Source organism: Mesoplodon bidens (assembly GCF_964165515.1).
Source record: "Mesoplodon bidens genome assembly, chromosome: 14".
Taxonomy (NCBI): Eukaryota; Metazoa; Chordata; class Mammalia; order Artiodactyla; family Ziphiidae; genus Mesoplodon; species Mesoplodon bidens.
Genome location: NC_138170.1, coordinates 74,292,754 through 74,436,932, shown reverse-complemented (window position 1 = coordinate 74,436,932; position 144,179 = coordinate 74,292,754). Strand labels below are relative to the sequence as shown.

The following is a 144,179-nucleotide window of genomic DNA, read 5'->3' as shown; positions in this document are numbered from 1 at the left end:
TGCTGAAATCTAAGCCTTCCACTATTCTTCCCCTGATCTGTTTCCACCTCAGAAGTCTCCTTCTATTGACTGTCCACTCCCGCTCTCATCTCCAAATCCTCTGTCTTGCTATTGATTCCTTGCCATCAATACTTAAACAGGCTCAAGTCCGCCTAACGTTAAACAAAGATAAAACAACCTTCCTCAACCCCAAGTACCACCTCAACCCTTCTCAGACTCTCTTCCCCGGTCATAGTCAGTCATGTTTAACCTTCTTTATTATAAAATAAAACACAGATACAGACACACAATGTAAATGCATAATGTAATGGATTATTACAAAGTAAATAAATTTGCCAAGATGTTCAAGAAATGGTATTTTTCTAGCCATCCCAGAAGCCATCCAGGCACTCCATGTCAGTCATAATTTCCCCTTTCCCAAAACGCAATCACCATTTTGACTTTCATAGTCAAACACACTTTATTGCGTGTTTTTATAGTTGTATCACCATAGTTGTGTCCCTAGACACTGTAGTTTAGTTTTGCCCGTGGTTTCTTTGACACATCTTTTGAATATCTATTATCTACATGTTCCCCCTTGATCCCTTTCTTTTCCTTTTCTTCACCATGTTTCAGTTAAAGAACCTTGGTCATTTGACCTGCAGAGTTTCTCCCAGTCTGGGTTTTGCTGATTGCATCCTCTTGGTGACGTTCTACATGTTCCTCCGTCCTCTGTTTTCCTGTACATTGGCCCCTGGATCTGGAGGTTTGGTCAGGCTCAATTTTGATCCATTCGACAAGACTATAGGTTGTGGTGTTTCTTTCATCAGGAAGTGTTTCAAGTCTGGTTGTCTTTCTTTTTAAATGTTAGCAATCATTGATGCACAATGTCTAGACCCTAATTCTATCATTTCCTTTTGTAGCTGAAGTTCTTCTGTAAAAGATGCATCTCCTGTTTTACAACTTGGTTGTATGGTGGTATTGCTGATATGGAACAGACAGGAGAAATGTTTGATTCTTTCCTTACCTTTACCCAGTTGTTAAGATAATAAAGTTGTTCCATAACATCCTCTCAAGGTGGCAATTAGTTTTGGGTTTTTTTTAAGTATTATTATGAACTCATGGATTCCTCTCTTTTGCCAGTGGAATCCTCTTCAAAATGGCTCCTTTGTCCCTTTGACACAGCTTTAGCAGTCTTTGATAGCTCCCTTGCTATCTGGTCTGACAAGATGTTCCAGGCTTATCTTTTATATTTTCTATCCCAGACCCAGAATTAGCCATTTATCCAAGAAGCCTTGATTTGTTTTAATGGGAAACGATTTTTCAAGATCACAATCTTGGTGATAAGGATGCTCATGGATACTTAGGCAGACTTCTTAAGAGCATTATCTTCATTCCTCCATCCCCGTTTATTCCTTAGCCCATCCAATTTAATTTCTGCCACCACCACTTCCTCAAAAATATTCTTACTAATTGCTAAATAAAACTGGCACTTCTGAGACTTTATTCATAATTGACAGAATTGACCACTCCTTTCTTCTTGAAATACTCAGTAACATTGATATCCATGACACCACCTCTTTTTCCTCCTACCTTTTCAAGTGCTTCTTCTCATTCTCCATGGTGACCCTTGCCCAGCCCTTAAGTTCTGTGGTCCTGAAAGGACTGAAAACATCTTAAAATTTTCTCTTTTCACTGGACCTCTCTCTCTGACCTATACCACCCAACCCATCGCTGAAATTAATTTACATGTTGATAATTCTCAAATCTCCTATCATGATCTCTCTCCAGAATATAAGGCTACACTAGCCAACTCTTCACTTGGTTGTCTTACCCAGATACTCGTCATGTCTCCATTCCTCAACATGGTCCTGCTGTGATGATTCTTATCTCAGTGATTAGGGGCTGCACCTATCTAGTTCCCTGAATCAGAACCCGAGCATCCACCTTTGACTCATCTCTAACCCAATCAAAACCTGAAACTGACTCAGTCCATGCTCCCACCTAACTGTCCAGCCTCTATACACTTCTCTCCACCAACACTACACTTACTTCAGCTCATGCTGTCATCACCCAGCAGCATCTAAGCAAAAGCCTCCCTACCTGATCTCCTGACTGGTGTGGCCCCTCCAGTCCATGTCCAATCCTTCTAAAACACCAACTGGATCATGTCATTCTACCATTTAAATGTCTTCACATCAGTCTTGAAATAAAGTCCAACATTTTTCTTAAGATATATTTTTTACAAGACCTCTGCTCTTTTCAGAGAAGTGAGCTGATAAGTTCCCTTTCTGCTTAAGGTAGTTTGGATTGGGATTTCTGTCCCTGGTAAACAAAAGCACCAAATGGATATAATCCTATTGTAACTCAACCCGTCTCAAGTCTCACCAGTCCATGGCAGATGTCTTGTCACATTAACAACAGTACGATGGCTCTTAGTTTCCACCTACTGTACAGGGACTCAGCACCACCCTCCCAAGACTCCCTCAGTTATTTCATGGCAGCAGTTTCCCAAATGGGTGCCTCACATGGGTTCAGGAACAGTTCTGGTCATGTTCTATTATAACACTGAGGCCAGAAGAGTGAGATAATTCAACTGACTCCATTATAATCATGGGCAGAGGTGGGAGGAGAGTGAGTGTGGTTGGCAGCCTCCACTAAAACCACTCAATTAACATGGAGGAGAGGCCATCCCATAGAGAAGGGAGAGCTGTTATCAAAGAACAGGGGAATGAGAGCTGAGCAGACAAGACAATGGGGACCACCAAGGGCAAGGAGGGCCATCATCAACAACTGATGACAAAATGAAGGCTAGGGAAGGGAAGAGACATGCCAATGGTCATGGTCACTGGGAGAGAAAGTTGCAGAGCTCAAACTTGAGCCCCGGGATCCAGGGCGCTTTCCCTGCTCACCCACTTCCTTTACAGGAGAGCTGGACACAACTTAGGAAGAGCCAGGAATGTTCACGAATTCTCAGGCCAGTTCTTTCCAATCCACTGTCAAGTTTGAGCACATCCCTGAACAGTGGGGCAAAGGCATGATCTGTTGAACAGCCCAATATCTCCCCAACATGAGCACCAGGTTCCCAGGCTCCCCATGATGGAAACTGCCACGAAACAGAGGCCCAGACCACTGCAGCCTTCCTCAACTCAGAAAATGGCCACTTTATGGAGTTGAAGATTGGCCCTTTTGCCCCAGCCTTGATCCAAATACTTCCTGACTCACACCCACTTCAGCCAACCCTGTGACTCTAAGATCCTGAAATTCTCTCACGTCTCAGTAAGCAAATGAACCTGGTCGTTTAGACTTTTCTCTCTCTCCATCCTTCCAGAATTCCCTTTACCAATTCTATATCCTAAGAGCTCTCCTTTCACTTCTGTCTCTAAGATTTTTCTTCTTTAAACCAAGCCCCAACCCAGCCTCCAAATCCCAGACTCCTCAATAGAAAGAAGCCTGAATTGAGAGCAGGAGCCCGGAGGGTGGAGCATACTGGGTCTGCTTCCCCAGATGAGGCCAAGCCAGTTCCTCCTCCTCTTGGACTTCGGTTTGCCCTTCCCGATGCCAAGCACACACATGCCAGGCTTTCCCCCATCTTCTGACCCACTCTAAGCATGAAAGGTAACCTCTCTTCCCCCTCCCCCAACCACAATCCTCATGATACCAAATTCTCCAGCACTCACACTGGGGCTGCCTTCTGCTCCCAGACTAGACCTGAATGGTGGGAAGAGATGGTCTTGGCCCTGGAGACACAGGGGTCCAGGGCTGTTTTTGTTTTAAAAATAAACCACACGACTCTTTCAGATTTCGGGAATGAAGAGCAAAGGGAAAGGGGATATAAGAGAAGCTTCAGGGCTGATTGCCAAAAATGTTTCCCAGCCCCCAATTTCTTTAACTGGGAGAATCTCACGGGGGAGCCAGCCACATGGTCTTGATTTATTACAACTTCACTCATCAGGCTGGTATCCTTTCAGGCGTATTGAACGGCCAACAGGCAAGAGCCTTTTCAAAGCCCCTTCGCCTCCGTCCTGGGGCTGGCCGGTGGCCAGGAGAGAGGCCCTGAAGCAGGAGCCTTGTGCAGCCTCCCAGGAAGCCGCTCCTGCTGGATGACATCCCCCCACGGAGCCAGAAGAAAGCTCTGCAGAGGATCACATGTGACAGAGATCACACAGGGACAAATGGTTCAAGAAGTCAAAGTTGGAATGGAAGCCTTGGGACTGGACATAGGTGGGATGGACACAGATGACCATGGGTATGAATGACAATGTGGACAGTACCACACACAACCAGCCTCCTGTGGGTGTCAGCCCCTCCCCCCGCACTGGTTCACACTCACATACAAGGGCCACAGTCCCTGCCTGCTGGCGAGACACGCCCAGCGAGCTCTGTCCCTGCCTGTGGCTGGGACATCACTGACTCCCAAGCTCCCTGTGAACTGGTAGTTGAACCCATGCACACACTCTTGCTCCAGACATACACATACACACAGACTCCCAAAGAGTCCATCTTCAGGAAAAGCCACTTTAACTATGCCAGGAGTTCACTCTCCAATCTGGGTGAAGAGTAGGAATAAGTGCGTCTGCTCTCCACAACCGCCTGCAGGACACAGTCTCTTCATTGAGGGCCTGCGCTGCGATGGATCCTTGCAGCTGGCACCTGTGCCCCAGGTGTGTGTCTGTGGCAACAAACGTGTGCAAACATGTACAAACACCAAAGCCCTCAGACACACAGAGACGAAGAGCAAGTTCCTTCTGGAGTTGGCCGTTGGAGGTTAGGGGTGACCTCTGGGAAGTCAAAGAAGGGGGTACCACACAGCTCACCTGGTGGCTTTTTCTAAGCATTATCTTAAAGCCAACAAAGGCATAAACCCAGCCACAGTCTAGCACCAAGACGCATTTTCCCACCAAAGGATCCTTACTAGACAGTCCTTTCCTGAGAGCCAATCAGGGGCCATGTTTCCTGACTTCTGAGCAGAGCCTGGCCTGAGCATGTCTCCTTTCCCAGCCAGGGGTGCCTGTACCCCAGATGCCCGGCCTTCACACGCTTTTATTCACAAGCTGCAAATAAGCTCATCAGATCTGTCCTGGGGCCCAGCCTGGCTGGCAGAGGACTTGCGAGCTCTCTGGGGCTCAGTCTACAACCAACCAGGAGACCCACTGTGTGTGCAAAGGATGAGCCAGCCTGGGTATTCCCAAAGGACAAGGTCCCTTACCTCCAGCTTAGGGAAGGGATGCGTTTTATGATTGGGAAACACACCGATGGTGACAGAGGAAAGAGTCAAACTCAGCAACTGGCTGTTCTATTCCCCAGACCAGGAAGTTCTAGAACATGATGTTGTCCATTCAGGTGGCTTTGATGCTTCCCTAAACACCTCCCAGCTACACTCAGTTTTGGGAAAACTCCAGGGTTGTTGGTCTTCACAGATGATCACAGATGATGGCTCTGGAAGGGGATATAAACCAACACCTTGTTTTCCGAATGGGAAACTGAGGCCAGAGGAGAAGACAGTCCTGTCCAAAGCAGTGCAGAGCTGGGCCGTGAAACCAGCCTGGTCCAGCAACTGAGAACACAGGCTTTGGAGATAGGAGGTCCTGAGTCCAATCCAAACCCCACTGTGGCCAAGGGCCAACACCAGCTTCTCCAGATCGAGCAGCCTTGCTGGTGAAATAAGAACACCACTAGCCCACGGAGTTCGGTGAGCACTAAACAGGACACTAAATGGAAGAATCCAGCAGGTAGTAGATGCTTCATAAGTGCAGAGCTCTGCCCCGTCCTGCTTCCCCATTCTTCCACCACTCTGAGCACAGCCTTGGCTGCTTCCTGACCGTTTGATCAGATGATGCTTTGGAGACCTGGCCCAAACTGAGACGGCTGCCCCCGTGGATGGGAGCACATCAGCTCAGCCCCTCCCAGGGTCAAGGCCAGCTGGAGCTCAAGATTCCAGGAAGACCCCCTCCTTCCAGTTAGAGCCCAAAGCCTGCATCACCTTTCCCCTTGTGCTTCAGTCCATCACAACAGCAGTACCAAGAGGGGAGACCCCTCCTCGTTTGGTGGCCTTGGTGGCCCTCCCTGAGAAGGAGAGAATCCTGATTCATAGCGTCGCACAGCCCCACGTGTGGCTGAGGACCTGGGCAGCACCCTTGCCATCTGTGGATCCTGCAGGGCTTCTCTGAGCTGGAGGAGCACACAAGCTTCATGGCCCCAGAAGGCAGAGCCAGGACCCAGGGCAGCTACAGGCTGCTGGGAGGTCAGGGGAGTATCGTGCCTGCCACGCCTATACCACTTTTCAATATAAAAAGCATTACAAGATGCTTCCTATCTATCTTCTCAACTCGGAGTATAATGGGCCCTCTCAAAACATGATGACTCCAAGATGAATCCTAGCAGAGGAGGACCATCCACCAAAGACTATACTAGGAATTTCTCCAATGGGTAAGAGAGGAAGGAGGTGGCTTTGAGATCCTCCACAGAGAGGTCTTCCAGGCATCAGAGGATTCGAGTCTAGCTCCATCAAAGTTTCAGGACACTGATGGACAACCCCAAACATCACATAGTGAGAAGCTGGTTGCTTTTATGGGCCTCAAAAGGATACCTCCTAGGCCAGGTATGTCCAACAACTTAGCTGCAACTCCCCAGCCAGGAAAGGCCAAGCTAAAATGCTGGGCCTCCCTCCCCAACCCAGAAATTGGAAACTCACTTGCCACGTGAGCCTAGCAGAGCAGGACCTACTGCATTGACCCAGTGAGAGAACTAGGCCGCCCACTGGGGGGCTCCCTGTGATTGGCGCTTGCAGTGAAGCATTCCAGGCTGAGCCTCCCAAGACACACACTGTCTGCTCAGTCTCCACGCCATTAACAGGCAGAGATTTCCCTAGTCTGGTCCTCACCAGGCTAAATGGGGAGGAGAAAGGCAGATTTCCCAGGACAAAGAAAGTCACTTTGTCCAGGCACTTGTCATAGCCAAAGTGGGCCATCTCTCCTCTCTGGATTCTAAGACCTGCCACTAAGATGTGCCAGGGGTGGTGAGAGAGAAGGGACACTGGGGTCCAGTATAGTCCAAGCCCAGGGAGTGGAGGGAGCCCGGTGGTCCACAAAGAGTGCTTCAAACTGCAGAGGAGAAAGAGGAAGCTCTCATGAAGACACAGAACCCCTCAGCTCTGCCTTAATTCTTGGGGCTTATGGACACTCTGTAGCCATTTGGTTTTATTTTGTTTTGTCAAGGTAGGGATGAGGTAAGAATCAGAATGTCATCTATCACCATGTCCTTACAGGTGACCCACCCTGGTGGTTTTCAAACTATGCTTGAAGGAGCCCCAGGGTGCACAGGTCCTTTAATGGGCACTGGGGAGCAGACTGAAGGGGCAAGGTAGGGCCCTGATGCCCTCCACCCCACCTTAAAAGAGTAATTCCGAGCTTATCTATTCTATGTGAGGGGCTTTTCGTTTGAAGAAAGGCTCTCACGGATCCTTAAAAAAAAATTTTTTTTTTGGATACTTCTTGCTTTTTACAAGAGAAAATAAAACCAAGGCCCAAAGAGAGAATGGAATTGGCAAAGGCCACCGAATGAGATGTGATGATGTCCTGAGTGTCCAGCCAAAGTTCTTGTCATGCAATTCACCCAAACTTTAGCGCTACTTTAAGGGAAAAGGCACTACATAGGAATATTGAAAGTGAGAGGTGAGGGGCAATTACTCTCTAATTGTGGATCATAAGAAATGCAAATGGATGTTTCTTTTCCCCTGGACAGAAACCACACACAATCCCGGCTTGGACAGAGCCCCTGGGACCTGGGCAGGTACCCGTGCTAGGTTGTTCCCAGGTCAGATTGACGGCCTCCACATCATCAGGCCCAGTCTCAGGGCCATCACAAAGCCCGGTAAATGCTTCACTTTCCTGAGCCTGTCCGTGAACTTGAGCGTAGAGACAATCCTAGGGGATTTACCTGGCTCAGGTATGGAATCTTTCAAAGCCCCAGACGAGAAGGCCTCAGGCAGGGCCCCAGCGGGGCTGAGTCAGTGTCAGGAGGAGACATGGTGTCAGCGTCTAGCTAATGCGCAAATAGATCATGAATAATTTGCTGGAAGCAGCTGAAGGCCATACGCATTCTACAGCCATCAAATGTAGACTGTACATTGTTTTTAAACTTATTTCATTTTCTCTTTTGCCAAAAAAAGGGGGGAAAAAAAGACACAAGTTTTGGGCCATGAGATCAACCTGCTTCATCTGCTCTATGTCCCTGTGTTTCTCCAGGCCTGGACTTTTATTGGTGTTTTGTCTGCAACGGGCTTTGGCCATGTAAATGCAAACAAAATGAGGTAACTCACACTTAAATCTTCTGGCTATATCGTGGCTGAAGGCTAGTGCCTCTGAGTGTCGGCAGAGATAGACAGGCAGTCAGGCACCCCAATCAAGTGGTGGCCATCAGGCCGGGAGCCAGCATGTTCCACAGATTAGGGGTTCAGACCAGTGGTCTGGGATGGGGAGGCTCGGGAAGGCAGGACAGGATGAACTTAGCTACAGCCTGCGGGGTCTGCTTCACGACACGGGCCACTGAGAGTCACTACGTCCTGAGCTACAGTGAGGCCCCCCTTGTGAGTGTAGCACCAGGGGAATTCACTGCCCTGAATGGACCACACAACCCCTGGTAAGGAGAAATGGCCAAAAGGAGACCACAGCCCGTCCTCGCTCATCCTTGCAGAAGTGGAGGAAGAGAGAAGAGCAGGAGGGGGTCAGGCATGGGGGTGGGTGCAGTGGGACACAAACAAGGAGAGAGATGGGCCGTCCAGCGGCCAGGAGGCTGGGGACTGAGCCAAATTTGATTTAGAAAAATAAATGTGACGTTTCTTACACCCAAATGACATGGATCAAATTCACACTGGTTATACTTGTTTTAAGTGCATCAAACTTAAAGTTTGCCAGCTGTCCACACCCACAGATACTAAGCACCCATTTTTTTATCAGCTCTTCTGCTGTGACTCTGCTCAACCCCAGCAGATTCCCTACACACCCAGGCTCACTGACACTCCAGATCCTGCAACAGGGGATGGGCAGATTCTTTCTGCCACAAGGGAAGTCTGGGACTTGGCTGAGGCCTTTGCATTTTGAAAGCCATTGGTAAACACCTGAAATGCTCCCAGGTGAAGAGTAAACAGAAGTCTCCCGAGATGAAGAGCGGAGGCAGTGGGTTTTTCCCTCCTTCCATGTATTCACCTATTCAACCAAAGTTTCTGGGGCCACTTCACTAGACACATCCAGCGCTCCCCAGTGTCTGTTTCTTTTCTTCTTCCTGGAAGTACAAGACCCTCTCACAGTTAGAGGGGACCCCGCAATTAATTCTAGCCAATGGGCTGTAAACAGAGGTGATGAGTGTCACTTCCGGGCCGGAGCATTAAGAGCGGTTGGGGGACCCTCCTTCAGACCCTTCTACCACAGCATCAAGAGAGACCACGCTCCAGACGATCTAGATACAAGTGACGGAGCTTCCGGCAGCTTAGGACTTTGAATGACTGCATGGAACAGAGTCTCTGCCCCGATCTGCGGTGGACAGGAAGCATGAGCAAGAAATAAAACGCTGTATGAAACCACTGAGGTTTCCAGGTTAATTTGCAAGCTAAGCTAACCTAGCCTGACTACTACAGTGGCCAACCCCATAAAACCTGTCCCCAAAACAGGAGTTTTGGGGGGAGGGTCAGAAATCAGCAGGATGGAGAGAGAATGGAGAACATAGGGAGAAAAGCCACAGAAAGCAGGGCCTGGGGGCTGCCAAGGGGAACTTTGTCAAGTTCGCGGTCTCTGGAGGTCAATCCCGCCCTGTCCCATCTCAGCCAGCAACTCTCCCCCACCACCTGGAAATGCCCTCTGCTCTGCCCTGTCCCCAGCCCTCCCGGGTCATCCATCAGAGCTGCGTGAGGGGTGGGAGAGACCACCTGAAGGTGGAGACATGAGCAGCTGCATAATTCAGGGGGCCCAGTGGGAACTGAAATATGAGTCCTCTTGTTCAAAAGTTAGGAAGAGTTTCAAGATGGTGATGGTGTGAGGCCCTTCTAAGCACGGACACCCACGGAGTGGGGAGGCCACAAGACAGAGGTACAGGCAGGGGCGAGAGCCTCACACGGGGTCTCCGAGCCACTGTGGCTGAGTCACAGCGCCCTGTTCCTAAAACACCCCCAGGAAAAGCAGCAGCTCCTGGAGAAGCCCAGTGGGACACACAGCCAGGGCATAGCACACGTGCACCCCCCGAGGCCAGGCCTCCCCCTGCACCCCGTGTCAGATGGGATGCTGGGGGAGCTGAAGCCGTGAGCTCAGTCCCATGGAGGCCCCGGAGGTGCAGGCGTGAGGTTCAGACCCACCACCTCCCAGGGGCTGCCGCCATCAACAGAGTGAAGGAGGATGAGTCACTGTCACATGGCCAGGCCAGGAAAGAGGCCACCAGGACTGAGCTCTCTGGCAACCCCTGGGCAGCACTGGGCAGCCTCAGGGGAGGCACTGGGACATCTCAGCAGCAGCGGGCTCCATGCCGGGGGCGGGGGGAGGAAGTCACAGGCTGGGACGGCACCCAAGGGCTCAGGAACCTTGCCCACCCAGGAGGACCACATCCCCACAAGCTCAGGGCACATTCCCACCCCTCGCTCCCCGTATCTTTGGTCCAAAGCCGCAAGCTGAGGTGGGGAAAGAGGTCTGGTCTCAGCCCCAAAGCCGACCTACTTCATGACCCTCGGCACGGCTCCCCTCTCTCTCCCAGCTTATTTCTTCCACAGTAAGATCCAAAATTGGGTTATATGATGTCAGAGGCACTGCTGTCTCCAAAGTCATGATTGTTCCTGAGAGGACTCTTCCTCGAATGGGACAAGTCACGCTAGCCTTGGGGACTGAGTTCCAAGTCCCCCTAAGAGCAGACGGGGAGACAGGGCTGCATGACTTTACCTCCTTCCCAGCTTTTCTGGAGCCAACCTCCTTGCGGGGTCCCGGGGCCCCTCTGCTCAGCCACAGGTCGTGTGGTGCTATTTCACACCATGGGGGCACCCCAGGCCGGGGCTTTGCCGTGGGATCAGCCAGAAGCTGCCGTCCAGCTGGCAATGTGTGGGATCTCGGACAAAGGTCACGTGTAAATCACCCATAAAATCTCTCTCTTGCTCCCCACCGAGCTCTAATGGACCCCACAGAATAATTTATGAAGCCCAAGGGGGAAAGACTTCATCCCTCACCCAGGGCCATAAAGCATAGGGTCTCCTGGTCCTTCCCCGACTGTTCCGCGGGCCCCAGGCTGGAACAGGAAACCTGCCCTCAGGCACGTGCTTCCAGTTCCAACCCAGGGGTCTACTTCGGTCCTGTGAAGGCCCGGGTGTCACGGCCTCAGAATAAGGATGTGGGCAGAAGCACAGGGATCCCAGGGCTATTTATCACCATCGCTGCCCCCAGGATCTACAGCCTACGCATATGGAATTTCAGAAACTTTTTCCAGATATCTATTTCATTATTAAAATCAAGGCGATGACTGTATAGAGTTAAAAAGTCAAATAGCGCAGAAACTTACACGATGAAAAGAAAACCCCCATCTGACATTGAAAAAATCATCTCATGAGTAGAATCTAGTCCCCTCTACAGATACAGAAACTGCAGGAAGAGAGATCAAGCGGCTAGTCCAGGGTCACTCCGCTGGTCTGTAATGGAGCCCAGGCCCTCTGGCCACCTGAGGTGACCGGTCCCTCAGGATGGCATTTGCTACCTCTTCTGGAGCTGGGAGGTTCAAGGTGCCTCCTGTCTAATTCCCGAGCCTGACACAGACCCGGATGCACGGACTACCCTAAAGAAAGATGGGACTGAAGCTGGTTTCTGGTGCCTCTTGTGCCCGTGTGGAGTCTGGCGTCCAACACCTCATCCACCAACGGGTCCCTCTGCTCTCGGCTCGGCAGCCCCAGCTCCTCGTGGAGCTGGCTCCATCACGTCCCCGTGCACGGCTCACACTGAGAGGGTCTGAGCTAGGGCTGGGGGCACGTGGGAGGCAAGAGGGAGGAATTGTCCAGCCTGGCACCTGGGGGGTCGGGGCCCTAACCTTCAGAGCAGACTCCAGGGGAGGGTAAAACACAGACTGGTGGCTTGAATGAAGAATAAATGAATGAGTATCTCATCTGGGGACAAACAAACTTGCAGTACCATTCAGCCCTGAGGTAAAAGTCCTGCAGGCCATGAGGAAGGCAGCCAGAGACCACCAGGGCCAGACCACCTGCTGGACGTGCAGGGCCCACCCCAGCTGTGGCCGGATGACAGTGTCCGGGGGGACTCACATTCTGAGCAAGAAACCTGCACCATCTGGGCCTGGCCCAGCCAGAGCTGTGTGATCTGGGACAAGTCCCAGAATCATCTGAATCCCCAAAAGCACCCAGAAGTCTAGGGTACTGAGTGTTAGGAGAGCCCAGGATAGAACGTATTATGTCCTTAAACAGAATCGCAGAGAGGAGGAGAAAGTCATCTGTGATGGTAAACTTCCCCCCACCCCAGGACAGGGTCCTCTCAGCAGCCATCCTCACTCACCTTAAATACTTCCACCAAGGGCATTCACACCCTTAGAAGTCTGCTCATTCCTTGGTTCAAATTTTGTATTTTTTGAAAGTTGTTTTTAATTTTTATTTTTTATTAGACTAGAAACTGCCTTTTTGTAATTTCTGCTAATCAGCTCACATCTAATCTCTTATAGCAGATTTTTGCCACATCTTCTTCCTCCATAACATGTAACTGCTGGCCTCCAAATGTGCCTCATGGGCATTCACGCATGCGTTCATGCAACACATTTTATTGAGCATCTACTAGGTGCCAGGCACTGGAGCAGAAGAGAGCATGAAAAAGACAGAAACTCCTGCCTCACAGACCCTATATTTATTACAGTATTGCTTATAATAATAATAAATAAAATACACAGTACGTCAAATGGAGATAAGGAGAAAAATAAACAAAGCAGGGAAGGGGGGTTAGTACCCAGGGTAAGGTTTTAGATAGAGTGGTCAACAAGGCCGCATGGAGTAAGGACCTAAAAGGGGGGAGGGAGCAAGCAAGTCATGCAGGGGGAGTGATAGGTGCAAAGGCCCTGAGGCAGCAAAGGCTGGGGCACAGATGGGCTTCAGGACAGGCACGATTCTACGGAGTCTGGGGAAAACTCCACCCTTAGCTCTCCACTCAACAAGGAAATGGGAGCGCAGGGGCATGAGAAGGACATCTCAGAGATGAACCTGGAATCTGCTCTCATTTCTTTTATAACGTACATTAGTACTTTATTATTTGCAACAGATTATGCTGGCAACACACCTCACAACGAAGACGACTCCCCAGGGCAGTGCCACACCGTGCTGAGAACGCCCTCCTAGCGACCAACACAACCAACACAGCCCTCTCCTTGGAGAAGAGAAGGGAGCTCACATCCTTCACTGTCCTGTCACTCTCCTGGACCCCCTCCAGCCTGTCTAGGTCCATCAATCAGTCTCCATCCTTCTTTAAATCACGATGTGCAGCTCACAACATGAAAGATGGAGAAAAATACACACTGCGTATCCGTTCACACGCAACTCAGGTTGCCTTAACCCAGACGCGTGACCTCCATGTTGGGGAGTCCGCACACGGGCCCGCCCTCCCCCCCGCATCCACGTCACCTCCAATACCAGAAACATGAATCACTCGGATCCTTTCCCTTTTTTTAAGATGTTCCCAGGAAAATCTGTATTTAATTTATGGGCAATTTATAATGGAAATAGACCATATAAAATGTATACAAATGTGTAGGACTGTATATAGGGCTTGGAAGGAGACAGTTGAGCTTCGCAATAATTAACGTGAAGGGTCTCTTCCCCGCTGCCAGGTAGACGTTTGGATTGCCTGTACTTTCATTAAACTTAAACCAGAAAGGGCTCGGGGGCCGAGGTCCAAACATTCCTCAACTCTACAGAGGACGTCAGGACACAGAGCCGACGACAATACATTTCACCAGGATTGCCAAAGCCCTGTTTAAGTTTAGAAGATGCCTGTATTGCATTACTTGGACAGAGAGAGCCAGCCTGTGCACCACAATCAATTTTCCGGAGAAACAAAACCATTTCCAACCAAACCAACCCCAAACCAATGTGAGGCCGCAAGGGTTTGCAAGGCAGTCGGCAGACACACAGCACACCTGTCTCCTGTCCCCACTCTGGGCTCCTTGGCCTCCAAAGGCAAGACAGCTGCTGCTCCCAGCCTAGGGCCGCCCTGCTCAAGTCAAAGAAGAGTTACAGAGAACTTCAGAGTTGCCAAAAGTTATTTCCAGGGGACTTTGATCAACTGATGCTGTAATCTCTGAAAGGAAACATACTTCATTTAGAAGGTATTCTTTGGTGTCATTCCCAAGGAGAAGGCATACTTGTTTTTGGAAGAAAAGAGCACTTTCTCTCTCTCTCTCTCTCTCTCTCTCTCCTTCTTCTTCTTCTTCTTGTTCTCTCTCTCCCTCTCCCTCTCTCTCCCAGCCATGAGCACTCTAATTATGATGGTGCACAAACAACCTTGCTGAACACAGGGAAAGATCATAGAACATGCTGTCAGCCAGAAAAGCATGTTTTCAACAATGCCCCATTAGGAGCCAAAATCCTAGATGGCGACAACACCATAGCCTAAGGGCCAAATCCCTGGCTCCAGCCTTTCCCACCCACCCCCTCGCTGGTCTCCTGCAGTCCCCACCCCCTGAGGATTCCTCCTCTCTGACTCCATTCAGGGTGAGACCCGAGTGTAATAGAGGCAGGCCCCGCTAGAACACATATGGGTCCCTCGAATCCTCTGGATGCCATGGTGAAGGGTGGTACATTTAAATATGTTTTTCCTGGCATATTCTGACATGGCTTAGATCAACTACCTCATTTTTCAACAATGAAAAGATTAAACAGTTGTTAAGAGTTATAATATGATTTAATATGCTATTAAGCAGAGATGTAAACTATCAACGTTTAAGTTTCCAGAGAGAGACTTAAATATCAATTATATTCGAATCCAGTTTGTTTCCAGCTCCCCCCACGCCCCCATCCAGAAGCCCACATCAGGGGCGGCTCCCTGCCACTGCCATGGGCACACACAGCCCCTCCGAAAACAGCTTTGGAAATCCAGTTCCCGTGCGCTGGTTTCATGAGAATTTGTCACGGCCAGGGAAACCAGGCTCAGGCAGTTCACGACACTTTTTTTCCTTTAAATGGAGAACGATGTCAAGTTTTGGAGACATTCTGGGGATATGTCTCTGTGCTGAATGATGGGAAAGGACCGTTGAGTACCTGATTTGAAACCAGAGTAGGACTCTAACTTCTGAACTCTCACTGGTTCGGTGCTGCAACTTTTCAAAGTGTTTTTGTTTGTTTGTTTGTTTGTTTCCAAGTTACCTTGTAAGGCAAAATGCAAAAAAAGAAAAATCTTTTCTTTCTCTGTTTCCTCTCCTTGCATTCACGTTTAAAAATATGGGCTCTTCTGTCTCACTTTCCTCCCCTAAACCATTCAGCCTGAAAACCCGCAGCCCCTGCTGTTGACATCTTCCCGATTCACAGAGCCCTGTTTACATAATGCATCAACGGCCGTGCATCCTGCCTCAGTTCACCTCCAGGCCCCTGGACAGGTTCCGACACCGTGGGCCTCATCAGGAGGATGACTCCGTAACCCATTTTATCAACTGCCACTGCAAGATGGAAGGGAAGGCAGACCCCACTGCGGGAGGAGTTCTGGGTCAGCTTTCACAGAACACAGATGTGCCCTCATCTCCTGACTGTCTCTCTCCCTGTTCACTCCAACTAGAGCAGATCATAGCGGAACGGCACCAGCAAGGCAGGCTCTTGACACTGCCCTGTGGTCCAGCCAAGCTCCCTGTCCCGGCCAGACCCGCAGGCCCCCATCTCCCTCCATCGGACCCCAGGCAGCTTTAAAGGTGATAAAGAAATCTGTGGATGGGGAGCAGCACCATCCTGCTCTTGACAAGCGTCTGGGGGAAGCAGCTGAAAGAACGTGTGAGAACATGTTTTGCAGGGTGACTACCTCCTGACCCCAAACTACTGCTGCCCAATATCCAGGAAACCAGAAAGCCCTTATCAGGGCAAGATTGTGATTGCAATTATTTAAAAATGCACATTCCATGTTTTTCATGGGGAAGCCAGACTCCCCAAATTAACAGTAAATCAAAACGGAAAGCCATGCCCGGGCATGAGGCAAGCACTTAGCCACTGATGCGTCTTAGAGGAGAGACTTTCCACGGCTGCTGTGTGTGCATTTCTGCCATCAGTGCAGCGACTCTTCCCCGGTCACCAAGTGTGAGGCCCTTGGGGCTGGTGAGACGCAGCCCGGTGACCTGGAAGTTTCCCGCCTCTCTGCCTGCTTCTCTCTCCAGCCTGCTGCAGAAGACAAGACTCCAGGTCCACTTCCTTTATGACTTGTTTGGCTTTCCAGTTGTGCTCCTGGACAGCTTGTGATGAGCAGGGAGGGGTCTCTGACCCTTTTCCTCACGTACCCCAGCCGGCTGCACCTGCCGGGCCTCTGGCTCCAAAGGATGGGCCTGTATCTGGGTGAGAGGGAACCTCAGTGTATCAGTCACCGCGTCCCGAGCACTGTTGCCAGAGGCCAGGATGGGTTCTCGCCCTGAGTAGGTCTCCCCGTCCTGTTTCTGAAGCATTGAGTCCCCTGTGCTGGGTCTGCAGCCGAAAGAGACTCTACCAAAGGCAGGGGCCCAGGGTGGGGACAGCTGCAAGCGTGGACAGAAGCCATCGTCTGGGTCAGGCTCTGTCCTCCCGGAAAGGGGCCCTGACACACATCTCCACGGAGGAAGGCAGACTCGCGTTCTGCAAGTGAGAGTGAAAACTAAGTCAAAATGATCTGAATTCTGGTCTTTAGTCCCTCAGTCAGTTTCAACCACTTGGAAACCTTGTTCGGGGTCTGAAAAGGGGGCCCCAGCAGAGGCAGATGAACTGTGGGCTCTGCACCTGGACAGGGGCCCTGGCCAGGCGTCCCCAGCTTCACCGCCACCTGCCCAGAGCCTCGAGAGGGAGGCTGGCGGGCACCCCAGGCTGCAGACCCCCGGGGTCCCGAGAAGCAATTCTCAGAGCTGTTTCTAGAAGTGAATGCTGGCTCCCCCGCTTACAAAGGGCATCCAGTAAGGCTGAGCAATGAGCTGAGCCAATGCGGATTGTTCATTTAGAGGCATCATGTAAAAAGATGGGATAAAACTATGTTCTGCTAAAAAAACGAGGCTATAAGTATCACGCTAGAGGGTCTTTTCCCCCAAAGTCCGTGTCACGCCAGGAGCAGAGGTAATAGCAAGGCTCGCCTTCCCAGCCTGGCCGTTTGCACACAGAGCTGCCTCCTGAAAATCCAGGGGGGTAAGAAAAGAGGTGGGCAAAGGCGTCCCCAGTGCCTGAGTCACCCCAGAATCCATGGGCCTTTGGAAAGACTCAAGGACCTTGCTCGGACCTAACACACCGCAGCTCCCAGGAAGCTTCCAGAATCCCCTGCAGATGGGGGGGCGCTTCTCCTCCGCTCTTTTTTTTTTTTTTTAAAGAAGGTGTTGTGGGTAGGAGTTTATTAATTAATTTATTTATTTTTGCTGTGTTGGGTCTTCGTTTCTGTGCAAGGGCTTTCTCTAGTTGTGGCAAGCGGGGGCCACTCTTCATCGCGGTGCGCAGGCCTCTCACTATCGCGGTCTCTCTTGTTGCGGAGCGCAGGCTCCAGACGCGCAGGCTCAGTAGTTGTGGCTCACGGGCCTAGTTGCTCCATGGCATGTGGGATCCTCCCAGACTAGGGCTCGAACCCGTGTCCCCTGCATTGGCAGGCAGACTCTCAACCGCTGCGCCACCAGGGAAGCCCTCCTCTGCTCTTTATACCCAGATATCATGATACCCTTGGTGACCTTTGAGGTCGGCTTTAGCGCCCCCCCGGTTACAGGTGAGGAGACCGAGGTGAGAGGTCACGCTGGCAGGAAGCGGGGGAGCGGAACCAGAGCCATCCTCCTGCCTCAGCCACATGTGTGTGTGCACACCACACTCTCACACACGCACACAGCCACACACCTCCCAACACGCACACTCACACACCCACCAGCACGCGCATGCAGGGCTCTCTGAGTGACAGACCCTGGCACGGCTGGCGGCAGGTCACCCGCAGCCTCGGCCTCCAGAAGAACCAGGACTCCCTCCATGCTTGCTGGGCCGGGCGCGTGTGTGGGAGCGTAAGGGCTGGATTCGGGATCTGGATAATAGAAACAACGGACCACCGTACTCAGATCGTCTTGTTTCCATGCAACCACAATCCCATGACCCTCCTTTACTCTCCAAGCCACTCTTGTCATATAATATATGAACTATGCATAAACATTTCTGGGTTATGATGGGTTTCCTAAAACTAAGAGAATTTCAGCCATAACACTGACACTTTGTTTCTGGAAATTAAAGCCTGGGAACAGTGGAAATAAAGTCCATCGATTTATGAATCGTGTTTCTGCACACAGCTCAGTTCCCAGCGCCTGTGGGGAAACAGAAACGCGATCTCGTTTCTGACTGCCTGGCCACTGAGGCCAGCGGGCCTGACTTTGCTCGGTTTTCCACTTCATACCAGGAAGCCGGGCTCTCCAAATAAGGGCCCTGCTGAAACCCAAGTGAACTAATACTTCAGGAAAGGACAAGGACACACCCAAGTAAGAGGGGCCTGTTCATTGCTCCTGGGACCCGGGCGTCCCCTGCCACTGCCCGGCTGTGGCACAATGGGGACAACACTGCAGAGATGCTGGGACAGGAGGCTGGGGCTTCATCTGGGCCGTTCCTCAGACACCAGGTCTGCACCCCGCTGTGAACCAGGCCTGGTGACACGGTGCGAGGACTGGTTGGTGTGTCGCCCTGGTGACCTTCTGCAGGTGGCGGACACGGACCCCCAACACCCAGCAAGCTGGAGGCCCAACCAATGTTTGCAGAATGATCGCTAAGGGAGGTTTGAAAATGGCTTCCGGGAGGCAAAGAGGGAGAGGTGCCTGCGTGGAGGGAGGGCTGAGCAAAACCGGGGAAGCTTAACGCACAAGGGGGGATCTGGGTCTGGATGCGAGGGTAGGAGTCAGCAATGCCGGCGGGAGAACAGACCAGGTGGAGGGAACCCAGGGCAAAGCTAAGGGGTGGGGCCAGGGTGGGGGGGAAGGAGGAGCGGGAACGTCACTTCGATGAGCGCTTTGGAGCTGAGAAGGGAACCAGGGATGCAGCAGTTGGGATAAAGAGATCCCTGATGATATCTAATAGATGTCCTTTATAAGATTAAGGAAGTTCTGTTATATTCCTTGTATGCTCAGGGATGTTTTATAATCATCATAAATGGTCATTTAACTTTATCATTTTTTTATTAATTTATCAACATTGTACTGAAGGTACTAGCTAATGCATTTAAGAAGAATAAATAAAATATGTAAGCATTAAAAAAAAAGAGAGAGAGAGAGATCCATGGTGATGCTTCCGTGCTAGAAGGGCTCTGGAACGGCCTGGAGGGGCAGCCTGGCACCTGCACATCTCACTCCCGCTCTTTCCTGGATGCTTCTGTCTGCAGGGTTTCGTCAGCCAGGATGGCCTCCCCACCCCTCTTCCTCTAGGATAAACCTATCCATCCCTCCCAAACTCCACCTCTTCCAGGAAGCTTTCCCTGAACTCCTCAAAAGGCAATAATGCTCTTCTTCCTCCCCTGTTCCTATTTCTACTGTGCACAGTCTGTTCTGCCCAAGTTCACGGCGGTGACAAGGCGGAGGAAGCATTTCAGGGCTCACAGTATTGCCGCAGTGGACAGTGCTCTTCTGGAAGAGGGGCCACTTCCTACACCATCAGTTGCCCCCATGGTGTGACTTAACCCAGGCCGAGCACACAGGACTGCAGAGAGGGACCTACCAATCCTGAGGGAGACTGGCTTGGGAGGGGGTGATCCAGCCAGCCTAGCCCCTCCCCACTTCCCCACCCTGCTGGGACCCTGCCTGCCTTCCCAGCCCTTGACCCAGGAACCAGGACTTCAAGGCTCCTGTAGAAAGAGACTCCTGCACCCAGTTCAGGGGGCAGCCCTGCCCTGCCTTCTGCACCTCCCCCCAGAACACCCAGTCACCCGACCTCACCAGCCCTCCACAGCTAGAGACCATAGTCAGCACTCATTAAAGCCAGGCAGTGTGGCCTGCCCAGTGCCAACACTTTCTGGCCACCATCATGTCCAGCCAGCCCAACTCCCAGGAGGCCAACTAGGCCTGCCGGCTGGCACCATCCACCCCCAGGGGCAACCTGTCTGGTCAGAGCAGCTGAAAACTGCCGTAGCTCTGTGAGCAATCCCACTTTTACAAGCTGGGGGAGGGGGAGGGGGAAGGGAGGGGGAGGGGAGGGGGAGGGGAGGCGGGAGAAGAGGCAGGAGGGCGGCAAGAGCTCTGGTCTTGGTCCTTCCCACTGAGGAGGAAAGTGGGAGACTGTCCCTTGCCTCTCCTGGTGGGGTGAGGCATGGGCCTACAACAAGGGCCCCCACCTGCGAAGACGCCAGAGCCCACCCCAGGCCTCTGGGTCCGCAGCACAGATACAGGCCCCAGGACTCTACCCTGGTCACAAGGAAGACACAGAACATATTTCATGGATTATTTACAGGGCAAACACTCACATGACAAAATTATTTTTTATTCATTTTTACTGGGTGTGGTTGTTTTACAATGTTGTGTTAGCCTCCACTGCTCAAAAAAATGAATCAGCCATTGATGAGGATGATTATAATTTTTGTGACTTTCTGTTTGAATGAATAAAAAAAAAAAACACTTCAATTTTCTGCCTGACAAACATTCCCAAGTACCTAAATAATTCTAAAAAGTCTAGTAAATTACCGAAAATGTCCTGATGAGATTACACACACATATGTAAATATGCATATACATAAACAGATACTATATATATAAAACACATAGAAATGTGAAAAAAAATGAATCAGCCATACACATACAGATATCCCCTCCCTTTTGGACTTCTCTACCATTTAGGTTGCCACAGTGCACTAGGTAGAGTTCCCTGTGCTATACAGTATGTTCCCATCAGTTGTCTATTTTATACATAGTATCAACAATGTCTATGTGTCAATCCCAGTCTCCCAATTCCTCCCACCCCACCTCTTTCCCCCTTGGTATCCATACATTTGTTCTCTATGTCACATGACAAAATTATTCTCCATCCAACAAAGGGTCCTCTTAGGGAATTAACAGATTTTTCTCCAACACCTAAGTGCCCCTGGGAGAGCTAAGTAAGGCCTTACCCCAAATTCACACCACTGAGGTGTTAGTCACTCACCCCTTAGTATGAATCTTCTGCCTCTGCTAGAATTCAACTTCCTGAAAGAATGGATTCAGTGGAGGACTGATACAGGCTGGTCATCTTGGAGCAAGGGCCACAGTATGAGGCTGGGGAGAGCAGAGGAGAGAAAGGGGACTTGTTCAGCCAGAGTGTCGAATAAGGAGATAAAAGAAGAGCCGGCATCAGTCAGAGGCCCAGCAGGAAGAAATGAGGGTCTGAAACAGCCTCTCAGATTTGGGCACTGCATTAGTGTGCTGGAGCGGCTGTGACAAAGTACCACACACTGGGGGGCTTAAACAACAGAAGTTTATCATCTACCAGTTCTGGAGGCCAGAGTCCAAGATCAAGGTGTCTGCAGGGCTGGTTCTTTCTGGGGACTGTCAGGGAGAATCTGTTAGCCGCTGGTGGTTTGCTGGGCATTTTCAGTGTCACTGACGTGTAGAAGCATCACCCTGACCTCTGCCTTCACCTTCACATGGCCTTCCTCCTGAGTGCTTGTCTGTGCCCAAATTTCCCCCTTTTATAAAGGACACCATTGTATTAGATCCCCTACAGTCCAGTACGGCCTCATCTTAAGTAATGACATCTGTAACAGCGTATTTCTAAATAAGGTCACATTCTGAAGTTTCTGGGGGTTAGGAATTCAACACGTGAATTTGGGGGCACACGATTCAACCCATAAGAGGCACCTCTACCATATGACCCAGCAATCCCACTATTGGACATATACCCAGAGAAAACCGTAGTTCAAAAAGACACATGCATCCCAATATTCATTGCAACACTATTTACAATAGCCAGGTCATGGAAGCAATCTAAATGTCCATCAGCAAATAAATGGATAAAGAAGATGTGGTACATATATACAGTGGAATATTACTCAGCCATAAAAAGGAACGAAACTGGGTCATTTGTAGAGACGTGGATGGACCTAGAGACTGTCATACAGAGTGAAGTAAGTCAGAAAGAGAAAAACAAATATCGTATATTAACGCATATATGTGGAATCTAGAAAAATGGCACAGATGAACCAGTCTACAAGGCAGAAATGGAGACACAGGTGTAGAAAACAAATATATGGACACCAAGGGGGGAAATGAAGGTGGTGGGATGAATTGGGATTGACATATATACACTACTATGTATAAAATAGATAACTAATGAGAACTGCTGTATAGCACAGGCAACTCCACTTCGCTGTACAGTGGAAACTAACACAACATTGTAAAACAACTATACCCCAATTAAAAAAATAAAGAGAGAGAGAAACCTCTTTGAGGATGGAGCTGTGGTAGAAGGGGACTCAGCCGCAACCAGCTGAGAGAACTTGAACAAGGCACTCCCCTGCCTGACCCTCAGTCTATGGCATGTGGATGGTGGGTCCCTCCCACCTGCCTCCCAGCATGTTGAGAGGGTCCATGAGGACGGGCCTGTGCTCTGCAGGCACCAGGGCAGTGTCAAGGTCTCAGTAGAGCCTCGCCTGCCTAGATCTTCGAGGCCGCTCCATCCCTCAAAGAAGGTCATGAGCCTAGCTTCCAAGATTCCCAAGCCCCTGGGATGAGGGAGCTGGGACACTGCAGGTGCAAAAGTACAGCCTCACAACAAGTGCCCTGGAGACTTCTTAAATGGGCAAGCCTCAAAGACCACAAGGCGGAGACTTCCACAGAAAAGCGTTCTATGAACAATCCCAGGAAATTCCTGATGTTGCCTGCAAACAGCTTGTGCGACCAGGAAGGAATAGCACTATCTCTGCCCAAGTCAGGCCCACCACTGCCTTCAGAACAGAGCCAGATATGGGAACACACCTCCCCAGCCCCTATCATTGGCCAGCACCTGGTAAGCCCTTAAGGAGCCTTAGACTGCAGGAGGGAAGACCCACTTGCGGAGCGAGGGCGACACCCAGTGGTCATTTAGAAAATGGCACGCTCAGGCCCAGTGGCTGGACAGGAGAGAGGGAAGCCGCCCCACCATGTTTACCCAAGCGGCTCTGCCCGATTTGCGTCCCACATCCTCCGGACTCCACGTTGAGACGCCAAGTCCTAGGAGGGACAGCAAGGTCTCCTTCACCTTCACAGGGCCATCTGACCGCCTACACAAATATTTAAAAGAACAAAACCAGGCACGAGAGTGGGGCAGCTGAGCCCTCCTATTCAGACCACTCGTGCCAGCTGTGGACAGTCGAGCTGACCCTCTAACAGAGTTCTGTTCCCCAAGGGACACCCGCAGCAGGGCTCCCAGGCACCTCCCAGCAGGCCTGGAGTACGGGAGCAGGGGGAACTGAGCGGCGACCGAGGCTCCAGGCCTGGCTCTGCACCAGGACCCGGGAAGCCCTCACCCCCGCCGGGACTCGCACACCCCATCCCTGAAGTGTGGGCGCAGTGGGGATACAGCAAAGCACCTCTGAGGGCATTTGCAGCTCATATGCCCTCTGGGTCGTTGTGAGCCACTTACTTTCAAGACCCTGAGCCTTGTTGGCGTCAGGCAGAGCTGGGTTCGAATCCTGCCTCTGCCCGTAACCAGCTCTGTGGTGTTGGGCAAGTCCCTTAACTCCTAAAAGCCCATTTCCTCTGATCTAAAATAGGCTTTTAAAAGAACTTGCCTCACAGGGTTACCAAGAAGATTCGATGATACAGTATATGGAAAGCACCCCCACACTGTACCTTTCCCATAACAGGTGCTCTTATTATTTAAAATAAGGGTTCTTTTAAATATATATATATATATATATAACATAAAAATAAAATAAGGGTTCTTTTAGCCTCAGCTCTATGGCACGTGTCGAAGACAGCCCAGTATGGAATTAAGTAATGGAAGATCAGAGAAGGCATCTACTTCCTCTGCTCTTCCGCAGAGCCTCTCAGCCACAGACACCACCCAGCCCTGATCACACACTCCCACCCAACACGAGGCCGAGACCACTCACTGACCGCCTCAGGGCCAAGTCCACATTGATCCTGCCCTGCATTCCATCCGGGAGCCCCCTTCTGATGGGGGTGGGAGAGGGGTGTTCCTGTTGGGCTGGGGGTTCTGCCCCAGCCCAAGTCCAGCCTCCCTGTATGACTGGAGACCATCCCACACCCACACCAAATGTCAGCGACAGCCCCCCGACCTCAGAGCTGGCCGCAGTCTGGGGTGAGCACAGAGGGTCTTTCAACTCAGTGGTTTTAGATAAAGGAAAACAGCTGCCCAGAGCCAGTAAGTGGCAGAAGCGGGTGTAATTAAGTTTAAGTGTATTTAACTTGACCTAATCTATCCAAATATGTTATCTTTTCGACCCACAGTCAACATGGAATATAATTCATGAGATGTTTTACATTATTTTATTGGTACTAAGTTTTCAAAATCTGGTATATATTTAACACAGCACATTTCAATTTGGACACTAAATTTTCATCAAAAGTACTTGATCTGTGAATCTGTTGTTCCAAACATCTTTTAAATTTTTCCAATAACTGAACTGAGTATTTTAAAAATTTAAATTAATTCAAAAAAAATTAAATAAACAGTTCCTCAGCAGCAGCAGTGACGTTTCAGGTGTTCAGTAACCACACATGCTAGTCTACCAAGTTGGACAACACAGCTCTAGATCCTTTGAGTAATTTTTTTTTTCTTTTTCTTTTTGGCCACGCAGCTTGAGGGATCTTAGTTCCCCAACCAGAGATCGAACCTGTGCCCCCTGCACTGGAAACATGGAGTCCTAATCACTGGACCGCCAGGGAATTCCCAAGTAATTCTTAAATGAATCCACACCCAGAGACACAGCCCTTCGAAGTCCACGTCTTTTCTTCTTGCTCTGCCCGGGAACTCAGTGTTTTTGACCTTCATACGTTATTGGGCTGGCTGTGTGTCCCAAACCCCTCCTGACGATCCATGGGTATGTGTAACAGTCAAAGCATCAAGATCAGTATCCATAGAATAGAAAGGAATATGGCGCAACTTCTGAGAAAGTAGCCAGTGCCCCCAAAGAGTCCACGCTTGTAAAGAATCAGAGGGATAAGTCCAGTCTGCACATCTCACAGACTCGAGGGACCCGAGAGGAGGTGCCATCCAGCTGCCACTCTGCTACTCAGACAGCTGTGCAGCAATGAAGGCCCACACAGAAGAGTGACTGGTCCAGACCACAGAGGCAGTAAGTGGCAGAGCCAGCACTGGAGCCCAGGTCCTCAAATGCTCAATTCTGAGCTAACAGGTGAGACAACTTCACCAAATCCATTTCCTGCAACCTTGGGTTTCCCTAGGAAGGCCGAGTCCTCCACCATGGGGGCACCTGGGGGCAAACGTCCCACATGGTCTCTAGCCTGGGAGACAAGATCCCGACCCTCAGCAAGCCCTGTCCCCACTCACACTCATCATCTGTAAAAGGAGGGGTGTGTTAGTTTCCTGGGGCTGCTGGAACAAAGGACCACATACTTGGTGGCTTAAAACAACAGAAATTTATTCAGAAGTCATAAATCAAGGTGGCAGTGGGGACCATACTTTCTCCAATGGTTCTAGGAGAGGTTCCTCCCTTGCCTCTTCCAGCTTCTGGGGGTTCCAGAAGCTCCTCAGTTTGTAGCTTCATCACCCAAATCTCAGCCTCCATCCACATGGTCTTCTCCTCTTCTCTGTCTCAAATCTCTCTCTGCTTTTCTCTTAAAAGGACACTTATCATTGGATTTAGGGTCCACTCAAGTAATCCAGGATGTTCTCTTCATTTCAAGATCCTTAACTTAGTCACATCTGCCAAGATTCTTTTCCAGATACGGTCATATTCACAGGTACAGAGAGTTAGGTCTTAGGCATATTTGCAGCAGGGGGTTCTGGACCAAATGAACTCCAGGTCTCACTCAGTTCTAAAACTCTGACACAAAAATGTCAAAGGGCAACTATTTCAATATCTCTAATGCATCCAGGTAGGCTTAAAAAAACATCAACATCCCAAGAGGTAAATGGACAATTTTTACATACAATTTGGAAGATACTCCAATTAGTGAGCAGACATACATGGATGCACTGCCTTCCTCATGTCAGAGACATGCAAACCAAGATGAGTCTTAGATGTGTTTATTCTAAGAAAATGCAAACCCAGCGCTGGCAAGCATGTGATGAAACTGGGACTTACACGTGGACCCGCCATTTCTTCCCAGGGAAAGAAAGGGAGGCACGAATTAAACTGAATTGAATTGCAGGGGGTATGTAAATTAGCAAAACGCCTTGGGGGGAAAAGTGTGGCAACATATTCCAAGAACCTTGAAAATAAAGATGTCCATTGGCTGAAAATTCCACAGCTGAGAATTCACCCCAAGGAAATCATCCTTGTAAGCAAATGTCTGTCTCACATTATTTACAAAATCTGAATATTGCAAACAACATACACTTTCAAGAGAACGGGAAGAGTTTTGCATGGACACTCTGTAGCCACAAACGCAACTTTAAAACCCGGAAAGCAGCTAAGGCTAAGTGAATAAATCAGGATCACTGAGGAGGAGGGAAGGGAGTCTTCAGAGATGCAAGCGGTGTTTAGTTGTGGGTGATCAAGAGCGTGATGTGTCTGCTTTATAATTATGTCATAAACTGCGTCTGTTTTAAGCATTTTATACTTAAGTCGCATTTTAGGATGGATGGATGGATAGACAAATATATAGTTGTTTGGGGGTTTTTCATTTTGTTTTGTTTTGTTTTTCCTTTTTAAGAGGTAGATCCAAGAAGCGTTAGGACACCAACTGCCCCAGAAGCGGAACTCCATCTGGGACAGAGCCTTGAAGGGCGCCCAGAACTGGAAGATGAATCGGCAGCGATTTCTTTGTACTTCCATGAAGTCCACGGCTGTGGACACACACGGTCCTGAGTGAGGCTGAATGGAAGGAGGTCCCTAGGTTTTAGGCCCCAAGAGGTGAAAATGTCATGACCGCGACTCCCGGGCCACGCCCTTGCCTCCTAGGACGCGCCCCTCACCCTCCCGTGGGACGCCAGGCGCGGGGAGCGGGTGTCGCTCTGCAGCCGAGGAGCCTCCCCCGCCGCATCACCCCGGGGATGGCCGCGCGCGGAGCTGCAAGGCCGGTAGCACGCCACACACACCTGCCCCTCGGGGCCACCCCTCCTCTCCCTGGCGATCGCCCCGCACAGCCCAACCCGGCTCACCCCAGCTGAGCGCGCAGCCCCTGCCCGCGCGGCCCTCCCGCCTAGGTCACCGTGCTCCCGGGGTAGGTGGTCCCAGTTCCCCTGCCCCTTGCTCCTCGCCGCCCTCCCCACCTGCCCGCTTCTCTGCCACAGGCTGTCCTTGCTGTTCCGGACCTTCTCCCCACGGCCGGGCCTGGGGGCGCCCAAACCGACCTCTCGCTGCCCCCGGGTCAGTGAAGGGTCGAATGGAAGTGCTCGCGGGGAATTCCTGTAGGGGCAGCCGCCGGGCCCGCCTTTTCCAGCTGACCCTGCACCGGGTCTTCCCAAGCTGCTTCCCCAGAATCTTCTGGATGAGGCTGGCCTGGGCTTTCTGAAAAACAAAGCCTACCGCTTAGAACTTGTTGGTGGGGACTTCCCTGGTGGTGCAGTGGTTAAGAATCCGCCTGCCAATGCAGGGGACACGGGTTCGAGCCCTGGTCCGGGAGCATCCCGCATGCCGCGGAGCAACTAAGCCCGTGCGCCACAACTACTGTGCCTGCTCTCTAGAGCCTGCGAGCCACAACTGCTGAGCCCAGTGCACCACAACTACTGAAGCCCACGTGCCTAGAGCCCGTGCTCCAGCAAGAGAAGCCATGCAATGAGAAGCCTGCGCACCGCAACAAAGAGTAGCCTGCGCTCACCCCAACTAGAGAAAGCTGGAGCGCAGCAATGAAGACCCAACGCAGCCAAAAATAAATAAAATTAAATAAGTTAATTTTTTTTAAAAGCACTTATTGGTGGGAGGGGAAGGGTTCTTGCGGCTTCTTATGGTCCCATGTCCCCAGAGCAACCTCCTGTCCCCCACCCCACCACCCTGACCAACCGGGTAAGACTGGCCTGGCCGGGGGCGGGGGAGGTAATGAACTGAGGGGCCTCCCAGAAGAGCTGCCTTCCGGCATCGCCTGTCCTTCCATCTGTGGGCCCTGCCCGCCCCCCTCCTGACATGGAGGTGAGCCACTAGGACCTGGGAAACCTGAGGAACGCCAGTCAGAATGCATGTCTCCAGGCCTGAAACCACTTCATTCATTCCTTCACTCTGTGAATGTGAGCCACACTCGGTATTTACATGGAACACAGTCCCTTCGTATCTAAGCCTTATCAGCCATGAACTAGATCCTTTCCTGGAAGCAAGCTCTGAAGAGGTCCTCTGTGGAAGATGACTGAGACAGTCACATCTCAAACTCACCTCCTGTCACTTCCACACCTTCGTGAAAACTATCCCATGTCTTCCTATGTGAATTCTCAGGCTTCAGAGCGCATTTCAAATGCTGCCTCTTCCACAAAGCCTTTCTGGTTCTCCCTTCCCTCTCCCCCAACCCTCCTTCCTTTAAATCAGAGTCATAACTATATTCTACCTTGTATGGTCATTTGTCCCTTATTGTTTGTCCTTATTTTCCTTTCTAAATGGATTTCCTTGAAGGCAAGGCCCATGATCTTTTCCTCTGGTGGCATTCAGCCTTGACATTCAACTCCTAGAATGTATGTGAAAATGAGTAACTTCTAATATTTGTCCACTCATCCTAGGTCAATGTTATTCTGCTGCTACTTGGGTAAAGAAACACTAACCCAAGTGGGCAGGCATGGGGACAGGCCAAGGAGATAGCTGTTCTGCCACCAGGAGATGGCTCAGTGGTGTTGCAGACCCAGATTAGAGGTCAGTGGGGGACCGAGGGAGAACTTTCCTTAAGTATTTCTACCTGGTTGCTCTAGGCTTGGCATTCTCGCTCAGTAGGGCCTATGAGGGGGCAGACAGACACTGGAGGTGCAGACAAGGATGGCTAAAGGTGAGGGTATTCCAGGGTGTATTCTGGGGGAAGGAGGGCAGAGGAGAAAATTCTCCCTGAGTTCACCTCCTAAGATGAATCCTTCACTGAGTTCTACTTTGGGAAAATGACTACCGTGAGTCAGACGTCAGAGTCGCTGTTCTTTTTTTTTTTTTTTTTTTTTCGGTACGCAGGGCTGTCACTGTTGTGGCCTCCCGTTGCAGAGTACAGGCTCCGGATGCGCAGGCTCAGCGGCCATGGCTCACGGGCCCAGCTGCTCTGCGGCATGTGGAATCTTCGCAGACCGGGGCACGAACCCACGTCCCCTGCATCGGCAGGCGGACTCTCAACCACTGAGCCACCAGGGAAGCCCAGAGTCGGTATTCTTTGAGATGGAACTGATGAGCTTGGTGGATATCACAGCAGAATTACTCCTGAGCAAGTGCTGGGTGTCAGTGTCACCAGAATTTGACACTGGAACACAGTGAAACATCATTGTAAATGGCAAGTGCCCTCAGCTAGAAGCTAAGAGGGCAGAACCAGAACCCCAGTCTTACCCGAGGTAACAGTCCAAGATTCTGTAAGGACACCTCGTGTGACAGAGCAAGACCCCTAGAGTGGGGGACCTGATCTCCCAGTGGATCTTAGTGTCACCTGAACCTGCCTGAACATTTTTCCAGCCCTTCTGTGCAGTTGCTCAGTCAGGATCTTCCCCTGACTTCCTAGCAGTTCCCTCCAGCCCCACGCAGGCTTCCTCGTGTGTAACAAGGGGCCAGAATGGGCTGTAGGCAGATGGTGATGGACACAAGTTTTCTCCAGAGTGCCTCGCACTTTGTTTGTCTCCAAATTCTTCCTGGAAGCTGCAGAAAAGGGAGTAACCTGTCAGAGGTAGGCTTTTACCCTGTTTCCCAGAGTGAGGGAGTCCTGTACCCCTCACTGCTCAAGAGGCTGGTGGGGAAGCATGTGGCATCTGCACCCAAAGAGGTGACCTCTCGAAGGACCAGAAAGCGCCAAGCATGAATCTAGACTCCCAGTTACAGGGACAGTTTGGGGACACTGAGCAAAGTCTCTGGGAGCCCCAGGCCCCAAGTACTTTCTAGATTTTGGGGAAGAGATCTAGCTCACACATACTGCTTGGTGACTTGGCGTCAACGTCCAGGTCAAGTCCAACAAATGGTGACTAACTCACGTTAAGCATGGTGGGAACAGCCTGGCGTAAGTTGGACCTCTAGCTGATACTCTGCTCAGCCAGCTGTTAGCAGGTGACCTGGACCAGTCATTTCTCCTTTTTGAACCTTCCTACCCTCTCTAGCAAAATAAAGACTTGAACCTATGAGGTCACTGAAGACGTTCAAAGTGGTGGTAAAGCATCTAATTCATAGACATCCTGTTTGGGAGTCTCCACTGTTCCCCATTTCTGTTCTCATGAGTGTCTGCATTGCCTGACCCAAGTCTGTCTACATTCCGACCCTAATAGGCTTTGTCCAGGCCAGTGTCCTGGGGAGGAGAGAAGAGGAGGTGAGAGCCAACCCCTACCGAGTTGTACAGCAAGGACACTAACAAGTTCTGCCCGTGAACAGCTTCATCTTTCCCCTCCGTTGCCCAAGATGAGCCTGACCTTCTGACAACTGCCTCAAGGCCTGACCAACCCACAAACTCGCCTTTCTGTCGAGCTCTCTGAATAGCACGCTGCGAATCACAGCTCCATCTCAGCCGGGCCCATTTTGTTCACTCAGCCCAAGGAAGAGGCTTTGCCTACAGATCTGTGTGAGTTCTAAAGACTCTGGCCCAAACCACCTGGCCCTCACCCATCAAGCTTTTCTAGTGTCTGGCTATGCTCATTTTCAGGCATTTTATGAGACATTTAACAAGTCTGGTTATCCTTCTAGAAGGAAGTCCTGGAAGAAAGTCCACATAAGCCAAGAAACCTAGTTTTCCTCGCCTCGGTGACTTCCCCTCTCTGCATGCACCTTGAACTTGGGCCAGGAAAGTGTACTTAACCTTATGGCCTGGGTTCTCAGTCAGGATCTTCCCCTGACTTCCTAGCAGTTCCCTCCAGCCCCCTGCGGGCTTCCTCTTGTGTAACAAGGGGCCAGAATGGGCTGTAGGCAGATGTTGATGGACGCAAGTTTCTATGGGGCCAGAAAGTCAAGATCTGAGAGGGGACCTCAGAACACATGTCACCTGCGGCCCTGCCTTCTTCCTCCTCAGAGGGTGGCCCCCAAAGTTCCTGGTTGTGGTTCTGCTGGGCTGTCTGCTTCCTCGTCACAGAGGTAGCCACCGCGCAGGCACTATCCAGGATGACCTGTAAGTCATTCCATAAATGTCAGCAGGTTTCAAATTCCAAATGCCCTTAACCAAGGGCGTGTCAGCCCCCGCTGCCCCGACAGTGGTGTTCCAGTTCAGGGATCTTGCACCCTTCCTTAAAACAAGGAGAATTCTCAGCGCGCCACGGCAGGGCCCCTGCAAGCTTGTTACCTTAGAAGTTGTTTTATGACATGAGATGAATGACCTCAGCCCGGTTGTCTGGTTTCCTGTCGGCAACGAAAAAACATTAGGGACGAGGAGAATCACCACATGCAGAGTCCTTTTGCGGAGGAGAAAAGCTGCTCAGTAACTAAGTTCTCCACAAGCACTTTCAACAGCTCCAGTCGGTCTGTCCCCACTTTCTCACATGTCCTAACCTGTTAGGAGCAGTTGTGGTCTCCATAGCAGCACGTGTGAGGCCCAGTTGCCCGCTTCTCCAGGTAAGAGTGTTTTCCAGTGGTGACCACATGACCGTCTTCACCCGCGGGGACCAATATTAACCCCACTGTGGGGGTTCACAGAACACAGTCTGACTTTGGAGGTCATCTTTGGCATGGCTCTTGCTTCCTCCACGTGTGATCCAATGGCCTCAGATGTAGGCCTGCAGTTGTGGAGCAGCCTCTGAGGAGGGCGGCAAGAATGTTTCTCCTGGGCCCAGTTATGGAGCTTGTCTCCTTTCCAGAACATGCCGTAATGGACTGAGCCCTCAGCTCGGCCCATTCTCCCCTTCCTGGCCCCCATAACAGTCTCAGGTGGGCAATGTTTCTCACTGTAAAAATGGGAGGTCCGTCCTGTTTACCTAGCTGAATGTTATGGGTTGGCTAGCTATCATGGCCAGGGTGGTGTGAGTGGAGTGTAGTTCTTGGCTTTGGTGATAAAGAGCCCTGGCCGCAGAGTCCCTGCTGGGCCACAGACGCTGATTCAAGATGCTGGCTTCTCCCCACCGAGGACCTCAGGCCCCCAATTCATTATGAGGATTTTAGAAACACCGAGAGCCTCAAAGAAAAGGAAGAACACAGTTGAAGTGTAAGTACTGGCTCACATAAAGGAGACCCTTAAAGGGCCCCTAAGAAGACAGGATTTGCATGTAACCACTGACTAAAACTTGCACTGCTTTAAAAAGCAGAAGCCCCTAAGTAGTGTGTATAAACTGATGGGCGTAAGTACTCAGAGAAGAGACAACAAGAGGGTGTAATGTGCCCGTAGGGTGGACGGTGGCCGAGAGCCAAGGCCGTTGCAGCTGGACTATCGGGAGAGAGAGGAAATGCTTATTCCCCAACTCCTGATGCCTCCTTCCATGCGGGAAGAGCTCTAATAGCAGTGACACCCAACATTTCTCCACCCCCTTACCCCCTCCTCCCCAACCTGGGGTAAAGCGATTCCCCTCCTTAGTGGGATAAAGAACCAAGCTGCGTAGCTGGGACACGGCCTCCCGTCCCTTCCTTCCTCTCCTGGGAGTAGCCTGGGTTTCAGAGTCTGTGCTTCTCTGGTTTCCTCCCGGCCTTAAAGTCTTCCCTGGGCCGCAGCAGCAACCCACGTCTTCCCCAACGATGTGGCAGAGCAGCGGGGGGTGAATAAATTGTCCTCATTCTAAGTCACTGGTTGGAGGATACAGCTTACACTCTCTGTACGCCCTACATGCTGGGCTTCCCAGAGAAGCCCAGCATCCCCCCTAAATGTGCCTGTCTGCACTACCAGTTGGTTCAAAGCCCAGTGCTATTTCCTTGGGCCCTCAAGACTGGGGGCAGCTGTCAAGGGGTGGCCACTCCCATCCTCCCTCCTCCCCAAGAGCGCATGTGAAGCTCATTCTTGGATCCCATGAAACTTGTATCCTTAAAATAAAGTCCTGGGCTTTCCTGGTGGCGCAGTAGTTGAGAGTCCGCCTGCCGATGCAGGGGACGCGGGTTTGTGCCCCGGTCCGGGAAGATCCCACATGCCGGGGAGCGGCTGGGCCCATGAGCCATGGCCGCGGAGCCTGTGCTCCACAACGGGGGAGAGACCACAACAGTGAGAGGCCCGCGTACCGCAAAAAAAAAAAAAAAAAAAAAAAAATTCCCTTTTGACTTGAGTTGAATCTGAATAAGCTTTTGATCCTTGCACCTAAATTTGTCCCAAGGTGGAAATGGCAGGGATTGGCTTCCTAGGTGGCTGAGCCACTATTCTTCCTGTTTGTCATCCCCTCAGTCTGGGCTGAAGCAGAACCAGGTGGGTAGCGCCTCCTGCTGGCCAGTGCTCCACAGTGAAGTGCAGCCTGACGGGGGTTGGCGGACCCCAAAGCAGGGATCTTCTTGCCCACCTGATGGGCACCTGGCAAGACAGGCCAGGCTCAGGCCCTGTGGTGCCAGGATGGCTCCTGCCAAGATGCCTGTTGCCTGGGGACAAAAAGAGGGAGAACTAAGTTTACCCCAGACTGAGGGTGTTCCCAGGATGCTGGACTTCCCACCTCGAATCCAAGAAAGTCTTGGGCAAACCAGGGCAAGTTGGTCCTGCTACAGGGAGCTTAGGTTCAAGGAAAAGAAGAACCTGGACTCTCTAGGAACTTTGACTCCAACCTAATTTATGTCAGGACGCATCCCTTTTGGTAAAATGGATATAATGTCAATCTTGAAGAGATATCATGGAGCTTAAGTGAGAATGCAGGGAAGACGGCAGGCGTTTACCTTACTGGAAGGCTCTCTAACTAGTGCCCGACCCTACTCCCAGCAGGTTGCCTTGATTTTGTGAGATGACTGTTCTCCTTCCCATACCTGCAAGTCAGATTATAACAGCATTGAGGTGGGCGGAAACCCCATTGGGTCTATATGCCCTTCTCTACCCTCCCAGAGCTCTTTGTATCAATTCCTTCCCTGCAGCGCACCCCCCACCCCACCCCAGCTAGGGCCCCACAGCTTACCTGTGCCTTGGGGCATCCTCTCTACCTCAGGGGTGTGATTTGGGTGCCTTTGTACATAGTGCTTCCCTGTGTTCGTTTTCCAGGCCTTTGCACAGGGCGCCCCAGGGCTGGGCCTGTGGGGCTCCTGTTCTGGGCAAAGAAGTGGATCTTGAAGCAGGTCCGGGTTTGGATTCATGAAAATAAGTATAAACTGAGGTGCATCGCCCACTGGTAGTCACTGTTATTCTTAAACTGAGGGTTCAGAAGGGCTGATCCAGTCATAGTTCTGTTGTTCAACAACTGCCTAACCTTGATGCCAGAACCTTCTCCTGTTTGTCTACAATAAATGACTAGGCAGAGCACAGAGGAATTTTTAGGGCAGTGAAAACCCTCTGCATGATGTTATAATGATGGATATATGTCACCACACATTTGCCCAAACGCATAGGATGCACACCACCAAGAGTGAACCTTAGGATAAACTATGGGCTTTGGCTGATTATGATGTGTCAGTGTAGGTTCATCCATGGTAAAAGATGTACCACTCTGGGGAGTGATGCTGCTACTGGGGAAGGCTGTGCATGTGTGAGGGTAGAAAGCATATAGGCAATCTCTGTAACTTCCTCTCAGTTTTGCTGTAAACCTAAAACTTCTCTAAAACATAAAGTCTTTTAAATAAATAGCAAACAAATAAAAATACACGAGGAGATGATTTCTTCCAGCTCAAGGGTCATATGACTCTGATTAAAATGATAGGCCCATTAGGCAATTCAAAAGGAATTATGTCTAGAAACTTGAAAGCTAGCAGCCAGCCTGAGGAGGAAGAACACTTAAGGAAACATTCTGGGACATTCTGCTCCCAGCCGGGACTGCTGGCCGTGGTGGTAGCTGACGGTGATGGGACCCAGCAGTGTTTTATGAGAGCCCAGGAGTAGGGAGCCCAAGGAGGCTATACATTAGTCATGTCTGAAAATCCTTCTCGCTGATGCTGTGTGCCAGAAGCGCTAGCCACCGCCACTTGCCCAGATGAGGGACTTAATTGATCCAGGGAAAGGAACCTCCAGCCAGCATTGTTTTACTTGCTCAATGGCAATGACTTTTTCCAGGGAGGAAAACCCACATAAAACTGTTGGAAGTAGAATTCTGGATCAACTCAGGCCCTGATGTGTTATTAACCCATTATGCAAAATTACATGGTGTCCACTTGGTCTCCAATTTGAGAGAAGAAGCTTAATGCCCTCCCCCCCCCCCGCAAACTAAAATCCTAGCGAAACTCAGGAGAACAAAGGGAAATCTCCCTGCATCTTCCCTTTCACCCTCTCGCCTCCTCTCCAGTCCCCACACGCTTGAATAGAGACACTGGTCGGTTACTCTGGACAGCAGTCATCCCATGCTTAGACCTGGGCTAAGTGCCAGAGAGACGTACAAACACTGCTCCTGTCCTCAGTGTCCCCAGCTTGAGGGGAAGGACAAACACACAGGAAGGGAAAGAGCATAATTAGATGCTGGACTGAACGATACAGACCAGACGAGCTGTTCGCAAATTCGAGTGTGCATCAGAGCCCCCTGGAGGAGGCTGGGCCCTACTCCCAGGGAGTCAGTGGGTCTGGGCTGGGGCCCCAGTGTTACGCTCTGACAAGTTCCTAGGTTATGCTGGCACTGCTGGTCCAGAAACCACACTCTGAGAACCAGCGAAACAGACCACCTTCCACCTTGCTCCCTGCACCTTAGTGCCCAGCGGAAGCACGTGGCGAGCTCATGAAAATGTAAATTCTGAGTCCGTAGGTCTAGCATAAGGCCTCGAATCTGCACTACTAACAAGCTCCTAGGTGATGCCAATGCTGCTGGCCTGTGGACCACATTCAGTGGCAAAGGTGCTCTGTCTAGAGCATCATGGAAAATGGGAGAACAAGGAGTTGAGTTTGGGTTGATCTTGGCAGGCAAGGGTTAATGGTATTTGCTGGGGCTTGAAGGAGGGGCAGGATTTAAGTAAATGAGGGCAGGAGGGCATTCTGGGAGAGAATGCCAGAGTAGAAGCAGGGAGGTGGGAGTGAGAATAACCAGGGGAGAGAAGTGGCCCCTGGCCACTGTCACGTGCTGGCATCAGGGACAGATGGAGGCTTGGGGCTCTGCAAGAAGGCGCCTCGCTCCATTCACCCTCCACCCCACCCTCCGCATCCAAGAGGCTGTTCCTATTCCAATAAGTCTACAAGCAGCTGGTCTTCATAATGGAAATGATTATTGTTCTGCAGGCCCCACTGACAGCTCCCAATCCTGCCAGCTTGGCCAACTTGGATGCCTGTCACCTGGCTTGTTGTAATGTCTTGTTGTTTGGCAGCCTGAAGGAACTCCCACTTTTCTTTTCCATTCTCAAGCCAGAGGAGCCTCTGTCCTCCAAGACCTGAGTGTCTCAAAGGCACGGGGGATGGTTAGGAACTTCTCAGCAGGCAGCCGGAGCAAAGCAGCCTGTTTTTGTAGGGAACTTACTCCTGGGTCCCTCTCCTGATTCAGTCAAGGTCATGACCAGATAAGGAAATAAGAGCCCTCTCTTTCCTCCCCTGCCTTGTTCTAACAAAATGTTCACCCTTTTCCCCCAGAGCTGCATTTTGTGGGTGCAGGAACACGAAGGCATATGTGTAAAAAGTTTGGAAATGGAACTAATATTTACTGGGTAGTCTTTTAATTTTCCCAGGGCTGCCATAACCAAGTACCACAAACCGGATGGCTTATAAGAAATTTTTTCTCTTACAGTTCTGGACACTAAAAGTCTGAAATCCAGATGTCGGCAGGGCCATGCTCCCTCCAAAGCCTCCTGGGGAGGATCCTTCCTTGCCTCTGCCGGTTCTGGTAGCTCCAGGAGATCCTTGACTTGTAGCAGCATCACTCCAGTCTCCGTCTCCATCTTCACATGGCCTTCTCCTCTGTGTCTGTCTGCATCCAAATTTCCTTCTTATAAGGACAGCAGTCGTACTGGATTAAGGGCCCACCCTCCTCCAACATGACCTCATCTTAACTAATTACATTGCAAAACCCCCAATGGGGTCATATTCTGAGGTACCAGTGCTTAAGACTTCAACATGTCTTTGGGGCGGGGTGGGGGGGGGGAGACACAATTCAGCCCATAACAAGAAGCCCGTTATAAAGCCATATTAAAACATAAAGTCCTTGCAGAATTTGACCTTGTCTTTTAGAGAGCTTTCATCCTCTAAATTAAACTAGAACTATGAGCTGTTTTAAATACAATGAAAACAACTATAAATCAGGCCCTTTCTCAAGGACAATGTTGAAACAAGAGGTCAAACACCTGTCCACCCCATACCTAATAGCCAGGGATGAATCTGCAAGATCTAAACAGCAAGTCAATTGGCAGATGACGGTCACTAATTCATCTATCCATTCAACATATTTGAGGCCCTTCTGTGTGCCAGGCCCTGTTCTAGGTGCTGATGATACAGCAGTCAACGACACAGACAAAAACCTCTGCCCTGGTATAGCTTACTTGCCCGGGGGTGAGAAGACATGCAGACCAAATCAATAAAAAGGTGGTACGGGTTGAGAGGGAAAAATAAAGTGAGATGAGGATTGGGATTTGCATTTTAAGTGGGGTGGTCAGAGGAGGTGACAGGCAAGCAAAGGCCTGAAGGACAGGAGGCTCTGGCCTTGGGGTGAGGGGTGCAGACAGGAAACAGCAGGTACAAAGTTCCTCAACAGAAGATTTTGTGAGAACTCTGCTTCTTACTCTGTGATGAGCCACTGCATGCTTTCAGACACTCACATGACAAGTGTTTACTTAACTGAAGAACCAGAGACCCACCAGGATGAGAGACTTTGAGGCACTGTGTAGTTACAGTCAATGAGGAAGGTCCTGATTTTACCTGGGAATAAAGTTACTGGGTTAAAATCAAAGCTGGTTAATGTCCTCCGGGCCATAAAAACCATAAGATTTGGGGTTATCATTTCTACCTGGCTAAAATCATTTGCATCTCCTCTGGACAAAAATCTTCAAGTTATGTGTAATCTCACAGAGTCCAGGCCCTAATCAAGAGTAAATAGGAAATAAAAGAAAGACACAACCCTGGAGAATTAAAACAGATCATGGGTAGGTCTGTTAGGCTGTACTCAGTATGATACTGAAAGGCTATGCAATCCTCCTTTTGCCTTCTTCATAAATGTTGGACCCTTTTTCTTAACATAAGACACTAATTTACATATTGGCAGCTGTGGCTTTCAATTTTCCAAATGCAGTGTGCTATTAATATTAATCTGCTTTTCACCGTCTTCTGTGTCTGTTTTCAGTCAGGCAGGAAAATTACCAACAAGCAATTCTAGAATTACAATAATGTTCCATTATAAAAACTAAGTATATTTTAATACTCTTTTGATACTCACCTTTATGGATACTAAAACATTTTATGAGCAATTTAAATTTTGTATCAGGACAAAAAAAAAATCCACATATCTGCTTTGAGTTGAAGCCAGCAACAAAAAAACTAATTGACACTAACTGAACTGCGGTTTTGAATTTTATATGGATTTTGGGCATAACTTTGGGCAAGTTACTGAATTTCTTAGCCTCAGTTTCCTCCTCTGAAAAATAAAACCTTCGTCACTTCACTGTTATACATGTGATTGTGCTGACAGACACAGAGCTGGGATTATGCTGCTGTGTTCGTTTTCACTCTGTTAAATGCATATTCACAGGTCATAATTTCTGCTTTTTGGGCTTTCTTGTAGGTTTCTTCTTTTTATCATGTCTTTTGCTACATGGATGTGTCCTTTCATCTTCTTGTGATTGTAAAAAGTAAAAATCAGGTTTTTTAATCTTACCAATTGCTTTTATTTTCCCAAGGGAAAAAAAAAAGTTTTACTCGTATTTCTCATCCTTCTTTCATTTTGTAAAGAATGAAATGGTGTTTTCTGAAGTACCCTTAACATTAGATATGAAATTCAACAAACCTCAATCTCTCTCACTCTCTCTCAATCTCCCTCTCTCTCTCTCTCAATCTCCTCTCTGTCTCTCTCTAAATGCCATTTTTAACTGGAATCCCTTTCCCATAATTTAGTGTCACATTTTTGAGAAATATAGAAAACAACACAACGTGCATTTATCTAGAAGCTGTTAAAATTACACACTTAGCTCATGTACCAACTGTTCTGTTAACTCTTCACTAGGAAAGTTACACCGTATGTTTTTTAAAATAACAACCTGTTGGGGCTTCCCTGGTGGCGACACGGGTTCGAGCCCTGGTCTGGGAGGATCCCACATGCCGTGGAACAACTAGGCCCGTGAGCCACAACTACTGAGCCTGCGCGTCTGGAGCCTGTGCTCCGCAGCAAGAGAGGCCACGATAGTGAAAGGCCCGTGCACCGCGATGAAGAGTGGCTCCCGCTTGCCACAACTAGAGAAAGCCCTTGCACAGAAATGAAGACCCAACACAGCAAAAAAAAATAATTAATTAATTAAAAAAATAAAATAAAATAACCACCTGTTCACCCAAACGCATTAAATAAATATGCCATAAGAAGTGAAAGTTCCACATCACGGCTTCAGGCAGAGATGCACCTCCCGTATACTCCACACAAGTTTCTTGTCAGAGAACATCACATGAGCCAAATTGGAATCATGCTACTTATTTGGATGGAAGCAGAAGAGGCAGCAGTTTTTAGGACTCTTGCATCTGTGTTGTGTGTGTGCTACTAGGTGTTTTGAAACACTCTCATGTTTAGCCTTTAATGTGCCCAAAAGTGTTTTTCTGTTATAACTTCATGAAGTGCATTTTGCATGCCAGGAGACCATGAGACCCGAAAAGCTTGAAAAAGTTAAGAATGGTACAGAAACTCTGAATATACTTAAAAACCACTGAATTGTACACTCTGTATCTCAATAAAACTTTTTTTAATGGTACAGAAAAAATAATGAGTAAAGGAAGTATTCATGCCATTACAGTTTATGTAACTGTTGTAATTATGTAGTTCCAAATTATTACTTATATAAACTTGTCTTTATCAGTCAACTGATATATTTTTTTAAAATTTTTATTGGAGTATAGTTGATTTACAATGTTGTGTTAGTTTCAAGTGTACAGCAAAGTGAATCATTTATACATATACTTATATCCACTATTTTTTAGATTCCTTTCCCATATAGGCCATTACAGAGTATTGAGTAGAGTTCCCTGTGCTATACAGTAGGTCCTTATTAGTTATCTATTTTATATATAGTAGTGTGTATATGTCAATCCCAATCTCCTAATTTATCCCTCCCTACCCTTACACTCTGGTAATCATAAGTTTGTTTTTACACCTGTAACTCTTTTTGTTTTGTAAATAAGTTCATTTGTACCCTTTTTTTAGATTCCACATATAAGCGATTTCATATATTTGTCTTTCTCTGTCTGACTTACTTCACTCAGTGTGACAATCTCTAGGTCCAGCCATGTTGCTGCAAATGGCATTATTTCGTGATATATTTTTTTTATCTGCAAAAAGTATTTGGGTATCTTGGGCTAAGATGGAATTTGTAATTTTTCCAATTTTACATGAATGTAAAATGTTTTCATGTAATTTTTCCAAATTTTACATGATGTAAAATGTTTTCATTTTATGGCTTTTCACTTAGCAGAAGCATTTTCAAGGATAAATTAAAGTTGTTAAGCAAGATAGGGGTTTAATTATTTGAAGCTTAGAGTTAGATGTTTAAGGGGGATTAGACTTGGCAGAGATGGAGATATTGAGATGTGTTGGTGTATGCTGAATTGATCTGTGCTGAGTGGCAGGGCTGAAATATATTCTGCCCATTGAGAAAGTCAAAGACCTGCAAAACAGCGGAAGGCTAAGACTATGTATAGTGTTGTGGGGGAAAGGGGTAGAGAGGCCAGTGAAAGGCAGAAAAACCAGAAAAAATCTAGAAAAGGGCAAACAGATAATGACTAAAAGCTGACTTGGAAATTTCATTTGCTCATCCAGCAGCTGGGCTGTGGTTTGTTATCATAAAGGAAGTCCACATGCTTCATTCATTTCCAGATTTCAGACAAAAAAAAAAAAAAAAGCTCCGTGCTTAAGAGTTAAAAGTTATTTTCTAAGCTCAAAAGTAATTTATATCCATTTATTCTCTCTTACCTTACTTGGTAAAGGAAAAACCTTAAAACAAACCACAATTTTCTGCCTTGTTTGTAGAGAGAAAAAAACTGGAAAACAGTATAGTTTGGGCACTTTTCTAGTAAAAAAAGAGCTCAACAAATACTGAAATGTGGGAAATATAAACAACAGCAAACATAAAATTACGTCTTTTTTAAAAGGTACATAGTGGGACTTCCCTGGTGGTCCAGTGGTTAAGACTTCGCTTTCTAATGCAGGGGGTGCAGGTTTGATCCCTGGTCGGGGAGCTCAGATCCCACATGCCTCGCAGCCAAAAAACCAAAACATAAAACAGAAGCAATATTGTAACAAATTCAATAGAGACTTTAAAAATGGTCCACATCAAAAAAATCTTTAAAAATATTTTTTAAAAGGCAGATAGCAAAGGTATTAGTCAATCAGAAATTTAGAATCTGAATGTGTAATGTCGAAAGTTTTGAAGAAAATACATGAGGAAAATATATTATTCTTTAGTTATTTCCAGTAACTTGAGAAAAGTAAGTAAGTGTCTGGGTTCCAAATCACAAGTGATGATTCTGAACTTCAGTGACTTTTTTCTGATAAAGGATGAAGAAATGTTGAATAATAAAACCCTACAAACCAAATTAAATTTTTAATAAGCTTTTTTTTCATGTTACCTCTGATCCCAGTCAAGAGTAAAGAAAAGAGAATATAAGCCAAGAGAAAATAAAGTTATTGAAGCATTTTTTAAGTATTTGATTTTCTGGACAGACTGGCTTTAAACCTTCCCAAGGTCTACGGACTTTGCTTTTTATTTTATTTTTTTAATAAGTTGTAAAAATAAGTTTTTAAAATGTTTCCTTAAGAGGAATTTTTCTACATTTTAATGCAACTTTATAAATTCTTTTAAAGACAGTTCCAACAAATAGAAAGATAAGTCATATTGGAAAATGTGAATCATTCCAGAAATAGAGATTTTAGTTTCCTTTCAAACTTCATTTCTTTTTAATATTCATTCACCTGCAGCCCAAATTCTTCATGTATTTTGCCAGATATTATTTATGGACTACCAACGAGGCAATTACGTCCTCTGCTTTATGAGATCACTTAAACTCAAACAAAACAAAACAAAACAAAACACCCTTTTAAGGGTGAGGATGGTGATTGCATCTGAGGTCACAGTAGTTACGCTGAGCCGTCCTCTGGAGACACTGGGCAAACACACTCTTTTCTCCTGATTAGGGCAATTTCCACCCCAGAACAGTTTTTTCCACAGCAATAATAAACTAGTTTGGAAGATCCCCAGATACAGGCTCTGAATCTTTGAAAGCCAAACCTCAACAATAAAAACACACACACAAAAATGTAGGTGAGACATGGTGACTCTGGTTCGTTTTCCCTTCAAATCCTTCCCAGCTCTTGAAAGTTTCATCATAGCCTAATCGTGCATTGCAGCACCCAAATAAAATAGATTTTTTAAAAGCCTTCTATGTACTAAGTGCTTTTTGTCAGTTTCTCAACTCTCTAATCACCCCCATTCCACTCGCAATTTATTATATAGAGTGTGAAGAGTTCTTGGCTTATAGTGAGTATTCAGTAAATGTTGATGATGGCGATTATTAGTGTCATTATCCAGAGACAAAAAAGGATGCTCGATATTTAAATCTTAACTACCTTATCAATGATTACTAGAGAAAATCAAGTGTAAGTTGAATTCTTTCAAATTGCTCTCATGCAATACATGTGTTTATTTTTAAGCCCAAATGTTATGTCTCTCTAGCCTAGCTATATAAAATAGCTTTGCTCTCAAAGTGAATGCCATGGGGAGAAAATGGGCAGGGGACTATTGTAGATTAAAAGAACACAAAGAGACTTAACAACAAAATGCAATGTAACTTGATTGACTCCAGATCCAGAAATAAAAATCTACACAAGACATTTTGGAAACAATTGGGGAATTCGAATATGGGCTGGGTATGGATGATATTATAGAATTATTAGTTTTATTAGGTATTATAACAGTATTGTGGCTATAAAGAAGGCTGTCTCTATTCTTAGAAAATGCAGGCTGAAATATTTAGGAGTAAAGTATTGTGATATCTGCGCAACTTATTTTCAAGTGGCTCAGCAAAAAGTTATATATTTAAGTATAGAGAAAAAGCAAATGTGACACAATGTTAACAACTGGTGAATCTCAGTGAAAAGTTTATAAGTGTTTATTGTACTATACCTCCAATTTTCTGTAGAGGTAAGATTTTTTTAATAAAAAGTTGGGAATAAAAAATAGCAAAATAAATAGTTTTACTGAAGAAAATACCACACATTTCTTTAAATATTTTACTGTAATAATATACAATTATACATTCTTTTTACTCATTTACACTTCATAAAAGCATACCTACTCAACACAGTTACTCAAGCTGAAATTAACTACCTTAAGTACATCATTTAACTTTCAGTGCTGATGCATGAATCTCTTTATCTTAAATATAAATCAAAATAGCTTAACACCAGCTTTAAATTAGAGACAGTGAGATGCCAGGTGGATCATGAGTTAGTATTTCAATTAAGTTAAAATTTTCAATAATTTCTTCTTTGCTTTTCTTTTTTGTCTAGAATAGTCTGTTTTAAGCTCAAAATAGCATCTTGAAATCCAGGATTTAAGTCTAATACTTTCTTGAAATCTTCCAAAGCATCATCAAAGTATCCTGTACCAGAACCCAAAAAAATGGAAAAGAAAAAACACTGAGTATTTCTATATATTATTCATAGCAAAGTTTGGATACATATACTTTTGCTTTTATATTTACAAGCTTTCAACCACTCCTGCTAAAGGAATATTTTCCTCTTGATAATGATGTAGGGATGTTTGTATCACAGTAACTTTGTGTACTCTTACAGATTAATACACTTAAAATTAGTTATGGGTTTACGTACTGGGATTTAACAGGTACGTAGCCTAAATCATCACAAAATTTCAACAAAATCATGTAACCTATTTTATATAATTACAGTAAAATTAAGAAACAGGAAATTAATATTCTTTTTAACACTTTAATGAGAAACGATCCTAACAGTCCCTTTAGTCCAAGAATCTAAAACCCCTTCACTTTATATTGTCTTGTATGCCTTCAAAGATTTTAACTCAGAAAAGTTTCACAGGGAATCAGCAGCATTACCCTCATTTCGCAGCTGGGGATGCAGAGGCACAAAGTAATAGGATCACTCTCACTCCAGTGCCCAGGTCCAGTTCCCACCCCAGTGCCCCGCTGTGGTCCGTAACACCTACTGGAAGCCTAAAATAAATTCAGGTAGGCTTCCTTTGCTCCAGGCTCTAAACCTAAATTTCACATCACTTTCACACTGGATGATTACTACATTAGTTTTACAACATTTGAGAGCTCTGAATTCACAGAATACAGTCAAGGACAAAAGGAGGGAAAAAAATTCTTACCCAGCCTATATAATATCAACCCTCTGTTGTAATATGGAACTTCAAAATTGGGTTGGACTTCTATGGCAGATGTGTAGTCATCCATGGCTTCATAAAAATCCACCCTGAAGTACTTGATTTGCCCCCTGTTGTTATATGCAGTAGCCAAATCCTCAGGGCTGCATTTGCTTTAAACAAAAAGTTCACATTAAAAACACAGTGTTGCCAAATTCCTCTTGCTTCCCCTTTCATTCTCTTTTGGGTCTTGTCAAACTCATAGCCTATAACATGCGGTATCTACAAGCGGAAGAAACAAAGTGCAAGGAAATAAAGCAGTGGAGTCAATTTTTGTTTAATCCTGTTTTCTACATTGGCAAGGTTATATAGCACTACAATGTCAATCTGAAAAGCACATTCATTTTACTGCGTGTTCAAAGCCCCTGTTCATTGTCAATTTGTTTTGTTGAATATAATATGAAAATGTTTATTTTCTAAAGCACATGCCAGTGAGGCAAAGAAGACAGCTCATAATTGAATGAAGCAAGGAGGGAAAGCCAGCCCAAAGTTCAAGTGTGCTACGGACATGTCATAAAGTGAATCGGTTTTATCCTCAAATTTTTAAATGATCTCAAAACACTGAGATTTTAACTCATTTTCCACCAGTAAAGAAACAGAGGTTAACTCTAAGTGAAAAATCAACATGCTGATCCCTAGGGAGTGCTCTCTGGGGAGAGAATCGCCCTCCCTCCAGCCTCAGCAGGTATCCTTCCCAAGGCCAGATTGGCTTCCTGCTAGTGGGACATCACGGCTCTGGTCCACACTCAGGGTCCTGTGTGCAGAAACGGCACTGCATCTGAGGGCTCCAGAGGTGGTCCAAGGAGCTTTGAGTGAGCAGACTTCTGTGAGTGGCTAGACATCCAGGCAGCTCTGACCAGCCACCAGCTCAACAGGACACACACACACACACACACACACACACACACACACACACACTCACACACCAGCCTCTGCTGGACAAATCTTCTACACAGAGAATATCAGTGGGCTCTGTTCCATGTCAGAGATGATTCTGTTTTCCTTTCTTTTTTTCAAAGGATTCTCAAATTTGAACCAAACAGGGAGATGCAGGCTGAACTCAGCTGTCATTCTTTGTTATACTCCACAGTTCAAAGTCTAGTTCTCAGAAAATATTTGTGACTGCAGCCAGTGTTATTAAAAGTTACTTCTCTTAACATCTTGATCCTTGAGATCTCAGACAGGGACTGTAATTACTGCTGTCAGGAGGGGTACGCACAGCCTAGGGGTCTCCTAACAATGGAAAGGAATCACTGCAACTTTAGAAAATGTCTGTTTCTGTGAGCTAGGACTGAGAGAGACTGGGTACACGGACACTTCTAGATGCCACTAGCACCACCGTTAAATCCTAGTGAACAAGAAGGGACACTCCGTTTATCTCTCTCTGTTATGATATAGCTGAACTGCTGCCCAGTAAAGAGTATTAAGAAAAATGCAGCCTCAGGACTCAGTAAGGCTTTAGTCATTAAATTTCTAAGCTTCAAAACTTTGTTATAAATGTCTTATTATCAGAGGATCATCAAATGTCTGATTTAGAATTAGATCTCATTACAACAAATTCTAAAAGCCTACTCTCCATACGGAAATTGTTTCGTATTTTAAAGACATGGGCTAACAGTTAAAGCCGAATTTTTTTAATATTGAGAACTTTGTAATGATAGTGTTTACTTGGATGGAATATAACCAAGTCACCTAATCCAAAAGTAGATTTTTTTTTCTTTGCACTTGCTAACTTTAGCAAAGAAAAAACAATATTTGGAAATTAGGTTTATGGCTAAGGCTGCACTTTTGGATATTTAAAAAAAACGTTATAAGCCATTCAGAGTGGCAGGCATACAAAGATTGTGAGTACTGTTTCAAAATGATTCATGGACCCATTGTTTTAAAAATAAACGAACCCTAAGAGATATATTTAAGGAAGAAAGTTGAAATGACAGAACTCAGTTTAACCATGAGTTCCTAGAAGAATTTCAGAACTATAAGGAAATTAGAAGGTTCATGCAGGCATGCTGAGCAACCTTCTGCTAAACCTCCACAGATTTTCTCTCCTATGCTGGTAAGGGGCAGAAATTACATTTGCCACACAACAAATTTGTGATCTCAGGCTGAGATGAAAAAAGGAGGAGGAGTAAACAAGACTAGAGGCATCGATGCCTGTTGCTGATGAATCATTTTTGAAACCTACTAGATAAGTCTAAAAAATATAACAAACTAGGGCTTCCCTGGTGGCGCAGTGGTTGAGAGTCCGCCTGCCGATGCAGGGGACACGAGTTCGTGCCCCGGTCCGGGAAGATCCCACATGCCGCGGAGCGGCTGGGCCCGTGAGCCATGGCCGCTGAGCCTGCACGTCCGGAGCCTGTGCTCCGCAACGGGAGAGGCCACAACAGTGAGTGGCCCACATACCAGAAAAAAAAAAAAAAATATATATATATATATATATATAAAACAAACTAGTGAATATAACAAATGAGCAGCAGACACAGATACAGAGAACAAACTAGTGGTTACCAGTGGGGAAGGGGGGAGGGATAATACAGGGGTGGGGGATTAAGAGGTACAAAATATTAGGTATAAAATAAGCTACAAGGATATATTGTACAACACGGGTACAACACGGGTATATAACCAATATTTTATAATAGCTATAAATGGAGTATAACCTTTAAAAATTGTGAATCACTATATTGTACACCTGTAACATATAATATTGTACAGCAACTATACTTCAATAAAAAATAAAAAAATAAAAAAATTTAACCTACGAGATAAGTCTATGCTTAGAGCTTTAAACAAGAATAGAAAACTACATTTTCTATGTTTACTAACTTTGGGGGGGTACCATCTTATTGCTTGCCCCAAAACTTCTATTAACTATTATTCTGGTGTATTACTGAAATAAGAAAGCCACTAAATGTTTCTGATTTAATTCCATGTGAGTTTAACAAACAGGAGAAGAATCATAAGCCTCATACAAATAAGACAAGCTGGCATCCTGTCAAGAAAAATCAAATCCTTGAGGGGAGAGGAGGGTGATAGTGCAGACAACTCAAAACTGTCAAAGAAACCCTGCTCATTCAGCTGTCCTTTCTTTTCTCATCCTGGACCACTCAACACAATCAACAAGAACAACAAAGGAAAAACCTGGAGTACAACACATGCTACACACTCAAGCATAAATCCAAGATGCTTTGAGAGAGTAGGTATTAGCAGGTGAGGTTGACACGGGCTGGGACCTGGGACCCTTTGCTGCAGTGCTTGCACCTGGACAAACATCTCCTTGAGCAACAAAATACAAAGAAACTATACGGGACTAAAAAGTTGGTGCAAATTATGGACAAGATACAAAACCAAAACCAAAAACAAACCCCAACTGCCATTTCTGAAGAGCCGGGAGCAAAAACAGGGTGTCGGGAGCAAAAGCAGGGTACAGCGCATGCCCCCTGCACTCACCACCACCAAAGGGGTGAGCAGACCGCCTAAGCCACCCCTCTGGCCAGCTGGACCCCTGGACACCCCCCTCCCGTCACCCCTTATAAGGAACCAGCTCGCCCCTCCTCGGGGAGCACGGGAATCTGTTACTTGTGTTTGCTCCCTCCTGCTGCAGCAGGGGACCCAAGAAAGCCTTGCCTGAATTTCTTGTCTAGTCTCATCAGTTTCTATTGATTGGGGAAGGCCAAGAACCCTAGTCGGTATCAAGGTTGATAACATCACAAAAAGAAAGACATTACACGTTCTCTGACAGAAGGACACAACACCACCTACAATAGTGTTCTCACCATAATTCTGGATCTGAATTGGATCAAACCTAAAGATTTAACTACCAACTCACAAGAAATGTAGGAGACAGAGGACCATATTAAATGACATCAGGGGGATGAATTCAGCAAATCCAAAATGCGGGAAACTCTCAGGACACATGACCCGGTTTCCTCACCAAATAAACTGCAAGGCAAAAAAATGAAGGGGAACCTTAAAGGCAAAGACTTGATGTGCATCCCGACTTTAACCAACTGCTAAAAACCAACCAAACAAGCAAACAAAACAAAACAACCTTTATTGATCAACCAGGAAAATTCCAAAACTTGACATTAGCAATTATGTGCTAATGATATTGTGGTTACGCCTTTTTAAATCCTTAATATCTAGAAATGCACTCTGAAACATCCATGGATGAATAATATGATGCCCTGGATGAACTGATAATGCTTAAGCCCTGTGATGGTTACCTGGAGGTTCATTACACCATTTCCATATATTTAAATTTTTCACAGTGAAAAACAAAACACCTGCTGTGATGTCGTGGAGTTGTGGTACTGTGTGCTAGCGTGGCCCCCACGGCACCTCGCCCTCACCAGGTCTCGCTCTAAGACTCTGGATCAGAGTAACATGGAATCGGGACACTCGAGGTGAAAGGCAGCCGGCGCCTCGGTGTCCGGACACCCTCATGGCTGTCCCAGAGGAACGCGCACAGGGCTGCGTTCTAGGATGCTCCGTCACTGCCTTTCTGGAAACACAAACGTCTCCCGCTGCGCCGGTGAGCTTGGGTAACCGAGAAACCAGACTAGACCGGCCCTGCCGCCCACCTTGCAGAGGTCCCGCTGTGCCCACTTCTCGCGATACTTACCTCCCGGGCGCCTCTCCCTCGGAGGCCGCACAGGCGTACTCGCGAACGTAAGCGGAGTACAGCGCTTCGGCCTCCGCGTACTCGCCCTTCTGGAAGTGAGCTTGGGCAAGCGCTAGGGTCGCGAGGTTTTCTTGCCCTTGCTGCCCTTCCATAGCGGTCGGAGGCCTAGCTTTCCGTGTAGAACTGGGGTTGATTTCTGAGCGATTAGAGGCGGCACGACAAAGCTACTTCCGCACCCCGGAATTTAACTTGACAGCAAAAACCTGGGCTCTGGCAAAGGGGGAATTTTGTGCCTTCCGCGGACCCGTCGTCTCGCGGGATTAATGACGCTGCTGGTGGAGAGCGCAGGTGCTTCAGGAAAGCCTGGGCAGACGGACCCCTCTGAAGTGCAGTTCTCTTGTTACTGCCGGTCTCGCCAGCCTCGTCTCCAGAAAAGCAGTAGATCGATAGTCCCAAACTGGCTTCTAAGTCCGTGGTTACATGTTGTAAGGACTTTGCCCTTTGTTACAGTGAATGGTGGGGGCAGGGGGGCGGTGCCGGAAGCGGAAAAGATGTAGGTTTGTTTTATGAATGGCTAAATGACCCAAGGATTTATTGTAGCACTTTTCCGGTTCCTGCATCCACCGGCTAGAGGTTGTTCTAAGTAGGCTGTGGTTACACTGAGACATTTTATGTCGAAATCCCATGAGCTTAGTTGTCACATGGACCTGAGTCCAGTTTCAAACACTGCCATTTATTAACTCCAAGGCTCTAGACTGCAAACTTCTCAACCTTTTTGAACTTCTAGAATAGTGTAAGGATTAATCGAATAGTATTTTGTGTTAATAGTCTGGGGTCGAGGACGTCAGTTTACATTCCCTGGCCCTTTATGCCAAAGGGAAACCCATGTAGTAATGTATTAAGCACAATATGTTTAATCCAAGTAAAAATTACGTAAAATGAACAGTCCTGAGAGAACAATTCCATTTAACATAGCATTAAAAAGAATAAAATACTTAGGAATTAACCAAGGAGATGAAAGACTTGGTTAGATGAAAACTACAAAACATTGATGAAAGAAAGCCATAAATAGACAAGCCATGTTGGTACTAAAGCAATCTACAGATTCAATGGAATCCCTATCAAAACCCCAATGATGTTTTTACAGAAATATAAAACTCTATCCTAGAAATTATAAGAAATTTCAAGGGATTCCAAATAGCCAAAACAATCTTGAAAAAGAACAAAGTTGGAGGACTTATACATCCTGATCTCAAAACTTACTAAAGCCCAGTAATCAAAACAGTGTGGTATTGGCATAAAGACGGTCTTTTCTGTAAATGGTGGTGGGAAAACTGGATATCCACATGCAAAAGGACGAAGTGGGACCTAAATACCATATTAGAAAATTCACTCAAAATGGACTAAAGACCTAAACGTAAGAGCTAAAGATTAAAGATTCTTAGAAGGAAACATAAAGCAAAAGCCTCATGACACTGGATTTGTCAATGATTCCTTGGCTATGACACCAAAGAGACAGGCAACAAAAGAAAAAATAAACTGGACTTTATGAAAAGTAAAAACTTGTGCATTAAAAGACTATCAACAAAGTAAATAACCCAGAGAGTAAGAGAAAATATCTGCAAATCATGTATCTGATACGGGTGGGAAATGCAAAGATGGAGGTTCGGTGGAGCAGGTTTGGGCTGGTGTGTCCATCTACTCACAGAACCAAGGGATCTGACATGGCGTCTCCATCACACTTGGGAAGCTCTGGTCTACAGGACACTGGAGGGCCCTGCCCCGGGACTGAGCTGCTGGGCCCAGGCTCAGTTGCTGTCCCTCTCCGACTCTCTTGCCCGTCTTCCACACCTGCACTCGGTGCTTTGCCTGCAGGGTGGCATCATCAAGATTTCCCTCAGCCAGCTCAGCCAGCAATACAACTATAAGATGATCTGCTGAAAGCGTCATGCACGCCTTTAACCCCACACTGTCATCTGACTCAAGAAGTGTGGCCACAACAACAGCCTGTGCCCTGAGAAGAAAGTCAAATAAGACTCCTCCACGAGTTCCTCCTTCCTCTGCAGGGCAGCCCCCTGCCTGAGCCCCATGGCTAGGGGGCCTCAGTAAGGTTTCCCTGTCATTGACTGGGATAGTAAAAATAAATAATAAATAAATTTTAAAAATACGTGTATACACACACATACACTATACATATATATTTCCAGAATATACAGAGAACTTCTAAAACTCAACTTTTCCAGAGTGGGTGTACTACTCTGCATTTCCCCCAGCAATGTATGAGGGTTTCAATTACTCCATATCTTCACCAACATTTGTCAGTTTCAATTCTAGCTATTATAGTGGGTGTGTAGAGGTTTCTCATTTTTCTCTAAATTCCTCTATATTTTACTAACTAGAAATTAAAACTGTGCCAAATAAGAAATGAGTAAATAAAATAGAAACTCTAATGTCTACTTTTTCTTTTAATTTTTGAGAAATCTCTTAAAAACAAAGAGCTCTTATTATGAAGAAAACTTACAGAACAGCAATTTCTTCAGTTTCACCTCTTTTTTTTTTTTTTTTTTTTTCTGGCCACACAGCGGGGGCTTGAGGGATTTTAGTTCCCCTACCAGGGATCAAACCTGCACCCTTGACAGTGAAAGCGTGGAGTCCTAACCACTGGACCACCAGGGAATTCCCATTTCACCTCATTTTTTTCTTCTCCTAAATTCAACTAAAATATAAATTAATGCCTTTTATTTTAAAAAAGGTTATTAAGACTATTTTTACTTTCTCATCTATACTCTTTATGTACTTTTGAAATTTTCTCACATGAGCATATGTTAGTTTTATACTCAGAAACCAGTAAGTGGGACTTCCCTGGTGGCACAGTGGTTGAGAATCCGCCTGCCAATGCAGGGGACATGGGTTCCAGCCTTGGTCCAGGAAGATCCCACATGCTGCGGAGCAACTAAGCCTGTGAGCCACAACTAGTGAGCCTGCTCTCTAGAGCCTGTGAGCCACAACTACTGAGCCCACGTACCACAACTACTGAAGACCGCACACCTAGAGTCCGTGCTCCACAACAAGAGAAGCCAACGCAATGAGAAACCCGTGCACCACAACGAAGAGTAGCCCCCACTCGCCGCAACTAGAGAAAGCCCACGCACAGCAACGAAGGCCCAATGCAGCCAATAAATAAATAAATAGACAGATAGATAATTTAAAAAAAACAGTGTTAATTTCTTTTAAAAAATGAACTGAGAAAATGATAAGAATAGGCAGTAGGGGGCAACATAATATTGCTATTTTCATTTTAGAAACTCCGTAGCAATATTTTGGAGCTATAACATCATCAAATTAGGTACTCTTGATTTTCCATTAAAAATCTGGGAACAACGTTTCCCCCATTTCTAAATGTGAACTCTGTATGATCTCTAAGGAGTAATTCACTGCAACCTCCAGTCATCAGACATTTGCCTAGTATCTTTAATAAGTTGTTGTTGTTTTCCTGTAGGTAGCAAAAGTGATATTGTACAACTACTATACCTCCTGTCCCTATCTCCCCTTATCCACTCTGGAGCCCAATACCCTTCGACCCGACCCCCATCAAAATATTTAAATCAAAACAAGACAAATACCATGTTAGCATGAGTTATAGATAAAGAAAACAGGACAAATACAATTTTTACCTCAATATTTATTATTTTTATGTTTTTTCACTAATGCCACATAAAACCTAAGATCTCAGCTCTTAGAATACAAAAAGATAATTTCAAAGTGTATGTTAGCAAAAACATGTATGTAATATATATATAATACATATATAAAATAAAATTAGCATTTGTGCATGACAGCAGGTCAACAATGCTATGCTGCTTGTTAGCACACTGCTTATTTGTATAGCTTTATCAATCAGTTCCATCATCTCAATAGTTCGGCCTACCACGCTACTTTGAAACTTAACATAATTCAGGCCAAATTTTATGATAAAGAAAAGCATTACTTAAAGGGAGTCAGCTCATGTTTATTACAAGAAGAGAACAACCTTTATTATAATGTCTTCAATATACTGCCTCATTCTATCTATCCGAATTCTCTCCAAGTATTTGTTATATATAGACTATTTTGCTTCTCACTGCCCCTTTAATCAGGGGAGAAATTGTTGGTGTTGTTATCCTGAAATTTCCTTCATGTTGAATAAAGCCAATTTTCAAGCAGGACAAAGGTCTGTCCCCAAGACATTACGGCAGATCCCTAAAACATTCACAGATATAAATCCCAAATAGTCATAAGCTTTTACAGTAGTTGGAAAGATATGTCTGTGTGTGTACATATATATATATATATACACACACATATATATATGTGTGTATACGCATGTGGGTATATGTATGTGTATAAGTATATATACATACATACACACATATACATATGTGATAATCTTGGTCTACAAGGTATGAGAGGTTGTTTTTAGAGATTTTGGTTTCTTGATTAAACTGAACAAGAAGTAGTGACAACAACTCGGGATCTATCTGAAATAATTAGTTGGAGGAAAAATTCTAGCGCTCAGGTAGCAAGGAATTAGTGGCAAATGAGAAGGCTCCAAAAGAGAGTTCCCATAAGATATGTTAGGAAAAGTCTGAGGAGTCAACAGCTGATTTTGGAATTGAAGCAAATGGGAGTGTAATCAACAGGTAACAGTAAGGGCTAGAGAATGACAATCTAACTTTGAGTTCTCAGCCGATTTCTGGGATGAGAAAGGGAAAGAAGAGATATTCAGGCATTAGACCATGGACCAAGAATCACAACTCTGAACATGCAGTCCTGCAGGAATTCCTAAACCTACATCCCTGAAAACTTCTCTCTCATTGATGAAGCAGAGAATAGTTTCATTCTTGAAAAGAGAAAGTCTTGTGGGAAGATATAATTAAGTTCAACAGGAGATATATTCCCTAGGGCTGATATCTTAGTTAGGATGTTGTTTTCTGATTTGGGGGAATACTGCATTCTGTTACAGACAAAAACAAATGAGATAGATGAAATTCACTGTCTTAAACTTAGATAAGTTAGAAACTTAAGAGACATGTTAGACAAAGTAAATAGAAAATATATGTGTGACTATACCTAATATTGACAAGGCACTAAAAATACAAAAGGCAACCAAGGCACTAAATATTCACGGCACACTAGGTATGCATAAGACTTATCAAGTGCTCAATATGCGGGAGGTCTTAATTCAATTACCCACTGATGACACTTATTCTGGTCTGTCCTCTGCCCAGGAAATACAACTGAATCCTCAACTGCTCAGCAGGCTCACTGGCACCTACAGCTATGACCAGGTAAAACTGCCTTCTCTATTGAGCAAATGTGCCTCACTGGCCTCGGGCACACTCCATTCGATCGGGTCCCCTGGCTCAAATCTCAGCTCTGGTCCTCTTCCTAGCCACACTATCAGGGGGAAGGTGATGAGGCAGAGTAAGAGTCAGGACATAAGAACAGTATATAACTCAGGAATCAGGAACTGTACTCTCTCTACCTGACTGGCATCCTATACTAATAGTGTTAATCTAACCCGTCACTTTCTCCTTGTCCTTCACTGTATATTTCAAGTTGATTCAATAAACCATGTGATTTGAGCTTGTAACCCTTTCTGTTCCGTGACCTCTGGAATGGCTTGCTTGGTAGCGTATTTGGAGGCTACCATCATTATATCAAGGTAACTTCCCACAAGGCACGTGAACACAGTCAGAGACTTCGAAGATTTCTGGTCTTCTCATTTTATTTAGGCACAGGAGCCTGCTATCTATTACGAGCTCATTTAAGCTCTAAACCTCTTCTCATAGCTCACTATTCTCCATCTGCATCAGGCTTAACTTGGCTCTAAAGGACCAGAAACATATCACATTGAGAGAGTTAACTAACCTAAGTATTGAAGCTGCAATAACAACCTTGCATATTTCTCTTTGTTGCCTCTGCTAAATATCAGCCAAACTTCAGCAAATAATCTTGACGGAATAGTGCTTAAGTCTGGCCTGAAACCATAAAATGAGAGGAAGTAAGATCATGAGAAATGGAGAATATTATTAGCTATATAAAACAGGTAGGGCTTCCCCGGTGGTGCAGTGGTTGAGAGTCCGCCTGCCGATGCAGGGGACACGGGTTCGTGCCCCAGTTTGGGAAGATCCCACATGCCGCGGAGCGGCTGGGACCGTGAGCCATGGCTGCTGAGCCTGTGCGTCCGGAGCCTGTGCTCCGCAATGGGAGAGGCCACAACAGTGAGAGGCCCACGTACCGCAAAAAAAAAAAAAAAAAAAAAAAAAAAACAGGTAAGAAATTACCCATTACTGATTACAATTTTTCTTTTTTAAATTAATGACAGTAAGTCAAAACAGATGCATATTGAGAATCACTCCCCACAACCCAAGAGTTGTTTAAAGAAAGGATAGAGCTTGGTGACAATGTTTCAAGTAAAACTACAGCTACAGATTAGATGTTTTTGTATAAATGTATATCATTATAAACACAGCTAAGTGCTCGGCACAATAATATGAAGAGTAAAGTGCCAAATGTCATCTCTTAGATGAAACTAAAAGGGTAGATTAAAAAGGAAAAGCTATGTAAAAATTAAGCTATTAGAAACAATTCAAATTGTAAAAAACTATGTCTTAAAATGCCTTCTCTTCACTTCTGAAAATAAAAGAGAAGGCTTTCAATGCTTATTTAATTAAACACAGCTAGAGACAGTGCTCATTTTGGTATTACAACTGTTTAACCTCCGTCTAATACAGGTTATGTCAGTTCCCTAAATTCAACTTTGCCCCATTCCCATGTTTCCCCCATCCCTCCCTGCTAGTAACCGTGACACTGTGAGAAAAATTTTCTTATTTGGAATATTTCCATAGTATCATATAACCAACCACAAGATAGATAAATAGATAGATAGATAAGACAGACAGGCAGATAATATGGTCCATTGCCATACATTTATATGACAATCAGCATCATTATTTCATGGTTGTATTTTTACACAAAATTTTATATATGTATATATTATGTATTTTATATATATATAGAAAATTTTTATAAAACTACAACTGAAATAATGATGCTTATTTACATAAAGTCAACATTGTTATATAAACACTCCTATTATATGCAGTTTGTCATTTCTTCATCCCACTGCACTATGGCATAAGGGACAGAAGTTATAGTTACTTATTTCCTGAGCCAGGACACAGTGCTTGCACACACTGCATGTCCAGAATTGATATTCAGTGACCGGGTTTCCTGTGGCAACACATGTCGGCAGCTTGCCTTCCCCTCTGTAAAATAAGAGGGGACAATTATACTTTGAAACTTCTAATTCCTTAAAACTTCATTACGCTACAAAAACTGAAGAATGAAAAGCATTTCAAGGTAAGTTTCAAATAAAAAACTTTCCTTACAATGAGAAAATCAAGTATTAATCACTTATAAGACTAAATTAAATAGGGTATAATGTTAAGGTAGATTACTTCAAAATTTAGTGCTTTAATTATTATATTACACTATTTAGATATAAAAATCCAAGCTTCTAGTAAGGTGTTATAGAATGACATCTACTAGTTACATTTAGCCTACCCTTCAAGAAGGCTGTCCAATTCAGATTTTCTGTTATCTTTTGGAGTATGTTTGGTGAAGATTTCTAGAGCAAGATTTTCATATTGCTGTTTCTGTTCCGAACTGAGGGTCTCTAAAGATTCAAGTTTAATAAAAGCTTTTGAACAAGTGCCAAAAGCCCTACTGGCACATGCACAGAGTGCTAACAGAGAGTAGATCTCAACGGCAGGGATAATGTCTTCGTAGTCTCTCAGGTGAAGAGCTAGGAAAGAGAAGACAATTTGGATTTTTTAAAGCAATCATGATATCTTGAACATGCATGGGAAAAAAAATCTATGTTAAGCTGTTTCAGTTTAACCTACATGAACTTTAGCAAACTTAAAGAAAACAATGGTAGGTGCCCAGAGAACAAGTAGGAGGAAGGAGGCTCCATGATCTCCACATTCTGTGACTCCAGCTAACAGCTCAGGGCCTATAAAAATAATCATCATCAAATGATGCACATGGCTGTGCCACTTAGAAATATATACACAGACCAAAAATAACTGGTGTCAAAACACCCATCTTTTGTTGCATATAAATATGTTAGAATTTCTGTGGATTCTCAAGATATCATGTTTCTTTTTGTTACAAAACCAAAGCATGAAATCATGTTTTCTCTTTGTGTTTCTTTGAACAGATTATTGCTTTTGTTTGTCTTACTGAAACAATAGAACTTTGAGAAAAAAAGAAGTGAAAATGAGACTATAAGTTGTCAGTTCAGACAATTTATTTTGACAGCTACCATACCTTATTTTCAATTTTTCTATGCTGGAGATATAATCTCTTTCTTAAAAATGCACTGCACAGGGGCTTCCCTGGTGGCACAGTGGTTGAGAGTCCGCCTGCCGATGCAGGGGACACGGGTTCGTGCCCCGGTCCGGGAGGATCCCACATGCCGTGGAGCGGCTGGGCCGGTGAGCCATGGCCGCTGAGCCTGCGCGTCTGGAGCCTGTGCTCCGCAACGGGAGAGGCCACAACAGTGAGAGGCCCATGTACCGCAAAAAAAAAATGCACTGCACAATTAATATCAGATTGGTAACCAAATTGTATCTTTTTATTCTCTAGACCTTGCAATCTTAAAACTATCTTGTTATAGTATGATATTGGAAATTTCACAAAACAATTTAAAACAACATAATCGTGTATTTTACAACTAGATTCCTATAAACTGGTGTTGGGTCAAGTTTACAACAAAGTTCAGTGGAAGAAATTTATAAAAAGGAAATTCATTGAGTTACAATAAAGCATACACTCTAATTTCACAGGTTCACATGCAATAACTTACAAAGTATACATTGTTTCAGATCATTTTATCACTGAATGACAACAATATTAAAGCATATGGATATCTTCACCCAATAGGTAAAGAATCTCAAGTTAAAAGTCCAACTGAAAAAAAAAAAGGGCTTCCCTGGTGGCGCAGTGGTTGAGAGTCCGCCTGCCGATGCAGGGGACATGGGTTCGTGCCCCAGTCCGGGAAGATCCCACATGCCGCGGAGCAGTTAGGCCCGTGAGCCATGGCCGCTGAGCCTGTGCGTCTGGAGCCTGTGCTCCACAACGGGAGAGGCCACAACAGTGAGAGCCCCGCGTACCACAAAAAAAAAAAAAAAAAGTCCAACTGATCTTGTAATATAGTAAGTCTAGATACTGTGCATAAATTATATAAAATACATCTATTTTAAACAGTACATAACTTATATCACATATTAATCAGTTAAAATTCAATGAAGGTAAGTTATAAACATACAAAAATAAAAATGATTCCTATGTATAGCTGATAATCAATTAGAAAAAAAGGTACATTCCCCAGTGCTAACAATGACAAAAACAGGAATCAGCTACAAAAGAAATGTACAGAACATACAAGAAAACTACAGAACTTCAGAAACACAGATATACAAAAGGTTTTTAAAAATTGATGTTTATGGATGAGAAAACTCAATCTTATAAATATATCAATGATCCCAATATTAATACATTAAATTAACGTAATTCTAATTCAAAATCCACTAGGACTTCACTGAAACTCTTCCCACCTTCGAAAAGATTCTAAAGTTAATCTGAATGAACAAATGCAAGTGAATACCCAAAATGTTTTTCATAAAAGAAGAGGAATGAAGGATAACAGAAATTCCAGATATTAAAATGTAAAAGTAAGGTAAATAAGAGAAAGTACAGACACGGAGGTCCATGTCTAGAAAATAACTGCCTAGGAGGAGATTAACAAAATGTGTGAATTTAGTTTCATAAAGGTAGAATTTCAAATCCGTGAGGGATGAATACGTTTTTAATAAATGGTTTTGGAATAACTAAGAAGTTAAAATAAAATACAATATTTAATAACCTTGAAGTGAAGGACTTCCTCAGCATGACCCCCTATCAAGACTGATTGATAGGACTATGTAAAAAGCCACTGTCAATATCATCATCATGACTACCACTTCTCGAGGGCTCACAATATCCAGGCACTATAATAAGTAAATGTTCTTTTCATAAATTTCTCACTTAATCCTCAAAACAACCCTACGAAGAAGATCCTATTATCCCTACTTTTCACAAAAAGAAACTGAAGCTTAGAGAGGTTAAGTAATTATAACTTATAAATGCAGGGGAAATCAACAGATATGACAGAGGGTTACTATATATAATTTCTAAAGAGCTCTTACAAAAATAATGAATAAAGAAAAAGAAAAGTCATCACTATAGAATTCCAGAAACATTCAAATAAAAGAATTTCTCTAAGAAGGTTTCTTTTAAAGATGATGCCATTGTACTACAGATTGATGATGTATTGGGGTATGATGTGTGCTGGTGACGGCTATTTCAGAGTGGCCCAACCAATGTGACCCAGGGTGGGTGGTGACAGTGCCGGCAATGCTGTCATGGCCCATCTGAAAGTGCTGTAACGATTCAGTCATTCATATGCTTTGGTTTATAACATAATTCTCATAACTATACTCTTTTGGAGTTAACCTATCTAAACTTGAAGATATTGTTAATCCAGAAATGAAGATCCTGATACTACATGTAAATAATCTTCTATAAATTATAGTATGTAAATACGATGGCACATTATATAGGTATTAAAAATGACAACACAGATCTACATTTATCAACGTAGAAAGATAACTGCAATATACTGTTGAGGGTAAAAATCAAACTCAGGAGCAACATACATTGTGTGATATTATTTTAAATAAAACTGTATACAATTTTATAGGCTTGGAAAAAATGTCTAAAAGGTGGTTCACCCAAACGTTAGCAATGATTATCTCTGAATTATAAGATGATTTTACTTTTTTTGTATTTTTTTCTGTTTTGGTTGAAATTGTTATGTAAGTATCATATTTATAAAAAACATTTAACATACAGTTAAATGCTATAGAAATCTATCTACTAATATGGAAATATTTTATAACATATCATTATGTTTTTTTAAAAGTACACAAAAGTATGGTTTCTTATACTCTCAATATTTTAAAAAAACAAATTATTTCTAAATATATATACTTATTTTTATTTAAATATATATTTTATATAATTCTTATATATAATGTAATACATATTACAGATATTAAATATGTAAATTGTTTATATTTTTTATATATATATATACACATACACACACACACACACACATACACAAAAGGATATGAACTGGGCTATTAAGTGTTTAAGTGATAGTGAATGCTATGTATGTTCTTTTTGCTTATCTCAAACTTCTGGTTTTTCTGTGAACTGTATATATCGCTTTCCATGTATTAAAAAACAAAAACAACTTCAAAAAGGGAATGTGAAAAACAGATCATAAACAGCAAATCTCAAATATATGAAAATAAATCCACAGAAAAAAAGTGTTATTGAAATTAATATAGGGGCAACTTGAAGGAGCTAGCCCTTCATTTACAATTTATGATATTTTAGACATGTTATATACATTAGGTAACATGCCCACCTGTCTTCAATGCACTGTCAACACAGCCCTCGTAGAGTTGCCTCTGCGCCAGTATGAAGAAGTGGTAAGCCTCAGCCCCTCTCCAAGCATTATCAGTGAAACGACTAGTTGTGGACAGAACTTCTTCTTCCAGCAAACCAGCCAAAGCAGAAGTGGCCTACAAGGAAAGCAGACCCACATTTTCTGTCAGCACAACCCTAACAATGGTCCTTCCAATAGAGATGATTTCTTTTTTTTTTTATTAGTTTCTGCTTTATAACAAAGTGAATCAATCATACATATACATCTGTTCCCACATCCCTTCCCTCTTGCGTCTCCCTCCCTCCCACCCTCCCTATCCCACCCCTCCAGGCAGTCACAAAGCACCGAGCTGATCTCCCTGTGCTCTGTGGCTGCTTCCCACTAGCTAGCTACCTTACGTTTGGTAGTGTATATATGTCCATGCCTCTCTTTCGCTTTGTCACAGCTTACCCTTCCCCCTCCCCATATCCTCAAGTCCATTCTCAAGTAGGTCTGTGTCTTTATTCCTGTTTTACCCCTAGGTTCTTCATGACATTTTTTTTCTTAAATTCCATATATATGTGTTAGCATACAGTATTTGTCTTTCTCTATATTACTCAGCCATAAAAAGAAACGAAACTGAGCTATTTGTAATGAGGTGGATAGACCTAGAGTCTGTCATACAGAGTGAAGTAAGTCAGAAAGAGATGATTTCTGAAACTGGTATATCAATACATTAAAATAGCTCAGTTAGCAGATTTTATCATGATAAAACTGTCACTACAGACTTAATGTCTCCATTATAATTCACATTTTGTTAAACTGATATGATCAGATTTTTTCTTCAGTTTTATTAAGGTATAATTGACAAATCAAATTGTAAGATATTTAAAGTGTACACCGTGGTGATTTGTATACGGGTACATCTCCTCCCCATAGTAACATCAAATTTTTAAATAGAATTGATTAAACTTTAAGTTAATATAAGGCTCATCTGCACATTAAAATAACATATATATTCTAGGAAAGTTTTTAAAACTCACTGATTAGAAAGGATTTACCAAGTAAGGAATTTAAGCAAAGATTACAGATTAGTAAAAAAATATAATTTTCAGTATTTCCAAGTTGAAATGTCTAAATGTGAGCAGTAATTCCAAATCATTCATTCCTTTTCCTCATATCATTTAAGAAAATAAATGCAAACAAGTAAATTAAATGGCCTGTCCATAAAGAGAAGTTTGATAGTTCTTTCTTCCTTAAACACTTCAGATGACTTAACGTTACTTAATGTTCTACCTTACCTCTGAGCTCTTTCCTTTAGCTTTTCCTCGTTGGGCATTTTTCATTTGTTCATGGTACTTCTCTATAAGTAAAGCTGATAGTACATAAAGCTTCTTAACACGTAAAGGTTTAGCTCTTTTCTTTGCCTCTTCATCTGCAATCTTCAAACGTTTAAAGAATTGGGGGAAAATATTTCTTAATCTATACTTGTACAAATATTATCATTTCTGAAATATGATTCTCTAAAAAAAGGAGGAAAGTCAGTAGGGTGGAATATAAATACCACCCATTTTCTTTTCCATAGTACTGATAAGTACTTAGTTCTTTCCTTAGTATTTAGCCATTAGAGTTAAAACTCAAAACAATTTTAGAAAATTACAGATGCTGATAAATAATTAAATAAAAATGAAGAAAGCTTTCATAGAATGGCTAGTATTTTATATAACAAAGAGATTTTAAAAATAATGTTCCAAGTACCCAGAGATAAGATGGCTTTAACATGTTACATCCTTCAGAAATTTAAATTTTAAATTTTTTTTAATGATTCGGAGGGATATTTTTCCTTTGTCATTAAATTGAATGGGAAAAGTATAGACTAGAATGTAAAATTTGCATACATTAATACTGTTACCAGTCATGTTCCCTCCAAATGCATACTATGAAAAGTGTAACGTCGAGATTGGGATTGACATATATATATATGTCAATATATATACACTAATATGTATAAAATAGATAACTAATAAGAACCTGCTGTATAAAAAAAAAGTGATATATAATAAAATCTTTCTTAAATAAAAAAAAGTGTAATGTCTTTAAAACTTGCACATTTAAAAGGATTTAAAGTTTTGTTATCATCAGGATTTAAATTCCAGTTAAGGGAATTTGTACTTTATGGTCCCTGAAAATTCTATAATTCTCTGTTAACTTCGGTATTAAGTAAATATAAAACTGCTTAAGCATCGATAAGGTGCTAAAAGTAATAAACAGCCTTTTTGTTAAAATGTAATAATACTAAGATAACACATAGTTATAGTAGTAATAAATGAGAGGGATTTTGCAATAACAAATATTTGTCTCCAAAAAACGGAAAATGTATCCTTGAGTTATAAGAAAACACTGGTAACTAGAACAAGCCAACTACTCACCAAGATTATTACATTACCTTAAACATCAGCTTAGCAGCATCATAAAAGTAACTGGCTTTCCGATAGAGTTCTATGGCATCCAGAATTTTATTCTTTTCCAATAAATGAGATGCATACCTCGCTAACAGGGAACCAATTTCTTTCATATTATGACTTTTAGCCAATTCAACAGCTTTGTTCCACTGGGGAAAAAATATATATAGCATACAATTACCCAAGCATTTATAGTCAGATATGTCTTAAAATACATACAATAAAGCTTTAAGTTTATAATAATAAATAACACTATATCAAAATTAAAAACTGCTATATGTTTTTAAAAATCACTTAAAATCAGAGCCATTTTACATTTTAGGAGTCAAACATGTCAAAATAATCAAATGATCTAAGACTGATTTGCTTAAGAAGTACATCTGAAAAAGAAAGCGTCCAAGTTTATAATCACATTAATCTTATAATTCTAATTTTGCACAAACTATGAGCAAGAAAAAGATATATTTGTTTATAGTAAAAAAATACACAATTTCAGTTAAGAAAAGGTCCTATCAGATCTAACATTTTAAAGTTATTTTTATAAAGCAAATGGAGCTTTATAAAATACTTCAAGAAAATACTTAAAAGAATACATTGATAGTCAACAATTTCAACAATTCTGCATTTTAATTTTAGTTAAATTCCAGCTCTTAAAAATATCAAATATGTGTTTCCTATAAGGGGAAAGGAAAATAGATTTGCCAAAATAAATACTGATAAAGTAACTCAATTCCTTCCTCTTGCAATGACCATTAACTGGTCCTTCTTTGGAAACAAAACCCAAGCCTAATAAAATGCAGAAAATTATGAAATTACTTCCAGACAAAAACTTGCCAGACTAAAAGCACAGGGTTTATTCAGGTTCCCATACTGAGTTAGTTATGAGCGGGTCACCCTTAATGGTAGCATTTCAAGAGGTAAATGCAAATTCCAACATTTTCTCAGTCCTCAACTAAGTAAGAAACTATCTGGCTCCTTTCACAAAATCCATCTCAAGCTCTCCAACCCTTACTGGCAACAGTCTTTAAAGCATCACTATGGTGACTTTAATTTTCAGTTCCTTACTCGGTTGAGATGTACACAGGTATCCACTGCTGCCTTTGGTTGGTTACATTTCAAAAACGCAGTCACTGCTTGTTCACACATTCCCGCTCTCACAAACATCTGTGCTATTTCCTGTGGACAAAATAATACTATCGATCTCATAGAACAAGGAAATCACTTATATTTTAACTTATAAAACTCCATAGGGACATAAGAATATTACATTTTCTGGTGGCTACAGTAATTTTTCTTTTAAATGGACGTAGGGGCAGGGGCTACAAACCAGAAGAGATGCTAAAACATCACCTTCTATAAAATCTGTGCTTCACTGGCTCACAGCATGGATCTTATTTTCAGCCAGGTTCTGAAGATACTGCACTCTTACCTTCTCTCAGTGCAGTAGCTAGCTTACAGAAATACCAAGCTCCAAAACAAACCCCACGCTAGTAAGTAAAAAAAAAACTTTAAGGCAATTGATGTTATACTCAATGTCAATCATTAATTAGAGGTTTAAGGGAAACCTGACACTCAGAGGGCTCTCAAATACCTCTATAAAGCAATGCCCCAGACAAGTTGGCCATTCATCAGTTCAGGAAGCTGGACCAAAAACAGAGGAGGAGAACCACAACAACCACCGATCATACCCCTTGGGCTGTACTTGCCATCTTCAGAATATCACTTTTTTTTCTTTCTTAATATCTAATTGGTCAGAGTTTTCTCTCCCCATCCCTCCTCCTAAAATATTTTGGGATATATCATAAAAGTACAATTTTGTACCCAACTATCTTTTTCAAAGTAATGCTTATATTTTCCTGATTATAAAGTAATACATTCTTATGGTAAAAAAAATTAGAAAATATGAGAAAATAAAGGTACACATAATCTTATTCCCATAAGAAACCTCTCTCTATATTCTGGTGTAATTTCCTAATATCTGTGTCCTATGAATATATACGTATATGTGTGTTTGTGAATATATCGTAATCATATTAAATATAGTTTTGTAACCTGTGTTCCTCACTTAAATATTTTGTACATTTTTCCATATTATTAAAAAATCCTCCAAAATTTGATTTAAAATTTGCAGTACTACTGAAAATTTTTAATTATTTTAAATATTTAATTATTATAGCTATAATTACTTAGTACTTAATCAGTAATATTACTGCTCTGGATACCGTACAGCAACATTTTTTTTCTGTGTCATCAGACACACCTAACAGATGACAGTATAATGTCAGATACACAGTCCCTAATCCCAGGGTTGTAAGTAATTTCAGTTTTCCTACTCAAGTAAATATATAAGATTGAGAATAAGGGTGTGTAAAAATGCCATTATTACAGGGATAATTGCTCTGATTCACAACAGAGAAAAGAACTGAATTAACAGAATTCTATACTCATCTATTAAGTAACTGACAAAATTTTGTAGCAGAACCCACAACTGATATACGTCCAGACCCTGCAGTTGAGAGCTACTACCTCTCCAGGTCTTGTACAACTCAGTGATTTACCTTTCTGATAAAACAAATAAAATACAAGCTCACTTACATTATTCAACAATTAATTTAAAGAGCCTTAAAAAGAAAATTTAGAACAAAGTTATAGAGAACTCTGCTTTTAGTTTCTCTTTTTTTCAACATTAAATCCTTTATTGTTAATATAACCTAATAAAAGTCAAGCTATCTTGACTTTTATTGCTAATATAACCTAATAAAAGTTTATTGTGAACCTAATAAAAGTTGAAGCTATCTTTTCTTATAGCAAATTTCAAACATACATATGCACACGCTACTCCCCAGACCCACCTCAAATCATTTTGAAGCGAATCTCTGACAACATGTCATTTCATCTGTAAATATTTCACATGTTCAGCTAATTTTTTAAAGCAAGTTTACAAAACTGACAAGCCTACACAAGACTGTGATCATGTTAAAGTAGTAGGAATATGACTGATTTCTTTCTCTCCAGTTTCAATCATTCGGTAATACTGGTAAATTGTTTTAATAACTAAAGCATCATTCCATGCCTAAGAAACTGTAAAGTTTTAGTTAATTTTTAATTTTCTGTATTGCAGAGGACATTTCCAGACTATGACATAAAAACCTTATAAAGTAACCTAACAACTCCAAAAACTGACATTTATAATACCTACTGGAAGCAACTTGTGGTTTTCTGGAAGTGAATTGGCAAGATTCTCCAACCCCTCATAATCCTCTAACATATAATAACACTCAGCTAAGCGTTCCTGGTTCCGGCCTTGTACATAATATTGTACAGCATTCAGCCTACGGAAAGAAAAAAAAAACCTTTTAAAACTAACATGAATCTCCTCATAAATAAGCACTTTTACTAAAAATGTTCTTTCATTAGAATGCCAGCACTAGTATTATTCTAATCATCTTTAGTTACAGCATGTCTTTGAAGCATATAAACTGAATGAAAAACTAAACTAAAGACTGCATAGCATATTTTAGTTACAACATTCTTTGAATGTTCTTAAGAAATATGTTTTAATCTGATATACAGTTGTATTTCCAAACAGTGACATAAATAAATAAGCATACTGATCAAAATAACTTAAGAATAAAAGTCAATGATTTCTGAAAATAATCTATAATAACAAAAGAAAATATAAACTGTGGCCTCAAACAGTAGAAAGCTCCCTGGAACTACAGTACAAGTCTTCTGGGTTTTGAAACTCCAGAGTCTTACGGTGCTTACCTGACAGCTTGAAGGATCTCTTGCTCCTCAATGTGAAGCCAGAGCTATGTGAATTTTGGGATCTGGAAGGATGATCTTCATTTCCCTAGCATTATTTCATAGGGAAGTACTCAGGCAGTTACAATTTTAAGTGCCAAATGAACGGATGAGGGGGTCCAGATAGGTTACTTACCACTTTTGCCGATCAGCAAAGTAGTCTCCGATGGCATTGTGGGCTTGTTCAAGGAGACTGTCATCCGCATCACCAGATCCAGTTTTCAGGAGCTGGAGTACTCGAAACCAATCTCCCAACTTCAGCCGGAGGCCAATAGCCAGATCTCTACAAAAAATGACATTCACTCATTCATTCATTCACCAAGTATCTATCAAGCGCCTACTATGTGCTAGGTTCAATTCTAGGGTACTGAGAATACACAACAATGAAGAGACAGATAAGGTAACTCCAAACATTTTAGAAATTTAGCTTCACCAGGTAAGAGGCAATGGAGAGAACCTGCAAAAGGAAAGAGGAAAACAATTTCCCGCCTCTTATTTTCCTAGACTTTCAATCTACTTGGCAAAATAATGACTTAAATAATAATCACTTCTTTTCATCAATTTCTTAAGACATAATCAGACTTATTTCATGTTTACATGTTTGGTTTTATATTTCTTTTCAGGGCTTGAGTTGTATTAGCAACCTCCTGAAAGTACAAATCATAAAAATTAGATATAATGTTCACAGCTGAAATGAAGTTCATACGGTATTTTATATAAATAAAAATGAAATATAAAGAATAAAACTCAATCCCTAAATACCTTTGATTTTTATTTCATGCTCCTTGACAACTGAAAATTAAATAATGGCCTAAACCAAAAAAGAGAACCCAAATAATGAGTGGTGTAATAAATGATAAAGCCTCCAGTCTCTGCAGTCATATGAATTTTTTTCCTACCAAGTGAAAAATCTCCCATAGCCAGTCATTAATATTACATAAAAACAGAGAAGAGAGCTGCCCCCAAATTACAAAGCATAAATTAATGAAGGTCATGTAGACTATCTACGTTGTAATCCAAACTGAAATTATTTTCTGAAAGGGATGGTATGATACATTTAGTCTACTTTACAATCCTCATTTGTGGAAAAAAAAAAAAAATCACAAATTCTGGAAGTAGTCCGGATGCCTGCACCTTTATCACTTACCTTCTGTCCATATCGAGATATATCCTTTCAGCCTCTTCGAACCTGCCAAAGTAGGCAGCCACTTCCGCCTGCTTCATGGACTCACTCTGCAGGTTACCCAGGCGCTTCACAAACTTAATGCCTTGGTAATCTTTGCAACGCACAAACGCTTGCTCTGCAGTGTGCAAATCCAGTTTCTGAAGAGCTGCTTCAGCCAGTAGGCGCCTTTATTAAAAAGAGAAACAGAAAAGCCAATGGTGAATTATGGATAAACAAGTCTTGACTCAGAATTCAATTATTACACCTACTGTTTCTAGTGAAACATGGTGGAAAGTGATTATTTTAACACATTTATACGTTTCATATAATATTATGCTTATGTTGAATACTTCTGAATCTAAAATAAATTTCTATATTTTAAAAAGAAGAATAAAAACAGAAGCCTATTCCCATCAGGAGCCTCGTATGAGAGCAGGGGACGACAGAGCTGAGACTTTACACCTGAAAATTTGAGAGGTTTTATTTATTTATTTTTAAATACCAAAGTCGGGGGTGTGGATTATCCTCTATGAATTGAGATGCATCCTCAATTCCAACCTTCTCAATCAGTGCTCGGCTATCTCTCAGGGACCGAATCTCAAAGTTAATGATACAATCCTTGTTTGGATATTCTGGATTCTAAAAGTAAAGATGAAAAGAAAGAAATTCAAATAGTTGCCTTTAGAATATTTTTTTTTACAGTAAAAACGGCAAACAAATAAACAACTGCATCATATTGTGAGCAAAACTGGGAAAAAGAGAAATTGCCATGTGTGGGTCTTTTGAATTATCTGGAAAACACCCACAGTCCACAAGTGAAGTCCCTCCTGAGGCAATCAGGGGAAAAGGGGACAGTCGTCAAAGGGGTCCCTTACAATCATGCAGCCTTGTCTCCCTCGGCTCAAAATGTCTTTCCCCAGGAGCTACTCTCTTCCCATCCCAAGTGCCACCAGCCTCCACTGGAGCAGAAAACAGCATGTGCAGGGCCTCTACCCCTCACTCCTTAATCTACTCTTTTTTTCTATTATTGAAAAAAACAATTATAAATAGCAGTAGCTCTGAGGGTGAGTATGGACAGATTTACTGGGAAGAGGCATGAGGGAACTTTCTAGCATGATAGTAATGTTCTGTATCTTGACAGGGGTTTGAATTGCACGACTGTATGCATTTGTCATAACTCACTGACTGGTACACTTAAGATCTGTGCATTTCATTGTATGCAAATTTTATTTCAAGTGAAAGAAAACTATAAGCAAATACTGAACTTGAATTAGTGAACTTTAATTAATGATATGCATGCTAAGGTATATATGTACTAACTGAAATATATTAAAAAATGACTGATTAATGGGCAGATAGAGAGATGGACAGAAATATGACACAGCAAGTATAGTAAAATGTTAAATAGAATTTAAGTGCTGTCCACATGCTGTTGGGCAGCAGACAAATTTAAAAAAAAAAAAAAGAAAGAAAATGGGCTGGCTTTCATCACTACTTTCCTTTTATAATTTAGCAGCCTGACAAAGAAAAAAAAATTTAAAGGCCAGTCTTGCAGCAAAGAACTAGCTAACAGCCAGAGAAAGAACACAAACAGTTAAAAGGAACTCACCGATATTCTACATATTCTAAGTAACAAAAAAGTGAAGCATACAAGAAAATTAGAGCCCCCTTGTGTAAAAGAGTAATGGCTCCCATGGACCAGAGTTCTCTGAAAAGGTTAACTGAGCCACACATACCCCTTCCCCACCCTGCAACTGAACCCCTGTATCTAGAAACTGAAAAGTTCTTAGGGAACTACCGTACAGAGTAGGATGGAAAGAGCATGAGGTTTGGACTCAAACAGTCCTCATCCCTTGCTGGTTATGTGGCAGCTCTTTCTAGAACCTGCCCTACCCCACTCCCTACCCACCCAGGAAGCCAGGCCCATCTTCCCCAAATACAAACCTAATCATATCATTCTCCTGTATTACTCCGCCACCGACTCCAGGATCAAGTGCAAACTCCACAGCAAGGCATACGAGGTCACTTATGACCTGGGCCCCCTACCCCATTACCTCTCCCCAGCCTCATTTCTGCCAGCACTACAGTTACACACACCAGCTTTGAAGCCAGAAAGCTTGGAGTCAAACCATGCTTTTGCCTACTGCTAACCGGGTATCACTGGCAAATCAGCTTGTTTCTCCAAGCCTCAGATTCTTCCTCTGAAAAAATGGAATAGTAATCAAACTTACTTCCTAGCATTGGGAGGATTAAGTGAGATCACACATATCAAACACGGAGCACAATGCCTAGCCGTGTTATTCTCATTATTCACAGTCTCAGAACTGACCCAATGCTCTCTTGCTTCAGACCTTTGAAGAGGTACACCTACTGACTGAACCACAGCAACCCTGCCCCTCCTCCAGTTGCTGAAGTTCTTGTCTATCTCCCCAACTCCTCTACTTGAAGCCAGGAACTGTCTTACTGGCTCTCAATAAATATTTGCTGAGTCAACGAACAGATGAATTTTGGGTAAATCATTTTCAGCCACTAAGAGCCTTCCTCACCTAAAAATGAGGTCTGTGTAATGTCTACCAGGTACAGCTGTAATCACAAACATCTCATACAAAGGAACTTTAGTGAACGTTAATTCCTGTCCTTTTCCTTCTGCACTCCTTCTTCTCTAGTCCTCCAAGAAATTTCTCATGTTATTTCTTTTTCCTATTTTATTGAAATATAATTGGCATATAACACTGTATTACTTTTAGATGTACAACACTCATGTTGTTTCTTAAAACTGTATGCTTGAAGGAATCCACAGTTCAGCTAAATATTTCCTGGGTCAACAAGACCTCAGAGGGAACTAAGGTATGACAATATTCTTTTCTTTACGGTTTTGCATGTAGTAAGTCAGACGGATGACAAAATTGTCACACAGAACCTGGTTTTCCCTCACAGTTTAACAATGCCTGCCAGTAAACCAGGCAACAGTACTGTAGTTATGCTTTTTTTTTTAACATCTTTATTGGAGTATAATTGCTTTACAATGGTGTGTTAGTTTCTACTTTATAACAAAGTGAATCAGTTATACATATACATATATCCCCATATCTCCTCCCTCTTGCATCTCCCTCCCTCCCACCCTCCCTATCCCACCCCTCTAGGTGGTCACAAAGCACCGAGCTGATCTCCCTGTGCTATGTGGCTGCTTCCCACTAGCTATCTATTTTACCTTTGGTAGTGTATATATGTCCATGCCACTCTCTCACTTTGTCACAGCTTACCCTTCCCCCTCCCCGTGTCCTCAAGTCCATTCTCCAGTAGGTCTGTGTCTTTATTCCCATCTTACCCCTAGGTTCTTCATGACATTTTTTTTTCTTAGATTCCATATATATGTGTTAGCGTACGGTATTTGTCCTTCTCTTTCTGACTTTCTTTATCCTAGTATTAGATATGCATAAAATGTGTATCAAGAATTTTAAAGTACATCTAACCAGTTTAAATATGTGTTTTAAAAAATTCTTCATAAAAGTCAATATAAACATCAGAGCAACACATCACAGGCATTTTTAAGCATTCCAGAATTTAAGGCAATCAGCAACTATGAGCCTTTCTTGACAAAAATTATAATGATGAAATCCAGCCAACTAAAAGATTAATCAAAATTAAGAACTCATGTACAGAGAAAATGTAGAAAAAGACTGGTAATAGCTTTCATTTAAATATAAGATACACATGTGGAAAATTAGGGTTACAAAACAAAATGTAAATGTTCTAAATCTTGACAACATAAAAATAACAATATGCCTAACAAAAAGAAGAGAGAAAGAGGGAGAAAATGTAAAAGCACCATCTTTTAGAATGGACAATCAATACTATTAAAAATTAAGATGTAGTTGAAAAGCAATAACCTCTTAGTTCTTCAGTTTTTTTCTTAACCCAGAAAAACTGTATAATTTGTGGTGAAAAAAAATTAATGTCCTACAATTCCTTCAGATTCACTGTCACATTATTGAATTCAAATTAAACACTAGGGCCTCCCTGGTGGCGCAGTGGTTGAGAGTCCACCTGCCGATGCAGGGGATACGGGTTCGTGCCCCGGTCCGGGAGGATCCCATATGCCGCGGAGCGGCTGGGCCCGTGAGCCATGGCCGCTGAGCCTGCGCATCCGGAGCCTGTGCTCCGCAACGGGAGAGGCCACAACAGTGAGAGGCCCGCGTACCGCAAAAAAAAAAAAAATTAAACACTAAACAAGTAGATTGCACAGTGATGTCATTTTTATAAAATTACTTCTGTTTATTTATCTAATCTAGCAAGTCTATCTTTCCACATACTGGTTACAGCTATACAGAATAATGTTCTGATGTTTATCTAACGTTAATCATTAAGAGACCTCGATTGTAACAGAACTTCAGGCCTTCCTTTCTGACTTTGACTGTTGATAGCTTTTAAGCCTCCCCCTCTCCCTTCCCCTTCTGCCTCACATCTGGACAAGATGATAAGAAAGCATAAGTGTTCCATCCTTTGGTGACGCAGGAGTTTCAAACCACACATATCTCTACCTACCCATGGGAACCCTCCCCCTAGGCCCACCCTCTAACTGCCCAGAAAACCCAAGCCAGTCTCCTTTCCCCGCTCTCAAACCAATTTTGGAGCAGCCTGGGAAGCCTATCCTTTCTCCCCGAAAAACTCATTAAGTGTGTAAGACCGTTTTGCACCCTTTTGGTGTATCTGTGGTGTCATCACTCTTTACGCGCAAACCAAATTTTGGGTGGGGGCCATTCTGGCTGCAGCAGGGTGGTCATGACACAGAAAACACCTGGTTCCCAATAAAAGAGCTGCAATTTACATGTCAAACCAAAATATGAAAACATGTTACAAAATGCAACTAACTTCTGGAAATTTAAAATCCACTATTCCAATTCCAAAAAACATATGTAGTACATAGAAAAATAAATATTTTGGATAAAAGGAAGGTAAACTTTCAATACATTCTTAAAGTTAAAAATTTTCAAAGAACGTTCAATGAAGGCCAAAGTAGGGATTCAAAAATTATCTGGAATTAGAAATAGATTATTTTATAAAACCTGAAAAATAAAATAGGAGAACAGTGGACCTCCAAATAAAAAAGTTACTCAAATGTCCTAGAACAAGTGAAAGACTAAAGAAAATTATCAAATATTTCTTCAGTATCTCTGTTATTAATATAAAAATAATGAAAACAACTAACTACCATTTATGAGCTCTTGGTCGTAGCACTGTGCTGTTTTTCACTCATTATCTTATAAAATAACAATCCTATAAGACAGGTATTATTACTATCCACATTTTATAGAGGTAAAAACAGGCTCATAAACAGGAAAGGAAAAATGAAACTTTAAAAGATGAAGGAACCTGTCTAAAGGTTGTATAAGTGACAGAGCAGGGCTGGAACTCCTCAGTGCATACTCCGAACCAGGACACTACACTGCCTGGTACAAAAATGAATCCCAGTCAAGCCAGCAACAGAAATGTAATTGTTTTTTAATAAGAATTACCTTTAATATCTCATCCAAAAGAACAGATTTAATTTCTAAATCCTCAAAATTACAAATATATCCAGAAGTCTGAATGGGTTCCTTTAAAGACAAAAACAAATGTTATGTTTAACTGTACAAAATTTTCCTTCTTTACCATATCATGATTTTAACTTTTATTATCAAAATTTTCAAAACAACAAAAAAGGAGAGAGAATGTCATTAACACCCATATACACATCATCTAAATAATTATTAACATTTTAGAAATATGCTTCAGTCAATTTTTTGGCTAAGGTATTTTAAAGTAAAGTAAATTTAGACTTGACATTTCACCCCTATTTCATATCTCTAAAACATAAGGATGTTCTCTTACATGGCCACATTACTATTATCACACCTTAACATAATCAGTATTAATTCACTAATAGGATTCAGTATCAGTTCAAATTTTATGAATTAATCCAAAAATGGTTTATACAGTTTGATAATTCTTATTCATTCCATGCAACATTAAACTTAATTCTTAATGAAATTGACAAACACTATATTTGTATCTAAGCACATATATCAAAGTCCCATACCATACTGAAAAGTATGTCCTCTGTAACATTAGCCAGAGGGCATCCTTGATAGATTCATTTCCTACATAAGAAGATTTAATTTGTCAACATGGAAACACATGAGCCTGCTATATGTCTGTTTCTTGTCCTAGTGTTATACAGGCTTGTAGAAATAAAGTATGGTAAATGCATATTATAATGTAAAGTAGTTGTCCTAAATCCCTAGTAAAAGAAATACACTCCCAATATACTTAATACCTTCAAGAACACTGTAAAAAGAATAGGATAACGTTGTCTGATAATGAACATAACTCCGGAATGCAATTTTTTGAAATGTGTGTGTGATGTCATAGTGAAATAGAAAGTAAGCTAAATCCAAATGAAATAACATATCATATTTATAACTGTGAAAGTTAGTGCTTCATATATAATAGAAACTACAAAAATTATTATCATGGGAAGGCACTAAAAAGATGAAAATAAGAAGTAAATATTGAATCATATTTAGTTTGCATTTAATATGCCTAAGTTTAATAATGAGGCTCTTGTAGGCACATTATATGTGTTTATTGGGTTTTTAAATGTATACTTTCTTTAAAAAGTAGAAATTGACTAAAATTATATGAGAAAATTTTATAAAATCCCTAGATTTCCTCAAAAAAATTATATTACATATAGGCAAACAGAATGCTTTTATGAACAGAAAAAATCAGAATAAAATTTAATTCACATAAAAAGCACATGTAACAAAATATTTCTTATAAATTATAGGGGCCTTTCATATACTTTATTTTGGTATTACATGTAAACTAAGTGTACCCTTATAAAAAGGTTAATCACTAGAAAATTTTTTATTTTTAGCTAGATAATTTAACAAAGCAAGAGGGTCAAAAGATAAAGTCATAAAAGATGATCTGTGGATAAAAAATAATACCAAAAACAAAGAGAAAAGGAGAAACAGAAGGATAAGGAGAGAGATCGGGCAGCACCAAGATGGCACAGGGAGACCCTGAGCTCAATTCCTCCCACAAACACACCAAAACTACACCTACATATAGAAGAGCTCTCTGTGAGGATGACTTGAAGACTAGCAGAATGGCTCTTCTACAACCAAGGCTGCAGAAAGGAAAAACACACCGAGTCTGGTAGGAGGGGAGGGGAAGTGATCTAGCCGAGACCCACACCCCTAGCAGGCAACCTAGAGACGGAAGGGCTTATCACAAGCATGGGGATCTTCCCTAAGGAGCAAGGGGTTCACACCCCACACTGAGCATCCCAGCCCTGGGGTCCAGCACTGGGAAGACAAGCTCCCTTGGCTGATTTTTAAAACCAGTGGGGCTTACCAGAGGGCTGTAAGAAACTGAGACTCTGCTCTTAAAGGGTGCAAGCACAGTCTTGCTTGCAGAGGCAGCAGATTGAAAAGTGCCTGGAACCCTGACCTGCCTGCCAAGACTGCACCAGCACAGTCTCCCAGCCTGCACTGGGCTGCAGCTCTAGCACCCCTCACAGAGGTGGTAACCACCACTGCACCACGGGAGAAGATGCAGCATGCACTGGGCCCTGGCTGTAGCCCTTCCAGCTCCAGCCCCACCTTCTGCCAAGGCAGCAGCCCCAGAAAGCCCCGGGAGAAGCCCCCACCTGTGCTGGGTTCCAGTTCTAGCCCCCTACTCCCCTCCCCAGCTCCAGCCCATCCCTCCAAGGCAACGGCCCTAGCACACCCTAGAAAAAGTCCCGACCTACACTCACTTCAGAACCAGCTCTCCCACCAAAGCCACTGGGCACACACAGACTGCATACAGATGTTCTCACATAAGGACACACCTTAAAGGATGGGATAGGTAATTGTTTCACCTAATTTCATAGAGACAAAAAGAGAAGTAAAACAAAATGAGAAGATAGAGGAATATGTTCCAAATGAAAGAACAACATAAAATCCCAGGGAAAAACCCTCATGAAACAGAAATAAGTAATTTACCTGATAAAAGAGTTCAAAACAATGGTCTTAAGAGTGCTCACGGAACGTGGGAAAAGAATAGAGGAAGACAGTGAGAACTTCAACAAAGAATTAGAAAATATGAAAAAGAACCAATCAGAACTGAAGAATGCAATAACTGAAATGGAAACTACAGGAGAAGGAATCAACAACAGATTAGATGATATAGAAGTATGCATGAGCGACCTGGAAGACAGAAAGTGAAAATCACCAAGAAATAAGAAAATATAGGAAGGGAAAAAAAAACTCACTGGTAAAGGCAAATATATAGTATAGGCAGTGGATCAATCACTTTAAAAAGCTAGTATGAAGGTTAAAAAACAAAACATTGTAAAATCAACTATAACTACAATAAACAGTTAAGGGATACACAAAAATAGGTAAAACATCCAAAACATAAAATGTGGGGGGGGGGGGGGGGGTGAAAAAATGTAGACCTTTTGAAAGTGCAATTGGACTTAAATGACTATCAATTTAAAACAAATAGATATATGGACATATAAATATAGATATAGATATAGAAATGTCGTATATATGAACTTCATGGCAGCCACAAACCAAAAACCTACAATAGATACACAAAAACAAAGAGACAGGAACCCAAATATAACACTAAAGAAGATCATCAGACCAAAAGGAAAGAGACTAAAAGAAGAAGTAAAGAACAGAGAAGAACTACAAAATCAACCAGAAAACAAGTAACAAAATGGCAATAAGTACTGTACATATCTATCAATAATCCTTTAAATGTAAATGGACTAAATGCTCTAATCGAAAGACACAGTGTGGCTGAATGGATAAAAAAAAGCAGGACCCATCTATCTGCTGCCTACAAGAGACTCACTTCAGAGCTAAAGACACACACAGACTGAAAGTGAAGGGATGGAAAAAGATATTACATGCATAAAAATTAAAAGAAAGCTGGGGTAGCAATACTCATATCAGACAAAATAGACTTTAAAACAAAGTCTATAACAAAAGACAAGGAAGGGCATTATATAATGATAAAAGGGTCAATCCAAGAAGAGGATATAACATTCATAAACATATATGCACCTAACATAGGATCACCTAAATATATAAAGCAAATATTACAGACATAAAGGGAGAAATTGACAGTAATACAATAATATTAGGGAACTTTATTCCCTATTTACATCAATGGAAAGATCATCCAGACAGAAAATCAATTAGAAAACAGTGGCCTTAAATGACTTATTAGGCCAAATGGACTTAATAGCTATCTACAGGACACAAACACAGCAGAACATACATTCTTTTCAAGTGCTCATGGAACGTTCTCCAGGATAGATCACATGCCAGGCCATAAAACAAATCTCAATAAATTTTAAAAGACTGAAAAGATATCAAGCACCTTTTCTGACCACAACAGTATAAAACTAGAAATCAATTATAGTAAGAAAACTGAAAATAAAACAAACACATGGAAACTAAACAACATCTAAACTAAACTAAAAAATCAATGGGTCAACAAAGAAATCGAAGAATCAGTACCTTCAGAGGGTCACTGGAGATGAAAATGATCAAGCAGGGAATATCAACATTAAATACTCATTTCCTAATTCTCAAGGAAAATATGCTTTATCAATGAATTAGAATTTTGCACGCAAATGGCACCCTTTTCTCACACAGAATCTGAAGAAAGGTCTACAATTCAAGGAAAGGTATGAAACTAGAATTCATAACAACACTCAGACGTATAAAAATGTATTCAGTATTAACCATCAAACAACAGTTTATCTCCTTAATAATAACACAGAATACTATGTCCTAAAGGAGTTCTAGTAAGTCCAGTTTTGAAGAGTATGACCTCACATGCTAGAGGAGTGACTAGCAGAGTAACTAACCAAACAGGGACCACAGGCAGGGTCCTCATGAATGAAATGAACAGCACACCATGGTTTATAAAGAAATCCAGTCAATGGTAATGTTATAAGAAATTCACCTACCTCTAAATCTAATAGAAATTGAAGTACATGCCAAGCCAGACAACAAACTCCAAAAATAAATAAATAAAAGGTTGTTCTTTTAAAACTACTTAAGAAAGAAACACTTTCCACCAGGCAAAGATTTCCCTTGGTGCTAGACTGACCATGTGTGCTACACACACATTATGAACAGCCAGGCATAATCCTCTCACTTCTCCAGGCATATGATTTTGGAATTAATACAAGTAGGGCCAAGGATGGAAAATGGACCCTAACACTCAAAAAGTATTTTACTTCCATCCTCAAGTTTATCCCATGGTTACCTGTCAAATTTCCACACTTGTTTTGTACCAAGGGTCAAATTTTCTTTGAACCCTTGAAAGAAGTCCATGCTTATATAGGTCAAATGCAGCAGCCCTGAATGCCCTTCCTTTGAGCCATTACTCAGGGCCTGAAAATTACAGAGATCCTTAAGACTCCTAAAAGCTTTAACAAAGCCTTTGAGAACAATTTACATCAGGTCATTGACCAACCCAAAGATCCTGAGTAGGGCTCAAACGGGGAAATGTAAAAATAATTTGGGATATTAAAGATGTTTAGTTTACCACTAAATAATTACAGAAGATCTTCAGTAGCTCAGGGGACCCAGCATGTAATTTCTTCCCAAGAAGGAAACTACAGGTCCAAACAAACATCAATTAATGACATAAAGCATTTATCAAGTCATCTCTTATTATTTCCACTAGTGGAGTATAACAGGAGTCTTGAAAATTCCAAATTGAAAATCCACTGATAATTCAAAAATTGTTCAAAAGATTTAGCTTCTTAATGATGTTTTGATTAGGCTACCACTCAAATTATTTTGAATTCCCAAACACAACAGCTAACAGTTGATACACAGCAGACTGACAGGAAAATTCTGAGCCTAAAAGTTAGCTGATGTGAGCCACAAGTAGAAAATAAAAATATAACTTTAAAATCAGTGAGAAAGCAGCTTTCTGACACCCCAGAGAGAGCAGATTATTAATCACAGTCCACATTTGCCTGTTCATAAGATTATCAGGATGAGAAAGAACATGGATTACTAGGTGATAAAGTTCATGTAAATATACATAAGACAAAGGTAAGCACAGAATAAGCACAGAACAGGCAAAAGAGAATGAAAGGGCAAGGCAATTCCAAAACCACATTTTTTTTGGCTGGTTGTTTTAAGCAATTTTGGTAAATAAGACTACTTTATTTGTCTTAAACTTTGACAAGGAAAGAAATAAAGACTATATAGTTAGTGAGCATGGTTCCATCTTTTAAAAAGAATAGATAAATGCTTAGGAAGTGCCTTTCAGTGAAAGTGGAGAATATTTAAAGGACAAATATTAATCCCACTTAAGACCAATATTTTTAAATTCCACAGAAATGTTTCTATTTATTTTCAGAATTCATGCAGCCAACACCAACAAACTTCTTGAAGAAACAAAGGGGAAATATCCAGGTTTTGGTATTTGGCTCATTATTTATGTACTGTTAATGCTCATTTCTTGTTTTTACCTCAGGATCCAAGTTTCTGAAAACATACATTCTTGTCTTCTCCATCATTGCAAACAAATCAGGATTATCTTTGGCCCACTTCATATCCCAGACATCTTTTCGCTCCAATTTTAACAACTCGCCAATAACTTGCTGTCCTGTGCTGTCTGTTACCCGAGCATCCAAGTCAAAGAAGGTCAGAACTCCTGAGATGTCTATGATAGCAAGACGACTACAAATAATGAAATTGGAGAAGGGGAAAAAAAATTGTAAAAGTACTATCTGCGTTCATGAATATAATTACTTATCACCATTCTTCAGAATAAGTTCATCAGAACCCGGGAATAAGGTAGAAATGGCTTTAAATAAATAACTGGCTTTAAACTAACATTTATAAATTCGATAGAAGACATGGCTGCTTTCCATTTTGCTTCCTTGTGAAAAAAAGTATCCAAAGGGATTAAAGCAACTGGTATGCAAATAATTTTTTTTAAATTACACTAGAGTTTCTATATTTTGCCCAATGAGAGAAAGACATCTAGACACAGTATAGTAAATATAATATTTAAATACAAATATACTATAGTAAAACCACACTGAACTGTAAGACAAGTTTAAAACAAACACAAGTCTTTGCATTTATTACATAAATACAACAATCCCAGTGGATGACTTCTAAGTCTAATATGTACGTGAGGAAAGTTTTCAGACTTACCTGGAGTTGCAATTCAAGGATAACTGGTAGGCTCGACAATTAAGGGAGTATTTTTGAATCAAACCAACATTAGGAAGACTGTATCTCTGAATGGTGCCAGATTCACGACTCTACAGAAAATATTTCTGATTACTAAAGCACATTTACCATAATAATATTAAATTACAACTACAGGTCTCTCTATATGTTCATACATTTGTTTCAAAACCAAAGTGATGGTGTCATAGTGAATTCTCAGTTCTGATCCTGATCGTGTTCTGAGTACAAATTTACCTCATAATTTAATTAAAACCTTTTTAAAGTGGCTGAAGGTGATCTAATTTTTTTTTCATGTAATATTCAAGAAAGAAGTCAGAAAGCTATTTCTTTAATAATACACAAAGTCTTACATCACAAGGAAGATGTATCTAGGGTTATTTACAGTTGTCTAGGTTAACATTCGGGGTACATTAAAGGCTAAAATATAAAGCACTTATTGAACTAAATTTCATATATGTGAAAAATCAATATAAGATCACCATAGGAAACAGCTGTTACTGAAAGTCTATGTTTTTATCCTGTAGCCATCTATGTGATACCAGTTTGTGGCAAAGGGAGATGATCAGAAAGCAGTGATACAATGAGTATTAGTTTAAATGTGCTTAAAAATAAAACAGAACATAAGTTTCTATGCAACTCTGTGCAAGCCTTAAGGCTGACGGATCAACAGTTAGAGCAACAGACAGGAGAGAGCTGTGATTTTCAAACCCTGCTGTGCCTCCGGCCATAGCCATGGAGAAAAAAGCAGAAGGCGGCACTCAGCCCATCATTCCCTATCCCCTTCCTAATGGGAGCAGCTCTGCCCTCCCAGCATGCTTCCCCAGAGAGGCCTATCAGAAAGGCTGGGGAAGGCAAGAGAGTGGTGAGGAGGGCGGATATTTTTTAATGTACAAAAAGGAGGTATCGGCTTTAAAAGATTATATTGAAGTACACAATAAGATTTTGTTTTTGAAAAAGTGGGTCCTGTGGCTTTAAAAGTTTGAAAAAGGCAAGGTTCTAAAAGCTGTTTATATTTCAACAGTGGAAAGTTTTAAACACAGAAGATACATTTTCCATTAAAATTTTTGGCCGGTATTAAAACTATTTGAGTGTTTCTTATAGGTAGACTCTCATTTAGGAAGTAAGTCAATTTTTGTGACTGATCTGACTTGCATGTTTTTTTACTTTTCCTGTAAATGTCAGAAACACAACTAACACAACCAAAAACCTGCTGTATAGTAAAGAATCTAAAAAGAAAACCTGACCTGACTGTAAGACAAACTGCCTTAAAACATATACCAAATTTATTTGGTGAGGAAAAATGAATACTATGTTCTTAAGCTTTTTCCCCCATAAACTTAGCTAATGTCTAAAGAATGTAACTAGAACTGGAAATATACACACGCAAGGATCTATTTACATAATTTGAATTTAATGACTCTACCAGCATTACTATATTAAACATGTACTTCTAAAATTAATATTTTCAAATGTCAGAGCTCAAGAAAAGGCACAACAACATTGATACATTGATTTTATTTGAAAAATTCAGCAAAAATTTGCCACAGGCTTCTTTATTTTACTGGCTACCAAGCACACTACCTCTTCATTCTAATTCTTGTGGAAGCAGCTGAGCCCAAGCACTTTCTCCAGTATGAAAAAGCAGGCCACACAGAGGAGGAAACTTTCCAAGACCTACTACCACCATCCATCTGCTCCACATCTGCCAGCCTTTATAGGGCTCATTCAACCCAGACTCAAACTCTCCCCAGCTGGCCACGATTCTACCGTTTTCACAAAGTTATTTTTGGCAAATGATTAACAATTTGTGAGGCAATCTCTAAAACTTTCTTATTTCTTTTGTTGGACCTAGTAAAACTTGAGGTGCCCGCAAGATGATATTCAAATCCAAAACATGTTGCTTTATTCTATTTTTAACAAGTTAAATGATTATTATTCATAGAATAAGTTTTTCTTTTAACAACTTACCACAATCAGTGTCTTATCAGATGCAGTTATGGCACAAATTGGATCCCTTGTGCCCTAAAATAAATCAGCATTACTCTTTGACAAATATTTATTGACTGGCTAATCTGGTACAAGGTAGTATACAATTCACTGAGAAGAATACTGTAACTATATATTTATTAACTTAACCAACATTTACTTACTGAGCACCTACTATATGCCAGACATTGAACTAAGCACTGGAGATACTCGGATAAAATCTTTGCCCTCGGGGATTACTCAGAAGTCTACTGGGAAAGACAGTGGAACCAACACCTAATGACAGTACAGTATGATCACAGTAGAGGTAAACCACAGGAGTTATAAGTGCACAGAGGGAAGAGCATAAACTTATACCAAAATGGGAAGAGAGACAAAAACTTGATCTTAGCTGTAAAAGATGAACATTCAGCAAAAGGACCAGCGCGTGCCAAAATAAAGAAGGGGGCAAATGGCATGGCACTGCTACAACCTGGATTATTTTTTTAAGCCAGTCTCAAAAGATGACATGCTATTACATGCTATATGGTTCCATTTGTAAAACATTCTCAGAGTGACAAAACTATAGAGATGGAAACAGATGAGTGATTGCCAGAGGACAAGGATGGGGGTGGAGAGTGGGTGTGAAAATGAAGAAGTAGCACGAGGCAATTCCTTTATGGTGATGAAGTTACATAAAACTACATGTAAAAACTAGTGAAAACTGAATAGGAAGTGGGTCGTAGTCTAGTTCACAGCATCATTACTAATGTCAATTCCCTGATTTTGATATTACACTATAGTTATGTAAGATGTCACCACTGAGGGAAGCTGGGTAAAGAGGTTCTATGTGCTATTTTTGCAACTTCCTGTGGGTCTATGATCATGTCAACATAAACTTTTTTTCAAAATCGAAGGAAGAAAAAACAGATCTAGAAAAATTTGAATTAGAATAGAAATTTTTAAAAGAATTACTAGAATAAAATGCTATTCGTTGGAAACAAATTTTTTTCAGGTCTCAAAATAAAATTACAGTATTTCCAAACCTATGGATATTAACATTTGTTGGCAATAATAAAATCACCTACTTGAATGGCTTTACTATAATCAAGCACACCATCCACTGATCCAGAAGGAGTATCATCAACATGATAAATTCTGAAAAAAAAATCTTAATTTCAATGATAGTATAAGTAAGGTTTATACTATTTCATCATCTCTAGAACAATTAAAGGATTGGATGACACTGATGAATACTGTTATTTAATATTACTGTCCTGATTATTTTAAAGAGTTCTTGACACAGCTCAATCTTACAAAGGCAGAAACTACCTACCATGTGTTTACTAGTTATGCAAGTGCCGTGTTCCTGAGAGCTATGCCAAAAATATAGTTGGACACTGAATCATACATTTCCAGTGAATTTCGGTAAAAGCCCCAAGAGATATCTTCCCTTACTCTCCCAATGAACATCAGTCAGGAACAGCTTCTAAAGCACCAGGTTTCTCTGTTGTTTCTCCATAATTTCCCTTCTAACGATATGCTTAATAAAGGTAAAACTTAAGTGTATTTGGGAAGCCCTAATTAATGCAATTCTTCTTCTGAAGTAAAGAACCCTCCCCTATGCCTACTGTGTTATGAAGATGCACCACTTCTGGTGTACCATCTCTCGGATACCTTTACTGTAACACTTATTCACACCACAGTATTGCTGCTAGTTTCCTTGTCTCTCCCACTAGACGGTGATTTTCCTAGAGGCAAAGACTACATCTCCAGTGCCTGCCACACCTTGTCAGGTGCTCTATAATGTCTGCTGAAGACAACATTAAAATGAATGGAGGTGAACGGAGAAGACACATCACTGAGTAGCTATGAGGCCCTGGGCAAGTTATTTAACTTCTCTGAGCCTCAATTTCTTCATCTGTAAAAGAAGGCTAACAATTCCCTCTTTGCAGGATTTTTGAGAGGCATAAATAAAATGATGCTTGTAAAGCACATGTGCACAGAGCCTGATACATAAAAGGAGTTCAAGACATCGCAGCTGTAATATAATCACAGGAAAATTAAGCCATTTTCCATCTTTAAAATATCATGAATTTTATCATTGTTAAATTGAAGCCACATTTGTACTTTCACCAATATAATAAGGAGATCAAATGTTAAATAAATTTTAAAGAAATGTATTAAATACAGAAAGGTATACTAATTTAGAGGTACCATGTTTCTGCTTTCTAATACATTTTTATTAAGTACATACAGTCAATATTTCTACTTAGTTATCACAAAATAAAAGTCAAAGGTTAGAATAGGAGGTCTCTCAAGAGATAATTTGACCCAAATCCCTTTCTTAAAACAAATAGGGTACTACAAGAAAGGCCAATCTGAGTAAAGTGGCTCAGAGCCAGATAAACCTGGCATTGTGTCCCATCTCCTCTTATCAGCTGGGAACCTCTGGCAAATAATTTATGCTGTGTGTCTCAGTTTCCTCTCTGTGAAACAGGAATAATACAAGTGCTGACTAGACTTCCCAGTGTCTGGCACACAAGAAGTACTCCATCAGTGTTGGCTCCTATCAACATCATCAACAATTTACAGTTCTCAAGCATGACAATTTGTAAATAGCTATGTCCAATTTAAATGTGATATGGTTGAGCTACTAAAAAATGTTCATCAGAAGACATACCTTTCTCTCCCTTCTTTTCGAGACCGGGTGATCTGATTAATTTCCAATGCTGTGAGCTTCTTTGCCACACGATACTGCCAGGTATAAAATGCTTCTTTTGAAGCTGCTATCACATGGGTTTTGGTCATTGTAACAAACAATGGTACTATTAAAAAGAACATTAAGGCAATTAGGTTACAATTAGACAGAACCACAAAATGTGCTGCAAAAGACTTCAGTGATCACTGAGTCCAATCTCGCATCTTATAGACAATATACCCTAAAAACAGTCTGAGAACTCAGAAGAGTCAAAAGTTTGTAGGACCATCCAGAAATATCAACTCAAAATGAATCAGACATAAGTATAGAACTCTTAGAAGAAAACTTATGTGTAAATCTATGTGACATTGGATTAGGCAATGATTTCTTAAATATGACACGAAAACCACAAGCAAGAAGAGAAAAAGTAGATAAACTGGACTTCATCAAAATTCAAAACATTTGTGCTTCAAAGGACACCAGCAAAAAAGTGAAAAAACAATCCACAAATGGAAGAAAATATTTGAAAAGCATATACATGATAGGGAATTACATCTAGAATGTATAAAGAACTCTTGTAACTCAATAATAAAAATTCAAATAGCCCAATTTAAAATTGGGCAAAGCATCTGAGCAGACATTTTTCCAATGAAGATATACAAATGGCTACTAAGCAAATGAAAAGATGCTCAACATTATTAGCCACCAGGCAAATGCAAATCAAAATCACAATGAGATAACACTTCACACCTACTAGCATGGCTAGAATCAAGAAGTCAGACAATAATGAGTATTTGCAAAAATGTGGAGAAATGGTAGGAATGTAAAGTGGTGCATCCACTTTGAAAAACAGCTTGGTAGTTCTTCAAAATGTTAAATATATCAATAGAATTACCACATGCCCTAGCAATTCCACTCCTAGGTATAGACCCAAGAGAAATGAAAACATATGTCTACACAAAAACTCATACACAAATATTCATAACAGCATTCGTAAGAGTCAAAAAAATAGAAACAGCCCAAATGTCCAAATGGATAAATAAAATCCCACTCCTTCCTCCCATCCCCACTACCATTACTGCTTGGTTCAGGCCTTTATCCTTCCCTCTGATCTCGTATGTCTTATATTTCCTCATTAATTTAGAAAATGAAATTATCCAAAGTTCCTTCTAATTTAGGAATATAGTCTCTTAAATATTTTTTTCATCTGTTCCATTTCTTAGGGAATATTTAATTAAATTCCTACTGTGTACCCTTTGATGAAGTAGTCTCATCAAATCCATCTTACAGATAAAGAAACAGAGGATTAAAGATGTAAAATAACTTGCCCAAGGTCACAAACAAAATAAACAATATAAAATTAAACACACACATTCACAAAAATATAGAAAAACAAAAAACTCTTTCATAAAAGATCATTTTAGTAGCTAATTTCTAAATTCACAATTAAAGTGGTACAAAACATATTGTTCTATTCAAAACTACTGTACAAAGTAATCATTAATACAGTCAGAATAAAGGAACAGTGTTAATAACAGCTACCATTTATGGAGTTCTTGCCACAGTCCAAATAAAGGACATTTAGGGCAGTAAGAGACTTAGGAACTAAACAAAGAATTAGAAACTAGATTGATGGTGTAGTGTTAACTGAACAGATTAACAAGTCGAGATTCAAACGCAAGAATTTTTATATGCTAAATAAATAACTCAGTAGAGTTGAATCATATTAAAAAGTTTTTTTTAATTACAGTTGTCAAGATTTCTCTATTCAAAATGTGTACCACTACCAAACTCTAGAGGGAGTGAGAAGGCTTCCTGTAGGGAACAGCTGGTTGGAAGGCAGTCCTGAGAATGGTGGCAGAGCCCGATTCATGGGGAGCCCTGAGTGGGACGAATGAACAGGCCAGGCCTAGGCTTTGCTGAGCTTTTGCTGATCCCATCTGCACTAAATCATAAGACATTTGCTAAATATTCAGTAAATTCTACCATAGGTACTCTGATGCTGGTAACTATTATGCCTTTAGTGTGATGTGAAGTTCACAAACCTTAACTGCTTTCTAATAAAATAGTTTTTCCTAAGCATATAAAAGCATATTTCTAACCAATGTTTAGCTACAATTATAAATTATACTCATGTTTCCTTTTTTTTGATACATCCTAAATAATCACAAGTTTATTATCAGCCTAATTAATTCAAAATTAAAAAGTGAGTGGTTCATAGCAAGTCAGACTTCTTGGATTTATATCACAGGCACTTGCTAACTCTGTGGCCTTAGATGAATTACTTATTCTCTCTGAACCTCTGTTTGCTAACTGTAAATTGAACATAATAATAATACCACCAACCTTATAGAGCTACTTTAAGGATTAAGAGAGATAACAAATATAAACCGTAGTACAGTGCCTGGCATAGAATAAATGCTTAATAATAATAATTTTAAATGCCAATATTTATTGAATTTTTTAAATTATATGTCAGGCATTTTTATATAATTATACAGTTATGATACATAATTATATTAATATATAATTAATGTATTACATACATAACTCACACCTACCCTGTAAGGCAGGAACTATTATTACCCCCATTTAGCAGATGAAGAAACTGAAGGATGGAATGGTTAAATAACTCACTGAAGTTGCACAGCGAGAAAGCGGTAGAAGCTGGGACACAAACACAGTCAATCTGGTTCTAGAATCTGTGCTCTTAACCACTATGGCAGACTGCTCCTCATTAAGGGTTAATAACTGTTAGGTGTGGTTGCTATTATTTTTTGCTTTTTATAATAAAACGACATATAAATTCACTAGTCAATACAAAAAACAAATACAATATATATGAAACATGTTCTTTTGAATCAGCATGGCAGTAATTTTGGCAAATTCATATGGGTAGATAATCCTATCTACATAAATTATGCTAGATCATTATTTATTATCTATCCCATCCAGGTGGTTTAGTTCTTAGTTTGCTAGAACTAAGCCTCTAGGGAAAAGTTAGAAGACCAAATTTTAACAGAATGGATATTTTAGGAAAAAAACATAACCAGGAAAAAAGCAGTCCATATCCTTCTCAACTATCCAGTATCCAGAAAGAAAAAATTTGAAATATCTAGAAAGATCATTGGGAAAAAATTGTAAAGAAAGTAATTATGTTTCCATTAACTGAAAATTGTAACACTAATAGGTAATAGTTACTAGCTAAGCAAGGATGTAAAATAATTTAGGACAATCTAGGAATTCACATATAAGTAAAACCTGCTTGTAATATTTTAATGCTGAGGCCTGAAATAAATGTCTACATCTGTAATGTTCCCCCACTTTTCTACCTATTTCTCAGCCCTTTAAAGAGCTGGTAAACTGAAATTGCACTGAACTGTTTTCATCAAATCACCTCTCTCTGGCCTATATAGAAGACTTAGTGCAAATGCTACCGGCCACCATTAGAAAGCTCCTACGTGCTCCCCACAAAATGGCTGCAGCACAGGCACCTGGTACTTTTCAGGCACTTTTCATGCCTTCATTCCTCTGCAAATGCTGTTTCCTCTCCTTAAAATGTTACCTGAAGAAATACTTATCCTTCAGAACTCAGCTCAAATGAAACCTTCTCTGAGTAGAAAAAATGTCCCTGACATCCTTATGCACGATATCTACTTATCTAGCACCTAGCACAAAACCTAGCACACAGCAGGGGAGCAATTGTCGTTGTTCAATAGACTAACTATATTTTAATTATCTGTTTAGACATTCTACAGGAAATGTCAGAGTTAATTTCTTATCACTACCAGTACCTAGTACAGTACCTGAAACAATATATACTATTGATGGTTTGCTAAATAAATAGATTTTATTTTAAATATTTTCATACATTCAATAAACATTTGTTATGGGGCAAGCACAGCGTTAGGCAGTGGGGATACAGAAATGAATAAACATAGTTAGATCTTTAAGAAGCTCAAAATCTTGGAGGGAAGGTAGATAAGAAAATCAATAATCACAGTGCAGAGTAAGTACTCTGGATAGAAGCACACCAATGGTATACTGAGGGCTCAAAGGAAGAGGCCCCAAAAATGGTACCTAACTCTTACATGTACAGTACAACAGAACCTCACAAACTAAACTTCTGTAATAATACATAATGTTCTTTTTAAAAGTTTCTCTAGAGATTTTCAGGAAGAGCAGATGACAAATCACATTTCCTAGAACAATATCAGTTATATACTTTTTTTGCTTTAGCCTCCAGTCCTCATGAAAATTTGGCATAGAAACTTAAAAAAGGAATTTCACAGGATATGTGTGAAGCAAAAATGTTGAATTTTTGGCTGAGTTTACTGCAGACCAGTGAAAGAACTGTTTGTTAAAATTTCAGCCAGTGAGACCGCAAAAAAAAAGTTTCAAGACTCAAAAATACAAATAATCATGCCCTCCAGCATTTGCCATTTTATGAAGGTAAAGGATTTACATCTGGCTTTATTAAAACATAGACTGCATGTGATTAAAATTACTTTGAGGTTAACCCTATCATCATTATGATATTATGTTAATATTTTTGATATTAAAAGAAAAAGCATATAATCTGAAGACTGACAGAATTCATCCCTTAGATTTAAGACTATTATATTTCTAATAAATAGAAGATATTCATGTGATAAGTATAATAATTTTAAGCTAAGGAATATTAACATTAACAAAGAACACTAACATTTATGTACATATATAAATATAGAGAGAGAAACATATAAACATACCTAACACTGAACATAAGACAAGAAGTTGAAAAGTTTCAATGTTTAAAAGTGAGTTACCAAGACCCTAAACATAGAGTATAAAATCTTTGAGGCCAGTAAGTATTCTTCACGTTTGCTTGTATCACCCAAAGACCTTAGCAAAATACTTAGAAGGCACACTTTAACATTTAATTGTTAAGGCTGAATGTGAAATTTAAAAACAAAAAAGACTAGTCCTCAGATTCAGAAAATAATTCAATGGGTTTTCAATTTTTGAGACCTACTATTTTTTTAACACCATATCCAATAAACTAATATACACTTTAAAAGAAAATCATTATTTTGGAAGTTATAGTGAAATTGGCAACAAAATATTTGGTAACAATTTTTGACAAAATACTAAGAATAAGATTTGGAATTTTTTATTAGTTTCATAGCTATTGGATAGAGGGAAGGGTAAATCTAAAGAAACAAATGTCTTCCGAAAACAAAAAGGTCAGGAATTTTTTTAAGTTGTCCCTATTAATAAACTAATTTCATCAGAAAAATCTGGACAGGGCAAACTCACTTTAACAAGCAGCTAAAGTGTTTTTTATGGAAGGGAGGTACTTGGCAGTTTATTAATAATAAAAGTGGTTTCATGGCAGAATCCTTTCTATAATCTTCAGTATATTACATACTAATCATTACACTGGATACCAATTCTCATACAATTATATTTCCCATTTAAAGCAAATGATGGCAGTATAGCAGTCGTGAGATTATTGTGAATTTTAGACAGAGTGAACTTAAAAGTTATTGTATTAAGCAGGATCCTTCTGAGAGTGAAATGGGGCATTATTAATAATTTTACCATGACAACAGGCATAGACTGGTACTGAACCTGAACCTGGCAAACCAGGAAGTATGTTCATCCTTGTTTTAGAGAATACCGTTCTAATTAATAATACCATTGTTACATTTTAAAATTAGTTTACAAATAAGACTTGATTAAAGAGGGAGTAAATATTAACATTTCCTTACCAAGATCAATGTATTTGGGATCCAGAGGTGTGCCAATAGAATTACAAAGAACGAGCACAAACTGTGAACAAATAAAACAGAAAGTATCAAAACTCCTGCTTATGTCCTGTAAAAGAAATAATGCTTAATATACCATGCTTATCTCTCTTTCAAGTATCACTAACATGGAAAGAATTGACAAAATTAAATACAAAGAACAGCAAAGATAATCTACAGCACAAAAGTAAAGAAATACGAACTAAAATTAAACTAAGGCTGATTTCTCAATATAGTGGAACACTGGTTTTTAAGAGACCATTTAAGAAACACAAGTACACTGGCTACTTTTCATTTTTATACTTCTAAAATTCCTGGTCAGCTATAACCTCAAAAAACATTTTTATCCTATAACCAGCTATGTAAGGGCTAACAATTTGTTACCGTTGCACCAAATGTTTCCATCTTGTTCTCCTCCTTTGAAGCAATATATAAATGACATGAGAAATTCAGAAAAATTCAGTTAATTCAGAAAAAGACATAACCCAACCCAATGAAAATAACTTAAAATGCCCAGTGGTTACCACATACACAATTATCAATGATTAATATTAGGAAAAATAATCGAAAATAATGCACACTTTACATCAGATTATTCTAATGATAATTTCATTTTTTTGCTGTTAGTCACCTTCTCTATATCTAGTACTAAGAATAATATTTTACATAGATGTTTTCCTGATTAGAATAATAATTTCCAATAAACCAATTCTCAATGTACTATTTAAATGATTTCTTTTCTCAATATCTCAAGTAAAGCTTGTTTAATTTCATAAACGTAAACTAAATGATAAAAATTACAGTAAAATATCATAATTTACTCTTCCACTACTTAAAACAAGCTTATTTACTGCCACAAAATACAAGTGTTTTACATACTTATTATTCACATGCTTATAGCTTAAATGAGACATCTTACTAAAAATAGAAGTCCCCCAACTTCCCATTTCTTGCTTCCTAATTACTTTCAGCTCCTGTAATTCTTTCTTTTGCTATTTACCTCCACAAATGTAAGTAACATGTTTACAGTGCTACTTCTTGTTCTGTTTTGTTTCAATTCAGGACATCATGTAACCATTACTTTCACCCCTCCTTCCCAGCCTCCCATTACACAGGAGCACACTCCCATCACTCCATCTTTCCACTACAGTCTTGTTAAATCAGAATTTAAGTTTTAAAATGTTATTATAGTTCAATTTTTAAACAATTTTAATTTTTCAAAAAATCTAGTGAATACATCATTTTGACGCTAAATGCTATTCACAGCTGAGGCAAGTATAACATGATTTATTTTCCTTTCAAGCATTTTTTTTTTTTTTTGCTATACGCGGGCCTCTCACTGTTGTGGCCTCTCCCGTTGCGGAGCACAGGCTCCGGACGTGCAGGCTCAGCAGCCATGGCTCACGGGCCCAGCCGCTCCCCGGCATGTGGGATCTTCCCGGACCGGGGCACGAACCCATGTCCCCTGCATCGGCAGGCAGACTCTCAACCACTGCACCACCAGGGAAGCCCTCAAGCATGTTTTAAAGCTTTCCCTGGCGTGGATAATTGCCTTTATTTTTTTCTCTTTGCTTGGTTTTCTCTGTGTTTATTACTAACTCAAGTCCCCAGTTATCTATGTCTCCCCTCAGGAGGTCAACCACATTAACTATTCTACTAATTTCATCTTGAATTTCTTTTGGAGCCACCTGGGCTGCTCTCATGTGATGACTCACTCCCTAGGCATGTGCACAACTGCCAGCTGGTACCACTCCACACCACTGTTGTCAGGTTACCTTGTTTCTTCCTCTTTCTTAGTTTATTCTTCGTTTTGGCAAACCATATCCCAAAGTAACTTCCTAAGTTAAGAAAGCTCAGAAGGTAAATTTTTGGTGATGTCGTACATCTAAAAATGTCTTTATTCCACCCTCATATTTAATGAATAGTTTGCCTAAGGTATGGAATTCAAGGTGGGAAATCATTTTCCCTCAGAATTGTGAAAGCAATTCTCCAAAGTATTGAGGTTGACAAGTCAAATGCCATTATGCTACCCGATCCCATGAAATCTGTTCTGGAACCAAGTGGGAAATGAAGACTGCGGTAACATTAATTTAACTGCCCTGTTTTCAGCAAGAGCTCCTCCACCCTTCCCTGTGTTTGGTGCCCTTCAGTGCAGGGACTCCGTATCCTCTCTGGAGGGTAAACCAGTCTCCCTCATGGTTAAAAGGGCAGCTGTCCACAGGCTCAGTAGGGGGAGGGGACCTAGAAATCTGCTCCTTTCTATGACCCTTTTTCTTTTTCCCAAAGTATTCTCCTGCCTGCATAATCTCTGGTACTTGCAAATCGCTTTTCTGTTCACTTCCTTTTCCTACCGGGTACCACCACCAAGTCCTGTGTTTCTGGGATTCTGTGATGTAAACTCGTTGCTTCTTTCCTTTCTCCACTGATGGCTGAGGGTTCCATTTTCTTGGTCTGCTAAGGTCATTACCACTAATCTCCCTACTCTCTAAACTCCAAAATTATGTTGCTCTCTCCTCTCCCTTTCTGATCCCTATGGGCTTATAGCTTCTTAAAAAATACCTTTCCTGTTGTTTCAGTCAGTTTCAGGAGAGAACAGAGCCAAATGTGGCTGTTCAAATGGCCGCCTTAAACTAAAAATTCTATCCTTTTTAATGGGATGAAATAAGTTATGACACAGCCAAAGACATTGGTAGTCCTTTTTTGAAAACTTTGCATACTTCTGCAAATATTTAAATGGTTAGCAGACTTTTTAAAAGGGCATTATTTATATTATTTATTGTATGTTATGAGACATTGTCTTTTAAAGCAATATAAGTCCACATAAAAGTACATTTCTGAATGTCAAAGCTACCCAAATTGTTATAAATGGCCATTGTTACGTAATTTCTTTAGCATTTGTACTAGACATCTGGTTATTCATTTCTACTTATGGAATTTGAGATTGGAAAAGAATTGTGGCATTTTAAATATATTTCAGAGACAAAAAGATTCAGTACTGGTCAATATAAACTGCCAATGGATTAACTAATTGGAGAAAAGAATCAGGGGACACAGAACCAATGGAGTCATATAACTTTCCAAACAGAGGTCTAGACAGACATGGCCAATAGACCCAATACTTTGCTGTACCTGCCAGTACAGAGGCCATGCTTGAGAAGACAGAGAACTGTAGCCCGATTCCGCCAAGTAGTTAACCCATCTAAGTTTTAAGATATCAAGGAACACCTACCTGAGGATGATTTTCATCAGCTTTTGTAGCCAAAATGCAGAAATCTCCACAAGTAGTAATAGAAATGAGACTCTTCACATACTTAACATATTTCTCGTTGTTTTTTGTATCCCAAAATATAACACAGTACTCTGGACGATCAGGTCTGGTATAAGCATAAACTACAGTGTTTGAGCAATAACCCCACTAGGAAAAAAGGAAGAAGGAAAGGGAGGGAACAGAAGGAGGGAGGGAAGAGAGAGAGAGAGGAAGGAAGGAAGGAAGGAAGGAAGGAAGGAAGGAAGGAAGGAAGGAAGGAAGGAAGGGAGAAAGAGAGAGAGAAAAAGCAAGCAATTAACATTGGGAATGTCATATTATTATCTTTTTATATTTTTCCTCTAAAAATACTGCAGATACGTGGTTTATCGGGGCTGACAAATTAAATTCTTTAGAAATGGAAGAGAGAAGGACTGAATATTCAGCTTAATCTCTTTTCTCACTAAAATAACAAATCTAAAAGTAATAAAGACAGTTTTAAAAAAATGTACCACAAAAATAAATTTGGTTTAACTTTCCTTATTTTAATTTGTAAGATTTAAGCTTCAGTGGTGAAAATTTCAGATTTTTCAATAGTCAATAACAGCTGCTTGGGGGACAACAGCAAGAGAGATCCCTGCCAAAGTTCAATTCTGAGTCCTGAAGCCAAAATTCAGAAATAGCGGCTTTGCCTTTTTTCTCCCATCCACGTTTTTTTAATATTTGTTTTTATCAGAGTAACATATGCACATAGTTTATAGTCAAATAATTCTACATGGCTTATTTAACACAAACACAAAATGCAGGACCCCCCCTGCCTAATTTCCTCCTTGGGGTAGCCATTTACAACTATTTTAGCTGTAGCTGTTTTGGCATTGATTTCCATATCACATGTGGATTGATTACAGAACCTAGAGCTTCCCCTCTCCCAACGAATTTATACGTAATTTTGAATAAATCAATATTCAGTGTCTACATTATCAACACTGTGTTGACTCTTCTTTTTTGCGGGGGGAGGGGCCGTGCTGTGGGGCATGTGAGATCCCAGTTCCCCAACCAGGGATCGAACCCACGCCCTGCCACAGTGGAAGCACAGAGTCCCAACCACTGGACCACCAGGGAAGTCTCCAGTGTTTACTATTCAAAGTAATATGGTGATGACTTCCTAAGATAAACTTTTGAACTGTAAAATAATTTTAGATTTATACAAAAGTTGCAAAACGAATACAGTGTTCCCTATACCCTTTACTCATTCTCCTCTGTTGTTAACATCTTACATTATTACCACAGTAATAACACAGTAATGTCACAACTAAGAAACCAACACTGATGCGTTACTATTAACAGAACTCCAAACTCAATTTGGACTTCATTCGCTTTTCCCTAATATCCTTTTTCTAATCCAGAATGCCCTTTGGAACACAGTATTATATTTAGTCGTCATGTCTCCTTAGGCTCCTCTGGGCTATGATGGTTTCTCAGTCTTTCCAGGTTTTTGACGACCTTGACAGTGTGGAGGAGTCCTGGTCAGGTAGTATGTAGAATGTGCCTCAATTCATGTTAGTCTGATGTTTTTCTCAGGCTTAGACTGGGGTTACCAGTTTTTAGGAAGATCACCCCACAGGTGAAGACCTCTTCTCATCACATCACATCAGGGGGTAGTGATAGCCATGTGACGTCACGGATGCTGCTAACCTCGAGCGCCTGGACAAGGTGGTATTCTCCAGGTTTCTCCACTGGAAAGTCACTTTCTCTTTTCCCCCTTTTTTTCCATACTCCGCTCTTTGGAAATAAGTCACTAAACGCAGCCCACACTCAAGTTGGGGGAACGAGGTAGGGGACTTTGCTCCACCTGCTGGCAGGGTGGTGTCTAGTAAATTAGAACACTTCTGTAAGGAAGATTTGTTTCTTCTCCCCCATTTGTTTATTTAAATAATTTATTGATATCCGTTTGTACTCATGGACATTTATTGTATGATTTGGGTTACAATCCAACGTTACATCACTTATTTTGTTGCTCCAATTGTTCCAGCCTTGGCCACTGCGAGCTCTCTCAGGCTGGCTCCCTTGTCCCTTTGGCGTACCCCATCCTTTTGTTTTTTGAGCACTTCCTTACTTTCTGGCACTATAAGATGCTCCAGGCTTATCTTGCATTTTCCCTGCCCTAGTCCTAGAATCAGTCATTTCTCCAAGGTGCTTGACCTTTAAAAATCAGATATATAAGTCTTCTCACAACAACTATTCTTAGTAGTTTACCAGCTCAGTCTCATACTTCACAGCTTGTTATGGGTCAAATGTTAAATTTAAGGTAAAATACTGATTAGTCATTATGCTGCTTAGTCTCGTTTTCCCCTTCTGATCCATTCTCCGCCCTTCTCTGCCCTGCTCCGTGCCCTGGAGGCTGACTTCTATGAAATCCATTACCAGGACTACCTTGCCTTCTGCTTTCCAGTTGGGCTTGGCCAACAGAAGGCACCAGCAGGTGGTGAGATGGGCTGAATTATTTACTCCCCAAGGCTGTCTCTGCCCGGCCAGCTAGCAGTGGCTGTGCCCCTATGGGGCAGCCCCTCTTGCGTAGCCACAGAGCTCGTGGGTTCCAGGAACAATACTTCCTTCTCTTGCCCACTGTTGCTAGTCTCTGGGTGCTTGCTTTGTCATCCCTTTCTGGTCCCCCTAACTCTGCTCATCCCTCTGTAATAAACCCTTCCTCAGTCTCTCTTCAGTTACTCCTTTGTGCCATCTGTTTCCTGCTGAGACCCTGACACTGTTGGAGTCATTTTACTAATTAAATATAGTATTCCAGGAACATTTACCAGTTCTAAGGCCTTCACACTGAAAAAAGCCTCCTTTCAACTGGTTTCTAAAACAATGTGGCTATGAATATATGCAAGAAACACACATTATACCTTCAGCTGTACCAAAATTATATCATAAAAAACATCTTTTTTTTTTACAACTGCTCTTAATACTCACCTTATAATCGGGTCGAATATTTGCAAAATATATAAAAGAATCAACAGCTAGTGCAATTTTCAGTCCACCTCCTTCCCAAGACAGTGCAGACAACTGCTTTCCAGGAAACTTCAAAGTACCCAGATGCTGAAAAAAGTAATTATATTTAACCTAAAGTATCACAATTAAATAAAATACCACCAATCACTTCACAGAGATCAAAAGTGGTACAAAAATTATTTTATCAAAGGTTGCTACAAACTTCAAATCATTTCCCTTCAATTTTTATAATGTAAAGCAAACATATGAGAGGAGAAATTTACAAACTATAGCCAAAGAATTCAGTATCAAATTTCGGCAAATCTAAGATGCCAGAGATTTAAATACACATCTTTATTTCTATGTACAACTTAGGAAAGAAAAACACACTGCTAGCTAAAAAATAGGACAACTTTTGATTTTAAGATGCATCCCAATTTAGGGTTGTAAAGAATTGCGCTTCTTAGAATCAATGAAATTTTGGAGTAATAAACTCAATCCTTAAAGTCTTGCCTCTCGTTCGTGCCCCATCCCACCCCCAACAGCCAACCAACCAGATGCCAAGCGTTTTGTTTTCACTCCTTTCTATCCTCCACTACAACTGCCTTCTTTCTTGACTGAACTATGGGGACAGCCTCCTAACTGCAATTTTTACCTTTTGTCTCTTTTCTCATTCCTGCCCTTCCAATTCAATCTCCACTCACCTGCCATGATTATCATTCTAGAAGACATATCTAATCATGTCCCACTCTGCTTTTAAAAAATGTTTAATGATTTTTAAAAATCAATAGCTCCCCACCAGTACATTCTCTAGAATAGTATACAGTGACTTTCCCCACTTGCCCAAAACTCTGTGGCTCAATACCTTACGAGTTAGCTGTAATTACTGTTCTCCTCATGACGGAATTACTGTGCCTCCATTCCTTTGGCCCATATAATATCTCTTCTGCCTGAAATCCTCCTTTCCTTTTCCCCAAGACTCCCTCATCCTACTATTCCTTGCCCTCCAGGAGTACTCCTATTCACCCGTCAAGAAACAACTTAAATATCACTTCCTGCCTTCTCCCCTTCCTCTATGGTTCCAGAGAATTTAGACAATGAGCTACTTGAGAGCACTGACTTTATCATATTCACATTTATTTCCCTATCCCTTAATAGATTCCTTGGTAAACAAGTACTCAAAAAAATATCAAGTAAATAAATGTATCATGCCTTCAAATGAATTTCTTCATATACTAACAGTATAGTTAATGGCTACATTAGCAAATGAATAAATGAATACAAGACTTTTTTAATGTGGACAAAGAAAGAAAACATTTTTAACCTATGTTTATTTGACAAAACAGTATAATCCTAAGAATTTTAATAAATTATACTGGTATCCCTCGTTCTTAAGCAGATATGAGCTAAAATCAAATTTAATATATTAAACTCCACTTTGCCAGGGAAACCCATGGGGGAAAAAAAAGGTTGTAACCTAGGAGGGTCCACTCTATCTGTCCTGCTGCCTGTACGAAACCAGAAGGAAAAAGCAGGGTCTCACAACATCACTCTTGGTACTGACAGCCCATACTAGGAGGAGAATAAGGCCATCTTCTAACTCTGCGAAACATGCCAGGCAGTGGCAGCAGCAGGGAAAGAACACTGTAGACATGTCCCCAGGGTTACCTCCTTTGATTTTTACAACAGTGCCATGAGGTGTTACCTTTATTTCAGGAAATAAGTTAACCGAGTCTCAGAGGTTAAATAACTTCTCTAAGTGAAACCACACTGTAGAAATGGAATTCAAAGCCAAAGCCAGGTCAACCAGTCTATAAACCCCATGCTTTGTCATCCCCTCCCATGGCTAAGACCACACAGAGAAAACTAGAAGACCTCAGCCCTCAGAACCAAAAGTAAATTCTTCCCTGAGGTTTTCCTTAAGTTTAACTCTTTAGTTAATTTCCTCCCAAGTTCTTTCTAATAACATAGATCCAAAAATAAATACCCCATATATTCACTCATTCAAAAAATACTATGACTAAATACCCCGAGGACCCATGCTAGACACCTTTAACTACAACTATACCAAAAACTACTTACAGTTTTCAATTTAACACCTAACAGTTGATTTGCAAGATAAAGCCAATAGGCCTTTGAATGCATGTTTTTATACTTGGAGAAGACTGAACTAACAAAAATAAGCTGATAAGATAATATAATGATAAATAAGCCGATGGCAACAAACAAAAATAACGAATAAAGAACATGAATTCAAAAGAAAGCTATAAACATTGAGATAACTAGAATTCAGATTTTTAATTATTTAGGAACCTTGAGAACTATACTTTTGTTTTTTCTTAGCTTTTACATCTACCAGAAATATTATTAGTTGACAAAGTACAGAGACTACATACTCTCCAGAGCACATTCTGCTGGGTAACTTTCAGCATCAGCTGACACCATTACTTACCCTTACAGAATTTATTAAAATATATTAAAAAGTATTAACATAGTGAAACAACTGGTATAGGTTTTTGTGCAGCCAAAACTAAATATTATTGAAGTCTAAGGTGAATTTATAAAAACAAACAGGATATCCAAAAAGAGACTGAATATAGTCTAAAGTTAGAAAATAAAATAGGTTAAAATTATTAAGCTTAGCTACTAATAAGTTCTCATTTTCTAAATTCTTTAAAATGCACAACATATTAATTCTCCTATTTTATATTTTCCACTGCTGCTTCAAGAAAATTCTCTTCAAAATTTAAATGTATTAATAATTCTATTGAGGATACCATATGTATTTATGAAAAAATGTTTATATTTTAATGTAGCATCACCTAAGATTAATTATAAAGAGATTTTCTTAAAATAATCTATTATTCCACAACAAATTGAAACAATCAGAAGTTTGGGAAAAGGATAGACAGCACATTTAGTTTATCATATTAAAACCCCCCCAGATTAATCTGAAACAGCTAAATTACACTAAAAACAACTCAAAAATCAGCTGTAAAGAGATGCATATTCAGATCACAGAGAAAATACTCTCAATAACTACTCCCTAAGATTTCTTATATGAAACATCTGGTTTTCTAAATGTAAAGATTATAAAATAAATTCCACAATAAAATGAAGGCTTATAATATAAGGATATTATTCAAAGACACACACCTGATAGTTCATCATTTTTACTTAAAATGTCCATTTAAAAAAATGTGACAAGTTTATACCCCCTTCCTCCATTCTTCTTTCCCCTACCTTATTCGCTGCATATTTAAATGGAAAGAAAGAAAGACAAAACCTATGATACATTTACCTCACCAAATGGAGTGTAAAACTGCACAGTGTTTACATCTTTGTCCTGAGTGATGGCCTTCTGGGAGCCTGCCACAGCCAACACGCTGCCAGTGTGGTTCCACTGGATACTTACTACATACATGCCACAATCAATTAAAACAGGATCTACAAAAAAAAAGTAATTGTGGTAAAATATTTAGCCTAGAGAACTTTATAATCTTAAGAATAATTTAAAAATTTTTTTAATTCTCCACATTAAAAAAAGAAAAATTACATACTTTGGTCATTCTCATGTCTCATTATTTGGCATCTGCCATTGTCAAAACAAATCGCAAGACAGGGGCAATGTGGCTCCACATAGCCTTCTGTGCCATGGTACCAGTGAATTCCAGCAATACTGATTGCTCCAGTGACATTCACCAAACAATTCAGTTTCATTTTCATCTAAATAAAATCAGTTAGTTAGTATTTTATATTTTAAAACAGGGATCAGTATGAATAGAGTATTATGGAAAGACACTGAAAATAGGATTTAAAAATCTGGTTTTGAATACAAGCTCCATCACTTACTGCTTTACCAACCATGGACAAATCACTTCACCTAAGTTTCAGTTTTCCCCATTTGTAAAATGAGGATTTCAAAAAAGCTCATAGAGTTTTTATGAGACTCAAATGATCAAAGGTATACAAAATTACTCTGAAAATAGCAAAGTGTCATGTAAAAGTTGGTCACTATCACTTCCACCAACGAGTGGGTTCATGTGACGTCTTAACCCTCACTAAAAATAAAACTGTCCCATAAGTAGGATCAGAGATCTATCATAGATAGCTAGATCTCACAAAGCTAGAGTTTTTCTTGAGATTCTGCTACCTAAGCCTATTCTATTTTGCCTTCTTTCCAGGACCTGATTTTTGTCCCTTACAGTTTAAATCTTCCATCCTTTTTATAATCTAGTACCTTGCTACAAAAATATCTTTGGTATCTCATGTCACCTTTGGCTTCAGGTATTAGAAGACACAAAGATCAAACTGCACATCATCCTACCCATCACCTCTCAGCTTCAATACACTGAAGCCTTGTATTGAAAAGCCTTGTCCCTCCCAGCTACCAGGAAATCAGAACTAAGAGCATTAATTTACCTTGAAGCAACCCAGAAGGTTTTTTTTAATAAAGTGAATTTTTAGACAACTGGAAAAAAAACCCTGAATTGAAGACTTTCTTGATTACACAAACTATCATAATAAATGAATGTGTATACATATATGAATGATATATAAAATAATCATACAAAGTTGTGTAAATAAAAGTAAGGAATATATGTACTTACTATAAAATTCCCTTGATTATCATAAATGTGTATTTCTCCATTTGCCATTCCAAAAAGTAAGATTTTACTATCTGCGGACCATGCTACATGACATAACTGTATACCCTTCAGGTCTTTTCCCCAAATGCGATTCCCTAAAACAAACATAAAACATAATTATTTCCTTAAACGTTCAAGGTCATGATTCTCTAACAACTGTTCTAGAGATCTTTGTTTCCCTAAAGAGCTCTCACATTCTTCACAGTATTCATGCATTTGTTCAATTTATTCAGTCATTAAATATTTACTGAGCACCTACTATGTGCCAAACACACACTAAGCATTTGAAATAGCAGCTGTTTCTAACTTTCTCCCTTCTCTTCTGAATTCTCACTCAGGACCTCACTCCCAAATAGCAGATGAATTCATCTTTTACTTTGGAAAGAAAATAAAAGCTTTCAAAAAAGAAATCCCCCATTCCCACTTTCAAACGTTCAGAACATAACTGAATCCACACTTATCCTTTCTACTTTGCCCCCTAATACAAAGGAAGAGGTATGTCCCCAACCAGACACCAATCTAAAGCTAATCCCTCTACCTGTTCTCTGATCTAATCCTTTCTGAGCTTTGCAAAGATCTCCCTCTACTGATTATTCACATTTTCTCTCTATTTTTTGGGTTTTGGTTTTGGGTTTTTTTGGCCTCGCAGCACGGCTTGTGGGATCTTAGTTCCCCGACCAGGGATCGAATCCAGGCCTGGCAGTGAAAGCACCCGGTCCTAACCACTGGACCGCCAGGGAATTCCCCTTCTCTTTCTCTTTAAACTCTTCTCTCAGGCCCTTTCTTAAAAGCATTTAAACATACTCAGATCTATTCCTCTTCAAAACTACCACCTCAGATAAAAACAAACAAACAAATAACTCTCCCTTCAACCCTAAGTTCCCTTCTAACTACCGCCCTATTTCTACCATTCCTTTCCCAGCCAAACTTCTTGAAAGAGTTATCCACACTGTAATCTTTGCTTCCTCACCTCGCACTCAACCCTCAAGCCAACACAGTCTGGCTTCTGCCCCATAACTCCCCTGTGGGGAAGGTGAAACTGCCTTCGTGGAGATCACTAATGGCCTCTTGATAAATCCAATGGAAGCTTTTTTCTTTTTCTTTCCTTTTTTTTTAAGTACTTAAATTATTTTATTTCATGTTTTTACTTTTTTTTATTGGAGTCTAATTGCTTTACAATGTTGTGTTAGTCTCTGCTGTAGAACAAAGTAAATCAGCTATATGTGTACATATATCCCCTCTCTCTTAAGCCTCCCTCCCACCCTCCTCCCTGTCTTTTATTTTGTTTTGACCACCTCTTCCTTCCTTCTTGGTTTCTATGACATCTCCAAGACTTCTACTTTTCAGTATCCTTTATGGAATTCTCTTCTCCTATCCATCCATTAAATGTGCTGGTTCTCACTCTACAGATGGCCCCTGAGTTTTCCATCTATTCCAATGGTTTAAATTACCATCCCTATGCTGGTGATTCCCAAAATTATGCCTTCAACCCAGATATTTCTAAGCTGCAGGCGTAAATATCTAACTGTGGTCTAGACATATTTACTTGGATGTCCTATGGGATGACAAAATCAACATGTTGAAAACTGAAATCTCCCCTCAAAACCAATCTTTTCCCACATCCCTTATTTCAATGAAAGGTACCACCATCCATCCAGTGGCAAAGCTAAGAACCTGATATCACTCTAGACACTTCCATCCTCTCATCCCCAACCCAATCAATAACAAGGTCCTATCTGTTCTACTATCTAAGTATCTCTAGAATATGTCTACTTACTTCCATCTTCCTTGTCATCACCCTGGTTCAGGCTACCATCCACCATGATCTATCACCTGAATTACCATAGCAATTTCCTAACTGGTACACCTGCCCCATCTTTCTTCCCTTTCTCCTTTCTTCATATTGCAAACATAGAGATGTTCCTAAAGAACAAATCTGACCACATGGCTCCCATTCTTAAAAGCTTTCATTGGACAAAAAAACAAAACAAAAAAAACCTTTCATTGGCTTCCCAGTGATCTTAGAGTTAAGTCCAAACTCCTTGTATAACTTATAATCTGCATGATCTGGCCTCTGCTAATCTTTCTAATTTCATCACATACAGCTCTTCTTCCTTTAGTATTATACTATACTGATTCTCAAAATTGTTTCAATATCCCAAAACATGGCTAAGTTCAACTCCTCTGGACCTCCTCAAATGCTATCTCTTAGGCCTAGGACATTCTACACACCAACCTTCTTTGTGGCTAATGCCTCAGCACAGATATCATTTCCTTTAGGATGCCTTCCCTGGTCCCTCTAAGTCTAGGTTACATAATTCTTCTACATGTTGCTGTCTTTTCCCTGTCTTAGTACCTATCACAACGCATTGTAATTGCTTGGTTACTTATCCATCTCTCCTGATCTAGATCTGGAATATTTTTTTGCTGTATCTAGTGCCTAGAACTACAGCTGTCACTTTGAAGACTCTCAGAAACAGAATTTTTTTATACCAAAAAAATTTTTGAAATAAATTCTTTCTTTAATAGAGAGAACTTCACACTAAAACAAAGGTACAGACTCTCAGAAGGCCCGGTGTTATCTACGAACTAGAATTTTAAAGACATAGGTTTGAAGGCTACAAAACAACAAACAATGACATGCTCAGTTCTATTAAAAAATGACTAGATCATTTCACAGTATATAAAAATACTGAATCATTATGTTGTACACCTGAAACTAATGTTATATGTCAATTTTATCTCAATTTTTAAAAAGTGATAGATCTCTATATACTTTTTGAAACTAAAATCTACATATTTATAATACAGTCTAACAAGTGTAAAGATAAATCATATAATTAGGTAGACATATTTAAAATAACTGAGAAATTAATTCATTTTTTTCCAGTACTGTAGAAAAGAGAATTTAAATAGATTTTTTACTTGAATATACTTAAAAATAAGTAATTCTTAAATGTCATCAAATTGTACAGTAACTATTTTCTCTTTTAATGTTTATTTTTCTGTCAGAACATATGATAATTAATTTAAATTTAATTTAAACCTCTAAAGGTTAAAAATGTCAGCTAAATCTTGATCTTAGCTCTGGATGCAAAAATGCATTACCATCCACTGAACCAACTATCACAGCCCCATCCTCATATACAATGCAGATCTTCTGTCCGTCAGCATTCCAGCTCATGCTCCGAACCACTGATTTATTTCTATTGTTGATCATCTCCTCATACCAAGAGCCTGTTTTCACAAAGAAAAGCAAATGACAAGTCAAAACTTTCACATCTAATAAATGGGACTTCAGAGTGGAAACATTCCATAAAATACACTGTGGGAGAAATAACTGCAAAGCTTTCTACAACCTGAGACATTAAACTATGAAATCTTTAAATCCAACAGCACAAGATGAAAAACTAACTTAGGCCTTGACGAATAACTGCCTCAAAGATTACCACAGAAAACACAATAAATGCCCATCTTTTTCCCTCTCTCTCTCTTTCTCGCTTGCTTTCTTTCTTCCTTTTTTTTCTGTCAATTAAAAAATAAAACTTCATTTGCTTCTGAAGGCCGAAACAACGGATTTTTCTCAAAGTCTGACTTTTCCCACTTGAGAACACCTCAGATAATAACCAAGGGAAGAACAAAATAACCACAATTACTTCATAAGTATGCACAAACTCTCCAATGACTAATTATAGGCATATTAAATATAAGCATATTATGTAAAAGCTCTAAGACTGCTTGAAAAAACTTGTAAACAGTTCATATCACATTAGTGATATCACATAACTAATGCTGAGGGACAAAAACGTTCTTGTACATGAGGTTGGAGTGAGGCGTGACTTGTCTCAAGGTGTAACCAAATGCGGGGCAAATCACAGGGCTATTCTGTTTTCTTTTTGTTTTTCAAAAGGCTTTACTACATTCTGGTACAGGAATCCTGGCCTGAAGCCAAGCAAGTAATCATGTAACATGGAATAACTAGTCAGAGCAGGGTATTATCCATCAAGACTGAGGCTCAGAGAAGATCTACTTTGGAAAAACACAAAGTTTAATCTCCTATATTTTCACATTCTACTCACTACACACATATACACAGACATAAACTTTAAAAATAAATAAATGAGTTTGTGTACTACAGCATGTTTTAATTAAGAATTTTAAAAGGTATACACCGTACATGTTTTTAAAACAAAACACATAAACTAAGGTACACTTTTCATTTAAAGATGATGGCTACAGGCCCCAAGAGAACATGTTTATGAGTTATTTATCTGGTAATAGTGATGCATCTAAATTAATCCCTCTCTTGTTCTCTCTTGTGGGCAAAAGACACAAATTGTGAGCCAGTAGTCAGAGCTGAGATAAAATCTATATCCAAGAAGGAAAAGGAAGCTAACTGACTCATTAAAGGAAATTAATTATTGCTTTTGACATCTTTATAAATGTGTTTTTATCTGCTGAACTAACTCCAGCCACTGACCACAGAGAAACTCTTCTTACTGGAAACCTGAAAACAAGAGCTATCTCAAGCAGAAATGACTCTGCCAAGAGCCTAAGTTCAGTTTGAAGATAACCAACAGTCACATAATTCACTTTCTTAATGCAAGGTCACAGTTCAAAAGAAATAAGGTTAAAGGGAAAAGTAGGAAGCCATAAACCCAGAAATCTCACCCCTGTGAACCCCTACTGCCAGTTAAAATGGGTCTATTTCAAAGATGTTATTTCCCCATTCGAGTACTGTAATCCAGACTCCCGTTTGGGAAAGATTAAATAAGCTCTCCTAAAATACCTTTATATAACATCCAAACAATGATAAGACCATTTTGATCACTGGTAGTCAACTTCTGATATTGTTCATTCCATGTTACAACTTGAACAGAACCTAAAAAATTATAAGACAATTTAGAAACTAAAAAAGAGCTACAATTAATTTCAAATTTATATTTTATAATAAACACCAAGAGCATGTTAAAATCAATACTGTTCCTGGGCAACAAACAGCAATGAACAGTCTTTAATATTACTCAAAAATGTTCATAGGATGCAGTTACTATTATCACTCATTTCTACAATAATGCATAATACTAATTTTCATGTTTATTCCCATTTCATGCCAGCTAAGGTACCAATTATGATCAGCTGCAAAAGCTGCTATGTATCTGATGACCAAAACAAATGTAAGTAAGATTTACCCAATTTGTCTGACTCCCCAAGATTATATGCCCAAAGGACATCATAATAAGTACTTGTTTTGGGGGGGAGGTGGTATTTGTTTGTCATTAATATGTCCCCCAATCTCTCCCCCTGCACCACACCTTGTTTTCCATTCTAGTAGCAACACACTCTTGAGCAGCTCTTAAACCTCTGGGTTATAGGAACAAATTTTTTTTTTTAGTTTTTTTCATCCTTAAATATTTATTGTATATTTCCTAAGAACAAGGACATTCTCTTTCAAAATTATTTTACAAATTAGAAATTTTAACACTGATACAATATTATCTCCAACCCACAGTCCACCTTTAAGTTTTATCAATTGTCCAAATAATGTCCTTTATAGATACTTGTTTTTCTCATTTCAAGATCTAGTCTAGGATCATCTAATACATTCAGTTGTCAGGTCTCTTTAGTCTACTTTTATCTGGGACTATAAAACAGACTCTAAAAAAGGATTATATCCTATCCATAGACAGATAACAGTATTTTTAATATTTAAAATTACAGCTACTTGTTTTCATATCTATTGAAGATGTTATTTAATCATGTGAAAGTTGTTGAATGATTCTAGGCTGTGTTAATTACGGCTAAATAGAAATGATTACTTTAAATATTACCATCATTTAAAATGACGACATTTTTGCATTAAGTATATGGTTTCTAAATACCTAAAGACAATACTATTCAAATATCATTTAAAAATTTACATGACTCACCACTATGACCTTCAAGAGTCTGATTCATAGAAAGGTTACTAGGGGCTGCAAGACCCCTCAATTTTGCATCATCTAGAACAAAAACAAAAACAAAAACTACTATGGAAAATATATAAAAGTGACAGATTATAAGATTTTGATATTTCTTGCTTTTTTTGAAAGGAGTTCCTATTCCTGGACAATATTAGAAAGATTTTTTTAAGCATGCCTTATCCTGATCTGTTTTTCTCAACATGGACAATAACACCTACCCCCTTGCAAAGATGTTATTCTGGCAAAATAAAGCAAAATGTATAAAAGAACATTGTTTACTCAGTATACTGAATATATTAGTAATTATTATTGCTACTTATTCCTTCCCAAAAGATAACACATAGAAGTATTTATGACACATAGATTGAGAATTCTAAAGCATAAGAGGGATCAAAAAGCAAAGACTTTGGAAACTAGTTTTTGCTAGATTTTGCAGAATCTTATATTCATTCATTCATTCATTCAACAAATATTTATTGAATGTCTACACTCTTCTATGCACTGTGGAAGACTCTGAAAATAAATGATGAACAAAAGCCCTCTGCCATCAGAGAGCTTGTAGTCTACTAAGGGGACAGATATTAAATACACACACGCCCACAAAAATATATATGCATACATATAAAATTATAAACTGGGGAAGTAAAGGCATAATAGGAGACAGTAACAGAAGGGGATTAATTTAGATTGAAGGGAGAACCAGGGAAGGATTTCTGAAGAAACGATATCTAAACTGAGACTGAAGGAGAAACTGGGAAAAGCCAAGCCAGGTAGGGGGGAAAGTATTCCAGGCTAGGAAACAGCAAGTGCAAAGGCCCCTGGGTAGAAGTATAGAGCCTTCGGTAAACTGAAAGAAGGCCTATGTGGTTGAATTAGTGGAGAATGGCATAAGATAAGGCAGAAGTGATAGGCACAGAAAAAATTATAAAGTTTTTGCAGAAAGCGATAAAAATTTTACATTTTATCCAAAGTGCAATGTAAGCCTTTAAAGACTGTTTTTTATTTAAAGTGACTTACTCTCCTTGATTACTAATCATACTATAGAGAAGAATACAATAATACAATAATATAAAATGTCATCTCAGTAAATTAATCTTCACTTAGAAAATCTGATTGTTACATGTAAAATATAACATTTAAAACATTCATTTAAAAATACAAATTTATGGGCTTCCCTGGTGGCGCAGTGGTTGAGACTCTGCCTGTCGATGCAGGGGACACGGGTTCACGCCCCGGTCCGGGAAGATCCCGCATGCCGCGGAGCGGCTGGGCCCGTGAGCCATGGCCACTGAGCCTGCGCGTCCGGAGCCTGTGCTCCGCAACGGGAGAGGCCACAACAGTGAGAGGCCCGCGTACCGCAAAAATAAAAAATAAAAAAAAATACAAATACAAATTTATCAAAATCTTAAGAATTTGTGAGAGTGGGAATTATAAAAGTTGATGCTGAAGAAAATTCTCCTTTCAGGTAACATGTATCTTTAAAAATTATGAAAAATATTCTTTATTCTGAAAACAATCTCAGGAAAAAAAAATACCTGAGTTCCTCTAAAACCATTAGTTCTAATTATCCAGTTACTGTCTTGGTAACATTAACAATAATACACATATATAACATCACAATCATCTGTCAAACAATTAGGATAGAATAAATGTTGACATACATGTTAGGTTGAACATTATTTTTTTAACAGAGGGTTCTTTCACTCATTGACTCTTTCAAAGATTGTACTACACACTTAAGCCTTATTCCACTCTTCTAAAAAAATTTGATACCTTCTTCCTAACTTATAGCACTGAAAATCCATTCTAATGCCTATGGTCATAGTGACTGTGACCAAGTAAAATTAGTGATATGTGATTCCAAGGGTTTGCAGGACCTCACATATTTGAAAGTGTGATGAAGTAGCTCCATCTTTCCATTTGTTTATATGGTCTGAATTCACAGTTCTGCATAGCGGGTATGTTTTCTCTTTGTTAAACCACAAAGTACAGGGCTCTTGACAAAACATATTCTGACAGATGACAATAAGTTTTTGAAATTCTACTTGACATGGTGAACAAACAGCAACCACATCTGAACACTGTCTTTTGCTGGCAGCAACTCCAGAACTTGATCATGCAGAAAATATCTGCAAAACATACCTGAAAGTTCTGATGTCCAAAAAAAAAAAAAAGTCAAAAGTTTTCAAAGAGGTGGAGTAAAGCCACCAAGATCCCAAGACGCCACTGAGTTACATTAAACTCCCCATGGCCAATAAACAAACCAAACTGGCATGGTATGTGCTTCTAAAAGCACATACCAATAACTCTTGGAATTAAAAGGCCTGATGAAAGGAGGCACCAAAACAAGAAGGCATTTGAAACCCATGAAGAGGGATTTCGGAATGAAATCAGTAACTCCAGCCATCCAAAGTATCTCCCAGAAGCTCAAAAAGTCCAAAGGATTTAAAAAGATTAAACTGTCATAAAGTGACTGAGAATGAGAGATAGAACAAAGGAGAACAGAAGACCCTGCTCAGAACACCAGCAACCAAGCACACTAAATCTCTGAGCACCTTTATCTTGGGAAAACCTGGCTGACATTCATAAATATCAGTTTTTACATTTTGCATTCCTAAAACTTGTTAGCTTTTATTGGCTTGTATGGTCTTGGAACACTTTTTCTCTGACCTGAATGTTTGCTTTAGGGTGATACCTCCTCTAATGAAGATGAGTAGACTGTACCCTCTGCAGCAGTGCCAGGAAGAGCAAGAGATGCCATCTCTCGTCAGGGCCATTTTACCCTCAAACCCCACCAAAAGCAACTCTGGCCCAAGCTGGCAGCCCTTTAGAGACTTTCAGCAGGGAAATAACATGATCTGGTTCCTTTTTTTTTTTTTTTTTTTTTTAAGATCACAATAGCTGGAGTGTGAAGAAGAGACTAGAAAGAGGCAAGAAACAATGAAGGGAGGGAAACTGATTCTCCCAACAGTCTAGGTGAGAGCTGATAGTGGCTGGGACTAGAGAGGAAGCACGAGACAAAGGACAAGGATGGATTCAGATACTCTTTGGAGATAGAAGCATAGGGTTGTTGATGAAGGTGATGTTAAGTGCAAAGAAGGGGTCTTCTAGCTTGAGCAAATGGGTGAAATTTAAGATATTTATTGAAATGGAGAGAAATGAAAGAAGATATATGGGAGAAGGTCAAGAGTTCAGTCATAGACAAAGTTAAGTATGAGATGCCTGTGAGAGATTCTTGCGGAGATGTCCAAGTCTGAAAAATCAGAACTGGGCTACAGATATATATTTAGGAATCGTCACCCCATAGATGGCATTTAAAGCCAAGGGAATGAAAGAACAAGTCTAAAGAGAAAGTAAAACGAAGAGAGCCCAGAACCAGGTTCTCAGGAATTCGAACAGTTAGAGGAGAAGCTAGTAAAGAGACTGAGAACTTACCGGAAGGGAAAGGAGGGGAAGGCACTATGTATAGATAGAACAGTAATTTAAAACATTTCTATTCTCCTTTTGTCTTGAAAAATAATGGTTCAAGACAGAAGGAAAGGTCAGATGCTGATAAGAACCCAAAAAAGCCGTCCATGAGATTTGGAAAATGAAAGTCACTGGTGAGGGAGAAGAAAACAGGGAGAAAGCAGACTGATACTCCAAGGATAGAGAGAAGATAAAAAAGTGATGAGGTCCCTGACAAGGTGAGAGGAGGTGAGCTCCAGCAAAACCTGTGGAAGTTGGCCTGTGAGAGAAGAAGGATACTGCCTCCCCATCTTAACCTGATGTAAGAAGCTGGGGCAAACGCTGCTTCTAGTTCCTTTCCTTCTAAGGCAAGGGAGTGAAAACTGGGAATGCCACCACAGGGGATGCAAAGTAGTGCTTCAGGTGTACCCGGCATGCAATATCTGGTGATTGTTACTGGAGGGCTCTGTTGCATCACAACTATTATTATTAAATACAATAGACTGACCTTTTAAGAATCATCCAACAATATTTCTCATACTTATCTCTTTCAACATGATTTACACTCAGTAAGTTCCAAAACAAATAATTTACTCCACATTCCAAGCCTCTCAAGAAACTATTTTCCATCTTGCTCGCTAATTTCAAAGAATACTCTAACCACACTTCATCAAAAATGCAGAACAGGGACTTCCCTGGTGGTGCGGTGGATAAGACTATGTGTTCCCAGTGCAGGGGGCCAGGGTTCGATCCCTGGTCAGGGAACTAGATCCCACATGCATGCCGCAACAAAGAGTTCGCATGCCACAACTAAGGAGTCCGCGTGCTGCAACTAAGGACCCGGTGAGCCACAACTAAGGAGACTGCGAGCCACAACTAAGAAGCCCGCCTGCTGCAACTAAGACCTGGTGCAACCAAATAAATAAATAAATAAAATGCCAATTTAAAAGGCATATATACATATTTTTTAAGTGCAGAACAGGACATCGAGTAAGTTTTTTCTTGAAAAGCCTTCAATATTAAACATAATAAATGCATTTCTTAACGTAACTAAAACTTCCTACATATTTTAAGGGAAAAAAATATGTATATGTACATATACTTATATATATTTGAGAAATATAAGAGACAAAAATTTTCTTTCAACACAGTTAAGAAAACTAAAGTGTTGAGAGATTAAGTTACTAAACATCAGAAGCCAAACTCTGATTGGTACATAAGGACCTACCTTCCAAATTTGCCTTTTATTTCATATAGTTAATCTAGCACATCAAAACAATTATTCTCTCTTTGCTTAGGCTGCCACGAGCCCTGTACATAGTGGGTAAAAATGAGGCTTTGAGGGCCTCCCTGGTGGCGCAGTGGTTGGGAGTCCGCCTGCCGATGCAGGGGACACGGGTTCGTGCCCCGGTCTGGGAGGATCCCATATGCCGCAGAGCGGCTGGGCCCGTGAGCCATGGCCGCTGGGCCTGCGCGTCCGGAGCCTGTGCTCCGCAACGGGAGAGGCCACAACAGCGAGAGGCCCGCATACCGCAAAAAGAAAAAAAAAAAAAAAAAAAAAAAAAAATGAGGCTTTGAAAGTGAAACAAACTAAGTTTTGTTGGAAGAGATTTTCACATGTTGAGGTATGCAGAAGTCATTCTGGCTTACATATTATTTAGCTTAAACTTTATGCTAATTAGAACAGTCCGTTTTGTAGCCTATCACACATATCTTGTATATGTGCCTTAACCATTAAAGAAAAGTGTGCATTGTCCACAAGTAAAGAATGTCCATTCTGGAGACAGAGATCAATGCCTCCCTTCCTGGGACCTCAATGTTAGTACTGCTTCGATGATAAGGCTCCCTTCCCAGGTGCCAAAGCCATACTGACTTGCTGTGTAGGAAGCAAATATATTCCTTGAAGGAATGTACCCCTGTCGTGTTTGATGTTCTTTGCTCTGACAAGAGATAAAACCATGCTGAGAACCACCTTCTTCGGAATAGTTCCTCAGAGCTGTCTGAGAGGCTGCCTCCCCAGCTACAGTCCTCAGTTTGGCTCAAATAAAATTCTTTTCTATTCCTATTACTTCACATCTTAGCTGTGTCACTTATTTCCTTGGGCAAGTTATTTCCTTAATAACTTGTGACCTTGGGCAAGTTATTAACTGATCAGCACCTAGTTTTCTCATCTGGAATACCTACCTCTCAAGATTATTGTGAAGTCAAATTAGATAGTGAAGGTTAAACACCCCAGACATAGAAAGTGATCAATAAATATTTATAACTACCACTTCAAAGCTGTAAAGCAGTGTTACTCAAAGTGCGGTCTGAGAACCAGCAACACCAGCATCACTAGAAATGCAAATTCTCAGACCGAATTCCAGATCTACTCTGGGGCTTGGGTCCAGAAATCTGTTTTAAGAAACTCTTCAGATGATTCTTATGCCTGATAAAGCTTGAGAAGCAATGCTGTAAGGAATCCAAAATGTAATTTAGTTCAACCCTTCAATTTACAAAAGACTGAACTAAAACCCAAATATACTCAGCAAGTTGCTGAAAGACATTCAGAAATCTTATGGCAGAGCTGAGGTTCCAGCTCCAATCTCCTTATCGAAATCTCCAATTTAGATTGGGAATTGTCTAGCTCTCCGACCTAGAGCAACACTAGATAATAAAGAAATGTGAAGCTGTTTGCTATGATTCCAGAGAACTAGAAAAAGAGAAATCAAGCTGTAAAACACAGGAGACTTATTACTAAAACTGTTTGTTTTAATCCCATTTTCTGTTCTTGGGAACTAGGTGCATAGTTATTAACACATCTGAAACATGGAAAGGACAACATGGGCCTGTAAACAATCTACCAAAACGTGAGATTTTTGTGACCTTACTGAAATGCTGACTCACATCATTTTTATTTTATTTTATTTATTTTAGACTCCTACTTATATAGCACAACCAATACACACAGCATAGAACAACATAATGACTTAGTTTTCATTCTTCATTCATTTTCATTTGCCATCAATAATTTCAGCAAAAGCCACCTGATGTTTACATTCAATATTTTCTGAACTTTGTTACAAAAATACTCTAGAAGAACAACCCAAAATGTTTGGGGTTTTGTTCTTTTTCCTTTTGAAAGAATTAAAACTGCATACTGACAAATACCACGGGCAAATCTCTCTGACCAAATGATTTTCCATCAAGTTCAAACATTTGGGCTTGCATTCATTTACCTGTCTGTGTCTCTAATTTCAAAACCTTCAGTAATCCATCTTCACCACCACATGCTATGAATCCTTGGTCCTTGTTCCAAGATATACATTTCAGCTTCACATTATTGGGAATGGCAACCTGAAAAGCAACCACACCCACTCTCACAGCTTTTCACCAAGGGGTTGGGAATGAGTCTACAGGAAACGAAGCCTGAAGAAGAAAAACGGCCAGCCTGGCAGAAATGTGAGCCGTTATGAAAATGAGCATAGTCCCCTGAACTGCCCTGGGCCCATTTGGGAAAGAGAGAAAGGACTGCCCACAAAGAGAAGGGCAATGACTGCAAACGAACCCAATGGGGAGTGACCTGATGGATTTTTAAAAGGGGGGAGGGGGACTTCCCTTGTGATCCAGTGGTTAAGACTCCCCGCTCCCAATTCAGGGGGCCTGAGTTCAATCCCTGTTCAAGGAACTAGATCCCACATGCCACAACTAAAGATCCCGCATGCCGCAACCAAAAGATCCCGCAGGCCTCAGTGAAGATCCCGCGTGCCGCAACTGAGACCCTGCGCAGCCAAATAAATAAATAAATATTTAAAAAATAAATAAATAAAAGGGGGTAGGGATAACGGAAGTATAAATCTGTATCATCAATTCATATTCCATTTCTGCATACACTTTGGCTACCTTTTTATTACTTTTCTCCTGCCCAGAGGCCTGTGATGATCCAAAGAGTTTAAAATCACCTGGATAAGCAACAGGTGAAGGAGGAAAGATAGGGAAGCACAAAGTGATCAGCCCTGCAGGCCCCCCAGAAGGACCTAACCGGGGGCAGGAATGGGAAAGAATCATGCGAGAGGGCTGCTGTCTCCGCCAAGGACTATTTGGGTCTTGGAGACCATCAGGCGGAGGTTCGAGGCTGGACCATGCAGGAAGGTGGGCAGAGGGATGTCGAAGCCGGGATCACCACTCATGGCCTTTCCGGCAGGATGCGGGAATCGCCCGCAGGTCGAGAGACCAGAGGAGGGGCGAGGGCGAACCCCGGGAAACTCACTTTCTTGCTCAAGTAAAAGAACATTCTGGGAACCCCGAGAGGACGACGCCAGTAGATAAAGCCCGGCACAGGAAACTTCTTCTAAGCCGCCAATCGGTAGTACCCGCGGCTCTTGGAAGCTCCGGTCGCCCTGGCAACCGCCGCCGCTGGGTTGCATCCGGGGCGCCGAGGGACACTTCCGGCGTCGTCCTCGCCTCGCCGGGCGTCGTACGCCTGCGCAGACGTCGCGGGGCTGGTAGACCCGCTGTCGCGGGTAGGACCTGGTCGCCTTGCTTCTGGGCTTTTCTGCCCAGCGTCCTGGCTCGTAGCCTCAGCTGCCCTCCGACTGGGAGGGCTTCGAGGACCGGCCACACCTCGGACTGTCGCGGCGGAACTCGACTGCGGTGTCAGTACCAAGTCAGTAAGGGCGCCCATTAAAATGAGGTCGTAAAGATGAGGTGTTCTGTAAGCCCCGAAGTCCCAATATTGTGAAAGGGAAAAGTTATTTACTGCATCTGGTAGACTGGCGCCGTTGGCCAAATGAAGGTACAAACGTGCATTCTCAGAGCGTGCAAACCTTCCTTTGCGCCTTTGGGAGATGTTGTTAATTCTGTTTGTTTTAGTACTTTTTAACAACTTGTTTAAGCTGTTACTGCAGCCCAAGGGTCCTTATAAAAAGAATAAGTGTGTACACTTGAAACTAACACAACATTGTAAATTACCTACACTTCAATTTTTTTTTTTAATTTTTAAAAAGAAAAAAATATGTGTGAGCTGTGGGCTGTTACAGCATATAATTGCCATTGGGGCATAGCCTCCCATTTTTAAGTACTTGAGGTGTTTGGTATTTTCTTGCCTGTGGTCCACTGTATTCTTTTTCTACCTTATTTCTTTCTTCAATTCTCCTTGTCCTTTCTGAATGCTTGGAGAGTTACAGACCACCACAATTTTAGACATAGCGCAGAAACTCCTATGAAATTATTCAGTCTCATCTGTCTTTTTAATTTGTCTCTGGTTTTACCTTTTACCATATTTGAGGCTACGACTGTTGATTTGTATAATCTAGTGTGTACTTTATGCAACGGTAGCTAATTTCCCCACCTAGAGTCTTTCCCCATCTCAGGCAAATAATGTTCAAATCCTTTGACCCGAGTCTCTTGCCTCACCCAGCATACTCCAAAATTGACAATGGTCCTAGCCTTTCCTGTTAAATCTAAACCCAAGCTAAAATCAGATCTTCCTTCGGTCTTAAAATGTTTTTACTTTGGTGCCCCCACTTTAAGCAAGCCAATATGCTTTTTTTAGTCCCACTATTCCTGTGTGCTTCCAAGGCCATTTTATATATCCTATGATGTTCCTGCTTCCTTGGCCAATTGCACCTAGCCAAACGCACACATCAGGTCTCCCTGAGAAATCCTTCCCAAACTTAAGCCCGATCCCATTCAGATAATATGTTTGTTTTCAAATGAATGTGTATCTTTTTCAGCACCAACTACATCCCTAAGATACGTTTGTTGGCACTGGATCACGGGCTCCCTATACTGGACTCAAGAAAAAAATCAATTATCTAAGCCAGGGGATTCCAGTCAACTGGTTAAGCTTAAGACATGATTAGTTCAAGCTACTGATGGTCACACTCTTGAAAATTTGTCTCTCTTTAAGTACCTTTCCCTAGTTCTTGCACATGAGCTCTCATTTATTCCTCCTATAACACCATTTCTTTGTGATATATTAATATAACTGATTTGTGCTCAAATAAGTTTGGAAAATAATACTTGCTCTATGTCAGTTGCTTTCAAAAATGTTGAGCAATAACAATATGTTTCATATAATATTTACTGCCTTTGATGTGTTCATTTTTCATTTCTTCCCTTTACAGTTTATATTTTAGATTTTTTACTGTTTCTGGGTTTGCATCTGTAGGTTATATTTTCTTTTCAAGTGCATATATTAATGTACCCTCATCATTATTTTATCTGAATTTATGTAATTTTGTTTTATTCCCTCTCCCACAACATTCTTGATTAAAGCCTTTCTGTTTAACCTGAGCTTAAATTTTTAATTTTAAGAGCATGAGATTAAATTATAGGAAGAGTCACAATATTGTGTCCTTTGACAAGAAACTGTTTCATTCAAAATAATTGTAATTCAGCTTAATTTAAGAAAATATGTTAATAGACAAAGTTGATATAAGAGTTACCAAAAAAAAGCATGACAATAATATATAAAGATATTGACATTTTTATTATACTAAACACAACATAAACCAAGAAAAGAATAAGTAGTATACAATTTAAAGAACTATTTTTTTCTAAAAGTTATAAGCATAAAAGCTGAAAAAAAATTTATCAAATATGTAAGTGAAAAAAAAGAGTTAGGCTTATCATTAACATTTTAAAAGACATTAGGTTTTGTTACTTATTATACCAGTATTTATAAATATATAATTTTATTGACTGGATCCTAGAGTAAAACAGTAAAGTAAATTTAGCGTTTTTTGTCCTTGGTAAAAAGTTTAACACTTAATTCACAACTAGTTGTGTGTTTCTTTCTAACATCAGAATGAATTAAAAATGACATATAACAGTTCACTTAATCTGTATTAACTATATTTAGGTATGTGTATTACAATCTCCTGATCACAGCTTCAACAATACTCTGGCAAAAATGAGAAAAAAACAAAAAGTGATAAAGATATAGTTCTAAATTGTATTCATCTCAATTTAATTATATGAACTTTTTATGTGTAAATATCCTGTACAATTTACACTCTAAAGTAACAAGACTGGTTTACACTATAAATACTATCAAGAAAACAGATCAAAAGTTTGCATTTGAAGCCTGGTTATCTTACTAATATAAACATTTAAAAATTAAATGGTTCAATTAGTAAAGAAAGAAAGAAATTATGAAACTTTTCATTCTGTTTCCTACCATTTCACAGTCATAGCTTAGAGACACTAAACTTTGCTCTTAATAAGGGACATTTATTTCCTTAGAAAAATGATACAGATTCTCCAGAAGATCCTCATACTACTTATCCAGTAACATTAAAGCATTGGTAATGGCAGATTACTAGCAGGTACACTGGAGTATGCCAAAGTATTAAATATACCAAATGCTTCATATTTCCAGGTAAAAAATTTGAGGAATTTAACGATGTATTTGTCCGTATTCATTTGCTTGCAACTTCTCCAAAATGTCATCAAGTGGCTAAGTTGTTAAGGCTAACACCATATATTTTTAGACATTAGAAAATGCAAACACACTTTCAAACACTTCAATACAAGATAAAATGTATATATATTTTTAAGTTTTATTTTGAACAAAAAGTGAAATTGTTTTCTCACCAAAAATCTAATCTATCTAAAACTTAGATATTCTGTTCTTTAGCGAACATGATATAAAGCAGTGGTCTTCAAACATTTTTCGTTCATATGTCCCCTAAAATAATTTTGACAAATAAGTGATATCTTGTGCATATTTAGATTACATGAAAATTTTCATCATAAGTTTTAGTTGCAAATATGCAATTTCTGCTATATGATAAATATTGATGCTTTAAAACAAAATTTAAATCAGTCTTTTAAATGTATCCCATGTAATATTAATACCATACTGAATTGTTACTACTGTTGTTCTTCTAAAATAAAATATTTCCTTGAATTTGTATTTCTACTTCCTCCACAATTTTATTCTACTTTGAATCTTGGAAATCTGTTCTTTATCACTCTATTATACTTCTCTGATGTAAACTTTATACAAACAACAAGCACATACACATTTATATTGAAATTACCTTTGAATTAATTTTCTTTGACCATGAGGTGCTAAATTTTTTTAATCGTCTCAGTTGAGTTACCATTACAACTATTATGGGGACACAATTGATCCAAACAACGAATAAGTCAAAAGTTTTGACATAAAATCATTAAAAATAAAAGGTAAATTTTAATTAGAAAGGTATCTCCTAATGGGATGAATTGGGGGAGATGTGTTTATGAAGGCTTAATTTAAAAAACTGTTGAACTGGCCCTTTATTTGGCTCTCTGGAGATTTTACCTTTCCAAGAAATTCACCTTAGTAAAGTTCAGGGTAAGTAAGAGGTATGCCTTTCTTGTATAAACTTAGGAGAATGGTGACACTGAAGAGAGAGATGGGAAAAGAGAATGCCAACTGACCCCAAGTTGCATTGTAGGCAGATCGATTTAAGGAAGTGAAGGATTTGGAAATTGATTCCTTTAAAATTTTCTGTGTCCCCACATACCCTTGGAAAGTCTCTGCATACCCCTAGGGTATCCCTGTCACAGTCTGAATACCATGCCTCTAAGATCCCTAGGCAGGGTGTTGTTAATTTGAACTATGCTAAGAAAAAGTACTTTTCCTGAATTACTCCTTTGGCTAAAAAGCTGATTTTGAAAGTTTCTGAGGTAGTACCATGTTACATTTTGAAACCTGCTTTTTGACCACTTGGCTAGACAAAACACACAGCTATGTGTCGTCTGAACCATCACACTCCATTAATCAGCTGACTCGTTTTGTACACGTACAGATTCTGAATAAGAAAGTCATATTAAGGGATCAGAATAATAGCACTGTCAAATAGAGCTCGATTAGGAGCTTATACTTCTATGGAAAAGCACTAGAAAAATAAATAATTACACAGCTCTTACATGTAAATAAGAATGGGTGTAACGGTCTTAAAACATTTTAAAAGAACTCTAAATTTAAAAAATTAAAGCTGTATAGTACTATGGCTCATCTTAAAACTTAATGAATAAGGCACTTATCCTGTGGAATGTCCTAAAATGTCAGCTCAATTGTAGTACCTAGGCTGGCTTCAAGCAGAAGCAGAAAACCTTCCAGAAAGGATATGCTTGGTGTTCAGTCTCTGCAGATATGAGCTGACCTTATCCTGGAATGCCAGTGTGGCTTCACATGCACAAGCATCTTCTGTGGAGATGAGTCTTCGTGCTTCTGCAATGGCTGAAGACAATGACAATACACAAAATGTTATAGCTAATTAGAAATCATAGCAAATCAGGAAATCTGATTCAATACTTCCATTTTTAATTCTTACCTAAATGCATTTTCTAGGAGATAAAAGAATATAAGAGCACATGGAAAGAGGAGAAAGTACTGTGGACTTCGTCACCAAGGAAACTGAGTTAGAGATGTTGAGGAAACGTTTACAGTTGTCAAAGCTGGGTGATGGTTATATGAGAGTTCATTCTATTGTTCTCTATGCTTTTGTAATTGTCTGAAATTTTCCATGATATAAAGTAAATATTTAAGTTGATGCAGGGAGAAGCCAAGAATGCAGAGAGAAGACAATCCCTTGCGATACTGTGTACTCATTACGAAATGAAAATGTCCACTGTGGAGAACAGTGTGAGGTTCATTTAAAAACCAAAAATAGTGTCCATCATCAGATGAATGGGTAAAGAAGATGTGGCACATATATACAATGGAATATTACTCAGCCATAAAAAGAAATGAAATTGAGCTATTTGTAATGAGGTGGATGGACCTAGAGTCTGTCATACAGAGTGAAGTAAGTCAGAAAGAGAAAGACAAATACTGTATGCTGACACATATATATGGAATTTAAGAAAAAAAATGTCATGAAGAACATAGGGGTAAGACAGGAATAAAGACACAGACCTACTAGAGAATGGACTTGAGGATATGGGGAGGGGGAAGGGTAAGCTGTGACAAAGTGAAAGAGCGGCATGGACATATATACACTACCAAACGTAAGGTAGCTAGCTAGTGGGAAGCAGCCGCATAGCACAGGGATATCAGCTCGGTGCTTTGTGACCGCCTGGAGGGGTGGGATAGGGAGGGTGGGAGGGAGACGCAAAAGGGAGGGGATATGGGAACATATGTATATGTATAACTGATTAAATTTGTTATAAAGCAAAAAAAATAAAATTAAAAAATTAAAAAATAAATAAATAAATAAATCTTCTGACTAAAAAAAAAAAAAACCAAAAACCAAAAATAGACCTTCCATATGATCCTACAGTCCCACTCCTGGGCAGATATCTGGAGAAAACCCTGATTTGAAAAGATACATGCACCCCAATGTGCATAGCAGCACTATTCACAATAGCCAAGACATAGAAACAACCTAAATGTCCATCGACAGATGAATGGATAAAGAAGATGTGGTACATATATACAATGGAATACTATTCAGCCATAAAAAGAATGAAATAATGCCATTTGCAGCAACATGGATGGACCTAGAGATTGTCATACTAAGTAAAATAAGTCAGACAGAGAAAGACAAATATCATATATCACTTACATGTAGAATCTAAAAAAGTGATACAAATGAATTTATTTGAAATAGACTCACAGACATAGACAACAGACTTATGGTTACCAAACGGGATTGGGGGAAGGCGGAAGATACATTAGGCGTTTGGGATTAAGACATATCCCTACTATATATAAAATAGTTAAACAACAAGGACCTACTGTCTAGTACAGGGAACTATACTCAGTATCTTGTAATAACCTATAATGTAAGAGAATCTGAAAAGTTATATATATATATATATATATATATATATATATATATGTATATATGTATATATATATATGTATATATTACTGAATCACTTTGCTGTATACTTGACACTAACACAACATTGTAAATTAACTATACTTCTATTTTAAAAAATGAAAATGAGGAAAACAGTCCTCTATTTGGGTGGCCAAAACATTTCAAGGTTTAAAACTAGATAATTCCTGATGTCCTATACAGACTATTATTCTACTGAATGGTTTGAACTGAGACTTCTAGTTCTTACCCATAAATACTTTGGAACTAAAAATTCAGGTTTGTATTGACATTTAAGCAAAGAACCTGGGAGAATGATAATTCTAACTCCAATTGCTTTCTGTAATTCAGTGAGGCAGCTATTCCTACTCAATATCATAGCCCCTAAAGTTGCCTAACAGAAACAAGAGTAACTTCCAGGTCCGAAGACTGATGAATAATCTTCCAACTGAGTAGTAGTCCTGCTTGGGGACAAAGAGTAGTCCTTTGCTCTTGCATTTTCTCCACATTCTATCCGTAAAATGTTATAGAAAAACGCAAACGAACTTTTTGGTCAACCCAATACAAAGATAAGATACAGGGCTAGAGGACCATAAATTCCCTTGATTAATCTATCTAGCTGTCTAAATCCTATTGAAACTTTTAGGGACAGCCAGCTCAAATCCCCATCTCAATCAGTAAATTAATTAGTAATCCAAAAAGTATCTACTGATTATCAAGCACATGCCCATCATCCCTGTACAGAATATAAAATTGGTGCCTATGATACTTTTCCAGTATATCTTGCCTGATGGCCTATAAGCTCCGTGAGGGTAGAGGCTCAGTGTAGTATTCTCATTAAAACACCCCATAGAAAACTGGAAAACTGGGATGTTGCACAATTGAAAGTTGAGAGATGGATCCATTCACACTGGCAGTAAAAAGAATAAAATATTTAGGAATAAATTTAACAAAAGTAGTGCAAGACTTGTACAGTGCAAACCACAAAACATTAATCTGTCTCGAGTTCCTTCCTTGGGACCTAACAGAGTACTAGATATAGAAGAGAAGTTCCATGAATACTTGCTGAACAAATAAATAAGTGAACGGCTAAACAAATGAGGTCAGAGCCTAAGCCATTATAAACCATTCTGGAACCCTCAACTCCCAGGGGAAGAAAAAATGCCCAAGACTGATTTTTCTGAAGATTAAACACTTAAGATAGGAAGACGGCACCAGAAATACTCAAATTCTAAAAGCAAGCTGCTCCTTGTAAGTCCTCACCCTCCCCAAGAAACTGATCCACACTTCACTTCAAATGAAGAAGTATCTGCTGAGTAACTGTCAGGTGTTATGGTAGATGCTAAGAGTACAGACAAAGTCTCCTACCCGTGGTGGTTGGGGTCTACAGGAGCATTAAACCACCAGTCCAAAACTTGCATTTTCTTCCCCAAATCTGCTTCACTCTCAGTCCCCTCCGTAAAGATCCCCCATCCTTCCAGCTGCTCAAGTGGAATAGGAAAGCCATCCTACTCCTCCCCCATCCCATCCCCACATCCAGTTTATCACCAAGCGCTCCCTGTTCATCCTAGCTTCAAAACATGTCTGGAATCAGTTTACTTCTATCACATTGTCACCATCCTAGGCCAACTGCAGTAGCCCCCGAACTGGTCTTCTTCTGCTCTTCATCCTCTTCAGTCCGCTGTTCACACAGCAGCTAGAGTGACTTTTAAAAATATAAACAGCATCGTGCTGCTCCACTGCTAAAAACCCTCCATGACTTCCCATTTCTCATAGGATTTTCCATGCCCCAGAGGAGCAGCATGATTTGACCCCGCCTAACTCTCCAAACTGCCTTACCCCACACTTATCCCTGGCTGGTCATGCTTCCGTCACACGGGTGGCCTTTCACTTCCTCTCCCCACTAAAGCCACCACTCAGGGCCCGGCGTTGCTCTCCCTCCTTCCGCCAGCACTCCAACCTCAACCTACCTGCCGCTGGTCCTCAGCATTCAAATATCACTTCCTCAGAGAGCCCCTCCCAACCAGAAATATGTTCCCCAACGCCCATTCTGTTCGCTTCCACCAGTGCTCTTATTTCATTTATAAATGTGTTATGTACTTGTCTTTTCCCCCTAGACTGTTACCAAAGACCATACCTGTTTTGTTCATGATTGTATACCTAGTGCCTAGAACATAGCAGGCGCTATATTTATTGATTGGATGAAGGAATGATTGAAGGAACACACAAGTAACCACAACACAAGGCATCCAGTGCGGAAAAAGAGGACACAGTTCAATGGAAGAATAAGGGGAATTCTGGTAGAATTCTGGTAAAAACTGAACTAGTCCTGGAAATTAAACAAACAGACATTATTTTGTAACATTTGATTCACAAAAAGTAATTTATAGGACATTGATGTAAGTTATGCATAATAAAGACAAATGCCTCATAATGCACAAAAACGAATGCATGATAAACCCACTGCACAACTTAAGAATTAAAACATAACGAATGCTGTTGCAGAGACGTCATTTAAGAAGTGGAAATATAAATACAATCTAGGAGAAGAGATTTGCAACACATGAAAACAACAACGAATTTATATCCAGACATGTGAAGAGCTGTTATGATAAGAAAAATATAAATAACCCAATAGAAAAATAAAGGCATAAATAGATAAGATCTTATTTTCCAGATAAGAGACTGAAGTGACAAATAAATATAAGATGAGAAGCTTAGCCTCTTTAGTAACCAGGAAATGGGGAAAAGAAAGACTACAGGGAGATACTTCTTTACATCTACCAGACTGACAAAAGTTTAATCCAACAAAACCGAACGTTGGCAAGGATGTGGTTCTTGGATTTTGACAAGCAGAAGAGGCAGGGGGAGCAGATCACAGTAAAGGATGGAGCCAGGTGAGTACAGGGCATGCTCCAGGAATATCAAACAGTCCGTGTGGCTGGTTCACAGGTCTTGGAGAGAAGGAGTGAATCTGGGGCCAAATGTAGTGGCAAGATGAAAAAGACTGGTTACCAGCGGTAGGGAGAGTGGAATGGGGTGTTTTTGTTTAATGGGTACAGAGCTTTAGTTTGGGATGATAAAAGTTCTGGAGATGGACAGTGGGATAGTTGCACAACAATGGGAATGTACTTAACACCACTGGACTACACTTAAAATGGTTAACATGCTAAATTTTATGTCATGTATATTTTACTGTAATTAAAAAAAACCCTGGACTTAGGGAGAGACTTTAATTAGGAAAAAAAAAAAGTGGAATCAGACCATGGAGGGAAGGATACCTGGTGGAAAGGTAGAATTATTTCATTCTGAAGACCGTTGGGAACCACTGGAGAATTCTGACCAAGGAGCAAGACTCTGAAGCGTGCTTCAGACTTGGAGACAGGAAAGCTCACTCCTAAGACTGTCCTAGCACATGAATTAGGCTTAAAGGGACAGTCTTTACCTGAACATGTCTTCTTGTCTTCATTCAAGGTGTAGCCAGTATAACAATCGCAGTGGTAAGACGCGGCCCCGTCATTCACACAGATGTGCTGGCACCCATGAGAGCCCAGTGCACACTGGTTACGAACTGACCAGGAATGGGGCATGAAAGAGAATATTCACAAATTACAACTGGGAACTAAACACAGACTTCCGGGAGAAAGAAGCTTTGGTTCGGTGCCAACAAGTGCAGCAAATGAATCCTACGGTCGTCAGCAGCGCGTCCCCCATGTTTCAGAAGGAGAGAGCCTCTTTTCCCGTTCCCTATCCCACACCTCTTGCCTTGTTATCTCTTGCAGCTATCTCGGTGCCTTCTCTTTTTTGCTATCCGCAGTCCTGGGGCTGCACTGAGTCTTGATTCTATTCCAGAACTTATCTCCAGCCTTTCCTGATGACCATGAATGCCTCCAGCCTTTCCAGCTATACACAGATCATCTTCACCATCACCAAAAATAAATTATTAGGGACCTACCTGCACATGGAGTTACATTTGATGCTGCACAAAAACTATGTTGACCAAGGGCCTGCCCCTGATGCTTAAAGTGGGACAGAAAGCACTGGCCTGCACACACACACACACACACACAAACACAAACACACACATACACACAGATAGAGGAAAAATAATAACAATGATGATGATGATGATGATGGTGATGGTGTGTACGACTGGATAGGGAAGTATTTGTGTCTGTCACAAGTAAATACATTACAAGGAACAAGGGCTTCCTGGGATACATAGGTTCTTTCTCGGCCATTGCAGAAGCCAAACTACTTTATTTGTTCTCCTCTAACTCTCCTCGTTAGTGTCATTTTATGCTCACAAACCTTCCATGGCTCACTATTGCCTATAAAACTGCTGTTCATGAAGCATAAGGCCCTAGGTAATCTATCCATAGTGTCTTTCCAACTTTCACACCGATATTCCCCTTCACTACTACAATTCAGATGTTTCCAGCAAAATGCCTACTAGCAGAACATTTTGTTTTCCCCTCAGCCCAGCTTAGCAGAGACTCTAGCGATAACAAGTGGATGTGCCTCCAGCCCCTGGCCCGTGATCTGGGGCTCCACATTTAATTTACAGGCCTTGCCGCTGCCCAGCAAGGGGAAGGCAGGCCATTAGAGGGGATCTGACCCATGTCGTGTACCCCAGTTTTAGAATGGCATCCATTATTGCTGTAAAATATATAAATACCAACTTCCCACCATCTCGTCTTTTTCTTCTATCTCTTTTTGCTGTCCTGTGCTTTGCACCATGAGACGTGTAGCTTAGTGTTTGAGAGCATATGTAACCACCAGAGCAAGTGCCTGGGTTCAAATCCTGGCTCTGCTACTCACTAGGCAAGTGACCATAGGCAAGTGACTTTGTCTGTGCCTCAGTTTCCTTGTAAAGTTGCTGTGAGTAAAGTTGCTGTGAGCAGTAAATGTGTGACTGTGCCTAAAATGCCTAGAACCGTGCATGGTACCCAGTAGGCACTGAAGAATGTTGGCAAACCGTTATCTGGAAGTGTTGCCTGGAGTGGTCTGCCTTAACTGAAAATCTCCTTTGATTTCTTTTTTTACTAAAATGGTCCATTTTATGCCGTAATATCTGTTAGTTTACACGTAAATGTGTTTCTGTTTCCTTTTCCCAGGTCTTCAGATTAAAGGTCCTGCTTAAAGTACCAAGAGGGATACTTGTAACGGCTTGAGAAGTGCAGCCTTGAGTCCTTTCCATCCAACTGACTTAGTCCCACCCCCTGAACAAACCAATGCAAGCCACTCCCCTTGCCCTTGCCCTCTCCACTCCTCCCTCTAAGCCTTATCCGCCCTCCTGCCGAGGCCCACCTCCAGTCCCAGCCCTGTGTCCATCCCAGACCTCCTGCCTCCCAGCCCCTCCCTTAGTTACTGTTGGTCCCTCTCCCTGGCTAAGAGTCCCTGCTTTCTTAAGGTGCTGGTTCTCTTTGCACCCAGCCTGTACGTAGCTCAGAGGCAGAAGCTGACGCTTCCTTACATCCCCACAGCGCTTAGCAGAGTCCTGGGAACAAAATAGGTGCTCAGTACTCTTTTATTGAGCTCATTTTTTTAAAAAAAGGGGAATTAGTGATATGCCACTTCCTTTCATCTCTCTTGAAAAGGTCACACATTACATCTCAAGGAAGAGGAAAGCATACATAAAATCTAAAAAAATATGGAATATGCCAAAACTAAACACCACCTTGAGAGCTAGGAATTTCTCTTAGGAGTGTTTTTACATTACAAATGCCACTCTGTTCTGCCAGTGAGTTTAAATCAAATTAATGAGGATTAGCAGTTCTGGCACGGGCTTCCTCGCCAAGTTGTAAGTCTCAGATTCACCCAAGACTGATCATCTAGAAACTGTCAGGGAAGGACTTGCTTCAAACTTACTGGAAGATCTGTGTGGGTCTAAGTCAGTCATTTACAAAGTCATTTACAAAGCCTCCTTTACTAAAACGATCTGGCTTTAAGATTAAGGCTACAGAAAAGTTCCAGGCCAAGTTTTAATTGGAAAAAGATCCGTTCAGCCTATCGCACCAAATAGTTACTGTCCAGCTGACTTCCTCTAAAGTTTCCTATTTGCTTTACAGAGTTATAAAATCTTCCTGGATCAGGACCGTACATTCAATTAGCTTTTCTTATATCCCCCACTCCCTACCCGTTACCCAGTAATTTTCTGAAGTGAGCTATGTTTGCAAAACCTAGTGAGCTCACTGCCTCCTGAGCAATGTTTACCTTGGTCTGAAAAGCATGGTAGAATGTCTGAAGCCCAATTCCTTACATTACCTTTAAGAATCTCTCTCTTGGTGAAACGCAAGTTGGTTTCACTGCAGTAGAAAGAGCCCCGGAGGAAAGAATTTACTGAGTCGACCTTACCTGAACACGTTTTTTTATCTTCATTCAGAGTGTAGCCCTCGTAGCATTCACAGTGATGAGACCCAGCTCTGTCATTCACACAAATGTGCTGACAGCCGTGTGTGCCCAAAGCACACTGATCTTGAGCTGCCCAACAAAAGTCCAGAAGAAAAGATATTAAACGTGGGAAAGTCTTTTATCAGCCATATGTAGAAATCTTCTTATTTGCAGCTAGCAATGCAGAAGAGGAAAACTTATTAGAAACCACTCAAAGCCATCAGTAATATCTGTTCTCACTAGGAATTAGCTGAGTAAAACAAACTCCTACACACACAATACTTATGCTTCTATTTTTCCCCACCCCTTTTCAGAATCATCTGTACTGAGCTTTTATAATCGAAGTATCTCATGAATACTTTCTAAAGCGTTCCCTTTAGATTTGTTGTATTTATGCTGAATCAGAGGGATTCTAACAGCTCTGGGACGAATTATACTAGAATCAGAAAGACATAGAATTAGAGTTTGAAGAAACTGTAGCTCGACCCTCTCCTGTAATAAATGAGGAAACTGAGTCCAAAGGAGACCAAATGCCTCAGAGCAGCATCAGAACTCAAGACCCAAATTGCTACTCAATGTATTTTTCTCTGTACTGACATGATATTTTTAAACTATTTTTTTTAATCTTTGAGCTTTTTGTTTTGAAATCACTTCAGGCTTATGAAAAAGTTTCAAAAATAGTGAAAAACATCCAGTACTTCACCCCGTTTCCCCAAATGTTAATATCCTATATAAGCATAGTGTAATTACCAAACCCAGGAGACTAATACTGATACAATGCCGTTAACCTACAGGCCTTACTCAAATTTTGCCAATGGTTCCACCACTAATGTCCTTTTTCTGGTCCAGGATCCAATCCAGGATCACACACTGCATTAAGTTGTCACATCTCCTTAGTTTCCGCCAATCTGGGACATTTCTTTAGTCTGTCTTTGCCTTTCATGACTGTGACACTTTTGAAAATTACTGAAAAATTAGTTTGTAGAATGCCGCTCAATTTGGGTTTGTCTGAGGTGTCCTCATGATTCTGAATGTTTAGCAAGAATACCACAGAAGTGCCCTCAGAACATCATGTCAGGAGATGCATGACGTCACTGTGTGTTATTGCTGGCAATGTTAACTCTGATGTCTTGGTTGAAGTGGTGTCTGCCAGGTTTCTCCACTATGGAATGACTGCTTTTCTTTCTGTAAGTAGTAAGTACCTTGTGGGCTGTTATTTGATTTTCACATACTAAATTGTCTTTAGATTCTGGAAAGGACTCTTAGGGCTGGGTACAGAGAAGGAAATAAACAACACACTCACACATGTGGGTCATGAGACATTTATAACTTTTCTAATAAGAAGGAGGAAAAGCCCAAGATGGCAAGAGAGGAAAAGAGACCGAGCTCCCCGTCGATGGGACCCCCACCAAACACTGACTGGGGAGATAGGTAAACAGGGAGGCAACAGTAAAGCCTCTGCCCCCACTTACCCGAACATGTTTTCCTGTCTTCATTTAAGGTATAACCTTCATAGCACTCACAATGATAAGAGCCTTTTCTGTCGTTCACACAGATGTGTTCACAGCCGTGAGTGTTAAGAGCACACTTATCAATAACTATCAAAAGATGATCAGGACAAATGTCAACACGTGGAAAACATGGTAAATAAATAACTACGAACCACACACCACACACACACACACACACACACACAGTGCTAATGAAATGGGACAGCTTGGCATGAGAGGAAGCCTGCTGGACTGGGTGGGAACCCACTTCCTGATCTTGGTTCTTTCACTAACAGACCCCATGACATGGGTAGGTAAGTCTTCTCCCTTCTTGTGGAGGTCTCAGTTTCATTTTCCATAAAATGAGCAGGTTGAATTAAATAAGCTCTAAGTTTTCTTCCTCTCAAAAACTTTCTTCTAGGTTTTAACACATTGGACCTAATTCCCACTCTTCATTGATTGTACGTGAGTATTCACAGAGCAGATGAGTGAGAACCTCCCTAGATTTTCTTCCACTTCTAGATTCCATGAGTCTTCTATGGTCACAGAGAGGTAAGAGGAGCTTGTATTTGATTAAATAAAACCCAGGAAACAAAATCCAAAACCTCAAAAGGACGAAGATTTTTGGCCCCCTTCCTCACTAGCCCTTTTCCCTACTAACCTTTCTCTCTAAACCTGGTAATAAGTACTGTAATAGGCTGTTTTAGGTATTACCTCACTTTTCTCCTCATGTTCCTTTTCAAGGAAAGTCGTTGATAACAGTAAATCCACCACAGGGCAGTTAGGAGAAAAGCATAAGGCCAATCCAAAGCCTGGGGTGAGTCCCCAAATAAGCTTCCATCAGCCACCACCCCTTAAGCAGCCTCACCTGAACACGTCTTCTTATCGGCATTCAAGGAATATCCTTGGCTGCACTCACAGTGGTGCTTGCCTTCCCCGTCACTGACACACACATGCTGGCACTGGTGTGTGCCCAGAGCGCATGGGTCCAGAGCTGTGCAAAGGAAATTTACAACAGTCAGCATCGACTGGTAAGAAGCATTTCAGATACTTCCTCCTGTGTCAAAACAACATCACTCTCCAGGTTCCTCTCTGATTCTATCTTTAGTTCACTCTAAAAATTGGCTACTTGTTTCCTGTCCCTGGCTTATTATAAATACCATTCTTAGTAATGTTTAAATTAGTAACTAATTTAAAATCCTAGATCTTGTGGTTGACTTTCTCAAAAAAGAAAGGGAATTTTGAATTTGGAGCTGAAGCCTAACACTTTACATGAATCAGGCAATTCGATGTTTTATTCAATGTATCCACCTAGCCAGAAAAAAAGACTTTTGCTTCCCAAAAGAAAGAAGGGAACAGTAATGTACTTCCTCAAGTTTTTTGTTTTTTTTTGTTTTTTTTTTTGCGGTATGTGGGCCTCTCACTGTTGTGGCCTCTCCCGCTGCGGAGTACAGGCTCCGGACGCGCAGGCTCAGCGGCCATGGCTCACGGGCCCAGCCGCTCCACGGCATGTGGGATCTTCCCAGACCGGGGCACGAACCCATGTTCCCTGCATCGGCAGGCGGACTCTCAACCACTGCGCCGCCAGGGAAGCCCCTTCCTGAAGTTCTATGAGCTAGTGGTCCCACTGCCACCAGAACCCAGTTTCCAAGGGTTCTATAGTTTGTGTCTAAACAGAATTCACACCCAGGCTTTCCTCTAGGCCTGGAGCCCACTCACTCTTGGGCAGCAATACATGTTTGAAATTGTAAATGATGGAGGGCAACGTAGGTAACTGCCTTCCGAATATGCAGCATGGGTTCCTGAGCCCAAATGTATACGCATGCGACTCTCATATCTGCCAGGAGAATAAACTCACATGCTATATACAAACCAGTAAAAAGAAAAGGAAGAATACAACAAATTAGATTACATTAGCTAAACGGCATCCTCATCTTTTTGCTCCTGGAGCCATTTTTAACCTCAGATTTTTTTCCCCCAGTGACATGTTTTGATAAAGGAATCAATGAATTCAGTCATTTCTGAGAAACCAAGGAGGCCTGTTGCAGGAGGCTGACACCCCTGTGGCAGGTCACCCAGCCTCCACTGTTTTGGCAACAGGACAGGTTAATATTTTCCCAAGAAGGGCCTTCTCATGGAACAATCTTTCCAGCTCGTTGACTACAACAGCTGCCCCTCAGTCTTTTTTCCATAGAGAGGATATTTTCCCCCCAGAACAAGCAGATCTTTCGTACCAGCATGAAACGATGGCCACTCACCACTTGTTACTTTATGTCCTTCAAGCCCAACCCCAGGTGCTATCTTTGAGACCCAGCCTTGCCATAGACCAGCATCTTTATGGAAAAGTTCTCACCCACAAACACAGGGGGGTTTTCTGGGAGAAAGAAAGCTATTTTCTTTTGGGAAACCAGTGAATGCTGAGTCAATGCCACCAAAGCCAAGGACAGCTTGTGAAGACCCAGTGTCCTAGGGCAGGCAAGATAAGGGGTCCCTGGCCAGGTCTGGTTGAGATGAGGCCAGACTTTGCTCCAGACCAAGACTTCATCTCTCATTTCCTGACAAACTGTTGATTCCTGAGTTTCACATGCATTTATATATAAAGTCTCCTTGAAATTTACAATTGTAATTATTGGTTCACTTGTTTGTCTCATCCCCAGCCACAGATTGTTGCTTGATGGTAGGGAGGGACTACTTTATCTTTGTATCATCAGTGATCAATAAACATATGTTGAAAAAACAAATGTGAAATAGATTATATAGCAAAAGGTATCTACATTTTAAAATTCACCTGAACTAGAAATTTGTCCACACCTGCTTAGATAATTCCACAGAGGGATTTGAAAGATTATCTCCAAATGATAAAAAATAAAGCATGACTGTAGAAACAAAGAAACAAAGGAAGATATAAATTTTTAAAAGAAAAACAAAAATAAATTTAAAAGTAAAAATTAAAAAGTTTGAGTCCCACAGATTCATAATTCTGGTCAGTGACTACAGATAAACCCGAGTCTTGAATGGATTCATATTCATGGGTTTGGCTGATTCATGCTAAAAATTCTAATTAAATCAGCATGTTCGGATTTCAACTCCATCCTAAAGGAAGAAAGGAGAAGAACAGTAACAGAATAATTAAAAAATTAAAAATTAAAATAAAAAAACAAAAAATACCCTGTTTCTTGCTATCTCGCAAGTGAGCTGAAACCCTAACCTTCCTGGTCCCTAATCCTCTCCCTCCACAAGGAATAATCAGACACCGAGCTGAATCTGAACACTGGAGTATTTACTACGTGTACACACTGACTGAGAGTTACACTGGAATATAAGCCAGCTGATCTTTCCACAGACAGACACAGCCCCCGTCTTCTGCCCAAAAACAAGCAGAGTTCTGTTAAATCTAGAGATGGGAAAACTAACGAAAATATCGTGGGCAGAGGGGAGAAGAGAGGTGTCTGGAGGTGTTTTTTTTTTTTCGGTACGCCAGCTTCTCACTGTTGTGGCCTCTCCCGTTGCGGAGCACAGGCTCCAGACGCGCAGGCTCAGCGGCCATGGCTCACGGGCCCAGCCGCTCTGCGGCATGTGGGATCTTCCCGGACCAGGGCACGAACCCGTGTCCCCTGAATCGGCAGGCGGACTCTCAACCACTGCGCCACCAGGGAAGCCCTGGAGATTTTTTATTTGTATTTTTTTCTGACCCCATCAGGGAATAGCAGGGTCATGTACCCTGGATATTTCCAGAACTTCACATTTCTAATGCAAACACGAAGATTTTTATGAGCAAACCAAGTTATATATAAGGCAGCTCTATATTTCTAAACCAACGAAGTATGTTTAAGTCGGTAAAAAAAAAAAAAATACACACATACGAAAAAGCATTGCTTATATTTAAGTTTTCCATAAATTTCCACCAAAAAAAAAAAAAGAATAAATCTCTTTTTTTTTTGGATACACAATGTCTGACTATATAACATCTTTTCTAGTTGGAAGCAAAGACTTACCACAAAAGGTTTCCTGGAATCTAGAGGAAAGTTTCTCAATGACCCCATAGGTCTCCACATAGAAAACGTGCTCGTCCAGGGGCTCACTGGCCATCATCCTCAGGGACTCCATGTCTGCCCGGTCCACACCCACGGCGTACAGCTCAATACCAGATGCCTGGGCCCGAGCCGCCACCTCATTCACCTGATCCTGGGGCCGCCCATCTGTCACGATGATGGCCACCTTAGGGATGTTGGAATTGGGTCCCCGAGCTCCTGCCTCCACTGTGAAGGCTTCGTCCATCGCTGTCTGGATGGCCAGGCCCGACATGGTGCCTGTGGACAAGGGTGTGATCCGTGCCACAGCCTGTTTCAGGGACTGCTTATCTGAGTGGGTCTGGAGATGGAACTCGATCTTCACGGTGCTGGCGTAGTTCACCACTGCCACCCGCGTGTCTGCTGGCCCGATGTCCAGAGTGTCAATTACCCGCGAGACAAAGGTTTTTACTTTGGTGAACTCTGGAGGCCGTACACTACGAGAACTATCAATGATAAACACCAAGTCCAAGGGCATGGTCTTGCAAACACCTGCAAAGAAGGGTGTGGGAAACAGACATGACTAAGTGATGAGCAGACCACAGTCAGAAATGGGGCAGTTCTGGGACTTCCTTGACAGTCCAGTGGTTAGGATTCCACGCTTCCACTGCAGGGGGCAAGGGTTGATCCCTGGTCTGGGAACTAAGATCCCGCATGCCCGTGCTGCCAGGCCAAAACAAACAAACAAACAAAACCAAGAAAGAAATGGGGGCAGTTCTCCCACCCAGGGAGCTCTGGCCAGCATCCCTTGATCCCAAATACCCCACTGTCTGCTGTCTTCCCCAAGACCACCCTCCCTTTGGATGTTGAAAGCACTGAGGCCTTCAGGATTCCCTAGTGAGAATTCACATAGAGGTGTGACATTTCCCCAAATATCTCCACTACAGGCTGGCTGAGTCCTGAAGTTTCACTGGGAACCGTATCCTTCTGCTTAAAGTTTTGTTCAAAGGTTCCTCTAGACTCCCAGGAATGAATGGATTCCAGACCTCTCTTGGGCATCTTGGCCATCAGAGGCAATGGGACAGTGACCCTGAATCGTGTGAAAGGTGAACTCAGGGCACCCTCACTACACCCTCCCCTGCCTGCCCAAGCCTCAGAGCCCCTCGGCCAATGGCAGAGTGTGAGGTAAGGCACACTGTGCTCCCATGCTGGCCTCCTTTTTTATTTTTTTGCGGTACGCGGGCCTCTCACAGTTGTGGCCTCTCCCATTGCGGAGCACAGGCTCCGGACGCGCAGGCTCAGCGGCCATGGCTCACGGGCCCAGCCGCTCCGAGGCATGTGGGATCTTCCCGGACTGGGGCACGAACCCGTGTCCCCTGCATTGGCAGGCGGACTCTCAACCACTGCACCACCAGGGAAGCCCTGACCTCCTTCTTTTACTCCACTTCCAAGGCGGTGAAAGCTGCTCCAGAGTAGCCCTAAATTCTCCCTCCATCTGGTCATTCACTCATGTTTAGTGAACTTTGAGGTCCAACTAGCCCTGAGTCACAGTTTGAAAGTGGAAGAAGGATAACAACTTAATCTGGTCCATGTTGACTTCCATCTTTGTCAGCATGTCTTCTTTCAAGAAGCAGAGATTTTGACTTAGTATCTGTCCTCCTGCCCCCACCAAAGTGTGTTAGTCACCTCTCTTGCATTTTTTCATTCACCAAATATATATTTTTTGAGAGCCTACCATGTATTAAGCCACGGGGCTACAAAAGCAAATAAGCCAGATTCCCTGCCCTCAAGAAACTTGTATTGTTCCCACACAAAAGTACCTGGCACATTGCAGCAACACAATACATTTTTGTTTTCAGCACATCCTTCTTATCCTTTTTTCCTCTAATCTCATTCTGTACTCCTCCCTCTCCCAGCCACCCAAATCAAATCCAAAAGTCAGGACTAGCTAAGAAAGAAGCCATTCCTCTTCTTTCAACACACACACACACACACACACACACACACACACACACACACACACCCCAAGCCCTGAATGGAAATGAGATCCTTGGGCATGAAGTGTCATTCAAGGTCCTTTTCTTTCCTAATAGGGGGCTGGAAATTGATGCAACTCTAAGAAGGCAGTTTACTCAGTGTATAGGGGGAAAAGGTGTAGATATTTATTCATTCAAAATAAATTCCTAGGCTAAGCAGTTGATGACAGAAAAAGCCCAGTCTGGAACAGGAATTATGCCTCTGTATAGTTTTCTTTTAAAAACTGAAAAGTATCCTCTTGGTGTTAGCCTGATTCCTAGAGGTATTAACTAAAACAATAAATAATATCCTACTTTCAATAACACTTTAGAGATCACAGGATTCCAACACAACAACCCTGTGAAGTTAGAGATGCAGAGGTTGTTTTTATACCCATTTTACAGGCGAGAAACCTGAGTCTTAGGAAGCTGTAAGAGCTAGAAAGTGGTAGAAAATAGCGGTAGATTGCACTCCAGGTTTCCCGACTCCCAGCCCAAAGGGACTTTTCATTTCATGGTTGCCTCTCTCTGAAGGAACATTTTCTACTACCAAAATTAACATTACCTCATGTACCTAGTAAACAGCCTGCTTTGTGACTTTGAGCCACCAGCCTGAAATATGCTGTGTGTCACGTATTTAGTTAGGTCAAAAGGAATTAATTCTTTAAAAAAAAAACCTCCAGAATTTCATTTCATCCCTAATTACCATGCACCGAGAGCAAAGAAGAAGAAAATCCTTCCAGGAGTTGGATCTGGATGTTTTTGCATAATTTGAGTAAAGGGAAAACTACATGTGATACGAACCCATATCTGACAATGCTGTCAGTAACACCCAAGTGGTGTCCTTACTAACATCGAGGCTATGTTCTTGTAAGTAAACATGCAGGATTCCTTCCTTCTTCACTTGATTTTTCACATGGAATCATCTATGGGAGGTCACGGGGTGTGGTGGGTAGGATAACGCCCCCCAAAGATGTCCATATCCTAATCCCCAGAACCTATAATTATGTTAATTTACATGGTAAAGGAGACTTTGCATGTGTGATTAAGTTAAAGACTTGAGATTGAGGATGTTGTCCTGGATTATTCTGGTGGGTCCAATGTAATTACAACAGCCCCCAGAATGGAAGAGAGAGGCAGGAGAGGAGATCTCAGAGAGGACATGTGAGGACTCATCCTGCCTTTGGCGGCTTTGAAAATGGAGGGAAAAGGCCATGAGCCAAGGAATGAGGGCAGCCTCTACAAGCTGAAAAAGGCAAAGAAACGGATTCTCCTCTAAGGTCTTTCCAAAAGGAACGTGTCCCTGCTGCCACCTTAATTTTAGTCCAGTGAGACTAGTGTCAGACTTCTGAGCCACAGAACTCTTAGATAATAAATGTGTGTTGTTTTAAGCCACTAAGTTCATGGTAATTTATTACAGCAGGAATAGAAAATACAGGGGGCTTGACTCAGATGGCAGGACATTCTGTGAGCATCTACTTACTTCCTGATTCAGACCCCCTCATCATTAATTGTTTTTGAATCTCACTCCGCTTTACTAGATAACAGCACTTTGATTCTCAGAAACCAAGAAAGTGAGAATCTGAATTCCCTAAACTGTTTCCTTACTCACAATAATTGTCAATTTCTGATAGCTCTGCTAGAAATAAAAGCCCATAGCAAAGCTTAGCAGTTTCTGGGTGCAAAAAGAAGTGAATTTGAAAAAGGTGGAATGTTGTGTTTATTAAAGAATTATCATTCAATATTGGTTTGGGTTTCAGGTAATAAAGGACCAGTACTGCTTAGGAGGAACATTGACCACCCCACGCAGAATCCCTCCTCTCCCTCCCAGATGCTTCCCCAAGGGAGGTGGATCAGGACCAGAGGTAAAATTAACTTCTGGGGACTTCCCTGGTGGCGCAGTGGTTGAAAGTCCGCCTGCCGATGCAGGGGACACGGGTTCGTGCCCCGGTCCGGGAAGATCCCGCATGCCGCGGAGCGGCTGGGCCCGTGAGCCATGGCCTCTGAGCCTGCGCGTCCGGAGCCTGTGCTCCGCAACGGGAGAGGCCACAACGGTGAGAGGCCCGCGTACCGCGAAAAAAAAAAAAAAATTAACTTCTGGGAGAAAGGCTTCTCCCCTATCCCCATTCCTGGCCTGGAGCAACCAACTGGTTAGTAACTGAAGTTAACCGTTGTGAACCCTGGCACTCCCTGTCTCCGTGACAATGCTCTCGCCATATCAAATCCAGCCCACTGGAGCTGATGCAGGAACGAATCCTTTGTGCTCTTCCTCAGCATTATCCAGAAAGGTGCAGGAGGGGTAGACAACACAAATCAACCTGGGCCATGAAGCATCACTGGCCAGATGAGACTGGACGTCCAGAAAATGGTTTGATGCAGCCTCTCTTTAACGCAGGACTTTAACAAGTCTGATGCTGGACTGTTTGGTAATGAAGATAAAATCTTATGTAAACCATACTGAGAGCTTGGTAGCTTGAAGCAGCGGAAAGATCCATGCTTGGGATATCTGAGCCCTGAGTTTTATTCTGGGCTCTGACACTGATTTGCTGGGTCCCCTCCCCTTGACAAGCCTCGGTTTCCCTATATGTGCTGTCAGGGGCTGTGTCAGATGATCTTCCAGCTCTGCTGCTCTAGGAGCTTTGCTCAACCAGAGAACTAAAAGCAGAGTCTCAGGAAAGGTTTACTGAGCTGAACCAGAGGTGGGTCTAGGACAGAGAGCTGAGAGGTGCCTGGTGTTCCCATCCTCCCTGCCCAAATCTCAGGGGGCAGTTGCTGGAGTTTGACCTTCAGGAGACCCAAAGTCTAGCCCTGACCATGAGTGACCTTGGGCATCTCTCCCTTCCCTTCTCTGGACCTCAGTATCCCCACAAGATTCATCGGGGAGGGGATCTTTCTCCTGCACCAGAGTCTGGCTCGGGCTGGGATGGAGGGAATACCTGGTGGATGACGGAGGCTCTTCCTCCTCATTCAACGCCTGATGCCCCTGCCCACCCAACCATCCCGCCCGGCCCCGGCCCCGGGATCTCCCTTCTTCCTGGAGGGTGTCCCTCCCTGGGGCCCTCTCAGGTCCCTCTCGGCCTGGGGACCCTAACCCGTCCCCGCCCAGGCCGTGTACCTGCGCCGCGGGTCCCGCCGTGCTGGCCGGCCCCAGAATAGGGCGTGCCGGTGGGGGCGGCCGGAGCGGGACGTCGTCCGGGGCTGCCCCCTGGGCCGCGGGTCCCCAGCCTCAGGAAGCCGGGGCGGTCCAGGGGGCTGGGGACGGCGGGGGGTGGCAGCAGCAGCAGCTGCCAGAGCAGCAGGAGCAGTCCCGGCAGATAGCGCAGCATTGTGGGCTTGGCGCTGCTGCCCGTGTCCGTCGGGGGGTCGTCGCTCCCTCGGTGGCTGGGTCAGTCGTGGGCCCGTGCGCCGCTCCCGGGCGGCCAATTTAAAGGTCCCGCGGCTGTGGGCCCCGCCCCGCAGCCTTGGGTCCCGCCCCTCGGCCGTAGGCCCCGCGCAGCGAACCCGTCCCGGGCAGCGCGCCGCCTGCTCAGTGCATTCCCGCGGCTGGCGGGGAATGTCTGGGGCCCCTCGGCCAGAGGCGCGGTGCCCGACTCCGGCCCGCCGCCGCCGCCCCGCCCGCCCCTGCCCTGCGCCGGCGCGGTCTCGTCTGGGTGGTCTCGGCCCGGTGCCTCCCGGCCGGGCTCTGCCTCCCTCGAAACTTCTGCCTCGCTGTACACCCGGAGCCTGGTCGACCCCACTCGTCTGGCCAGGGCCCCAGGCTCCCGGTTCAGGAGGCCCGAGCTCTGCCGTCCAGCTCCGTCCAGGTTGGCCTGCCTCAAGGTTTCACCTCCATCCTCACACTATGTTCCTTTCCCCTACCAAGTAACCCAGGTTTTTCTGTGGGCTCTCTGTAAAAAAAATAACAAAGGCTCACAGATTCTACCAGCATGAATAGACATGCTTTCATCGCAGCTTCAAAAATCCATAAACATTTGAACTTATATTACCGGGACTAGAAAGTCAAACATACATTCCCCAGGGAGCCCCCTGTGAGCTGGAAGGACAGCCTGTACCACAGGCTTCGAAGGCTCTCCCTCTCCCACTTCCTCCCCAGAAGAGTGATGGTGGCAGTGCAGGACTGGAGGCTGCCCAGGGGACCCTCCAGGAACTCACAGTCTACTGGCAGAGAAAGAAGCATAAATGATGTACCTGTCTAAGAGAACACACTGAATTCAAGGAGAGACTGGCTCTGCCTGAGGAAACCAGTAAGGCTTCTAAAAGCAGGTCACCTCTGAGCTGGATCATCAGACATGACAATGAACATGAGTTCCAGCAGATCCTGTCTGGTCTTCCTGCTTTCAGACTACTGCCTTTTAAAAGCTACACTCCACACAGTAACCTTAAAATCACTTCTCTTCTTAAACCTTGCAACTTCACTTCCAGTAAAATCCGAGCTCCTTTTCATGGCCACCTCGTCTACTGAACTGACCACATCTGGAACTACTCTGCTCTCCATGCGTCAACCACGCTAGCCTTCCGCCTGTCCTGGAGGACACCAAGCTTGTTCCCACCTTGTGGCCTTGGCACCTGGTTGTCCCACTTCACATCTGCCCTCTTCTCCCCCCACCCTAACACACCCATCTCCCTCTCATCACCTCAGAGCAGTGGTTCTCAAACAATTTCTCATCTCATCAGACCTCACAGAATCTACACACTCCATCAGTATCCATGGGAGCAGCTTATTAGGACATTGAGAGTCATAAGGAGGGAAAACGGCTCTCAGGTCCCAGTGAGAATTCACCAATTTCAAGGAATCTTAGAAGAAGCTAGAATGTTATCATAATGGGAAAGGGACACTAAGAAGATTGAAAGAAGTTATGCCAAGGTGAGAAGGGCTTGCCAAACCCAATGTCTGCCGGCTCTATGGACATAATGTCATTTTTCAGTCATTATACTCTTTGGATGATTCTCAAAGCCTTTGAATACTCTTACTAAACTTGAGGATTCCAACTTTATGAGTCAGCACCTCCCCAAGTAGAATCCAGCAACTTGCTTCCCAGCATCTCTTGCAGCTATATATGCAAGGGACCCAGACTTCATTGACCAGATGAGCTCGGCCGTTCTGTTTCAGCAGCTAGTGGTGAAAAGAAGCAAGCACTTTGTAGACTTCATTCTGACAAGGGTGGGGAGACAGCTAGCTTTCAAAGCAGCCATGGAGAGGGTAGAGCTGGATTCAGTGCCTGGGGAAAGCAGGGTGAGCTCTGTTGTCTGTGCCCAGCAGCAGTAGCTGTAGATGTCCCCTAGAACTGACCTGCAATATCATCTGGGAGTGTTTCATGACTGTGTGATTGTGATTCTATTAAGTCTTTGACAATAAGCAGAAAATGTGGGAATTAAGTTTAAACTTCATGTTCTAATGTCTGTGCAGTTTTTAATGCCAGCTTCCTTGCTACATGAGAGTTGGTTGAAGGCCGTGTTGGCTGCTCTGGAAAAGAAGAGGACTACTTTTGAAACTTAGGTAGCACATTTGTATCATTGCCAATAAGTTCTGAAGAGGCCTTTTAATGACCTACTGCTATTAATTAACATTTAGAACTCAAGATGTATTTCTATTCAAAACAATTGAATTAATATTTGAAAAGAGCAACTCACAGCAATTTTGCTTCCTTTAATAAAAGATGGGCATTGATTTTTATTGTTTCATTTTATAGGTGTAAGCATGAGTATTAAGTTTCATTACTTAATAAAAAAAATGTCAACCAATTCATTAGCCATCAATGTAATGTCTTCCTCCTCAGAGCAGTCTTTCCCGAGGCCATACCTTAATTAGTTTTTTCAAGCTTATTTTTACCACTATCTACTATAACAACTACATTTTATATCATGAATCAGGAGCTACATAAATATACGATAGGGATATATACAACAGAAATAGTAATTTCCTGAAACAAGTTACCCTTACCACATGTGACATTCTCTAATGTCTTCTGTTTTATTCATGTCCATTCAGTTCTATTTCATTTTTTTTTAAATCTGGTCATCAACATCTAAACAGAGTTCATGATTCACTAATGTTTCCCAGTCAGCAGTTTGAAAACAGTTTTAAATAGATTCTTTCCTAGTGTCTCTTCCTTTCCAATCTATTACAGTACCCTGTGTGTTTCTTTTATATATTTTTTAAAAATATTAAATGTATTTATTTCTATACCCCACTAGACTGAAGGCTCTGGGAGCGCAGAGCTGACGCCTGTGTTTTCCGCTGCTGAATTCCTGTAAATTCTCCCTCACTGCGTGCAGGTTCCCGGTCTATGGTGGGACCAGGACTTCAGGAAGTGAAAGCTCATAGAACAGGACTGATATTTAGCCGTGCCTTGGCAGGACAGTAAACAGGCATGACAGATTGTTTGTAGAAGAAATTAATTGGCATTACTTTTCCAAGAGTCAAATGATGCTGAGGAAATGGCTTTTCTCATATTCACTCCACTGCCTGACAAGAGCCGGCTCTGTGCTGGGCATGGGCCCCGCAGACAGGCCCTTCCTCTGGCCTCCTCCAGCGGGGGAGTTGGTGCTCCTCCACCACAGGCTCCTTCTCTGAAGAAATGCAGGGGGAGAAGCAACATGAAGCATAATGGTCTGTTTCAGCACATTCGCATGTGGGCATATGTAGAAATTAAGACCATTTCGGTTTTGATAAAGAGGTCTAAACTGGTTCGGCTAGTGAACAAATTATGGGTAACTTTCTTTAAAAATTCATCAATACTGCTATTTTGTTTGTACAATTCTAAAAGACTGTTTCTTTATCATTCAGCTCTAGCTAGGTTATGCTCTGATAACTAATGACTCCAAAATCTCGGGGTCTTATAGCAACAAAGACTTACTTCTTGCTCTGTTATGTGTCTTTCATATGGCTACATCTTCATTCTGGCACACAGACTTACGGGGCAGCCTCAATCTGGAATATACTGGTCTTGTGACAAAGGGAAGAAATGAGAGATGGCAGAACCAGATGACAGATCTTAACGTTTTTGCAAGGAAGTAGCTTCTGTTAATTCCACTCACGTTACCCCAAGTTAATGAACTCCAAACCAAAACCCCATCACACGGGCAAGCCTGATGTCAGTGGGTGGGGAATATAAGCCTTTTACAAGAGGTATACCAAATTGCTAAAAGCCATAATGCAATCTAGCACAATGTATTTATACATCTTTTATAATGCGATGGATAGGTACCCCCTGGGGTTTCCTCTCTTGGTTCAGTAAGAACTTTAGGGTTTTTTATCCAGATCAGTCTCTCATCAAGAGGCCCCTGGCTTGGGCTGATCTAACCACTTTCTAACAGCTTTTCGGCTCCAGAGCGAGAGCGCCTCCATGGATTGGTCTCCATGTTCTTGCTGCTTGGTGACTGGTCAGTAAGGGAGCTGCACAAGCTCCCCCGCCCAGGCCAGTTGGGAAAGTAACTGAAAGCCTTGTCATCACTCCCAGGAGCCAAGCCCTTTCCTTCTGGTCATGTGCTGCTGCCCAGCTTCAAAGGCTCCCAGGACACATGCAAGGCTGTGGTGTCGGTTGGACCTCCGAGAGATATTTTCTCCATATTTTGGACTTACTGATTTATGACAAAAATGCCCAGTTGTGCTATTTAGAGAAATTCTCAGGTTCAGTCCTCTCTGACTCTGCTGGGAACCTAGAGAAGTAGGCCTGATGAACACACAACCTAACCCATGCTTAAGAATCACTCGGGAGACTTTTAAAGGCAGAGTCCTGGGTCCCCACCCCAGATATTCTGATTCAGATGGTTTGGGAATCAGCCAGGAATCTGCATTTAACAACTTCTGGAGGCAACTGCCACACTGAGGGAGACT

At 41.5% G+C, this 144,179-nt stretch overlaps 3 protein-coding genes and 1 pseudogene across 4 annotated transcripts; all 4 read right to left on the bottom strand.

The window, feature by feature from the left end:
* Nucleotides 1-43,697: 43,697 nt before the first annotated feature.
* Nucleotides 43,698-50,086, bottom strand: TTC32 (tetratricopeptide repeat domain 32). The gene is made up of 3 exons (XM_081255094.1): nucleotides 49,594-50,086; nucleotides 44,916-45,082; nucleotides 43,698-44,169 (listed from the first exon to the last, which is right to left on the bottom strand). Exons 1-3 carry the CDS (start codon nucleotides 49,743-49,745, stop codon nucleotides 44,042-44,044), a joined length of 447 nt encoding a protein of 148 aa, XP_081111220.1. The 5' UTR covers nucleotides 49,746-50,086; the 3' UTR covers nucleotides 43,698-44,041.
* A 6,594-nt stretch (nucleotides 50,087-56,680) lies between these two features.
* WDR35 (WD repeat domain 35) lies at nucleotides 56,681-116,034 on the bottom strand. Its single transcript, XM_081255091.1, has 27 exons — nucleotides 115,885-116,034; nucleotides 114,854-114,971; nucleotides 108,156-108,227; nucleotides 107,015-107,107; nucleotides 105,334-105,462; nucleotides 102,187-102,320; nucleotides 101,137-101,302; nucleotides 100,878-101,023; nucleotides 97,559-97,684; nucleotides 94,571-94,756; nucleotides 91,306-91,366; nucleotides 85,535-85,679; nucleotides 83,940-84,009; nucleotides 82,855-82,908; nucleotides 80,848-80,957; nucleotides 80,154-80,364; nucleotides 74,125-74,205; nucleotides 69,111-69,247; nucleotides 68,591-68,794; nucleotides 67,580-67,726; nucleotides 66,839-66,971; nucleotides 64,705-64,815; nucleotides 63,624-63,788; nucleotides 62,479-62,619; nucleotides 61,178-61,334; nucleotides 57,202-57,442; nucleotides 56,681-56,903 (listed from the first exon to the last, which is right to left on the bottom strand). Exons 1-27 carry the CDS (start codon nucleotides 115,906-115,908, stop codon nucleotides 56,753-56,755), a joined length of 3,513 nt encoding a protein of 1,170 aa, XP_081111217.1. The 5' UTR covers nucleotides 115,909-116,034; the 3' UTR covers nucleotides 56,681-56,752.
* LOC308628027 (E3 ubiquitin-protein ligase RNFT1-like) lies at nucleotides 110,033-110,949 on the bottom strand (annotated as a pseudogene). The gene is made up of 2 exons: nucleotides 110,884-110,949; nucleotides 110,033-110,727 (listed from the first exon to the last, which is right to left on the bottom strand). The product of its transcript is annotated as an E3 ubiquitin-protein ligase RNFT1-like (transcript).
* Nucleotides 116,035-118,331: 2,297 nt separating the features above from the next.
* Nucleotides 118,332-139,668, bottom strand: MATN3 (matrilin 3; the record flags this gene model as incomplete). Its single annotated transcript, XM_081255092.1, has 8 exons — nucleotides 118,332-119,076; nucleotides 120,743-120,849; nucleotides 125,880-126,005; nucleotides 128,792-128,917; nucleotides 130,300-130,425; nucleotides 131,186-131,311; nucleotides 134,313-134,879; nucleotides 139,458-139,668. The coding sequence occupies 8 exons, from the start codon at nucleotides 139,666-139,668 to the stop codon at nucleotides 119,017-119,019; spliced, it is 1,449 nt and encodes a 482-aa protein (XP_081111218.1). The 3' UTR covers nucleotides 118,332-119,016.
* Between the last annotated feature and the right edge of the window lie 4,511 nt (nucleotides 139,669-144,179).

Coding starts and splice junctions, on each gene's coding strand:
- TTC32 (XM_081255094.1), bottom strand. CDS start 49,745: ATGGAAGGGCAGCAAGGGCAAGAAAACCTCGCGACCCTAGCGCTTGCC. Junction 45,083..49,593: donor GAGGGAGAGGCGCCCGGGAG/GTAAGTATCGCG, acceptor TTTTGTTTAAAG/CAAATGCAGCCCTGAGGATT. Junction 44,170..44,915: donor GTTGATATTATATAGGCTGG/GTAAGAATTTTT, acceptor GTTCTGGTACAG/GATACTTTGATGATGCTTTG.
- WDR35 (XM_081255091.1), bottom strand. CDS start 115,908: ATGTTCTTTTACTTGAGCAAGAAA. Junction 101,303..102,186: donor ATAATCAAGGGAATTTTATA/GTAAGTACATAT, acceptor GATTTTATTTAG/ATGAAAATGAAACTGAATTG. Junction 91,367..94,570: donor CTGATGAAAATCATCCTCAG/GTAGGTGTTCCT, acceptor ATTTGTTCACAG/TTTGTGCTCGTTCTTTGTAA.